At 39.4% G+C, this 144,179-nt stretch overlaps 2 protein-coding genes across 2 annotated transcripts in view; both read left to right on the forward strand.

Moving 5' to 3' along the window:
* The first annotated feature begins 14,341 nt into the window (after positions 1-14,341).
* KLHL14 (kelch like family member 14) lies at positions 14,342-108,563 on the forward strand. The gene is made up of 8 exons (XM_057700289.1): positions 14,342-15,288; positions 42,480-42,601; positions 86,885-86,974; positions 95,122-95,200; positions 102,842-103,032; positions 103,113-103,271; positions 106,193-106,350; positions 108,423-108,563. The coding sequence occupies exons 1-8, from the start codon at positions 14,342-14,344 to the stop codon at positions 108,561-108,563; spliced, it is 1,887 nt and encodes a 628-aa protein (XP_057556272.1).
* A 15,144-nt stretch (positions 108,564-123,707) lies between these two features.
* LOC130830918 (kelch-like protein 7) overlaps positions 123,708-144,179 on the forward strand; it is a 21,180-nt gene continuing 708 nt past the window's right edge. Inside the window, exons 1-3 of the mRNA XM_057698205.1 lie at positions 123,708-124,047; positions 137,244-137,388; positions 137,483-138,273. Of these exons, the coding sequence (XP_057554188.1) occupies positions 123,708-124,047; positions 137,244-137,388; positions 137,483-138,273 (1,276 nt within the window). The remainder of the gene's footprint in view (positions 124,048-137,243; positions 137,389-137,482; positions 138,274-144,179) is intronic.

Here is a 144,179-nt window from a genome sequence, read left to right on the forward strand (position 1 = left end):
CAGGTTAGGAGGTGAGATACCAGAAGAGTGTCTACGTTTCTGCAGACTTCAGAACCATATCAGTAAGTGACAATGTGCTTAAACAATCAAATAATCAAACTGTCATAAAGTGCCAGTTCTTCCATTGCACAAACCTCAAAGCATTTATTCTAAGGAAACAACATGTGAGTGCAGATGTCACCTTACACATAGCAGTAAATATCTTGTTGATGAATGAATGAATGACGTATGATGTATGCATAGTGGAATCCATCAGCACGGCTCGAGCAAATAAGTCCAAGTCAATCGCCTGAGTGACTCCAGGTAGCAAGTTCTCCAGGTAGCAAGTTGAGCCCTTGGGAGCCACCAGATTCTTCTAGGCCAGTAGGGAAGGGGCCAGACAAACAGCATTAAGAGGCTCAACCCTTCATTTCACAGGAGATTCCTGAAATACACAGAATCTAAAATGAAATTCTGAATTCAGTCCTGCATCTTTGTGCATCACAGAAATCCACCTCCTTCCACAACCACTTCTAAGAGACTTGGCAGGATCCTCAAAGAAACAAATGTGGAGTCCATACAGGAGCAGATACACATTCTCTGGTGCACAAAATTATAAATTTTTAAAAGCTAGCAATACCAAAACCATAAATAATCCATGAAAATCACATAACTTTCACTAAATAACGGACAAGTACACACCTCTCTAATGTTCTTTTCCCTGACATTTTGGCTTCAGCATGATGGCAAAGATTTTGTAATTTTCCAGAGAAAAAAAATATCGATTAGTCTTTCTAGTCTTTCTTTTAACATGATTGATCAAAATGTGGGTTTTTTATTTTCGTAGCTTAGAAAATTTATTTCAGCTTCCCAACTTGGATGTATGGATAATATGCGTATTTGGGAGAAACTCTGTACGTTCTTTCACAGATGAGCTGTAAGCTTTCAAGTTTTCTCGTGCAGGGAACCATCTTAAATACCCCCACATTCTTCAGGAACTGCTGCAATAGTACACATGCATATGACAGTATAACTCCCAGTCCGACACCTTCTTATCTCTGCTTTGTGTGAGTCAGCGTGGTGGGAAGTCAGAATATTTCTGGTGGTCACTCTTTCACCGTGGGAGCTAGCAACAGTTTGGAGGAACAGACCGTCCCTGACTTGCATTAGTTCGACTTACGATTTTTCAACAGCTTACGTTTTCAAACGTACAGTGACACAAAAGCAATATGCATTCTGCAGAAACCTTACTTCCAAGGTTGAACTTTCATCTCTTCTCAGACTAGTGATACTTGGTAAGATACTCTCTTGTGATGCTGGGCAGAGGCAGTGAGTTACAGCTCCCAGTCAGCCACGTGGCCACCAGGGTAAACAACAAAGACACAACTGTTCTGTACCCAGACACCCATCCTGTTTTTCACTTTCAGCGCAGTTGTTAATATGTTACATGAGATATTCAACACTTTATTGTAACGTAGGCTTTGTGTAGATGATTTGGCCCAACTGCTGACTGATATAAGTGTCCTGAGCATGTTTAAGGTAGACCAGACTAAGCTGTGATATTCAGTAGTTTCGGTGTATTAAATGTATTTCGACGTATGGTATTTTCAGTTTACGATGGATTTATTGGGACGTAGCCCCATTGTGAGTGGAGGAAGATCTGTAATTGTGAACACATAAATACATCCTACTACATCCTACTACCTCAACCTGCACTAAATTCCTGGATCACCTTCCCTTTCACCATCTCTCAAAAATGTTCAGGGTCCCTCCAACACCACCTGACATGAGGGAAAGTCAAAATGAAAATAGCAATCAATTGATTGCAATTACTATGTCTTATTTTTGCAGATTTGATACATTGCAAAGACCCCCCCCCCAGAGGCTTGAAACGGGCCTGTATAAGTGAGGGCCCTTCCAACTGTAGCCTTCTCTAATCACTAATTGGGGGGAAATTCTAGTTACATTGAGGGGCCAATCCCTCTGGCTTACTTCGAGAAATTTACCTAGGCTCCGCATTGTGAACTGGGAGCCCATTTCCCATGCCTCAATCAGCATGTCCGGGAAATAGGATTCAGAGCCTAAGGTTTAGAGCGAAAAAGGAAGTTAGCAACTGCACAATCCCTCTCTCCACTCCATAGATGATTAAACTAAAATCCTTGGGGATAGATTCATTTCTCAGTTCTCTTGTGAATTCATTATTTGGGGTTCACCAAACTGATATTGAGAGTTTTCCATGTATGAGGCATTCTCCCATCAAATCCTCACAATGAGTTCATGGGATAGATGAATCTCATTTACCTAGGAGAAAACTGAATCTCAGAGAAGTTAAGTTTCTTGACTCATTTTACACAACTAGTAGGTTGTGTCTTTGGGATTTTAACTTAAGCAATCTCTTTTCAGAATTCACTTTCTTGACCACCGTGCTATATCACCTCCAACTACCTGCATGTATATGGTCTCCTCCTACGAAGACAATGTAAATAAGAATACCTTTTGCATTGTTTTATCAGTTCACAAATTACTTTCACATGTGTTAGCTTTCTTGATCATTGCACTGCCCCTAAAAAATAAATATCCTAGGGATTATTATTATCCTACTTTACAAATGAGAAAACTAAGGTTTAGAGATATTAGGATATTTATGTTACCAACAAATGGTGGAGGTGACCCTCAAATCCATTTCTTTCTATTTCAAGTCCCGTGTTCTTTCCTCCTACTCCTACTGGACATTGAACTATTAGGTGAACTGTAGCTACAACCACCCCTCTTGTAGGAACTTCCAGTGGTCATCAGGATCAGGGGCCTATAGAAGCAAGATCAGACTAGGCTGGAATGCTTTGTCTTATAGCCTCCTCTCAATAGGGCTATGTTTGAAGTCTCCCTCTCAGGTTACAGAATCCTGACATCTCTTCTATTGAAAAGATATTGAAAAGATATTGGACTTTGAAAAGTTCAACTGAAAAGATATTGGAGTTCAATTGCAAAGGATTCATTTGCTGCATGTTACCCTAAAAATGTCTGAAGTATAACCCTATTAATAGGAAATCTGAAAATTGTTACTAAGGGATGTATTGGGTTGGCCAAAAATTTGTTCCGGTTTTTCAGTAAGATGTTACAGAAAAACCCGAACAAATTTTTGGCCAACTCAATAATTTCTTCCTCTGTTAGAGCCCTTGTTTACATCCTATGGAAGCTCAGTGTAGTCTCTGGTCTCATCTACCCCAAAGTAGGGACACTTTTTTGCCTGCTCTTCCTTCTTCTCATGTTTTTCCCGTAAACCATTTTAGTTAAAATTAAGTTGGCTGGTAGTAGATTAGAGTTGGGGGCATCAGTATGAACTCATGTTGAGGGTAATATAGACACAGATGGTTACATATAGAAACATGTATAGACGTGCACATACAGCTTGCTCTGCTAGCTGAGAATGTCTAAAAGAAACACCCCGTAACCACTAGCAATCTAATGTCCAGATCTTTGTTCCTAACACCATTCTCCAAAAAGGCAAGCAGCATTCCTGGGAGAAATGGTTGATTCTAGGCCTGCTGCATGAAATAAACAAGATGAGCATGCAGTATTTTGCCATGCCAGGAAGGAAGGCAGGAAGGAAGGGAGGGAGGGAGGGAGGGAGAAAGGAAGGTGTATGTCAAGGAATACAGAAGCAAACTGAAAGACTTCCCAATGGCCAAAGCTGAACAGTTTGAGCAGCAAAATAAATAAAGTAGTATTGGATTAAAACCCAAAGCACAAAATAAATATCTATGAGGCCATATGGATATAAATAAATGTCTAAATAAATAAACAGATAGGTGAGAATAGACAAATCTCCCTTGCAGATGAATCTCAAATCTTTTGTGTAGATACACCATCCTCAAGGAGCTGGAGGAAAACTCTCCAGTCTGTAAGTGTGGACTGTGAATAAAAACTTATATCCAAGGAGTACAGTATAGAAAGAGGAGTACAAAAATAAAGAGTACCTTTACTGCAGAGGAACCTGGTAAATACCACCTCAGCCAGGTGATCAGATTTAATATCAACTAGATATTCTGCGATTAAAATGGGGCTTTACCTCTGTGGTCCTCCTCCCCCAAAACCACAATCCCAGTATTCACATGAGAAGAACATCAGACAACTCCCAACTGACAAACAGCCTACAAATTATCTGATCAGTATTCCCCAAAACTTTCAAGGTCATCAAAACCAAGGAAAGTATAACTATACAGCCAAGAGGAGCCTAAGGAAATGTGGCAACTAAATGCAATGTGTTATCCTGTATGGGATCCTGGAACAGGAAAAGGACTTGAGGTAAAAACTAAGGAAATGTGAGTAAACAATGGACTTTATTCACACAAAACAAGATAAAATTGGACAAAATATTCTTGCAGATGGGATTAGAGTTCCCACAGAGAATTTAAATCAGCCCTATGGTTGAGCTCAAGAAGATGAAAAGAAGAAAGAAAAGATTTCAATTCAGATTTATCAGGTTATATTAGCAGTGGCTGAATGCTACTATTAGATTTTGAGAAAACTTATCCTTTAGGTAGTCAGTTGTCTTTAAAAAATAAAAGAAAATGAAATACCCAGAAGAATTCTTTAATCATTTGTCACCTAAGCCAACCGACTCCCAAAATTTATCCAAACTGTCAGACAGTTCTTCAACAGTAAAACAATATTAATTCATAGAATTTGAACAATGTGAAACTTTACTAAAATACTATGAAATGTTGTATTATAAAACATAATATAATTAGAAATAGGATTGGGTATACTGAGGTGGCATGGAAGAGTAAAGAGGATATGGAGAAAGGGGTAAGACAGAGCAACAGAGAAATATTATTCTGAAAGTGGAAAGCTGGGGAAATTTACACTATTATCAAAGAAGCTGAGAGTAGAAATAGATATTTCAAGGTACAAACAGGTCATCTCTAAGGAAAACTAGACCTCAATCAAGATAGTATGTCCTTATAATGATACAATAATAATTAATGATTAGGCATATAGGTATTTGACTAAGAAACAGGTCATTTTTCTCTATTAACTATAAAATATTTCAATGTGCTGGTGAATATTCTAAGAATTAATAAGAGAAAGAAAAAACATTGCCACAAATAAAAGAAAAATTTGAGGGTGGAGAAGGTGATTAGAATAATTGGCAAATCTGGATGATAACTCTTTATGATAAAAGTGCATTGTCTTGCTTATAAGGAAAGAATTCCATGCCTTTCTTTAATGAACATTCAGCATACGGCATTTCTACAGTAAAACAAATACTCTCCCATAAATTCCAACTCTTTGAAAACTTTTGACGACCATAAAAGCATTTATTTGTGAATGTATCTAATATAATTTCTGTTGATACACTCAAAATACTTTCAATTTTGGATTTGTTGTTGATATTTGACTACTTCCACAAAGATGACTGGGTAAATACCTCTGGCCCCAAGCCTCTGGGCAGTTTTCAAGGGGCGAAGAAGTTTTTTCTTCTTCTATTATCTAAATCTTCATCTTATTCCACAAGTCACTAGGAATTTTCCCAATTGTTCTTTGGGGACCATTCATGCTAGCCACTTCCCCTCAATACAATAGTTAAATGAAGGAAATGTTCTCTCTCTCCAAATATAGGGGAATTGAGACCTGGAGAAAAAAGGTGATTTGTGCAGAGTCACAGGTAACATCAGACAGAAGCTGTAATAAGCACCTACTGTATAGCATAGGAAACTGTACTCAATACTCTGCAATGACCTATATGGGAAAAGAATCTGAAAAAGAGTAGATATATGTATATGTATAACTGATTCACTTTGCTGTGCAGCGGAAACTCACAACATTGTAAATCAACTATACTCCACTAAAAATTAAAAAAAAAAAAAGACATAAGCTGAAGTACAACAATATCCTCTCTCCTCTCAGTCATTGGCATGAAGAACTATCACCAAAGAGCTGCTTTTCAGAATCAAGAATATATTCTGCCACCTATCATTAAACTATCATTAATAATAAAATCCCTTACTTTTTAGAATCTCAATTACCCAAGACATGTATGTGAATGCCACATGTCCCCAAAGATAAAAGAAAGATGACCTTTAAAACTATAGGTAAACAAACTGTAACATAAAATATCTAAAATGAAAAGTCAAAAATAGTGGTTCTTTCATTAAAGTGACCAGTTACTTCTTGAATAGCATCATGAATCATTGCAACTTTGAAAAGTAGATTTCTTTACTCCTTCCTCCATCCAATATTTGTTGAGCACTAGACATAGTGTGCAGAAAAGAAAAAGGAAACAGAAAAAGAACAAAGTCTTTAGCTGCACATGTTCATTTTTTATTTAACAAACATTCACATGACACTCACTATGTGTCTGGAACTGTTCTAAGCACTTTTACAAATATTTACAAAAATTTAAGCATCATAAAACCCTAGGAGGGCGGTGCTACAACGATCTCCATCCTCAAGATAAGGAAACCAGGTAGACAGAGATTATTTGCCCAAGGTTACACAGATGGGAAGAGGCAGAGCTAGGATTCAAATGCAGGTGGTCTGCTTCCAGAATCCAGGCATAGAAAAAATGGTGCTGTGCTACCTATGCTTAGTAGTTTAATATTTCCATACAAGTAACGGCTCTCTTCAAGTATTTAGAGCACTTTGCTGAGTGATGGTTGCCATGGGTGAAGGGTTTGAAGGAAGCATGTACTAAGGTCCCATCAAACTCTTTGTGCTGTAAACAGTAAATTGTTTATTCCACAATACTATAAAGATTTTCATTAATTTTTAGATAGTAGATGAACATAATCAAAAAATTGAGTAACACCACTTTAGTCAAATGCCCAACACTGTCTCTGAGTATGAAATACCTCCTTGTTCTTTCTGCTGTTACCCTGATAAATTTGAAAATTTACCTTTCATAGTCCATCAATATATTTATTAAGTAACTACTATGGGCAAGATACAGAGCCAGGGTCCTTGGGAGATTTTACCAGGCACTAGGCTCTTTCTACCCTAGAAACGTATAGTCTAGTTGAGATCATAAAATGTGTTTTCCTAAATAAGCAACTAACAATACAAAGAAGTAAATAATAAATGTCAAAAGAATATTACAGATAATAAGTACTATAAGGAAGTTAGGAGCCTGCTCCTTTCTGCTCCAGTAGTTCATTGCACATACCCTTATTAGAGCAATTATCACATTGTAATTATTTGCTTGCTGTGTGTAATTTACCTGCCTGTCTCCTCCATGCGAATGGCAGCCCCTTGAGGGCAAGGATGCAGTTTTATTTGTCATTGTATCTTCAGTGTTTACCACGCTGTCTGGTATGTAATAAATACTTAATATAATCTTGGTAAAGGAATGAATGTGGGTCACAGGAGGCAGGCATTTCCTTTGTGGCCAGTGTAGCAGACTGGTTCATCTCTGGAGTCAGATGGTGGGGTCTGAGTTTGAGCTCTATCTTTGAAATGCTGTGTGACCCTGAAAATTTTACATGAATTCTCTGCACTTCATTTCGTTCGTTGGTAAAAATATAGTAATAGAACCTTTCTTTATCAGCTAATATTAGTAAGTAACATATCACTCCCAAAACTGGTGGCTTGAAACAGCAGTCATTTACTAGCTCAGTGTTCTGTTGTCACTAATTTTGGGGTGTGTTATTTCTTCCATCTCGGCTGAGTTCAGTCATACATCTGAGTTCGGTTATCAGGTCACCTGGGGAATGGCCCCAGGTATCTCCACGTGGTATCTCATCTGCCACAGCCTAACTTTGGCTTTTGCACATGGCAGCTGGCAGGGTTCAAAGGGGGAGAGTCAAAGTATACAAGGCCTCTTGAGGCTCAGATTTGGAGCTGGCACAAAGTCATCCCTGGCACATTCTATTGGTCAAAGCAAGTCACAAGACCAGCTCACAAAGGACGGGGAAACAGATCCCACTCTTGATGCGAAGAGCAGCGTTTATATGGGGAAGGATGGAGACTGGGGCCATTCTTACTATCTACCATATTCCCATAGGATTAGCAAGAGGATTAAGAAAATAAAACACTTAAAGGATTTAGACTAGTGTCCACCACACAAGTAATAATCTCAATAAGTATTCGCTATTATTACTCTGCTTGAGATTGCCAGGAAAACTTTCACCTCAGAAAGAAATCTGAGTTTAATCTCAAGAACTAGGTGAGGTTCCTACATGTAGAGAACCAAGGCCTCTCGTAAGGACACAACCTAAGCATCGGCACTGTGGTGTGAAAGAGAGTTGTGTTCAGAAAACAGCTAACAACAGGCTTCCCAGAAGTGCTAGAACTAGCTCCTGGGAACCCAGGATGCTGGCCAAGGAGTTTGGATTCGACCCTGGGGCAATAGTAAAACACTGGTTGTTTTTTTTTACTAAGTGCTAGTCAATAGCACTATTTCTTGACTTTTATTGTTATTTAAGATTTTTTTGTTCTTCGATAAGCTTCTTGATGTTGATTATTTTGTGGTATCTCTGGCCACATCTACCCAAGATTTAAAATAAAACTCTAGAAACCTACACGTTTTGTCTGGGTTCTGCCACTCCCTGGCTTTGGGGAGCCAACAGGTCCTTCCTTCCTAGATTTTATTGTAAAATGGAATAATATCTCTCTTCGTCCACCCATTTCACAAAGGTGGCAATCTGAAGCATCAGGCCACAGGACATAATATTTACTAACTGAAAGACACACAGGGGAGGCCAAGCTTTGCTGTTTGCATAATTGGAGCATAACTCATAAATCTCAAGCAGAAAAGTCAAGAATGAGAGAAATAAAGTTCCAATGTGGCTGTCCCTTCCTGTTAGGCAGCAAAACACTTCTTGAACCACTCTGAAGATGAACTTGAGTTCACCCAGTCCAGTGAGATGGTCCTTAGCAACCTGAACCACAGATTCACTTGGGTCCCTGCTACCCTGAAGGCTGACCAGCCTGCTCAGAGCTGGTGGCAGCTCTTGTTAGACTGCTCAGAGCCAGCAGTTTCAGCATCTTTCCACTTACATAGTTTAAATGCAGATTCACTGATGAATAAATTTGATAATTCTGTAGAAGTATGAAGACTGCTTGAATTAGATGACTACATGATCATATTTAATTTTTTTTATAAGACAATTCTGGCTCCTCTTATGCCATGTGAAATCCATCCCGCTGAGTGCTCTGGACTAGTCACGTCCTTCCTGCCATTTTAAAAACAATAGTGGCAGAGATGCAAGCTGCTGGTAGTGCTCAGCAGGACAGATCAAACACACAGATGCAATTTCTGTACGTTGAACAGTGAAGTAGGATAAAATTCAAATACTTACAATCGCTTAGTAGCTAGCATCTGATTGCTGCAAATTGAATCTTTCATAACGGGATTTATTGTAAATAGTGTCATACCATTTGTGAGTTCTGCAATAATTTCAGTCAAAGCCAGGGCAAGACATTGGAGGTGTGTAATTTACATGATATAAACACTATTTACACACCGATTATGAATGGATTTTTTTTACTATCAATATTCTTTTTTTAATTGCTTACAAAATAGCCATAACTGTAATTTTTCTCTGAATTTTAAACATTCTCAAATAGCGTAACTTTAAAATCCAGAAGAAAACAGCCTAACCTCTTCATTTTAACAGCTGTTTTAGAATTTCAACCCCCAATAACACCCCCTTCCCCTTCTGTCCAAGTTATTAAATAAGCATTAAAATGATAGGTAGTTAAAATTTTTGAAATGTGGCTCTTATATTGTTTGGAAACAGTGACGGTCCTAGTAATCATAATTATTGGTCAATATATCCTATCAGTAAATATAATACATATGTATATATAAATCCAAAACTAAGATACTGCAAGGTCTATAAAACATACCTTGATTCCTAATTTCTTTAGGATAAAATGGAAAGATGGCAATAATTTAAGTGATCAATACTCTTATTCGCCTTTGGGTTTAGTTCCAGATACTTCATTGGAAGCTATTAAAAGATCAGCATCAAAAGCATACCATAAACATTATACTTTGCATGTCTGAGAGTTTGGTGACACTTCACACACTTGATAGCTTTAATTGCTAATGAATCAGAACCCCCAAAAGGCGCTATATTGCAGTCACAGTCTTCCTATTCAAGACCTAAATAAGAGAAATTTTTAAAAAATAGTAGGGCCAGAAGATTTGGATAATCTGTTCTCTTTCCTTCCCCTGCTTTAATCAAAAAAATCCTTCTCTATTATTTTATCATGTATTGGGGCCTTTTATTATAAATATGAATATGAGAATGTAGCATCTCAGCAAGATCTGAATAAAGCAGTCTTACCCTCAGATCATCTAAGACCTTGATAGAGAAAGGCCTTTGTGAAGGATAAATGCTTCAGTTCCATCCTTCCTCATCTATTTAAGAGTAAATATCCCATATGCATGTTAATGTTCATCATTTTAAATGGGAAATTCCTGATTTCTGAACCAAAGAATTTTCAGGTTTCCCTCCTCCCTCAAGCAGGTGTCTTTCCATCTCTCACCAATCAAAAGGGAAGGTAAAAAGGCAGGCTTTCAGTGGTGCCCTGATGTGTATTTTAATAAGTTTACTAATCAGAGCACATATCAATTGGAATGAATCATGTTCATATAGTTAATAGCAAACAAAACTCAATTTAACTCATGTCCAGCTTTCTTCCATGTTCACTTTATTCAAGGGCATACCTTCCTTTTTCTGCTTTTTTTTCCCCCTTTCTTTCTTGGACACCTCCAGCCCCCATTGACAACCAAAATGCAGGGCTATAAATGTAAGGGCGCAATACATCATGAGATAAGTCTAGAGAACATGTCCTCTACCAAAATGCACATGAATCTCTGGTACAGCTAAAATTCCAGAGTCATGCTGGGGTTCGTTTTGCATGCTAAGCAGGGTCAAAAATGTGAGCTCTCTGTGGCCGACCTTATATATCAGATGAGCTCCAAAGTTTAAAGGTTACATCTGTGAAATTGCAGCTGGCTTTCCTAGCACTTGATTCTAGCTTCTGCAAATCAAAGACTCCTAATTGAAAGGCAAATCTGGCAATAGGATAATCTTCCAATAAAAAAAAAAGTGACTTCTGAATCCTTACTGAAGAGCTGACAGAGAATTTCAGAGATGGTTGTATAACCAGACAAAATGATGGAGAAAATGTTTTCCAACAAGAACATAAAGCTTGAATAGTGCAGGGAAACAAATGTAAAGCAAAGGGCTGTCCTCTATTCTACTTCCCCCACCCCCTGTTGTATACTCAGCCACTCACCTCTTAGGCAAGGGCTCCTGACCTCCAAGTCAGACTCAAACCCCAAATACCAAGACACTATAAAGTGGCATCTTGGCATACTTTGAGATCAGACGGTTTCTGCATTTCATAGTGTGGGGGGTGGGGGGGTGAAAGGGAAAAGCAGCATACCAATGTAGTGAAATCTGGAAACAACAGCACATATACAGACACAAAAAGTTTGCATATTGCACAGAGCGCTTGAAGATCATAAATCTATGCATGAGAAAGATGTAGTGGAAATTTTGGGGGGGATTAGAGTTTATTTTTGTCATCTCTGTGAGACAGCTACTCATTCATCCAGATCACAGCTAAGAAAAAAGCTGGTCACAGAAATTAGCAGTTTCAGCTCAGCAGCGAAGTCGCCAGCCTGTGAAGGCAGAGAGAAATTGACTAATTAGCAATGCGCACTAAAACTTGACGGTTCTTTATAGAGAGAGAGAAGAGAGAGGGAGAGAGAGGGAGAGGGAGGGGGGGGCTCGCTTTTTCCCCTTCTTTCTTCCAAAGATGTTTGAAATCGCAGTCATTTACGCTCGACAATTTTTACAATAGCCTTGAGCCATAATTTTGCGAGTCTCTCCAGCATCCATCCCCCTGTATGGTCTCTCTCTACTGGCCAAGCACGACCGTTTCTCTCCCCAACCGTGGATTTCCTATTACTCTCGTTACGACTCACTGAGCCCCAGGCCCAAGGATAATGATGTGTTGTTTCTTGGTAGCATAATTTGTCACACGTACATTTTTTCTTCTTCTTCTCTTGCAGAAAGCTCTGCTCCCTCTCTCTCTCTCCCTCTCTCTCCCTCTCTCTCTCCCTCTCTCTTTCTCTCTTTTCTCCCTCTCCTACATTTTCTTGCTGTTGCTAATTCATGGTGATCAAATGATGTACGACAAAATAAATTGTAAAGAGTGACTGCCTGGAGTTGGGAACCAGAAGGTGTTTTCCCCCTCCCAAGGAGAGAGCAAACCTTTAAAAAGGAAGGACAATTGATTTTTGGGGGGGAGCTTAAGTGAGCCTTGACTTTGCAGCTGGTTGAAAGCAGGTAAGTTTCTGGCCTTGTGTCTGCCTTGTGTGTATTTTGTTCTGTCTTTTGGGTTGTTGGCGGGGGGTGGGGGGGCGGGGGGGAAGGGACGGGGAGGGAGTCTTTCAGAGGCGTGGGGGGGGGGGTTGTGTGACAAACGCTCATAAAGAATAAAACTCCTATTGCAAGAAATAAGCAGATGGGGGGAAAGGCAAAGGAGGAGAGCAAGAAGGAAGGGGAACAGGAGAAGATGGGGTGGGGGGAGACAATGAAGCGGGGAGAGCGAGAGGGAGGTATGACCGAGTCCACTTAAAGGGAGAGACTCTGGGAGATGTTTCAGGAGAGCCAGAGCTTTGGGGGCGTGGGGGGGGTGGTGTGCTGCCGGGGGAGGGAGCTCGCGGGAGGTTGGTCCACCTGGAACGGGATGATAAAGTGAGTCGAGAGGAGCCCAGTCCGGTAGAAATAGGAAGCCGGCGATCCAGGACTGGCGCCAGGCAGGGCAGGGCAAGCCGCAGTGGAAGGGGCAGGTCCGGCGGGATCCCTCTGAGCCGGGCGGCGGCGGCGGCGGCTCTCCCGGGCGGGCGCGCGCGCGGGCGGGATGTGGGCAGAGGGTCCCTTTCTGCTCAGCCCTAGAAGGTGCAATTACAGGTTAAGAACCTGGCGTATCGATTTCGCCTCGCCTCCCCCATCCAGCCCCCCTCCGCCTAGATGCGGGCGGCTCAGACTTTTTACAGAAGTAGTTCCATGGCCGGAGGAGTGGGGGTGCCCGAGTGGGGGGTCTCGGGGAGGCTGTGCCGAGGGGCTCTGAAGAAAGCTGCGGCTTCGGCGGCAATACTGGGTGGGATGCAGAGACCCTGCACCGAACTGCGCAACCTCTCCCCCCAGCCCCCGCATCGGACAGCCCCCCACCGGCTCCCCCAACACCTGCCAGTTAACTTGAACTTCTCATAGTTACAGGAGTTAAAGCCACTGCGCCTAGTGCCCGGGAGGAAGAACCGTCCACACGAATCCCACCGGGCCTCCCGGCTCTTGCTCTAAATCCACCCCAGTAGCCCCACTTTCTCCCTCCACATCTTCCTCGGTGCCTCCCCGCGAGGGAAGGGGAGACATAAGCCTGAACTTCCGCGCTTTGAAATGTCGGGGGCGGGGGCAGGGGAGAAAGGGTCGAGGGTGGCGGGGCTGGAGGGATGCTCCTGTAAGGTTTGAAGGCGTCTCTGGAAAATTAGCAAAACTGAGTGGTGACGGGGAAGCCAACAGTTTGCGAAGCAGGGAAGCAGGCAGGGCCGGAGTGAGGGAAATGAGCTAGAATTGATAAGGACAGCTCCCGCCTCTGCCGAGTCCACTGAGCTGGTCCTCACCGCGCTCCGCTGCACTTTCCCGGGAGAAGAAAGGGCTTTATCTGCTCCCTCAGACTATTAGCCTAGGAGTTTCTCGGGGCAGCACGGATAATCGAAGGGGTTCCCAGCTTTTGGAGGGCTGAGAATCGCCCGCCCGCACGCCTGTCGGGCCCCCTCCCCCAAAACTGGACCAACTGCGAAGAGCAAAGCTGTGGGCGCGAGTTGACCTGGAAGCTCCGCCGACGGCCGCCTCTGCGCTCTCGGCACCCCCCACCCCCCCCCCCCCGGCTCCCCAGTCCCCAGCCTCTCCCCGGCCCGGCATGGACACGAGCCCACGAGGTGTCTCGGCCTCAGCCGCCACTTTGCCGTCGCTGCTGCCACCGCTGTCGCTGCCAGGAGCCGAGCCCGGGTGGTTTTAGGAAAGTGAGGGACGAAGTGTGTGGGCGGCGGCGGGAGGAGTAGCAGGGAGCAGAACGGGCGCCCGGACCCCAGACAGCGCCCTTCTGGTGGCACTCACGCATCCAGCGCCTTCCGTCCCGACCTGCCTCCGAGGGTCGGGGTCCGGAGGCCAAGCTGAGCACTGATTGTGGTTCTTCGCCCTCCCCTCCCCTCCATACCCTTCCCCACCCCGACCACACCCCACCCCCTCCACTACCCTTCTCCCCTCCCTCCCATCCCCCACCCCTGTCTGCCAGGTCAGAGGAGGGTTTAAAGCCAGGTAGGCCGAGTCAGCTCGCCATGTCCAGATCCGGGGACAGGACCTCCACCTTCGACCCCAGCCACAGCGACAACCTGCTGCACGGCCTCAACCTGCTGTGGAGGAAGCAGCTGTTTTGCGACGTGACCCTGACGGCCCAGGGCCAGCAGTTCCACTGCCACAAGGCCGTGCTGGCCTCCTGCTCGCAGTACTTCCGATCGCTCTTCTCCAGTCACCCCCCTCTCGGGGGAGGGGTCGGCGGCCAGGACGGCCCGGGGGCCCCCAAGGACCAACAGCAGCAGCCGCCGCAGCAGCAGCCGCCGCAGCAGCCGCCGCCGCCGCAGGAGGAGCCCGGGACTCCTTCCTCCTCCCCCGACGACAAGCTGCTGACCAGTCCCCGGGCCATCAACAACCTGGTGCTGCAGGGCTGCTCGTCCATCGGGCTGCGCCTGGTGCTCGAGTACCTCTACACGGCCAACGTGACCCTCTCCCTGGACACTGTGGAGGAGGTGCTGTCGGTCAGCAAGATCTTGCACATCCCCCAGGTCACCAAGCTCTGCGTGCAGTTCCTCAACGACCAGATCTCGGTGCAGAACTACAAGCAGGTGTGCAAGATCGCCGCGCTGCACGGCCTGGAGGAGACCAAGAAGCTGGCCAACAAGTACCTGGTGGAGGATGTGCTGCTGCTCAACTTCGAGGAGATGCGCGCCCTGCTGGACTCGCTGCCGCCCCCCGTGGAGTCGGAGCTGGCGCTCTTCCAGATGTCCGTGCTGTGGCTGGAGCACGACCGCGAGACCCGCATGCAGTACGCGCCCGACCTCATGAAGCGCCTCCGCTTCGCGCTCATCCCGGCCCCCGAGCTGGTGGAGCGGGTCCAGTCAGTGGATTTCATGCGCACCGACCCGGTCTGCCAAAAGCTGCTGCTGGACGCCATGAACTACCACCTGATGCCCTTCAGGCAGCACTGCAGGCAGAGCCTGGCCAGCAGGTATGAGACAACAAAGCGGGGGGGGGGGGGGGGGGAGCCCGGGAGGCCGGAGAGAGGAGAGGGGGCAGGGAGGAGAGGAAGAGGGGTGGGCTGGGCGGAAAGCTCCCGCAGGCTGAAAACAAATGAGAAACAAACAATTCAGACTGCGTGGGGAAAGTTGATTTCAGAGTCCCTAAAAGGTCAACAGGAAACTGGCCACACAGCATCCCCGAGCGCTAGAAAGCCCACGTTCTCAATATCCCCAGAGCAGGAGATGTGGGACTTGTGAACTGAAATTGACAGGCAGGTGGGGCCAAAGGCCGGGCAGTTGGAAGTACGGCTTTGGAACCCTTTGTATCCAGTCCTCCCTCAAAATACGGTTGCTTAAGGCAGAGGATTCTGTGATGAGAACTCCCCAGGCCACTTCACCTCCTTCCTGCCTTGGGCGAGTAGAAGTGCCAGGCCGCACTCGATCCTCAGAGAGGAAAGCTTTCACTCATTCTGACACTCAAGTTATTTTTTTGTTTTTCAGTGACTGGGGTTTGCGCCCTTTGGAGGTTAGAGGTCTGAAAGGCTTTGTCTTTTACGGTCACTGTTGGAAATTCTGGCATCACATACCCAGGCAAACTTTTTTATCTTGTAAAAGGCAAAACCTTTCCTTTTCACTTTTAAAGGAGAGCAAAGCAAGAGGCTTCAGTGTGTCAGAGTGAATCCTGCCTGGTAGCTCCCGCGTCAAAGGGGAGCACAGTTGAAAACTGAGAGGAGAGAAAGGTCATCTAGCTGTTAGGTCTGTGCGCCTGCTCAGAAGGCACAAAGAAGTTAGAGAGTTATTATTTTTGTTATTGCTGTTTGCAATGTGTCGTGTGTGTGTGTGTGTGTGTGTGTGTGTGTGTGTGTGTGTTGAAAGTAGGATTTCCTGTCAAAGGGGAGAGAGAAACAATAACATTTTAAAATGCTGCTGAGATTTTTTTTAAATTTTAAAAAAAGACTGTTGGAATTGACAATCATGTTTTATTGGCTCCAATTTTAAAACCCTTTTTAATGAGCCCTAGCAGAGGGTTGCTTTCTCTTTTTAGAGAAGAGAAGCAGTGTCTTCTCAGTTTCTCATGATAAAATATCATGATTTCAGATGCCAGGCTATCCCAGTCTGATCTATCTAAGTGCTGTGTTAGAAAGTATATGGGTTAAGAATCCACCATGGCCTTTTCCCACTCAGAAGAATATCTGAAAGATGGGGTCCACTTTCTGCAGCCTTATGGAATTAAATGTTTATTTTTTCCATCATGGTGTTTCTACCAGACCTAGGTAACTAAAGTTTAAGGAAATCAGAAGATATTTTCTACATTTGTTTAGGGAGCACTGGTGTTCAGGTGAGGCCCACAGAAGGCATGGGAAATCTTGAACTTAGAAATCTTGTAAGTTGATTTTTCTACTATTTGCAAGAAATGAATTGTAGTGCCAGAACATGACTGTTAAGACAATAACACAAACAAGGATCCAAACTCTTGTGCTTGAATAGTGAACACAGGACTCCAAGTGACAACAAGAACATGGAATGTATTTTTATTTTGAAAGAGTTCCCATTTGTCTAAATATCAAGATGGTAAGCTTAATGTGATGGCCAAATGTCACCCCACCAAGGGACACTGGTGATCAATATTCTGTTATTTTAACTTTTATGACTTATAAATGACATAAGTATACTTAATTTAGCATATATCACACTATTAAGTTATAGTCCTGAACACACATTTATTCATATTTTCTAAATGTATAATCTCGTATAAATTCAGAAACCCAGAAGGATAATAAAATTAAGATTTAACTCGTTCTAAGAGTAATTTGGGGAAATGAGCATTATAAATTCGATCCAATAAATAAGCTTGAAATCCTCAGTGCACTTTTACCTGGTAAATATGTCCTAGGTTTCCATGTTAGAAGAGTTGACTTTCAAAATGCAAAATCCATTTCCCACCTGAGTCTGGGTTCAGCACGCCAGCTGGGGCCTGCTGGCTCTGTCCTGGTGGATGGCTGAGATACCAGGCTGCCTGGCTCCGTGACGACACCGTCCAGCTTCACTGGGCCATATCATTTGAAGGATATGTAGTGGCGTCTGACCACTGAATGCTTACAAGTGTCATGGATGCAGCAAGACTCTGATACTTCTGCAATAGGAAGAAGACTATTTTCCTTTAAAAGTGGAAGATACGGAAAATAGTTCATGTGAACCTATTGTTGATCTCAAAGTAATATAATTTAGACTTTGTTCCATTATTAATAACCGTAGCATTTTAATTTTAGGGACTAATTATGTTATTCTAATTTTAATTCACAGAAAGAACGCAAGAATAACCAAGATCTTAACTTTAATGTAGACAAAAGTGCTATAAGTTGCAACCAATAATATGATATCAGCCCATTTATTATAGCAATAGCGTAACATAAAAATGTTCTCTCAGCCTTACATGTAGTTTAACAGAGGGATAAATGTGTTAAACAATTTTTTTTGAAATTGCATCACTTTTATTGAAGACAATTGAATGGGAGGGTGTTGTATTTATTACTTTTCATCCACCTGTAGTTACTGAAGTCTAAATATGAAAGAGTTCCTCAAATTCAGAGAAGGAGCTGGAAAATTAAAATTGGCCCGTCTGTTGGAATAAGTTCAAAACACAAGCAAATAGAATAACTTCAGGGACTTCCCTGGTGGTCTAGTGGTTAAGACTCCATGCTTTCAACACAGGGGGTGTGGGTTCGATACCTGGTCAGGGAACTAAGATCCCACATGCTGCACGGTATGGCCAAATAAATAAGTAAATGAATAAATAAAAAAAAAAACTTCAAAAAGAACTTACTTGTTTAAGAATACATGTTATCTCTAGAATGTAGGGCTAGTAGTATAACAGTATTTTGAATATTTTTTAAATTGTTGAGTGATTTTGAATTTTTACTGTCTAGAAAAATAAAGCAAGCCAAGCATAAACTTTATAAATATGCAAATTAATTTAATTTTTGTCCTAGTTGTTTAGTTTTTCTGATTATGCCATTTATAGTCAGATTTCTATTTTATTTTAACAAACTAAGCATTCATGGTATTAAAAATAATAGACATATTCAAATATATACATAACTAATTTGAGATCACAAGACTTGCGTGAACAAAAATTAAAATATTTTGAAGTCTTATTTCTTATTTTCATATTGCTTTATTGCAAGAAATGGGACACTTAAGAAATAAGTTCTTGAAAAAGTTTCTGGGAAAGTCATTATTAAGGGTTTCTAAAGCACAAAAATTTAATAAAGTGACATGACATGCAACATTTAGTGCATTAAAAAGTAAATATCAAAAGACTTGTAGTGCAAGTTTAGCTTAAGTAACCCCAAAAGTTTTTTTATTTGTATTTTTTAAATTTTTACGTATAATTTAGTAATTGGCCCAAGTAAATCAAACTGGACTGGATTAATTTTCTCTTTTACATTTTCATTGCACCTCCCACAATGTAACAGTTAAATAAACGTTTAGGGAAAGTTGAAGGAACTAAAATTATAAAATAAGAAAGCCTCCGTGTTACATTTTACCAATATGTTCTTCAATCTATGTTACTATTGCACATAACAAAAGTCCATTGAACCTCCTCCAGGAGAACACCTGTAATAGAGAAGCATTCACATAAAGAATTATATTTTTAAAATACTTAATCACCAGCTATTACAGTCCCATATATAGTTCTGTATTGAAGTGTAGTTTTCAAGAGATTACATTTTGTAGATGATAAAAGGCTACCTTACAAAGATTTCTCTCTCTACAAAACAGTCTGTTTAAAGCATTCTTATAAATAAATGTAAAAATCTATTTAAATATCAGGAATACTAATTATCTATTTGCTAAAATGACTTGCAATGATTAAAAAGCCATTAGAATTCCTTAAGGCAGAGTTTTGATTCCTGGTTTTGGTGCTTAGAAAATGTTTCTTTAAATGCAGGACAATATTTTTCATTGGTTCCTTTCCTAAGACCTGAATAACAACCTTAACAAAGCAAACTAATCTTGTGTCCATGCATCCTCTAAATTGTTACTTCCCTTTATGTCAATTTGATACCCTCAGATAAGAACTTGTTAGGTAGTTAGATTTTGTATCAGAAGTCACTCAACCATTCAGAATACAATTTGTTTATTATCTGAAACAGGACCATTGATTACAAAATTATATCACAGGTATGGGAGCCAAATAGTTATATTCTACAATCAAAAAGCAATTAGAGTAGATATTAGTGCATTGCATTGGCTCAGAGGACTTACTGACAGTAGTGGACATGTTCAAATTTTAACTCATCTTTGTTTTTCCCCCTTTTTATGAATACACTGAGGCTCACTCATTACCTTAGCCAGTTTCTAAATATCTCAACTTTCTTACCTTAAAAATACAGTGAAAAATATGTTACTTTACTTATAATAGTTACTTCATACCAGGTGACATTCTAAGCATGTTACAAATACTAACTTATTTAATGCTTATAATAGCCCTAAGGGATGGGTACCATCATCTACTTCATTTTAAAGATGGAAAAACTGATGCACAGAGAAGTTAAGCATTTTGCCCATGGTTGCACAGCTGGTAAGTTGTAGTGCCAAAGTCTGAGCCCAAGCAATGTGGCTCTTGAGTATATGTTCGCACCCATGGTGTTCTGCATCTTACTATGAGTCTCTCTATTGTATCATATAATCTGGTGATTGACTTTAGAATTATACGTAGACTTAAGACTTCCCTTTTGGAAAGACATTTGTGAGGGTTAAATTTTAATGTATCTGATTTTAAAGAAGTTAAGGAGAGGTATTATTCTGGACCAGAGGTCAGCTTTTCTTTCTTTCTTTCTGTAAAAGGTCAAATATAATTATACTTGGCTTCGGGCTCACACTAAGTCTGTTGCAACTACTTCACTCTTCCTCGGTAGCACAAAAACAGCCACGGACAATATGCAAATGAATGAGCATGGCTGTGTTACAATAAAACTTCATTTGTGAGCATTGAAATTTCATATAATTTTCACATTATGAAATATTATTCATCTTTTGATTCTTTTCAACCATTTGAAAATGTAAAAACCATTCTGCATGTGGGAGCTATATAAAAACAGGAGGCAAGCTAGATTTGTTCTGTGAGTCATAGTTTGCCAAAACCCATCTTAGGCACTTGGGATACATCAGTGAACAAAATGGACACAAAATTTTGCCCTTATTCTAGTGGAAAGAATCCCACTGGTTTTCTTATTTCTGTTCAGAAAGAATTCAAATCTAAACAATCCTTCCATGCCAAGTTAAAATTTCAACTTTCCATAGTAAGACTTTAGAATTTAAATAGCAATCCCAGGAAGGTAAAAGGTGATTAATTAAAACAGTGAATGAGTTGCTTATTATTTTCAAACATATTGGATATAGAACCAGCTAACATAGATTGGTCATTATTCAGAATAGGCTTCAATATCATTGATTTTTTTTAATGATCTCTGGTAGGAAATTAGAGGAGCTAGGTACATTTAACACACTGCTTTCTGAGATTGACATGCACATATCAAGTAAACTAATCTAGGCATATGAGTGAACATGTGAGCAATTATTTTTCTAAATGCCAACCTGTATCTCCAATTGCTGTGATCAAGGGGCATTGCTGGCAGGACTCCTGACTTCTAAGTGAATCACCTGGCTGGAGTATATCTATAGAACCTCCCTGCCTTCTCCAAAGTGGGTAACCTCTGGAGGAGCATGTGTGCTGCTGTAGATTTGTCTTATGTGTCTTATCTCCCCAACTAGATCAAGTGCCTGGCCTTGACCCCAAAATGTGAGTTCAATATGAATTGGAATTGGTCTTAAATATAATTGTGGTAGACTCTTAGGATTTGTTTCAGTTTCATGTGAATTGACAAAGCCAATGAAAAATAAAAATGGAGGTAATTTTAAAGATGATTACACACACACACACACACACACACACACACAATTGCTGTTTGCCAGTAATAATGGTAGCTATCACTAATTGAGTACTGACCATGAATGAGCTTGACGTATTACTTATATTCTTTCTAGTCCTTTCAATCTTTTTAAATATTAGAAAATTGAGGCTCAGAGAAAATCAGTAAGTTGTCCAATTAACTGAATAATGTTGAGTTGGAGGTCAATTGTCATAATCTGAAGAATCGTCTCTTATTATGTGTACATATTGTAAATATGGCTTTTACAAAAAGCAAACTGCAATCTACACCTCCCACATCTTTGTTTTACCATAGCACAGTAGTGATTAAAAGTTCCATCCCTCTAACGCATCATCAAACTACCCAACCAATGAAGAAGAGTGAGAGGAAGACAGTAGAAAACCCAGATTTTTTTCCTACTGGTCTACCATACTCAATTATTAGTTCTGGGATTAAGGGGCTAAATAATGAGATTGCTGAGATTTATCGCTATGATATTGACTTACTAAAAATAAGATGAGCCGATATACTTTAAATAAATCAATAAAAATAAGAACTTTTCAGCTTAACCATGAAAAATAATTGTGAAAATAAAACAAAAAGAAAGCCTTGGATCTTGAATGGGAACCAAGAGATCCACCCCCAACCCCAGATTTCTGTGCACTGGAGTCCTAGACAGCCATCAGCTTTGTTTCTGTGAAGACAATAGAAAGCTCTTCACATTGGTGATACTTACAGGTGATAAATACAACAGGTAGAAGCCAGAATTATAAAAATGCCCATATGTTTTAATAACAGAAAATAAGATTACTCTCATTGGAATTTATTCTGTCTGTATTTTGTTGCAAGAAAATTATTTTAACAATTGCTATGCCGTAGTGTTTATGCCTTCTGTCATTCATTTGGGATTTCAGAAAATATATTCATTCCTATGTCCTTTCCATTTACACCCACGATAATTCATGATGCATGAATTACTAACAATGATTTCTCTTAAAAAAATAAGCACTATTATGATATGAGCAGGAGACTGAGTTAACCAGGGGAAAGACTCTCGGTTGTATGATATAGTGAATATACCTTTTTTACTGTAAACATAAAAAGGGATTATTTACTCATAGATATTAATGACAATCAAGTTAAAACTATTTGCAACGTGAGAAGTAAAGCAGAAAGGCACTAGAGAAAGCCTACTGTAGTTGGGAAATGAAAATAGCAAATATTTGTGATAGAAAATAAATCAGAGGGAAGTAAAAAAAGAACAGCAGTAACAAAAATGCAAGGAAGTATGGAAAATCAAAGAAATTGTTAAGAAAAACCATCTAAAAAAGAAAGAAAAAGAGAACTAGTAGGAGAGGAGGACGGACAAGAAAATTCTAGAGCTTGGAGAGTAGATGCTCAATATTTATTGGACTAATAAGCACAAATTAAGAAGCATTTAAGTCACTACATAGTGAACATATAATTTGCAGAGTTATAAAGTTCCACTTAAAGGAAAAAAACCTCATTCCTCAAAAGAAAAAAATTTTCAACAAGAAAAAAGACGGTCAGCCATGGAACCTTCACTCCTGTACTTTGATTCAGTTCAATAATTACATATTTGTAACCTGAGTTAAGATGTTTTGTAAATAACTCTTTGTTCTTGTGCTAGATAATGCAGTAGTTTCAGAAGCATCAGGATTTAAAGGAGACAGCCTGTTATGCCAACAGGAGGAGATGAAAATATAACTGTATTCTTTGTAAATCTTAATTCTCAGTATAATTGGAGCTGGCAGCAGACCTGAGAAACAGGGGAACCTTCATGACTTTGGGCAGCTTTTCTAAACCCATGCTATGCCTACAGTGGGAATTTGGGGTAATATGTTGAATTTACCACTAACAAGAAGTTCTGCTGTGGAATATCCCCCAAACTTGTGATGAACATGTATAACACACCACACTTTGTGCTATGCTCTGAGATACAGAGTGAAGAAGACAGACACATCCGTGACTTCAGGTAGTTTACAGTATAAGGAAAAGGAGTAAATAATTACACAAATTAATCACACTGGTAATACATGCTATACATTAGAAAAGTGCCATTTGCTGGGAGATGGTGTAACACAGTGCTGTCACCTTGTCGGAGTGGCCAAAGAATTCTTTCTCTACAGGAGAGGTTTAAGATGAGCTTTGAGAGATGAGATATCCAGAGTAGTGGGTCTGGGGCAAGGCAGGGTGTGCAGGTGGGGAAGGCACAAGCTGAGAGAGGAGTATCTGCGTGAGCACCAGGCGGCAGAGAGTTTGGTAGCTTCCAGGGGCTGAAAGGAGGTATGTGTGTGTAGCCAGATATTTTGCAGGAAGGGTTGTCCAAACCCTAGGGGAAACTGTAGAACCTGCTAAGGATTATCCACTACATGGATGACTTCCATATGGAAAAATCAGCATGCTTTTATACTTGAACTGAGTAAATGATCAATACTGAATTGGAAATACCGCCGCCTTTGAATTCGTAAACCTAAATGTGTATCTTAGCTCTACTTTAGCTGAGTCCCACGTCAGTAACATGGGTTAAGAATTATAGTTCAGCTTCCTGGGGTTTTGGTAAGGATCAGCTCAGAACACAAAAAAAACTGCAAACAGAAAGTGCTATTTGTAATTGATTTCTTTCTAATTTTAAAAGGTACACTAAGCAAATTTACCTGAATACATTTTTGCCCAACAAGAAAACTCTTGAACATATTTGTGATTTCACTGATAGCACAGAAATCGACTTTTAAAGGACCTACAAGTTAAGTTGGAGGGACCCGAAGGTGAACACAAGGGCATCAGGAGGAAGTGGGAAAATCAGAATTTTTGGTTGCCCTCAGCAATTGGTATTTAGTTCCTCAAAGAGAAAATGATGGCCTTTTTAGGTGTAAGAGTCTACATTTCTTCCTTTCACAGAGGAGAGTCCCTCCTCTTTTTAATCTCATACATTCGATGTAGGGCTTCGTTTTCTGCAGCTCGCAGAGCTTCTGGCATCCGTGTCTGGCTCTCTGCTCCCAGAGCTCCTGCGAGCGGGCTGGTGAGTTGCACCTGCGCAGGGACCCGAGCTTCCTCCGAGCTCAGCTGGGTCACCGTATGGAGACTAGCTCACTGGAGGCTGCAGAGAAGTGAACTGAAGAATTACAGTCGGTTTCACTTCCCTGCCTTATGTGCCTTCAGGTGCCTCTGAAGACAGGCGAGCCCAGTGAAATGGAGAGGAGGAGGAAGAGAGAAAGACCTGGGTTAGAGCAGAAAAGAGTCCTTGAAAACGTGGAGGCATTGTTGAAAAACGCGGATGGGTGGATTGCGTGCGTGTCTCTGCGCATATTGTGGGCTGCCAGCTTGAAATTTTCTGTACAGTGGCTTCTGAGAGGTATTTTTATCAGCTAAAGGTCTATTTTGCGTGTGTGGGTGGGGTGGGGTGGGTGGGGCCGGGACAAAGAGTCACAGTCTGGCACTGAGTGAGGAATTATTAGGTTGAGAGGGTCATTTTTTTGCCAAAAAGAAAATAGTCATATTTTGTAAATCCTGCTTAGAATATAAACAGCAGAGACTGTCTGGCCCTGATTTTTAGCACCTCTCAGAACCAACCACACCAGAACATCCTGGGCAAAATGGAAAGGATTAGAAGAGGGAGTGGAAAATCTGTGAGTCAGAGAGGGAAACTTCTAAGGAAGAACTTTAGTGCTTTAAGATGCACACCAGGACCTCAGCACCTACTCCATATGCATTAACAAGGGGTCACTGATACTGTGAGGGATTCCAGCCAATATTGGTGTGTTATAGAGGCAGAAGTGTGTGCCTCTTAGCAGGGACCAATTTGGTGGATTGGTTACTATGACAACTGTACCACTACTGTCAGTGGTAATTCCTGTAAACTCCCTGTCTTAAAGTTTTCACAAGAGTTCACTCCAAAATGACATCTGTAGATATGTACTACAGAGTAAAGCTAGGAGATACAGATATGGAGAGAAAGAGAATATGATGTAATAGGAGGTACAGGTAAAAATGTTATGTTACAGTGCATGTATCTTAAACAGTTCTATTGTATAGTAATTAAGACCTAAAAGTCAGACAGATGTGGGTTAAATCCCACCTTGACCACTTATAAGCTGGCTCTCCTTGGGGAATTTACTAAACCTGTTTTCAGATTGCTTACCTATGAAATGTAGATAATGATACCCACCTCATCAGGGCAGTTCTGAATGTTGGACTACACTTAACATAGTGCCTGATGGTAAGTACTTAATCACTGATAGCTTTTATTTTTATAGGAATAGTTCCATTTATATCTAATTTGCCTTTCTGTTCATTTGTTAGGACTCCTAATTCCATACAGGATGTTCATTCTAGAGTTAGATTCTCACAGCCTGAGTCCCAAGTGCTGCTCTGACAGTGAGAATGTTTAGCTAACAGCATCTGTTTTATCCACCTCTGAGTAAACTACAGAGCTGAGGCCAGTCCTGAGTCTGGTCTATCCCCTTGTTCTATCCATGTCAGCAATTGGAAAAGTTAGAAAATCCTTTGTGGATTCAGGTTGAACAGCTTTTTTTTGAGGTATAATTTACATCCAACACAATTCACCCATTTCAAGTGTACAATCCGATGATTTTTAGTATATTCACAGAGTTTGCTGCCATTACCACAGTTAATCTTAGAACATTTTTATCACCCCCTCCAAAAAAGACCCGGTACCTGTTAGCAATCCGTCCCCATCTGCCCCTGCCCACTGCAACCCTAGGAAACCACTCATCTGCTTTTTGTCTCCAAAAATCCATAGATTTTCTCATTCGGGACATTTCATATAAATGGAATCATGCAATGTGTAGTCTTTTGGGCTGGCTTCTCTCATGTAGCGTAGGTTTTCAAAATTCATCCATGTTGTAGCATGTAACAGTACTTCATTCCTTTTTATGGCTAAATAATATTCCATTGTATGGGTAAACCACACCTTATTTGTCCATCAGCTGATGGACATATGGGTTGTTTCTACTTTTTGCTATTATGAATAATGCTGTTATGAGCATTTATGTACAAATCTTTGTGTGAACATTTGTTTTCATTTATCTTAGGTGTATACCTAGGGGTAGAATAGCTGGGTCATGTGGTATTCAGTTAATACTGAGCAAACGTATAACCTTTTGAGGAACTGTCAGATTGTTTTCCAAAGTGTTTACACCATTTTACATTCTCACTAGCAGTGCATAAAGGTTCCAATTTCTCCACTTCCTCGCCCAAACTTAATACATGTCTTTTTGACTCTAGCCATCCTAGTGGTTGTGAAGTGCTGTCTCACGGTGATTTGCATTTCCCTAGTGGCTAATGATGTTGAACATTTTTTGTGTGTTTATTGACCATTTGTATATTTTTTTGGAAAAAAGTTTATGCAAATCCTTTGGCCATTTTTTCAGTTGGCTTATTTTCTTTTTCTTTTGGAGTCCTAAGAGTCTTTTATGCGTTTTTAGGAGGGCTTCATATGGTTCCTAGATCACAGCTGGGGCCACCGTCTTCAGGAACTAGGTGTTCTAGTTGACAAAAATGAAAATCAAATGCATCACAGGTACAGTGGAAAGTTCTCTAGATACTTTTGTAAGGCATATATGTCTATTATTAAAATTGTTGGTGTGTAGTGTGGTAGAGGAAACTATCTACAGGTGATTTTGATGTTTTCTTCTTCATGTGATTATTTTGGCTTTATGTTGATTTAGGCATTATATTCCTCCAGTGATAGTTGGGACTTGGTGTAGCACATCTTTTATTCAAAAAATATTTTATTACTCGAGTTATTTACTTACATTGTCTTAAAGGCTCATCAGAAATGTTTATTCAAACTATGTTTATACAATAATTATTTTAGGGAAATACGGTAAAATTCTTTGACTGCCAAGGCAGTGATGACTCATAAGAACCACTGCAGAAGAAGAAGAAATATTTTTAAAAATCTGAAAAACAGATGCCCTTATTTGAAAGGGGATGCAAAAGTGTTGCTTGTGGGGGTCAATAGGATTTTCAGTCATAGCTGGAAAAGCTGAATTCATCATGAGAATAACTTGTCCACATTCATCTTCCTTTGCTACAGTGTCCTTGCAGTTTTCCTTAGGGACAAAAAATATCTACTGCTCTTGACAAGAAATTACTTTTACTACTTTTAGTAGGTTAGGTTACTTCACTAACTCTTTTTCTAGAATTTTTTAAAATAATTTTTTTATGATTTATTTATTTATTCATTGCCTGTGTTGGGTCTTCATTGCTGCGCACGGGCTTTCTCTAGTTGTGGCGAGCAGGGGCTACTCTTCGTTGTGGTGTGCAGGCTTCTCATTGCAGCAGCTTCTCTTGTTGTGGAGCACGGGCCGTAGGCACATGGGCTTCAGTAGTCGTGGCTCACAGGCTCTAGAGCACAGGCTCAGTAGTTGTGGCACACGGGCTTAGTTGCTCCGCAGCATGTGGGATCTTCCTAGACCAGGGATTGAATCCATGTCCCCTGAATTGGCAGGCAGATTCTTAACCACTGCGCCACCAGGGAAGTCCCTAAAATTTTTTTATTTATTTGTTTATTTATTTTTGGCTGCACCATGCAGCATGTGGGACCTTATTTTCCCACCAGTGATTGAACTAGGGCTCACGGCAGTGGAAGCTTGGAGCCCTAACCACTAGACCGCCAGGGAATTCCCATAGGTTACTTCACTAACGCTTGCTTTGAGTGTATGGATAAGGCAGAATCTTCAGCAAATCATTTCTTAAGCTTAACGTTTATGCTTCTGGGTGGAAAAATTTCTATTTTGATTATGAATCTCTTTGAACAATCAAATTCTTGCTTTTCTGTTAAAAGATTTACATGTCTATTACACAACGAAGAAGATTTCAGGCCACCATCATAGATCTGAGTGCAAATCAGTAGAAATTTTAACGTGGATTTCTTCTCTGGCTAGTCAAAGGGACAACGTGTTATCAAAAGCGTGTGATAACTTTATAGTTTTTAGTAACACTACCAACAGACCCCAGGAAAGCAGATAATTGCCTAAATTAGTCACTTTGTGTGTTTGGAAGGCAGGCATATTCTTCCCTTGGCAGAAGTATAGGGAAAATATGTAATTCAAGGTAGTCACTTCAGAACCTTGAGAAGCCCAACAGACTTCACCCAACAAACTGTCACTCAGACCTTCTAATAGTCAAAGTTTGGAAAAAGAAAGCAGACAAAGCAAAACTGAAATAGTTAAACACCACTTTGCTGCACTCAAACCCAAGATTTGTGATTGGCCCAGAGTTAAGAAGCCACAAACAAAACCAGCAGCAAGTAAAAATCCATTGCAAGGAAGGGGAAGCCCCTGTACAGGAAGGAGCCCCTCAAGCCTTGCATCAGCCTAGTCAAAACTGAGAGCCCAGGTTCCAGAACACAATTGTCTTTTTGACCTGGAAAGAATAATCTCACCTCAGAAAGATTCTTCTGGAGAATTCTTCCCCTTTTTTATGGCAAGGAAACTTTAGAATCTCAGAGCATGAGAAACATTTAAAATTTCTGGAAGCACAGAGAAATTAGTTTATAGCTTTATAGACAAGAATTAGAGTCTGCCATGAAGGCTTATGGGAATCACTTCTCTCCCTTATCCGTATCTGTTCTTATCTCTCCTGGCTGCCCTCCCTCCATCAGAACATCATTAACCACTAACATTTACTTCATAAGTAAGTAGCAGAGCACCAAGCAGAGGGAGAGATAAAGAGTCCGCCTCCCATATTCCAAATTCTCCATACGATGTGTGGTCAGTAGGCTGCTGTAAAGTACAGCTGTTGTGTGGTGAACTTAGGGAGATCTTTTCTCAAAGCAGTCATGCAGGTTTGACCGTTGAAGAGTCCTTCTCAAGTGTCAGTTCCCAAAAGTGAGGGTGAGAATCTTTGGCCTCTTTCTGCCCTGTGTTCCTGTTGGCTACCTAGTTCTGTTAAGGACTCAGTCTGCTTGAGCTGTCATAACAGAATAATATGGACTAGGTAACGTAAACAACTGAAATTTGTTTTCTCACAGTTCTAGAGGTTGGAAGTCCAAGATCAAGGTTCGGCAGGGCAGGTTTCTGGTGAGGGCTGGCCTTCTGGTTTTCAGACAGCTGCCTTCTCACTGTGTCCTCACGTGGCCTTTCCTCTGTATGCAGGGCTGGGGGTGGGACTGGCAAGAGAGGAAGAGGGGAAGCTCTGGTGTCTCTTCCTCTTCTTAGAAGGACACCTGTTCTGTTAGAAGAGGGTCCCACCCTTATGACCTCATTTAACCTTAACAACCTCCTAAAAGCCCTATCTTCAAACACAGTCACATTGGGAATTAGGGCTGCAACATATAAATTTGGAGGCAACAACATTCAGTCCATAACAAGGGCCAAGAATAGGACACAGGAATTATAAAACAGCTTCGAGAAACTAACTGAAATGTTACTTTTCAACTAGATCCACACAGGCGAAATTATCTAGGCAGACAAGCAATTATCCAAGTCAGCAATATATTAATAGCTCCTCCAATAATACAAAAACCTAGAAGAGAAAAATAAAGTACAGATCTGCTTTCCTCAGCCCCATAAAATCTTGCCTAAATCAGTAGTTCTTTGAAGAATCAACCATAGAGCTTTTTTATTAAAACATATCTTCCCTAATCCTACCCCAGAGATTCTAAATAGATTGAGTTGCAGTGTGGACCCAGGAACCTGCATATTTAGCAACTTCCCCAAGTGATTTTGCTACCGGTGGTTTTTGGACCACACCGTGAAAATCACGAGACTAAGCAGATGCTTCTGTTTTCCAATTTGCTACATATCTGTAGACGATGGGAGAAAATACTGATCGCCATTTACTGGAAGATAAATTTAAGGAAAATTTGTTGCAAAATTAAAAAGAAATCGGATTCACTGGCATGAGAAAGAGGGAAATGAGTCTTAGGGAAAGTTATTGGAATTATCAGACTCTAGGGAATTTATTTCCTGGTGATGAAACTTGGGTACCAACTGCACTAGAGAATTTTCAGAATAATTCAAGCCACACAGTATAGAATCCACAATTCAGCTTCAGAGAATGTGGTGAATTTTCCCAGAATAATTTGTTTCTGCCTAGCATAGATCTAATGATTGAAAAGGATAATGTCAGGGATTGGCTGATGGGTGGGTCTCAGAGGCTTCTGCAAATGCCCTTTCCCGGGGCAGTGGTGGGGTGGGAAGACATTGGACAGCCTTCTAGACCCACAGGACCCTTGAGCTAGGGTTTACTTTATCATTTAGCCCCTCCAGGGTAGATGAAGCAGGAAAAAACAGAAAGAAGTGGCTCCCCACCAGGAGGGAAAGGAAAAGAAGAGGAGGATAAGAAATTCCTATTTCGCCCACCACAGTGGGGTGTCCCTAAGCTGGGTCCCACAAGCCACACCTCATTGTCTCCACAGCACACACACCCCAGGCCTGCCTCAGTCCCTTGCTTATCTACCTCAGAATAAGGAGAACCTTCTTCATTTGTCTTAATCCCAGAATGATTTCATAACATTATTCTTCCCCTAAAAGTAAATTCTGGGCCCATGTAGAGGGTAGCAGCTACAACTCCCTTTTCTTGAAGATGGATACCTATTTACTGCCATGAATATTCCAAGAGAAGCCTGGAGTAATATATTCAGTTACTAACTAACTTTTCTCCCTGTCTCCCTGCATGGCCATTCCTGCAGTGACTCTCCAACTGAAAAGAGCCTGCCTGGCAGGAGGCTGGCTCCTGTTCCTCAGAACAAGCTTCCTACTTTCCCCACAAGAAATCTCTCCCTGGAGTTAGAGGAATGGATAAAATCAGTCTCAGGCCATGTCCCCTTATCCTGAATGGCTGAACTTCTGTTTGGGGAACGTGATTTTATTATTCATTTTTTATTGTTGGGTCTTAGACTGTCAGATACAAGTAATTTCAGCAGGAGGTATGTAACATCCTGAACTTGAATTTTCAGTGTCATTCTGTGCTCTTATGTCTTTCTTCACTTTTTCTTGTGCATCAGGTACCAACATTTCCCTAGGTCAGGAAGTCACTCTTTTCTCTTCAAAAAGGCAGCCAGATGGGAGGGAGGGAGAGAGAGAAAAGTCTCAATAATGAGATTGGTTCTCAAGAGGCAGCATAGTCTAATAATTGGCCTTTATTAGGGGTTTAAACGCAGGCATTACTTAGGAGTCCATCACTGGCATGAGAGTGGTGCTTTACCTCCTTTCGTCACAAGGCTATACCGAGCTTGAATAGCTCCTTCGTGACAGGCTACACAGAACTACTTCTCTCTTGAGCAAGGAGAAGAGTTTTCTCCTGTTACACAAACACTGGTATCCCTGCCACCATGTTGGGTGGCAGCTGTGCTAGTGAACAGGGACACCCCGAGTCCCACTGGGAGGCAGGAAGATTAGTCTAAGAGGTCATACTTGCCACGCAACTTTCTCCCAGGGATGGGAAGGATTAATGAGATGCTATTCCCATTGCAATTCATGCTCCTCAGAAAGTCACTAAGCACTAGGTATGAGTTAGAGATTATATAGGTAATCAAGCAAAGAAGATATTCAACTGCTTCTAGTTACTAAAGGAAGCTTTAATCTGGGAGGTGGGGATGAGGGGGTGGGAACACAGTGAGTGTAAAGTTAGCTAGAAGCTGTTTATCCCCGTGAAGCAAAGGACAAGGAATGAAATGTGAAATGCTATGTACAATATAAAGATAGACCCCTAAATACAGCTGATTCACTTTGTTGTGCAGCAAAAACTGGCACAACAGTGTAAAGCAATTATATTCCAATAAAGAGCTTAAAAAATAAAAAATAAAAAAAGATTAAAAAAAAAAAAAGACCCCCTTCTGGTATGAACTAAGCCTTGGGGAGGCTTACATTTCATGGATTCAGATGAAGACCTTAAGACACTTATGTCATATCTACCATGGCAGAGATGTCTATCTCTGCCATCATGAACCAGTCTCCAGCTTTAGTGTCCAGAGAAATGTGGCAAAAACATCAGCAAACTATGCCACCTGCTTGCTGAAGGACCCGGTGACGTTCTGAGATCAGTATGTGTCAGTGAAGAATTGTGGCAGAAGGTACGAGTGTGCTACAGGGGCTGGAGTGAGAAGTGAAGATGTGGGAAGATGGTTCATTACAATTGTAACGTGCAAAGCGCCAGTCATTAAAGATGTTGGGTGTCTCGTGGTCAAACATATAAGTGGTCAAGTTGGAATGTGATTAGGTTTTCAGAGGTTCAGATTTTAAAGTCCTGGTTTCTTCCATTTATTATAGTGTGCCCTCAACTATGGTTTACCTGCCACTGGTAGGATGTGAGACAATTTCAGATGGTACACAAGAAAACACATTTAAATTTATTTTAAAAGTTAGGTGTTACTATATTTTAACATATATTAGAGATAAAACACAATTAACCCGTGAAGACCATGATTCATAAACATAATTGCTAGAACAATGCTTCTCAGTACTCGTTGTGTATCAGAATCACACAGAAAACTTAAAAAGACTTTTAAAAAACACCAATGCTGGGTCCCATGGTAGATCATGAAATCAGAATCCCTGAGAGATGCCCCCACCCTAAGTGTTTTATAGAAGCTCTCCTAGATGGTTCTAAAGAGCAGCCACTATTGGGAAAGACTAGAATACACTGGGATTAAGCATTTTAAAGTGATCAGTTTTAAGTAAAATATTAAGAAAATAATATATGGATATTGCAAAGATCATGAAGGTCCTGTATTGTGCTAATAACTAAAATTTGGTAAACTTCCCTCTGTCATGGGGAGCTCCCATTCTGGGAGACAGCACTGACCCTAGGTAGCAGTTAGCTTTGGGGGTTAATCAGTAAGACATGTCACCCTCTGACCCTTCCACATTTTGGTGCAGAAACGTGGCTTTTCCTCTTTCCCTTTTGCCTTTCGACACCCCCATCACCATGCCCACTGACTGGACCTTAAAACAGAAGAGGAAAAAAAAAAGGATGATAAGAATGTGTAATGACATACTCCTGGATTAGTGGGATTGGAAATGACTTTGACTCCTTTCACCAGTGCCTTCTTTTATTCATCATTTCTTCATTTCTACAACAAGCATTTATTGAGTACTTAGCATCTACTATGTACTATGTAGTACTAAGTCCTTTTTGTGTTTAAGTATACTTAATATTTTTCTCAGTGAGCATGTGTTGTCTTTATGATATAAGCAAACAGATTTTAAAGTACCATTCTAGTCATTAGGCAGCCAGACTCCTGGCAGGAGAAAGAAGTGTGGCACCAATGTCAGAAAATGAGAAGTTAAGGCATTTTCAGCCACACCTGAGAATCACAGAAAGGTTGTGTGAGAAAGCCGTAGAGATTTTTCCTCTGTGAAATGGAGGAAATAAAACCCATCCTGAGGCACTGGAAAAGGTACCCAAGCCCTTTCCCTCTATTCTTTCATCTGTTAAATGGGGATAATGATACTTTGTGTTTACCTACCTCAGAGAGACATTACCAGGTCTATTTAAAGGCTCTTCCGATGAAGGCTGCTGTGTAATTACCAAAGAACAGCTATGATAAAGAAACCTAAATACAACAGCAAATCAGCTGGAACAAGTTCTCCAGGGAGTTTACTTCTCTGGAAAAATTTAAGAAAAGGGTAGCAGCTCTCCTCTGGGGACTTCTGGGTACCCTTCTAGCTGGAAGTTTAGGGAAGGACAGCTGATTTGCAAAGTCTCCTCCTGGCCACTGATTCAGGATCTTCCTCTGTTTACTTTTTCCCTATGGTCTAAGCAGTTTCCATCTGAAATTCCTCTTTCAAGTCTTTTCAGATCTTAACTCGGAAACTCTTTTATCCCTGAAAAGAATCTCAAGCAAGGCACTTACGTATGAGACAGAGAGAGAGGAGGCTATACCGTGGAGGATATGTGCATTTTATAGAGGATAAGTAATGAGGAATTTTTTGATAGTTTATAAAAAGAGGACTGATGTAATTGATCATTAGTGTCAGGCTTTGCTGAAATTCATTTGACAAAGTATGTAGGGTAGATTAGATGGGAACAGAAGCTCACGAAGCAAGGACATCACTATTACAACAGCTCAAGTGTAAGCCAACCCTGCTGACTCAAGCTACTGGCAGTTTGGTTAAAATGAAGAGATTTTTTTTTTTATATTGGAGTATAGGTGATTCACAGTGTTGTGTTGGTTTCAGGTGTACGGCAAAGTTATTCAGTTGTACATATACATGCATCTATTCTTTTTCAAATTCTTTTCCCAGTTAGATTGTTACAGAACATTGAGCAGTAGGTCCTTGTTGCTTATCCATTTTAAATATAGCAGTGTGTACATGTTACAGCTCTAGAATCCATAGGATTTGGTAAAACATTGACTGTAGCAGGAAAATGAGAGAAGAGTCAAGATAACCATAACATATGGTGACTTGGATATTGTAAAGTTTGGGAACTTCCTTAACAGAGAGAGATGGCAGCCAAGAGTGAGTGGGTTGAATGTATGAATGCGATCTAGACCAATACCATTGTAGGAAGCCCAGTGGTTTTATATTTTTGTTAAACTTGCTTAATGCAGTAAATATTCTGACTGTTTATAAACAGTGCACCTATGGTATCTGCAAAGGCTTCTAAGCAAATACACGAAAATGCCAAAATTCCAAAGATAGATTTTCAAATGAGTGCTTTGTAAGGGTAATAATTATGCATAATAATAAGTTGTCATTTATCAATTGAGTGCTATGGAAACTACATAAGTGTTTTCCATATGCAACTCAGATGTCAGCTGGTGGCTTTTCAGATCTGGTAAAGATCTGGTAAAATTGTTAGAAACCCCTTCAGTTGATGGCCTGTGGAAATCCAAAACCTATCTTTGTTTCTGTGAATCCCCAGGGGTTTACATCTTCCCGAATCTTCCTGCCTCCCAGGTCAGTACCAAACATCACTGCTGCACCACCAGATGTGAAATTGCCCATTCACTCACTGCTTGTATAAAACACCAAGCCATCATAGGGTTAGCAGGGTTTGCTAAAGTTGGAAAGTCATGAGAAAGAGTTGTAAGTTCTACCAGTTTTCTCCAGCCTCTCCCTACTGGATTATGTTGGGAGCATCAATTTTTGTCTCCCCTCACTGTGCAGGGACATTCATCTTTAAAGGGAACAGCAGCACAAAGTGCCTTTTATTTGTTGAAGAGACTGGCTCTAGAAGGTGATTTTGTTTACAAGTTGCAACCATTTCTTTTCTCCATTATGCTAAGGTAACTTCATTTAACCCTCACAACATTCCCACTTTACAGATGAAGCAACTGAGGCTTCAAGAGGTTGAATACCAGCCCAAGGATAGAAATGTATGAACTGGTAAAAAGAGAACTTAAATCCAGGTCTGGCTGACTCCTAAATTAACATTAACTTGGCCTTTGGGAGTTTGGGATTGACATGTACACACTCCTATATTTAAAATGGATAACCAACAAGGACCTACTGTATAGCACAGGGAACTCTGCTCAATATTATATAACAACCTAAAAGGGAAAAACACTTGAAAAAGAATAGATACATGTATATGTATAACTGAATCACTTTGTTGTACACCTGAAACTAACATTGTTAATCAACTATAGTCCAATATAAAACAAAAAGTTTAGAAAATAAATTAATAAATAAATAAATTAATTAATTAAAAAAATTAACTTGGCCTTTGAAGGATGGAATAATTATTATCTACCCCCATTTACATTGCCACTTTAAAACTGTTTAGTTTTTCCATTACATCTTCGTTTTAAAAAAAAACAAAAAAAGGCCATACACTTCTAAAGAGCATATATGCAGAATTACAGAGTAAAACCCCCAATATTTCTGTATCATTTCGGAGAGAATGAGTTGGGATAATTAAAATATCTAAACAATAGAATTACAATGTTATTATTTCTAAGTAATAAAGTTTGGTTGGGGACATGGGCTACTCACTTTTCAAACCTGCAAATTACACAAAGAAATAGCTATACTGATGATGATGGCGATGAGGAGGAGGAGGAGGAGGAGGAGGATGGATAGCATTTAATTAGCACTGTCATAAATGCTTTACGTATATACATATATTTTTTAATCCTGAAGGTTAAACAAACCTATGCCTTGGGTCTATTCTTATCCCAGTTTTACAAATGAGGTTCAAGAGGGCAAAGAGGTTAGCCCAAGGTCACTCATCTCAGAAGAGCTGAAGCCAAAAGTCTCACCCTAATTGTGAGACCTACACCCTTAACAACCAGGCTGCCCTGCTTGGAGAATCCTGATATTTGCAATAGATGTCCCTGCTGGAATGGAAGTGACTGCCGTGAGGAACAGCGAATTTATTCCTCTTGTTTGTACCATGATCTTTAGTGTTTGGAACATAGTAGAAATTGGGACATAGTAGAAACTCAATTAATAATTGCTAAATTATAAATGAATTGAAACAAAATGTCTCAATCAGTAGAGGATATAATAGCTTTTTAAAAGAGTCAGGCATTGATATTTAAAATACTTAACTAGAAGAAATATAGGACAGGGAAAAACCTGACTTGAAAACCTGGCTTGGTTTTTTTAAAAAAATCTGTATTTGTAGTCAGCTGTACAGGAACCAAAAACTGTGCTGTGGCAGCTGAAAGACCATTGTGATTTTTGAAAAACCTTAAAAAAACATACGTCACATCACATATCATATTTGTTGTATTATATACAGGTCTGAGTACATTTTTAATAAAGAAAATGGAAATTTTTTCTGAAAGAAATGGAGATTTTCAACCTGCTAAAGAGAAGACGTATAGCAACTCTCTTCCATGATCGGAGGTTCTGCTGTGACACAGAGATGAGGACTTGCTCTTTTTCTCTGAAAGACTTTGGCAGATTTTCAGCTCAGCATAAGGAGAAAAAAAATCGATCTAACACAAGTGTCCAACCACTTTCCACAATAGAGTGCATTTGAAAAACTAAGGTCCATTTCACTATAAATTTCCGAATTAATAAAAATACTTAGTTATTAAAAAAAAACTATTGAAAGGATTTCTCCATTATGTAGAGAACGGGACCAAATCAGTGGCCTCAAGTCTGGCTCTGTATCAGAATCAACCAGAAAACAGTGAAACATTATTCATTTTAAGGCCTCATCCCACTGAATCATAATCTCTGGGAATTGGAACCTAAGAATCTATCTCAAGAATCTTTTTTTTAATCCCCTCATATGATTTTGATGACTTACCAGGCTTGGAAATCCCAGAACAAGATGATCTCAAAGTTCTCTTCTAACTCTCCAACTTAGTGATTCTTAAGAATATTGCAGAACATTTTCTTTACTAAATAAATGAGAATGACTTGTTATCTGTAAAATGAACTTAGTCTCAATGGACATGGGTGGCTCTAAAGTGCCAGCAGACCAGCTGATTTCTTAAACTGGTTAAAACGCTTCTTGCAATCTAGTTAATAAGAACTTTTTATATGTAGCCTGGGAAGGAAAACTTTATCTGGCCTGTTTCCCAATTATTAAAGTTCCAAATCACTGAAATATAAATAAATGAGACTTTACCATACTTAGAACACCAGTATGATGAAAAATTTGTTTACACCAGGAGGTTTTAAGTTATCCTTCAATCATTCATCCCCGGAACCAAAGTACCTATGCGCGCGAGCACACACGCATACCCGTGCATACACACGCACAAATGTGACACATGGTAAATGTTGAGCAATTACTGAGCTGGAACAAAGGAGACCTTCAAATTCCATCGCTTTTTTAACCTTACATTTTTCTTTGCAAGAATCTAGGAACCCAAAGGCTTCCAAATAATATTATTAATCGTGACATACTCAGCTCTTTAAGTTTCTCTAATTACTTATTTTTTAAATATACTGCTTTGATCCAGGTGGTGCTAAGATGAGGAATAAGAAGTATTTTTAAAATATTAACAGACTGAAAGAGAACAGATTAATTTTGACTTAATTGATTTTACTGTGTAAAGAGCTTCTAAAAATCATACTGTGTTGCCATATGAAGGAACTCTACTGCAACATTGTAGATTTTGCCTAATCTAAAATAAAACCTGTAAGGTTCTACTGGAATTGTTTAGAAGAGAATAATTGAAACCCCCTTCCGCAAGTTAATTCAGATTCTTCTAATTTTACTTTTCTAGTTCACAAGTTATCTTTTTTCACAATGTTTTCAAATTGAAGTTCACACACATCAAATAAATGGCATGATAATCAGAGGTTTCAATATCCAATAGCATTCATTATTATCTGTCATTATTCTCATTGTCACTGTTATAATTGCACACTGTAAAGAGAATGGAAGCTTTTCCACAGGAATTATTCACGTGTGTTAGTTTCTAGGAGTAATTGAATAGTTGACATTGCATTTATATCAAAGTAAAATATGTGTTAGTTTTTCTCATTTGTTTTATTCTTAAGAAATAAGAAATGTAGAGTAATCTCTATTAGGTCTCTTTATTTGCATCCAGAAAGGTTCACAGTTTTATGTAATGTCCAATGTATACTTTTTTATAACAAGGCTCACAAGATAGCCAATATAATTAAACTGATAATTTTCTAAGACCATACAATTATAAGATAACAGCTAGGTAGGGAAATCCTCTTAATTAGCTTGTATTTATATATATGAACCCAGCAAGAATCTCTGTGGAAAATACTACTTTTCTTTTTTAACTACTCCGGTTTGGCATAATGAAATAAAGCCCACATTGTATTGTCAATACTAAAGATTGATTAGTAATAATTTATCTTAGAGTTTACATAGAACTTTTCACTTCATTGTTTCATATAATCCTCATAACAGTCCTTTGAAGGTATAGATCAGATATTACTCCTATATTAAAGATAAGAAAACATAGGTTCCAAGAAGCCAGGTAATTTATACAAAGTCACTCTGCTGAATAGCAAAATTAACCCTAGAATCCAGGTCACCTGGGTCTTAACCAGAATTTACAGTTAAAAGACAATTTTTTTTAATAAATTTGAATTTAAAAAAAATCGTGAACCTGGTAGAATTAGAAGGCCTAGGTCTGAACGCTGTTTCTGCCACTTTGACTATAAGAAATTTTTCACTTTCCTGTAAAATGGAACTATACCTATGACGCTGGGCTGTTTTGAGAGTCAATGGAGAAAATGGGGAGAAAACCACTCAAATGTATTTTATGTGTTCTTTTGTCTGTATTATGCTACTTCTCACATGCTTTATCTTATTTTTGCTTTCTATGTGATTCATCTTCACAAGGTAGAGTTTTAAACTTTATTGAGAATTAGATAACATTAGTACCTGGTTGGAACATTGAGTAACAATAAGCTTCAGAAACAAAATACTCCAAGTCATAGAGAACAAACCTATGGACACCAAGGGGGGAAGGGGGGTGGTGGGATGAATTGGAATTGACATTGATACACTATTGATACTATGTATAAACTAGATAACTAATGAGAACCTACTGTAAACTCAGGGAACTCTACTCAGTGCTCTGTGGTGACCTAAATGGAAAGGAAATCCAAAAAAGAGGGGATATATGTATACGTACAGCTGATTCACTTTGTGTACAGTAGAAACTAACACCATTGTAAAGCAACTAAACTCCAGTAAAAATTAATTAAAAAAACCCAAAATACTCCAAGTAAGAATGCCATAAACTGAATGAATGATGATATAAATATAACAATGCAAAAGCTTTAGAACATGTCTTCACTCACTAAGAAGACCATACACAACAAACTCAGAGCACTGTCCTTCACAGAAAACACACGGGGAGCTGGGATTTCCTTTACTTCCGTGTAATTCTTCAGGAGGCCTGGGTGGTTTAGAGACTTGTCCTAGTTGATGTGGGGTCTCTCGTAGCTGCTATGCCACCTAGCCCTTTGAATTGTGTCTTTGCTGGCAGGTGGAAGTTGTTACCACTTGCCAGCTGATGGGTGGCTTATGTATTAGTAATCTCAGTCCAGTTCTTAGGGGACAGATGGCAATGACTGGCTCTTTAGGCAGAAAGGACAAAGACTCTCGATCCTCTCTTCATCTGCAAGGATGGTCCATCTAAGGAGGTGTTGAAAATCACCAATAGGATTGGACCAGAGAAACTGGCCTTACCAATGAATGAAACACCCTTACAAACATATTCTAGCCATGCATTTATCTCCCTCTGTCACTCATGAAACACATTTTAAAAGCAGTACATTTATTTAAATATGAAAACAGATTTAATTACATTGCTTTTGTCATGCCACCATTCCAATGAGTCCTTGCCTCTATGTCTAACCGGTAGATATTGGTCCATCTGTCCTCTCCTTCAGTCTAGAGCATGTACGCGTGTCAAAACACGATAGCCACAGAATTGTGACTTCCGGTTGAACAGGTCTCTCTACACATGGAAACTGACAGCAATCTAAAAATATAGTTGTTCTCAACTTATACTCACAGAGTGGTTGATCATTTGGACTAAAACTATAGGACAAAAAATAATCTTGTATTAGTTCTGTAACCAGACATTTAGGAGATGATATTGCACATGAATTATGCATTGTTTGCAAATAAAAGAGGTCCTTATTGTACTGTTTCCTTAACCCCTTTCAATAACCTCCCTCCCCCCCATCACTGAAATCCTCAAAATGTAGGGCTCTTTGCAATCACATTCTGGTTTTGTTTCCCAACTACTGATCTATAAGGCATATGGGCACAGTTCCAAAGTACTTCAACTTCAAAGAAGTCAAGTTTTTTTGTTTGTGGCAAAATTAATATTGCAAACTGATATCACATTAAACATTCTTCTACAAGTACAGCTCCTTCTGTATATGAGTCCTTGATAGGAGTTTCTCCGGAAGGTATTTTTTTCTGCTGAGGCATATACGAGGCATTCAACGGCACCAGAGTTTCATTAAAGGAATTCTCTTGTTCCCTTCCTTCCCATGGAAATGTCATTAACTGTATTCAGTTAACTCTCCGAATGTTAGGTTCTTAACCAACAAACAGTGCTTCTCCACAAGGGCGTACTTCGCCAAGCGTCTTTGAATCAGAACTACCAGGCTGGATACATAATATAGATTCCGAGCCCCACTGTGGGTGGTGATCATATTTAAGAGGAATCCTTTTACAGTTATTGACTTTCTCCTTCAATCATGGTTGTTTCGTTTCTTCCACCACCTCCTTCAGCCTCTCAGGTAAATGAAAAGTTCAATTATATGTAAAGCGACCGTTAAATCAGCAGGGCCCTTGTAGGGGTCTGGGCCTGCCCTCCCGGCTCCAATCGCAAGTGAGCTCAATCCATGACTGTTTCCTGGAGTCCTACATCCAATCGGTCGAGTGTGCCGGCCAGGGTGCATCTTATAGCTTTTACTGCATATGAGACGTTGCAGGCCTGTTCTCAGGAACTGCCAGGCAGACTGGGAATCACAGTCACGGTTAATAGCAGCGAATTGCCAGCTCTTGATGGGTGGGTAGTCACTCCTTTCAGTGGTTGCCCCCTGGGGGGAGAAGGTAGAAAAACAGAGGGAGGGAATGAGAGTGACTTTGCACAGTTGAGCAAGTTCATGCCGCTGGATCAGTGGCAAGCGTTGGCAGGGCTCCACTCTGGGGAGGCTCAAAACAACCTCACAGCCTCATTTTTACCAGTTGGTGCTGCTGTGTCACCAGCGGTGCCTGGGGATGGGGGGAGGGGGAGGGGGAGCTGGGAAGAGGATGAAGGCAGAAGTCTTAGCTAAATTAAACAAAAGAGTCCTGTTCGTGCTGGTGGACCCACCCCCGTTAGCCCTGTGCTGCTAATTGTACCAAACTGGTATTCGAAGTTCGCCGGGTGATTAAAGAGTTGGCTCACAAACTCTCTGCATAACCTTAATTTTTTCAAGGTTCTTTGAGTGGAGAATGGTTTATAATAATGATTTTGACTAATACGATTTTTGACATGCAACTTTAATGCTTAACCTTAGTACAACTCCAGAGCATTTCATGTGTACTCAGCTGTAAAGAGTGATGATTTAAAGGGATAATATAAGAAAAAGGTCGTTCTAGAATGAACCTCTAACAAATTGCATAAAAGGAGCTTATTATTCCTTGAGTATGGGGATATGCCACTCTTCTGATCATTTTTCTGCTTGGTTCAAAAAAATCGTGGAGACATGAATGGGAGAAGAAACAGGGAAAAAATGAAATAGAAATCTGCAAGCAGGGAACATTCTTTTGATGGTTATGATTTTGTTGCCACTAAAGAGGCTCTACAATAATGTGGTTTTTCATCTCCTCTTTTGTTTTGGGTGAAGAATTCGCTCTAACAAGAAAATGCTGTTATTGGTTGGTGGATTGCCTCCTGGGCCGGACCGGCTCCCCAGTAATTTGGTTCAGTACTACGACGATGAAAAGAAGACATGGAAAATCCTCACAAGTGAGTGCCTTTCTTTCTTTGTTTACCCACCTGTCTGTTTCAGGTTAGAGCTATCTTGATGAATTCGAAAACATGGTTAATCAAATTAGACATTTTATTGATTTGTTACCCTTTGGAGGTCTGTTTGTGTATCACAGGGGATTTAGAGTAAAAGACTAAATTAACATTGCAGAGGTGGCCGATTTGGTAGTGGAGGAGGCCGAAATTAAAACTGGCCTAAAATCAGTGGATGGAGTTGGTGTTTCTGTGTGTGTTGCGGCAGAGGGGGAGGGGGACCGAGATCTTCCAAAAGAAATTCTTCAGTTATGGTTTTGCTCTTTGAAAAGGGAAAACGTGGTTAATAGCTCTAGTAAATTTTGTCACGTCAAAATGGTTGTTTAGTTCATTGTCTCTGTGACTAACATTCATTTTGCTTTTTAGGCATCTTTGATCCTTTACCTTTAGTCTGTGGCCCCGGGTGTTTAGAGAACCATCCCCTTCCGTGGTTCCACTGTGCCATGGACAGTTATACCCGGGACCACTTCCTGCTGCATTAAATTGTGCTTGCAGACTTCCACCCAAGATTCTTCTCCTCCCCTCCTTAAAGGGTGATTGTGTTTTACAGCAAACCTCTTGCTTTGGGCACTGAGATTTGGATCTTATTGTTACATCGGTTATGATTCCCAATCTGACTCGGTCATGGAATCAAAAATCATCGTTTCTTGAGTGCAGCAGGCTGTGTGCACCAGTCCCCTCGTGGGCACAGTGGCTGCATTGGTCAATAAAACTAAATTTTAACTGTCAAAATTGCCCAGAGCTGTGTAGATAAAATAATAAATGAACAATTTTGATCCATAAATCAAAGCCATACGTTTACAACCGACAAAAGTGAAACAGATTTTCTTATTGCGTGTGTCTTTTAAGCAGTTATATATTTTAGCAGATTTTTAAAAAAAAATCATTTCCTCTGCTCTTAAGCCCTTTAAAACAATAGAAACAGGACAACAGTTTGCCCATAAATGCAGGAAAGGAGCAAAGACATGTGAGCTGGTGCTTGAAATAGTGCATTTTGGAGCCGGCTTACCCCAGCGAAACCTGTAGTAGCATCGTCCAGGAACTGCAGTGAGAGAGCTCCCTGGACACCTATACCCTCTGGTTGTAGTAATGAAGTGATGGCGAGTAGCAGCCAGATTAGGAAGGGAGAAAGAAAAATAAGTTAGAGATGCCCTCAAATGATGTTCATTCTCTTTTTGACAAAAATACCGTTCATAGTGGTCTAAACATCTGAATGAGTGACCAGGCTATATTTTCAAGATTCGTCAGAAACTCAAGCTGAAGTAAAACCAAAGAATCACGTTTCTGACAGTTGATCAATAGAGAAAGCCTACCCAGAAGGAGACATGGATACCAGGAGGAGGAGAGAGGAAAGAGGAAGGGACAAGAGATTCTTGAAGAGATGACAGAGGAACAGAGGCCAAGGGACAGGGAGATATTACACCCAAGCAGTAAATGATATTCACTCACAAATCCATCTCTTTTCCCAAATACGTCAGGCAAGGTCCATTTTCTAGTGGTTTGAAGCTCTTCATTAAAGGCAAAAAGATTAATTAAAGCATTATGAACAACACCTGAGAAAAGTCTTATGGTCATTTCAAGTTTTGTTCAGAGACTGGGTAATCATCCAATTTATTGTTCAACCTAGGAGACTTTAGAGCATGAAAGGGGATCTGTTAATTATGCTGGGACAATGGGTATAGACTGGAACCTAGGGTCATCCTACTTCAATTTTTCACATTGCCTGATTTAACTCTTTACTTAGCAAGATGTAGTAAGAAAGCACAAACTTGAGTCAATCAGACCTGGGTTCGAACCCACATCTGTGACCTTGAGCAAGTCATATACATGTCCTGAGTCATGGTTTCTTCCTTCTGCTGCATCCTTGAGTATTTTTTAAATAAAATTGTGTTTGTAAATCATCTAGCACATAGCAGGAACTCAGTAAATTGCAGATATTAGTTCTATTGTTATAAGACTGTTACCAATATTAGCACCAGGACTGTATGTACCTTTATACCTTAGAAGCATCAGTCAACTCAAGCTCTCTAGGAAGAGGGGAGACAAATTACATTGTAACAGATACAGTACCAAGACCCACAGCTTTGAAGTAGGGAGACCATTTTCTCTAGTTTTCATATGTTGAATGTAGTAATCTATAGACTAAGTAAAGATAGATGGGTTTCTGTTGCCTCCATTCATCAGACCTGAAATTGAAGGAAATCAAGACATTAATGTATAGAAAAGTTCTAATAATGGGAACATATTCAAAGCTCTGGAATCTTTTTTCTATATTCAGGCAGGCTCATAGCTTTGAAATAAATGTCTGCTCTACTTATACTCCTCATTTCACAGGGTTTGTACTTTAAAAAATAGAGTTTATTACTTGCTGGGCTGTGACTACATGGTCCCAAGTGCAAACATATTTTTCAGGTTTATTGGAGAAATACAGACAGTTTATCTGGATAATTTCTGCTGCTGGTTTGTATTTTTTAATTAAGGCATCTTATTTGGCTAGATTGAGTAAACAAGTCAGGTAATGGATCAATCTCCACACTGTTTGGGCCATCGAATAATAAATGAAGAAATGTTTCTTATTGGAATAAGAAAGTATCCAAATTCTCCCCAAATCCAATGAAACATGAGGGATTGCAGAGCTTCCCATGGTCATTTTTCTTTTTTGACCTGGAAGAACTGCCAACTCAATTGGCAGGGAGTTGAGGATGACAATTGATGCTAGGAGACAGTTCCTGGTGTGGGGTCTGCTCATTTATTGAATGACTCTCTCCATAAAAACTAACAAATAAGCTAACCAGCAAAAACCTAAAACCTGAGATTAGCTAGAGCCTCTGAATCTTATAATCCTTTGTCCACTTGGCTTGAGCAAGCATTTTCCAGCCTGTCTCACAGACATTCTTCTTTTAGAAGGATGCCATCCACGGGCAGGAGCATAGATGTGCACGTATGGGAGCCACACCACTTACACACATGATAGAACAAAGAAGAATTAAAAGGAAAGTCAGTCATAATTGTCTTTAACTCTTATTCTGTTATGTTATTTATGTTTTAGAAACACTATATAAGGGGTCCACAAATAACAATAAATTGAAAGGAGTGGAGGCAAGTGGAAGTGAAAAAGTGGTTCTACCTAACATAAAGAAAACAAAATTGAACAGTCAGCTAACCAGTGGCGTGGTCTACCCAAACAGCAAAGGGAATGATTATTCTCACTGAAAAGATTGTTTTAGTAACATGCTAACACAGCCTTCATTTTTATCCTCCTCTTTGGGAAAAAAAAAATCGTTCACGTTACATTATAGAATTAATGTTAAGAATAGTAACAGAGCTCGCCAGGCTCTATCAGCAAAGTACTGAGAAATACCCTGTAAAAATGACAGTAAGTCCTTTTGTAAATGTGAAATGTTAAGTATTAACAAGAAAATTGGCACTGTTGTTCTCTTGACTGTTAATAATGAAAGGGAAGTTGAAATGCACTTTTGTTCATTTTTATTTTACAGTACTGCTTTTCTTGCATTTCTCACTCCTGCATGCAGTATCCCGTTTCTTTCTTAACTTATTAGGAAGCGGTACAGGAGACATGAATACTAAAACGACCAATGCAAAAAGCATGCCTCTTGCACTTTGCAGGCTCTCAATCCTTCCTGTAAAGATCAAACAAAACCATCCCTGTGGCTACTATGTATTGCTATAACATACGACTGACATATCAAAGTTTTTATGAAGTCCTCCTGTAGAAGCAGCTTACCTTCCTTCCCAGGAGACGGTATCGAGAGGCTGTCTGTTCTATTTGGGTTCCCACTGGCCACATTCTTTACTGGTTGGTAAAGTGTTTCCTGGAAATTGACTTCCTTTTTCCTACATTTCAGGTAAAAGATTCTACTTTTTGGGTGCTTCTTATTGCTTTCTGTGAACAATGCCAGGAAAAAGGATTTCAAAATATAGAGTTATGTTTCCATGTGCTGATGATGACTTCCCTCTAATGACGAACGTTAGAATAAAAATTAGAAGAGCTAGGTTAGGAAGGTGTGTTCCTTCTCTTGGACACTTTCAGTTCCCTTTGTTAGAGGGAAGAGGAAGTGCCTTTTGTTCCTCTTCCTTTCAATTTACAATTCTGTTCTCTACTTGGTAGTGCAAGGATTTGGGAACTTGTGCTTTTTCATTCATAGAAAATAAAGGAAACCATTGTGCAGAGGTTTCCTGGGTTGTCTTCTTTGGTTCATGGAGGACTTTCAACTTGATTCCATCCACGCAGGAACGGTCCTGGAGCTCAGTGTCATTGATTTCTTTCAGGGGAGTAACAAAGATCAGAGGCTGATGGACTCCTCATTCTTTAAAAAAATATTCTTTCCATAAATATTAAAGAAAGAGTACTGACAAAACACATCCTAAGATACTGAACTTCAGTTCCAAAAAATAAATATAGATTTGATATTTATCCAATATTTGAGCAATGGAGAATGGTTTAATGGCTGGTTATTCAGGGAATAATAAGCCTGCACATTGACTGTTTTAATCGGACTTTTTTCTTGGTCCTTCTGTTTCTTGATTTCAGTTTATTTCTGTTCTCTGAGGATATATAGGCAGAAAGGCAAGTTAGTGGAAAACAATCATTTCTTATGATGATTTGTTTTGAAAGAAATAAAAAGTAAGTTTAATTGAGGGTTTAATACCTGTAGGTTTTCTTTATTCATATTATCTTTATTATCAAGAACCAAAACCCACAAATTGTTTAATGTAATTTAATTTCTAGACAGGTAGGTAGAGTCTGTAGATAGTGCATTTCTCATTGCAGGAGAACCTCAGAAAACAACTAGGTTCTTCCAGGATGACTCGAAATGCCTGGGAAGAACTTAGAGTTAACTACAGGCCTTATTCCTTTATGCAGAAAGCAATTATTGCATGCCCACTCTGTGTTGAATGGTAAGGTAGAATGTGATCCTCTCTCATCTCAAGAACTCAAGGAAGCAATATGAGTGTGCTGAGGGATAGACAGGGGAAGTTGGGCTGCTGGGGAAGTTGGGCTGCTGGGGGAGCACAAAAAGGGCCCTCCATCTACATGTGGGAGGCTAGGGAGGCTTTCCTAAAAGTGACCTTCTGTAGAGCTGGAAAATATGGGTAGGAATTATTGATGCAAAGAGGTGGATGATAACGTATTGTAATAAGAGGGTCCAGTACCAGGAGTACCAAAAGGCAAGAGAGACTTTGTGCCTTCTAGAAACTGAAATGAATTTGTGTATCTATTAGGAGAGCCTGTGGTTGGGGAGGTATGTGGTGGGGCTGGAGAGTTAGCCAAGAGCCATGTTGTGTGAGACCGTTTCAAGGAATTGCTAAGATAGGTTCAAGAATTAAGAATTGAGAGTAGAGGTACCCCTCTCATTTTTGCTTTTGGTGTTAGTGAAAACACAGTGATCTAAAAATTTTTAAAAAGAGCATGGCAGTTGTTCTCGCTCAGCTTGGAACTTTGAATTTCAGATCATGGAGTTATTTTCCAGGACTTTGGACAAAGAAGAAGGAGAGAGAATTGTGCTTGGACTTTTTAAATATGTTAGCATCTAATTCTACTTTCAGTGAGCTCAATTCTAATTTGGGTTTCATGGCTGCACGTTGCTATATATCTTGAATTATTTGCTGCTGTGCATTTATGCACCGGTGCATTAGTGGGTTTTTCATAGATTTAAAAGAAATATGAGTGGTGGTCACTCCAAATACTGTATTTCTTGTGAGCTGGGTGCCTAGAAAAACCAGTTGACTTCATCTCTGATTTCTATACACCTCCCTTGAATATAGCAATTACTTTTTCTCCAGAGAGCAGAAAGTGTACCAATAATTCCGATGCCTTCTTTACATACCAGCTGTAGTATTTGCTACTGAATCTGGTGTGAAGGATGTATGAGTGATACGGGCTGCTTAGATTTGCTCTGTGTCAATCCTGGGCAAATTGCAGATGACGTGTAGCAAACCATTGAATGTGAGCACTGAAAAATTAAATGATCTTTCTACCCAACCCTCTCATTTTACACATTAATTTCATTCATTCAGCAAATATAAGTGATACCTTCTAGGTAGCAGGCATCGTTTTAGATACAGAAAAAACAATGCTGAGTCAAAACAAATATCATCATGTCTTCACCAAGCCTAGAGTTTACTGAGAGAATCAGCATTAGTAAACGATCCCAGATAGCAGCATATAATAACAAAATGTGATAGTGCTCTGAAAGAAGGGTGTCAATATAAGGTAATGTAATGGAGAGACCGGATCTAGTGTAGGAGTCATGGATGATATCACCAAAGAAGTGACACTTGAGCTGAGAACTGAAGGATGTGGCAGAAGTAGCCAAGTGCCCAGGTAAACATGCGAGAGACAATTGCTCCAGGTTAGTTAATAGCAAGTCTTAAGACCCTGCAGGAAGAAGGTGCATGGCTGAACTCAAAGAGTGAGGGGGCGAAAGGTGACATGTGGCTAAAGACATTAGCAGAAACCAGGCCATATAGGCACTTCTATGGTACGTTCATAATTTTGGCTTTTTCTTTAAATGACTGAAAGAGCAGAGGTGTCGTACGCAGAGTCACACGATGATTTAGTGGCAGAATGAGGAATAGAACACCAGTCTCTGTGTTTCCATCAAATAGTGCTGCCTCACGTACCACGCCAATCTGTCTCACCAGCAAGTGCTATTAGTCAAGACTCCAAGCAGATGAATGGGATTAAACTGTGCTGACCCATCGCACCCGTGAAAATCTAAATGGGTCCAATGCACGTGGATTAGTTCCACGTTCAGAGAGTAGAACTAGTACAGGTTAATTGCATGAATGTCCTACTCCTAGAGGTCAAGAGCATAATATTGGTTTATGAACTAAACTGCAAATTAAGAGGTGTAAGTGATGCAATTTGCATGTAAGATTACTGACAAGCCATAATTCAAAGAAGATTTCTTGACATTTTACATCTGTCTTGGAAGCGGTGTCAAAAATGAAACTACACACAGACACACACACACACAGAGCAGCATCTTTCAGGACAGACAGATCTACATTGACATACACCCCCAGACATTGTTGACCATGAGCCTTTGGGCATGCTGCTTCCTCTCTGATCCTTCTCACCTGCACTGTGAATATAACTATACTCATCTCTTAGATTTATTGTGAGAATTAAATAAAATAATACAATAAAGCTCTGGGCTCAGTATCTGGAATATCGTTGTTCCCTGACATGTTTTTTTTATTCTATTTGACTCCATTTTGTATTGTATCGTTTTATAGCCAAACAGAAACGAATTTTGCCTTCTACTCTTATCATCAAAGGTTTGAGAAAGAAGACAATTTTTTTTTGTTATACATTTTAGTTTTTAATCTAATTATATATATTTTTAAATTTTATTGGAGTATAATTGATTTACAATGTTGTGTTAATGTCTACTGTACAGCAAAGTGACAGTTATATATATTCTTTTTCACATTCTTTTCTGTTATGGTTTATTACAGGATATTGAATATAGTTCCCTGTGCTATACAGTATGGCTTTGTTATTTATCCATCCTATATATAATTGTTTGCACCTGCTAATCCCAAACTCCCAATCCTTTCCCCCTCCACCCCCCCATCCCTTTGACAACCACGAGTCAGTTCTCTATGTCTGTGTTTGTTTCCATTTCGTAGATATGTTCATTTGTGTCATATTTTAGATTTCACGTCAGTGATATCATATGGTATTTGTCTTTCTTTTTCTGATTTCTTTCACTTAGTGTGATAATCTATAGCTCCATCCATGTTGCTGCAAATGGCATTATCTCATTCTTTTTTTACAGCTGAGTAGTATTCCATCATATATACATATACCACATCTTTATTCATTCATCTGTCGATGGACACTTTGGTTGTTTTCATGTCTTGGCTATTGTAAATAGTGCTGCTGTGAACATAGGGGTGAATGCATTTTTTTTAATTATAGTTTTTTCTGGGTACATGCCCAAGCGTGGGATTGCTGGATCATATGGCCACTCTATTTTTAGTTTTTTAGAAACAGCCATACTGCTTTCCATAATGGCTGTAGCAACCTACATTCCCACCAACAGTGTATAAGGGTTCCCTTTTCTCCACACCCTCTTCAGCATTTATTATTTGTAGATTTTTTAATGAAGGCCATTCTGACTTGTGTGAGGTGGTACCTCGTTGTTGTCTTGATCTGCGTTTTCTCATAATGAGCAATGTTGAGCATCTTTTTATGTATCTCTTGGCCATCTGAAGAAGACACACTTTTGATTCAGAATGAAATTTCTATTTCTAGCATGAAGCTTTGTGTATCAGTCGGGATGGGCTAGATTATGCTGTGGTAACAAACAACTCCAAAATCTTAAACCAACAAAAAACTTATTTCTTACTCATGCTACGTATCATCACAGGTTGAGAGAGGGCATCCAGGGATCCAGGGATGTGGGGCTCCATCTTAACATGTATTTCTACCATCAGTGCAGCAGGGAGAAGAATGAGCTGCAAGCATCTTGCACTGGCAAATAAAAATGACATTTGTCATTTCTGCTCCGTCAGAAGGTTCATTTGAGACTCCTCTTGATCTGGAAACCAAATAAAGAGAGAAATTATCTGGCTCCCTCACACATAATGCACAGTGATGGATGAGGGACGGGATGAGCATAACGAACTCTTTAATTTAGAAAGAGCATAGCAATTCAGCAGTCCCACCAAGTAGGTATTTGGGAGGGTGCCGATCCAAAGCTGTGCTCCTTGATGAGAGTCCTGCCTAATTCTGTTCGTTGTCCTTTATTCTTCGTGACCATGGGTCCACTGTTTGGGAGATTCTTCTTCTTTTTCATTATCTTCCTTATCTGAAGTGAACCTGAGGACCCTACACTTCCTAGGAGTGGAAGAGTTTTCTAAGTACATTTCATGTCTAAGACATTTACCGGACAATGGATATTTTGTCTCTAATTGTCACAGCCTCTTGTGGTCCAGACTGGTGAGTCTTCTGGTAATTTATCCTCTAGAAAACTTAGCTGTCTTCTTATACTTACATTTCCATTTACTCCATGGCCAGCGACCATATGCACTTTTCTGATATACTTCTTATATTGCTTTTTCCTTTGTTTTCTTATGTCCATTTTTCTCACCGTTCTCCCCCCACCTTTCTCTCTCTCTCCTTAATACTCTCTACATTTGTATATCTACCTGGCTTTAGTGGGAAAGCTCCCTTTTTAATCTTTTCCCTGAGTTAGAAGAGTCTACTGGGCATCTCACATTTCACTGAAACTTTCTTCTAAGATACTCTAAGGTGGTAAAATTACTTTGAAAGCCATAGGTTTTGTTTTGTTTTGTTTTGTTTGGGGTTTTTTTGGAGTTTGGAGCAGAGAAAGGTTTATCGCAGGGTCAAGCAAGGAGAACAGGTGGCTCGTGCCCAAAAATTCTGAACTCCGAAAGCCATACTTTCAGTTTTCTTTGTCAGTAAGCTGAGTTTTTTGTTTTTTAATTTTTATTGGAGTATAGTTGATTTACAATGTTGTGTTAGTTTCAGGTGTACAGCAAAGTGAATCAGGTATACACATACATATATTCACTCTTTTTAAAATTATTTTCCTATGCAGCCCATTACTGAGTATTGAGTAGAGTTCCCTGTGCTATACTGCAGGTTCTCATTAGTTATCTATTTTATATATAGTGGTGTGTATATGTCAATCCCAATCTCCCAATGTATCCCTCCACCCCCTTACCCTTTGGTAGCCATAAGTTTGTTTTCTATGTCTGTAACTCTATTTCTGTTTCATAGATAAGTTCACTTGTACCCTTATTTTAGATTCCACATATAAGCAAAATCATATGATATTTGTCTTTCTCTGTGTGACCTACTTCACTTAGTATGACAATCTCTAGGTCCATCCTATGTTGCTGCAAATGGCATTATTTTGTTCTTTTTTATGTCCGAGTAATATTCCACTGTATATATGTACCACATCTTCTTTATCCATTCCTCTGTTGATGAGCAGAAGCTGAGCTGTTGTTGTTTTTTTTTTTTTAATTTTTATTGGAGTATAGCTGCTTTACAGTGTTGTATTAGTTTCTACTGTACAGCAAAGTGAATCAGCTATACGTACACATATATCCCCTCTTTTTTGGATTTCCTTCCCATTTATGTCAGCACAGAGCATTGAGTAGAGTTCCCTGTGCTATACTGTAGGTTCTCATTAGTTATCCAATGAGATAGATATGTAGTATCAATAGTGTATATATGTCAATTGCAATCTCCCAATTCATCCCACCCCCCAGAAGCTGAGATTTAATTTACCTTATTTGCTCAAAATTCTTTTCAATTTCATCTTTTCCCAGATGAGACTGAAAAACATTGCCTCTTCCAATGTTACACACTCCTAGATTTTGAGACTATTCCTTGCAATCCTGCTTATAAATAGGCTGATTTTTTTTTTGTTAGATCATCTCTTCTTTGTAGATCTTGCCAAGTGCAGCCAACAGCAACCAATATACACTATCAACATTCTGTTTTCCAAACTCTTCCCTTGGAGGTGGAAGTTTATTAAATAACCAATTAGCCATCCAAGTAAAAGCAAACAACAGTTTTTACCAAGTGGTTTTCCATACTATAATGTGCATTTCCATCTTTCCATCTTCCAGTATCAGTTTCCTTGTCATCAGCCACTGGGCCCTCATAGTACCAATGCCTGTATCTTTTAGAGGCTAGGCTAGGTTAGGCAGTCATAACAACAATCCCTAAATCTTAGTGGTTTATGTAAGTAAAGATTTATTTATTTTCATGTCACATGTCTATGGTAAGTTGCCTAGGTCTCTGTTCTATTTCTTCTCATTCTGGTACCCAGATTGATAGAAATGCCACTGTTTGCCTTATCACAGTTGCCAAGGCAGAGCAGAGAAAAATTTCACACTGACTCTTTATGGTTGTGCCCTGAATTAACACATTCTATTGGCAAAAACAAATCACATGGCCATACCTAACTTCAAAGTAGGTGGAGAAATACAATCCTTCCAAGCTCTCAGAGGAGGATAATCAAAATATTTGTTTCATAGCCCTAGTGATTACAACAGTGCACTTATGTGCAACAAATATTTTGTTCACTCTTCTTCATGCAAAGTATTCTCACTCCTCCTAGAGCAGTTATTAGTCAAAGACATAGCTGCTTTGTGCATCTTTCTATCTCTTCCTGCATCAGTGTGACTTTATTGTTGGGACTGACCTTTATTCACAGACGATTAGATGCCTTTAAGTATACTCCAAATATTATTATAAGCATTTGAGAGGGAACTTTTCTAATTTTGACTCCCCTCAAATAGTTTAAATATGTCTGAGTTTATGTATTTTTTACCAGTTCTACTGTTTATTACATTTCAACTAGTATACATCTATAATATAGTTATACAAAAACAGATATAGATATAAATCATATAGATACACATAATTCCCATAGAACAGAATGGTTTTTATCATTGAGAGAGATGATAAAAAAGGAATTGAAATGACTTTCAAAATTGCAACAACAAAAAAAGAAAACTGGGGTCAGTGATTATTATATGCAAATAACTCCATTCAAATAAAGGAGTAATTAAGGCAGAGTGCAAATAAGCAAACTGTTCCTTTTCAGACTTACAACATGATCCTATGGTGGCGTCAAGGAACTAAATCTACATTTTGTGATGATCTGGCCAGTTAGAATTTTTGGTTTTTTGTATCATACGCAAGATGACTCCATTACTGGGGAGTGATAACACTATGACCATACCTTAGTATTTATTAATGATATTGCTTTTGATGAAGCAAACAGTTGTGCTTCATAGAAGACACCTGAAGTGCCTGGCTGTATTTAGCTGGCACTAAAGATGGTTTTGTAAAAGGGGAGTGTTGAGCAGATACTTTCTTATCTCTGTGTCTGAATGTTAAGGGAAACTACTGTTCCTTACAGAGTATGCTAATTATTAATCCTACTGACATGCCTTATTTGGTCATTAAGTCTTAATTTCTTTAAAGAAAAAATTTTAAGATTGAATTCCAGTTATTTAGCTAGAACGATAATCATTGTGAGTTTCAAAGATGAAAATCTTGCCACATTTTTATGTTGAGAACCACAAAGCACTTTCAGAAAATCCTACTGCTAAGGCAATGATGTATCACTTTCACTTTCATTATATGTTTTTAATCAGAGCGTGACTTCACACTAGACAAAGCGATGCTTTATGCATGGTCTCACTTGTTTTTGCTAAAATCTTTTGACATGATTAATTTTACTTTAATGCTTTTGTCTTGTTGTAATGGTAAGGATGATGGGTATAAACCAGGCAAAAATACATGCTTTTCTATTATAACGCCTCTGAGCATTAAAAATATCTTAGATGAAAGGGAAAAAAATCACAGGAGACTGGTTGGACTGGAATTAAATTTCTTGCTACCTGAACACAGAGTACATGAGATTAAAAAAATGATTCAGTCATTGTTTTTAGTTTTATTTTTGGTATTTTTATAGCAATTTATTCATCTGTATGATTAGATCTGAAGAGGAGGAGAGCGATTGTAGCTCACGGATTTCTTGATCTCATTTGTAGCTTTGTAGCATTTACCTCCTTCACAATATTAAGGGACCAAAAAATTAACCAATTTTATACGAGGTGTATCTGGACCAGATGCACGTGAAGTAAGACATAATTTCTATAGTGATGCCTATCATTGGGTATAGGCTAGTTTTCTGTGGTACTAATTTTAAGTCTACAAAAATTGAATACAATATCTTTTGTCCAAATTACAGAAAAGCAGTGGTGTAGGTGACCTTAAGAAGAAAACAATAGACCATTCAACAAGTGAGACTTCCCGTGAGCAGCTGTCCAAGTATCAATACTACCATATTCACTTTCTCTTTTTTCCTTAATGAATGGAGCTGCTTACCTGTATTCTAAGCGTATGACAGTTTCTTTTTTTCTACACAAACTGTCTGCTTGTTTTACTTGCCTGCTGAACAAATCCTATTACAACACAAATATCATCTAGTGCTGTCTAATGGAACTTTATGCAATGCTGGAAATGTTCTATATCTTCACAATCCAATGTGGTAGCCACTAGCCCCACACGGCTATGGAGCACTTTAAATATGGCTCGTACAACTGAGAAACGGAATTTCTAATTTTATTTCACCTCGATGAATTTAAATTTAGATAACCCTTTGTGACAGATGGCTTCTGTATCAACAGCATTGCTCTAGATAAACTTGTGTGACATGGTCACAGTCACTTAGGAGAGCTGTCTGCCACCCCAACTCTGCTGGCCCAAATCTATTCCCTTCTAAGCAAGGTTAAAAAAATCGGTGACTCGATGAAATAACTAAATTCAAAGAACACCCAATGAACCGCCTGTGAGCTCTCTTCTAGATGCTGGGATTTCACCTCATTCTTTCTTAGAAATCCTCACTTTTTCATCAAGGTTACCTGCTGTATTCATTTCCTGGGGCTGCCATAACAAAGTAAGCTAAAACAATAAAAATTTATTCTCTCACAGGTCTGGAGGCTAGAAGTCCAAAATCTAAATGTCAGCAGGGCCATATACCCTCCAAAGACTCTAGGGAAAAATGCTTCCTTGCTTCTTCTTCGCTTCTGGTGGCTCCTGGAAATCCTTGGTATTGTTTGATGTGTAGTTTCATCAGTTCAGTCTCTGCCCTGTCTTCACCTGGCCTTTTCCCCTGTGTCTCTGTGTCTAAATCTTCCTCTCCTTTCTCTTATAAAGACATCTGTCACTGGCTTTAGGGTCCACCCCAATCCAGTATGACCTCACCTTAACTTGATTACATCTGCAAAGACCCTATTTCCAAATAAGGTTACATTCACAGGTACTGGTGGTTAGAATTTAAGCATATCTTTTTGGGGGACACAGTTCAACTCACTATACTTGGCAAATGACAAACATCAGGAAAAAATATAACAAAACAAAAAGCTATTAAACACTTGCTGTGTGCAAGGCACACATTCTAGGCACTTCACTTGCATATATTTGTTTAATTCTCACAAAAGCACTCTACAATATTAAGTGCTATGATTATTTCTACTACAGATGAAGAGATGGAGGCACAGAAACATTAAGTCATTTGCTCAAGGTCACACAGATGGTAAATGGCAGAGCCAAAATGTGTACCCAAATAAAGCTCCAGAGCCTGCACCCTTTTCTGTAGTAATGACTGAGAGCAAATTGTAAAAAGAGTTAAAGGTGAAAGCAAGACTAGACATCGGCATTTTATGCAGGATAAAATGGAATATTCTCTGCACAGAATATATTAATATCTGAAATATGCACGTTTCTTTGTTGAAACTTCCACTATCCTCTTTGTCGTTAATTGAAAATTGAAGAAAAATGTGGTACATATTGGGTTATTTCTAGGTGAAAATTATTTTAGAAAGAGGTGATTTTCACTTCTTGGGGCCTTGCAGTTCCTTCCACTGCTTTCTGTGTGTACCTCCACACTTGCAAAAATTACAGTTGTGAGGTCTATGTGGCGAGATATGGTTTCTTAAAAAGGGGAAAGCTGTGCATTTTGCTCTCTCAGGTTGGTTGTCTGATTTATCTCGTACTAATGACGTCGAGGTACTGCTCAGTCTGGGTGTGTTGGTAAATCTCAGATCTTCGTTTCCCATTCATTCATATATTTGTCTGGAATCTTTCATTACCAAAATCATTAACTTTACCAAATATCAGTAGCTGCTCTTGTGTGTGCATAAAATTTCCTAGGATTAAATTACCTCTTCCATGATAGAGCTTTCATTTTTTTTTAAAAAATGGTAAGGCATCCTTTTTTTGTTTTTATTCTTGTCAAAAACCCAAATCATTTTCCCTATCTGAGTGATAATCAAAAGATGTATGTGCAGATGAATTAAGGGGAAGTGTAATGGTTATTTGCTTTCAATCTTATTAAATTTGCAAGGTTGGATATCCTGTATTGTGTTTGTCACAAATACATGTAAATAGGTTTCCTGATCTAATTCGGAAAGTAATCCGCAGTGGTTCCCATAATTGATACGTACTCTAACGTCCAGTTCACTTGCTAATCTCAGCACTGGGGATTCATCTTCCATGCCTTGCTCTAGCTGGTTTCAGCCCCGAACTGAAAGGCTTGAGTGGACATGGGTACAAGATGAAGCCAGAAGCGTGGCACTACCCAGCACTTTCATTAGTGGGAACAACCTTTCTTGACCCTTGGAAAATTTAAAAATTTTCCATATCCTGTTTTATTTTACTTTATTGTATTTTATAACTGAAACTTTTTATTTTGGATTTTTTCATGGAATTAACCACATTACCTCTTCTGAGATCAACATCCTTTTGGACATAAAACATTTGTCAATGATTTCTGTTCTCCAACAGAAATGTTTTTGTTTGCCTGCTTGTTTAATTTTTATTGAAATATAGTTGATTTACAATGTTGTATTGGTTTCAGGTGTACAGCAAAGTGATTCAGTTATATATGTACATATATATATATATTCTTTTTTAGATTCTTTTCCATTATAGGTTATCACAGTGTATTGAGTATAGTTCTCTGTGCTATACAGAATGTCCTTGTTGATTATCTATTTTATATATAGTAGTCTGTATATTTTAATTCCAAACTGCTAATTTATCCCTCCCTGATTGCCCCCTTCGGTAACCATAAGTTTGTTTTCTATGTCTGTGAGTCTGTTTCTGATTTGTAAATAAGCTCATTTGTATCTTTCTTTAGATTCCTCATATAAGCAATAAGTTCATTTGTAACTTTTTTTAGAGATCTCATGTGATATTTGTCTTTCTCTGTCTGACTTACTTCACTTAGAATGATATTCTGTACATCCATCCATGTTGCTGCAAATGAGATTACTTCATTCTTTTTTGTGACTGAGCAATATTCCATTGTATATATATACCACATCTTCTTTATCCATTCATCTCTCTATAAACATTTAGGTTGCTTCCATGTCTGGGCTATTGTAAATAGTGCTGCTAGGAACATTGGGGCACATGTATCTTTTTGAATTAGAGTTTCCTCCAGGAAAACATACTTCTCCAGACTATGCCCAGGAATGGGATTGCTGGATCATATGGTAGTTCTATTTTTAGTTTTTTGAGGAACCTCCATACTGTTCTCCATAGTGGCTGCACCAATTTACATTTCCACCAACAGTGTAGGGGGTTCCTTTTTCTCCACATCCTCTCTAGCATTTATTATTTGTAGACATATTCTTTTTAAAAAAGAGAAAGAAACAGAAACATAAAATACATGTCTTTTAAGAAGCAGCTTTTGTTTCTTTTACTAAATAAAGTTCGGTCATTTACAAATATGATAGCCAATGCCTGAGTCTATCAGGGCTGAGAATAGCCAAGGATGACAGTTCAGTTCCCTTTGCAGCTCACCTGGGTTCATAGAGAGGGAATTTTTTCCCCAAGCCACAGGCTGCATCCCAGCCAGCTCCGTACAAGCGTATGTGACTATTGATAATGGAAGCCCATTGAAAGAGAGACTGGACCAGCGCAAATCCATTAACGATACTGGAAAATAACAGGACGTTTATTCTGCTGAAAATAGCTTAGTAACATCATCCTCATGCATGTTGCTTCCTTAAGCAGAACGGATGGGGGCAGGGAGGACACAAAGCAGTACTGTCCCAGGTCTTCTGAGTTAGTGTATGTCACTTGACAGAGTGCAAATGCATGAATGTAAACATATTTCCCCAGAGTAAATATTTTCTATGCCAACTTTTCCCTTTGAGAAAAATATGTTCATCGTAGTCTATCCAGGAGTCAGCAAACTTTTTCCATAAAGAGCCAGTTAGTAAATATTAGGGGCTTTGTAGCCATACGATCTCCTTCGCAACTACTCAGCTACCAATGTAGCATGAGAGCAGCCATAGACAGTAAGTAAATGAATCAGCAAGGCTGTGTTCCAATAAAGCTTTATTTATAAAAATAGGTGGAGGGCTGGACATGACCTGCAGGCATCGTTTGCCAACCCTTGCACTCTAATCTAAGGACATGTCTATTTTATTCACAAGTCACACCACTTTGTAATAAAACAATACAATCATAGTAAGCATAACTAACATTTATGGCCCTAAGCCATGTATACATATTAGCTCATTTAATCCTCACAACACTCAATCCAATGATGCAAGTTCTACCATGACTCCCATTGTATAGAGGAGGAACCACAGCATAAACAGGTAAAAAACCTTGTCCAACACCAGGAGTAAAAAGCAAAGCCAAGATTCGAACTCCGGTAGTTTCCCTCCAGAGCCCACGCTCTTAAATCACAAGCCATACTGACCCTCAAGGAATATTTTGTGACCTTCGTATTTAACTTTGAGACAGCCTCTGTTCTGAACATAAATGAACGCTTTCTTAGGCAGCAACATAAGGACAGACATTATAATTACCTTATTAATTACCTCCACTCCCCTGCCTGGTTCACAGCACACACCCCACAGACACAGGGTAAATACTAAATCAGGGGATTGACTCACACTTGCCAGGGCCACAGGCAAGCACCTAAAGTAGCTACACATTGGCTCATTAGCTCTGGGGTCCTCCAGGACATCGTAAACTGCTTGCGTTGAGATGTCAGCCTTTCAAAGATATGTCCAGCCCTTAAATATGTACAGTTAGGTTTTTCTGTTTATCTATCTTTGAACGTGCAAATAGCTGTTATGTAAAGCAGCCTCTTCATGGACTCTCCATGCAAAAGAAGTAAGGGATAAAAAGCCAAGGAAGGGGAATTTTGTTTTCAGCAGCACTGAAATGATAGTGACCATTTTAATTGAGCACTTATTACATATCCAGCATTGTGCTAAGCACGTGACATCCTCTTATGTGGTGCTCACAAGATTCCATTTTAAGGCGGATAAAATTATCCTGATGAATATATATATATATAAAAAAAAAAAAAAACCTGACGCTTAGAAAGACTAAATAAATTGTTCAAACTTACGGTTAGTAAATACTGAGTGAGTATTCCAAGGCATGAAGTGTTGACTCCAAAAGCTGGATGCTGTACCCTGTCTGACCCCGTCTCCACTGAGGAGCTCTCTCTCCATCTCGTGGCTGAGGCTAACGTAGATGGAGAACATCTGTGTGTGAGACGTTGCGCTCCATGCTTTACACAGACGGGCTCATTCAATACTCACAGTAACAACGTGAGGTTGAGATCACCATCATCCCCGTTTTATTGATGAGGCAACCAAGGCAAGGAGCGTGTCCAGGCTTGTTCATGATGGAGTCCAATTAATGAACTCAAACAGTTGGCTTCAGAGCCTGCCTCTTAAACTTGACATTGCACTGCTTTTATCGTGTCACTGTGATTTGAAGAGTAAGAATGGACCGGTGTTGAGGGCTTTCTAAGACAGTGGAAATATATGTGCTTATGTATTTGGATACATTTTATCCTCATAACCTCTCTGGGTTATACCCCTATCTAGTCCTCACAATTGGAAAGCACTTTCAAGTCTACCATTCATCGTGTCCCCCACAATAACCCAGTGATATAAACAGGACGGGCATTATTATCACTGTTTGATATATGAGAAAACTAAAGTTCAGAGCGGTTAAGGGACTGTCAAGGTCATGTAATAATTGATGAATCTGTGACTCAAACCCGTGGCTTCTGACCTAATTTAGTTTAGTGTTCTTTCTATTAAGCCATGTTCCATGAAACCTTATTAGGAGTTCTTTGACCTGTAACTGACATTATTTGAACTCTTTTTAACATGGTATTTTTTTTCCAACTGGATTATTTAGAAAAGTATATATCGGAAGCTTTTAATTCACTCAAGCCATTTTGAGTGGAAAATAATTAATTCCTTGATTGCAAATAACGCAGAGGTGAGAACTCACAGGTGCCATAGGAAAGCTGAAGCCTATGTGGCGACTAACACAGGAGACAGAAGATGTTTAATTATAAAAGAGTTACGTAGAGAGAAGTGGGCAATGGTTAAGAACGCCTCGAGGAGTAGTTTCCCTCTTTCCCTGTCCCCCAGTGCTAACACAGCCTTAGGGCTGAAAGGCAAGGGGAGGGTCCAGAACCAGAGACGGAGGGCTGTGTTGAGATGACCATCTAATAGACATTTCATTCAAACAAGGAAGGCAGCCCATACTGACCCAGAAGAAGGAAGTTAGGGGAAGAAATACCCTGACCTCTTTCCTCCTTCCCTCAGTCTTCTGAAACCAATTCCAGCTGGAAGCCAGAGGAAAGGGAGCCCCGAGATGTCGCCAGTAGCATCAGCACCCGGAAGCACCAAGCAGGGTCATCAGGGTAGAGAGCAGGTCTGCAGGGCAATCAGAAGATGCTTAGCATTCACTGTTCTTGAAGCTGCCTTTTATTAGACACCAAGCCCTTTGATTGAGAATGTCAAAATACAGATACATTTCAGTTCTTTGGAACTGTAGTACCTAGTTTGCTTACCAAAGTTCCTTAAAACCTGAGCTGTATTGTATTTTCCTCTGGGTCAAACTGGCCTGCTAGCAAGTAAACAAACTGGAATGGAGGCAGGTAGCAAGGACACGGTGACATGATACCACCAAGCCTGTCCACCAGTTATGGGTCATGCCTGTAACCAGTATTATCCTAAGTCCATCCCCCATAGTAAGAATGATGACTTTTCAAAGATGAATGACTTTTCTTCTGTCTTGTGATTCTCTTCGCCATGTTGAAGACATTCTCCACGGTACGGTGCTGTGCTTCGCACACATTAATGTGCCGAAGCGAAAATTCATCACTGTCTTCAATAGTGTAGATCCCTGTCGAGCTCTGTGAGTTCCTTGTGTGCGTACTGGTCCTCTCCATGTTCCCAGGATCCTTCTGGTTACATTTCTCTCTCTTTTTTATCATTGTTGTTCATATTGCATTAGACTTGATGCTCGTTTCTGATCAAGAAAAGCCTCTACGTATCTAAGGGATGGCATAGGTTTAACCTGGGGCCTCTGATTGGCACCAAATGCTGAAGGAAAAGCCATTGCCATTGTTGGGAGGGTCCTGTGTGAGGGTCACACGGTCTGTTTTTCAAGGTCATATTGGGTATTTGTGGATTTAAAATGGGTGAATCGGGCAAGTGGGTTCACTATGCTTGCGATCCGAATGCAGAAAGAGACTTCTGGAGAAGGCTTCTCCAAACTGTGTCCCCTGGAGCATTAAGTGTTCTAACATTTTCATCACATGGAGATTTTCAGGTTGGCAACTGAGGAAGATCAGCCAGGCAAAAAAGAAGAGTTTGATTAAAAATTACTTAAAATAAATGTGTCAGGGTTAGGGGAGGGGAACCCTTCCCTGAAGTGAATAGAAAACAGGTAAAAATGTAAATTTCATGGGCTTCAAGCCTGAACAAATGCTCAGGAAATGTAGATGTCAATAATGCATCATTTTTAATGAGTATTGTTAACTTCAGTGTAAATCTATTTTGAAAGCCTTTTTTCCCTCTCTTTTATTCCTTAAATAGATGGCTTACTTCTTACCTATCTGGGTTCTCATGATTTGTGGTACCAGGGCATCAGGACTGGCGGACAACTGGGGCATCCCTGTGCCTCTCTAAAGGCTCAAGGGCTGTGTCACTCTGCAGACTACCACTGACCCTTGAACAACGTGAATTTGAACTGTGTGGATCCACTTACATGTGGATATTTTTCGGTAGTAAATATTACAGTACTTCACCATGGCATTTGGTTGAATTCCCAGATGCAGAGGAATCGTGGATACAAGGGACCAACTGTAAATTACACTTGGATTAACACTGCCTGTTGTTTAAGGGTCAGTTGTACTAAGAAATGCCCAGGCTTCCTCTCGGCAGAGTTTTGTTTTGCTTCGTTTTTTAAGTATTTATTTATTTATTTATTTATTTATTTATTTATTTATTTATTTATTGGCTGCGTTGGGTCTTCGTTGCTGCACACAGGTTTTCTCTAGTTGCAGTGAGCATGGGCTACTCTTCCTTGTGGTGAGCGGGCTTCTCATTGCGGTGGCTTCTTTTATTGCGGAGCACAAGCTCTAGGTGCACGGGCTTCAGTAGTTGTGGCACATGGGTTCAATAGTTGCGGCTCACAGGCACTAGAGCACAGGCTCAGTAGTTGTGGTGCACGGGCTTAGTTGCTCCATGGCATGTGGGATCTTCCCGGACCAGGGATCGAACCTGTGTCCCCTGCATTGGCAGGTGGACTCTTAACCACTGCGCCACCAGGAAACCCCTCAGCAGGGTTTTAAATGTGACTTTGCCACTTTGGTTATCCCCACCCCCTCACATTATCTAAGGGTCCAGAGTCATGGAATGGAGGGTATGGCTGTTAGAGCAGCTCGGAAACTGCCAGCCTCAGAGCACCAGCATACTCCTGGCCCACACGGGAATAAAGAGAACTCTAGAGAACACGCCTTGTTCTCCACAACAGTACTTTTCCTCTTGCCACTGTGCCATCTCAGCATTCTCCCATATTTCCATCTAATAAGACTAGTGTGAAGGGGATGATCTTTTTCTTTTTTAGCTCTTTATTGGAATATAATTGCTTTACACTCTTGTACCAGCTTTTGAGGTACACCAAAGTGAATCAGCTGAAGGGGATGATCTTTAAATGCATGCACTTCCAAGGGAGGAGAAGAGGAAGAACTTGAAGAAGAGAAGAGTCATAATTATTAACATTGTTCATACATGAGGAAGCTTGGTGGGCCTGGTTTTGAAATCAGGAAGTGTCTATTTGGCGAAGACCTCTGGTCCAGAGAGCATCCATTCTGACTTCTAGTACTTCTAATATGTCCTTCACCTCAATGAAAATTGTATCTATCTGGTTAAGTCATCTTCTTACTCCAAAAATGTGCCTTTGTGAAAAATGTGTTTTCTCCAGTGACCCTGGATACCTCTTTTTCTAGTTAGTCTGAAAGTACTGTGTTTGGCAGAACATCATCCTGAGAACATCATCCCCGTCTCATCCTGAACACCCTTCCTGCAGCAATGGCATCCATCATAGCTCATTATGGACCATTAACCCTAATACTAATCCTAACCCTAATCTGTATTTTCTTCCCAAACCTCTCTCTTGAAACCAACTACTATACTTCCATCTGCCTCCTGAACATCTCCACTTGGCCTTAAAATTGTTATCTTGCCTTCAAACCCATTGTCTTTGTTGGTCTCTATCGCGGTGAATGACATCTTCATCTCTCCAACCTGAAAACCTAGGTGTCATCCCTGACTCGTCCCTCTCCTCCAGTCCCTCTTCATCTTATCAAGTGTTGTCATTTTGATCTTCTGTATCCACTTTAATCCATTTCTTCATCTCAATTCACATGGTCAATCCCTAAAATAAAATCTTCAGCAAATTCCCAAAACAAGATTCCCAAAAGATGAGCTCCACCTCCTCAGCAGGGTTTCTAAAGCTTGCCTGCCTGGATTCACTTTATGCTGTTTCTCCCACCCCACACTTTCCTCCAGCGTTTCCAAACTACATGCAGATCCCTGAGATGTAGCCCTTCTGACACCTAGGCCATTGCTCACGCCCTTTCTTCTGCACGGAATGCTTTTCGGTTCTAATTCCATACACAATTCTGCAACTCTTGCTCTGCTTCAAGCTTTGTGCTTGGAACTTGGGATACAAATAGGATATGGCCCATATTATTAAGGTTGCCACAGTTTTCGCAAGAAACATACGTGAATCAGTTCTATATAATGTGCTAGGTCAAGATAAAAGTAGGTAAAATTGCTAAGGGAGCACATAGCATTACACCAACCTGGCAGTAAATGTCCTTCTGACCAAGCGCCTTCTGACCCACCTCTAATAAATAGCTGATTTCTCCTCTATGTTGTCACAGTTCCATGCCCAGACCTACCTTATAAAGCTTCTTGTTTGTGTTGTAGTTGTTTGCATATCTACTTTCTTGGGGCAGGGGGTAGGGGAGCGTATAAATTAGGAGTTTGGGATTAACATATACACACTCCTATATATAAAATAGGTAATCAACAAGGACCCACTGTATAGCACAGAGAACTCAATATTCTGTAATAACCTAAATGGGAAAGGAATTTGAAAAAAAATAGATGTATTTGTATGTATAAATGAATCACTTTGCTGTACACCTGAAATTAATACAACATTGTAAATCAACTATACTCCAATACAAAATAAAATAAAATAAGAGAAAACCCAGTCATGAGACAAAGCTAAGCTATCGGATAATATATATATATACTTCATGCTTTCTAATCTCCCAAATATATTTATTTTAATATGAAGTTTCTTCTAAAAGGAAAAAAAGTTGTCAACAATATCTATGAAAGTGGGGGATATAAAATACATTAGACTTTTTCTTGAATTATTTGTATTAATATATTTCAGACAAAATTAAAAGGTCTAAATATGAAACAAAAATAAATAAATAAATAAAAGAAACATCTACCTTTCTAAGCTGAAAGCAGGAATTACTATGCCTTATGTTTTCTTATAGCCCTGTGACAAGTACATGTAATAATTATTGAAGAAATGACCGAGGAGTACCTAAACTCCAATAGCAGCTTAAGCAACCCTGGAAATCAATAAACTGACAGACATCGAAGCTAGTTTACCTTCACATCTTATTCCTCCAGTGATCAATTTGGATGAGAGTTACATGAAATTGTTTGAGATGTACATAAAATGGTACACGGTGAGGCCCCCAGGTGCTTATAGTTGTTAATGATGAGAGAAATCCCAATTCATTCTGGTCTTTGAAGAGTGGACTTATGGGTTATACACATATCTTATTTATAGTTCAAGTTCAGAAATTGTGGGTGAGCTTTGAAAATGTATTCTTTTGTATGAACTGTTTATTAAGTGCCTACCATAGTGACACAAAACCGGTGCTGTTAAATATCTGTTGAAATAGTGCGTTTCCATCAAATTGTAGCACATTTGGATGAAACTAGCAGGTGCTATTTTTACAAAATGTTCATGAAAGCTAGGCTGTACCAATATTGTGAGTATATTTATATCGCTGTAAAGATACACAAAGATTGAAAATAGGATGGCACTTACCATAGTGACTATAAAATGGTGAAATTATTTTTTGAACTCTGGTAAGTATAATAAATCCCAAGATTTGTGGAATTTAAGAATTGACTTTCTGTGTACAAGATGCTCTTAGATAAAATATATGACACGAAATATGGAGGGAAACCTGTGCCTCAAGTGCATTTTATTCAGTAAGAATTCTACGGCTCAATCTAGTCTGCTTTTTGGTACTAGGGCCCATTGATGGTTAGTATCTGGGTTCTCTTGCTAATCATAAGGCCCTCAGTAAATTATTTACACATTCAGAGCTCCAGTTCTTTTGGTTTTAAATTCTGGGAAATGATCCCTGCCTACTTCACTGAGAGTGCATGGGAAAAAAATCCCTTGTAAACTGGAAACTGACATACAAATATGACGAGCTGTTATTATTTCAGGCAGAGAGAGAACAATGTAAACAAAAGCATAGTGTGACATTGCGTTTTAAACTTAGGAAATTGCAAAGAGTTGGGAACTGGTGGAAAGTGGGTTGAGAGCAGGTGTAAAGGGTCAGGCGAAAACCATTAAGATCTTATTCTATAGTCAGTGGGGAGTCACCAAAAATCTTTGAGCAGGGTATAACATAATTAAATCTTTGTTTTAAAAGTTAATTTAAGGTGAATTAGAAAAGGAGAGATTGGAGACAGGGTAACCATTTATTACACAACCCAGGGAAGGGATAATTAGGGCCTGATTTACAGCAATGGCTATGAAAACAATGAAAGAATGACAAAATTAAAACTCATTTTATAAGTAGAGTTAAACATCATTTGGTAATGCTGGACAGTAGGAGGTAAGAGACAGTCTGGCTTGATTGGCTTAATCAAGTTGATGCCTTTGCTCAAAAGAGGAAACCAAGAAGATTCAAGCTTAGAGAAGGATGGAATGAGTTGAGTCTTAAACATTGAGTTGTGGTGTCTCTGTCCATCACATTCAGCTTTGTGCCTGGCACGTTGCAGCTGTTCAATAAATATTTGGCGAATGTATCAATGAAGGAAGGAAGAATTAAAGACTGGGAGAGACTTAGGGGAAGTTATCCAGAAAGGACTGGAAAATATTGGTCTATATGACAGAGGAGAAAAGGCTAAAAATACAAATTCTGAAGTCAGCATGTAAGCAAATTGAGATCTGAAAGGAAGAAGAGATGGAGTGAAAAGAGAACTAGTGACTCGACTCTAAGAAAACAGGATTATGTATGTCCAATGCCTGGCATAGCACAGAGTTCAATAAATAATTATTTGTTGAGTACATGAATGAAGGAATGAATGAATACCAACTTTCCAGGAGGAGATAAAGGAAGAACAGCTGGGAGTCTTGTAGTAGCCCTTTATTTCTTCTGAAGTGTTTCATCTGAATCATAGACTGATTCTACAGTTCATCGTCTGGCCCCCATGAGGAAATGTGAATTCTATAGCTGAAATTTCAGGCAACCTTGAGGAATGTCTTCCCCTTGTTCTTCTCACTTCCACATGTTTTCTTTCCAGTTCAATGTATTTACTTAAATCTATCATCAAACTGCTGTTGTAACAATTATTCTTTCCTTAAGACTGCCCATAATACAACAATGAGAGGAACTGATAACACTTGTCATGTACTAAAAGTGGGCCAAATAGAACAAAAATACTCAGTGCATTCACTGCATTTACTGTGACGCATGTATACAACATGTTGCATTAGAGGTTTTAGAGCTATTGGTCTAACACCTTGACCAGCGTTAATTGGGAAAGCCAGTTTGGAGAAAGAGGGCACTTCAGTCTCCATCAGAGTTGCCTGGCTCTTACAGGTCCAGCCTAGACTAGCAGATGAGGACAGCAGGGTGAATAAGAATATCTAAATAATAAGAAATTAAACCTAAAGCTTTTAGGAGTCCTAATGTAAGAGGTTTATATCTACAAAAGCAATATCTGAAAAATATTAAAATTATAAGCTAGATACAATACACAATGTAAAAAAAACAATTTCTAAGCATTAATTGTATGAATAAAGGGATAAAATTGATTGTTAGAATTCAAGCAAACTAAAAACCTCACAATTTATAAAATTTTAACCTTATCATCCCTTACCACACATACACACACACAGACACACACAAAAAAAATCAAAGTTTTTTCATAGCTGATACATGATGCATGATTTATTTGCATTTACCACTGTCCTTTGGCTTTACCTACTCTCTGAAGAATTAAATAACCAAAGAGCCGGCTGCAGGGAGGTAACAGAAGAAATAGTAATACTAGAATAATATACGAACCAGACCACTGGTCATTGAATAATCATGAGTTGACTCTACTTTTAAAAGAGAGTCATCATTTATCGTTAGAGTCCAAGAATTCTTGTTTCTCAGTTAATAAAAAATTTTCCATTGAAATTACTTCTAAATGTCAAGTGAATGTAATTCAAAAAATGAGAACATAAAATTATGTCTGTTTTCAGAAGCACCATTAAAGCTTTTCTGTAATTTTACTGACTTTTTAGATTTCCAACTGAAGGTCCACCTATAGACATTTTTTCTTCTCATTATTGTGTAGTGGAAATGAACTTGGAGCAGTTTTTGTCAGCTCAAAGGCCCCAGTTGGTTTGAATGATATTTCCCTGCAAAGGATGATCATATTGATTTGCTACAGTCATCTTTGACTATTAAGGATTCAGAAAGTTAACTACCACTTGAGATGAGGAGCTATGATTCACACAGGACCCAGGTTAATATGACAAGAAAGAGTAGGAAATGTGTTGAAACTACTTTATCCAAAAAGGATCACGCATAGTTTAAATGCATGTGTTATTTGTAAAAATCTGGGGAATCACTTTAAGGTAAGGAAGAGGACTTTTTTATTCTTTCAACTTCTTCACTAAAATGTTTGCTTCTTAACGGAAAGCAATTTACTGTGTTAAAGGTGAATTCAATACAGAATAATAGACAAGTTGAAGCTACTAAAAAAATAATATCATTCATTGTTAAATGCTTGTATATTTCTAAAAACCGGAGAGAGAAATTTAAGGTAAGGAAGAGGACTTTGTTCTTTCAACGTCTCTAACATGTTTTGCGTCTTAACTTAAAGCAATTTACCATTTTAAGGTGTTTGATGCTTGTGTGGAATTATTCCTTAAAAAGCAAAGTCAGATCATTTCCCCAACCATATGTACACCATAAATAGAAACGCAAGTTTTTGTTGATGCATGGATCGAAATTGCTTATAGACCAAAGGGCAGCCGTAAATTCTAGTTTATTACATCTCTGCCACATAAACACCACAGGACTTACCTGCAAATCTTTTAAGTTAGTGGAAAATCTGGCCTATTTTAGAAATCTGTCTTTAACAATATCAGCATAGGTTGTCTCTGCGAAGTATTTGTCCATAGGAGTTTCTACAAGAGAAAATAAACTACTTAGATTGCCTTCAGCCCTGAAGTATGATGTTCAAAAGTAGCTTACCATGAATAGCTAGAAAATGAGAGAGAGATTTTGTCCAGCTCAGATATTTGGAATTACTTAGGAGAAATGAAGTAAAGAAAATAACATTGCTATAACTCTCTAACTCAGCATGGTCTGCATCCGAAAAAAAAAAAAATGGACACCAGAGTTTTAAAGAGATCCCCCACATCTTATCTTACCATTGTAGTTTTCCTCTTTGTTTTTGTTGGCCTTACTTAGAGCCATATCTGAGCATGGTTCTTGATGCTTTCTCTGGAGGGCAAGCAAAGAACAGTGTACACCATCTAGTGGCCTAGTTCAAAATCGCAACAGTGCAAGAAAGGCGTTTGAGCCCAGTGCAGCCATGGGCGTCTACAGCCGTGGGCGTCTGCAGCCTTGGCAATCCACAGACTGACTTCTTCTTCCACATTTCTCCAGGTGCCTGAGGAGTGCCGAAGGGGTTGCATGGATTCCAGAGGGAAGCCCTCACAGCACATAAAAAAGATTCGATAGAGAAAGTTAATTTAAATAGCCCACAATTAAAATCCTACTTTATTCTGACTATGTATTTATAATTACTCTGCTTTAATGAGAACTTTTTACTTGTCTGCTTAGTACCAGAGTTAATATTCCTACTGTAACACTTTGTTATGTCAAGAAGTGAGCAACTTGGATGGGAGAGGAAATAGGTTCCATTTATGATCGTATGCTGAGTGAACTGTTTCTCTAAATCATCAGCCGAAGCTGTGGTTGCCAGTCTGTGAACTCCAGGGGAGCCATGGAACTACCACAAGAACCTTGAATCCACAGTCACAAGGCACATTTTCTGTAAATCAAATATATAATGTCTTCTACATACACTGGATTCACAACCTCAATTCAAATGTAATTAGGAAAAGAACACTACTAAATTATCAAAAGTTTATTTGTTATGTAATTTTCATCAATATAGATTAATATAGCATGCTCATCTAGGAATCCAGAAAATGCATTTATTTATTTTTATACAGTTATATATAAATTATATAAAAGATAGACTTTTAAAAAATAGAAGGGTCCTGACTTCAGCAGTGCTACTTCTAAGATTTGTTCTAAGGAAATAATCATTCACATGTTCAAAGATATTCATATCAGTGTTGTTTATAAGAGCAACTAATAAGAACCAAACTAAGGTGTTTGACAATTAGGGGTTGTTGAGTTTTAGTTTATCCATACCAGAAAAAAAATAGCATACCACTATTAGAAACTACTAATGAAAATATATACTTTTTTGAAAATGAAAACACCATACATTTACAGGTGAAAAGAGCAGATTAGAAAAGCATATATAATCATACACATACCATTTTCATGTATTTGTGAGTAGGCAAAGAAAAAACTCTAAAAGGATATATTTTATCCCATGAGAAATGAATATTTTTGTCAAGCATAATATAAGAGAAAGAAAAGAGTCAAGGATGCCTCTAAAGTTTTTGTTCTGAGCAAGTGGAAGGATAGAGTTGACATTGACTTGGGTGAAAATGTTTGGATGGAAAAGCCAGGGTATGTTGGAGGCATGTTAAGTTGGAGCCCATATGATACCCAAGTGGAGCTGTATTGATGTTTTTAAAGTCATATGGCTAGAAGATCTCCAATTCAGTGAGCACGGATGGAGGTGAGAAGAGATTTCAAGGCCAGGCTCTTGGGGCATGCCGATGTTTATAGATTTCGTTAATGAGAAGCAACTGGCCATGAGTCACACTAGAGAACAGCCACACAGTAGAAGAAGGATCCAGAAAGAATGTTCTCCCGGAAGGACACAGGTAGAGAGTGATCTGTGCTATATTCTAGGGAGAGAGCTCATGAGATGAGCGCTGGGAAATGACATTGGGTTGAGCAACATGGACATTAACAACAGCTGTTTCAGTGAAATGATGAAGCTAAAAGCCTGATTGAAAATGCTTAAGTGAAAATGGAAGGGGAAAAATTGGGAACCTTAAGTAACCACAACTCTTCCGAGAATTATTTACGTAAAGGAAAACAGAGAAATGGGGTAGGGAGGAAGATGAGGATATTGATCCAAGAATATTTTTTTTTAAGGTGGCAACATAGGCTGTTTCTCTGCTGATAGGAGAGATCTGATAAAGTGGGGGAAAATTAAAGACACAAGACATGGTAAAATTGCTCAGAAAAGTATCCTTGAATAGTCAAGAGGGAATAGGACACAAAATGGAGGGCTTGACTTTAGAAATAAGCTGGGTGGTCCACCATCCTTAATAACAAAAGAAGCAAAAGGAAAGACAGAGGGTAGGTAACACTGATGCAGGTAATTTGGTAGGTACGATGCTGGGAGCCTGTGGGAGTTCTTTTCTAAATGTTTCTATTTTCTCAGTGAAATAGAAAACAAGGTTATCAGCTAAAAGTAAATCAGGGAGCAGATGTTTGAATGTTGAGGAGAGAGAACAAGGTATGGAAGAGTCATTTAGGACAAAGGTCAGAAAACTTTTTCTTTAAAGGGAAAGGTGGTAAATATTTCATCCTTTGCAGGCCATTAGGTCTCTGTCCCAACTATTTATTTTTTTTTTTTATTTATTTATTTTTTTTATTATTTTATTTTATTTTTTTGGGGGGTACACCAGGTTCAATCAACTGTTTTTATACACATATCCCCATATTCCCTCCCTTCCTTGACGCCCCCCCCTCGAGTCCCCCCCACCCTCCCTGCCCCAGTCCTCTAAGGCATCTTCCATCCTCGAGTTGGGTGTCCCAACTATTTAAATCTGCCGTTGTAGTAAGGAAACAGCAGTAGACAAAATGTAAACTGATGGCCATGGCTGTGTTTCAATAAAACTTTATTTACAAAAACAGGTGGTGGGCCCAATTTGGCCCATAGACTGTGGTTTGTTAACCCTTGATGGGATAATAAATGGTGTAGGGGAACACAGTAGGAATTTCAGGCAACAATAACATGAATTTTAAATGATGGTATAAATATTGCCAGCCACATGCAGTTGTGTGGGGCTGGATATAACCAAGATTTGGTTTTTCTACACAAGTGTGAAGAACAAAGAAAGGAGCAAGAGAGTTGAGAGTGTGTGCCAGGAAATTATTAAAAGGAGAGTGTTACAATCTAAGCTGAGTCAAGAGGGAAGTAAGGACATGCGGGCTGTGGGGTATGAGGACAGTGAAAAAGAGGAAGGCTTAATGGATTTAGGTCTCGCTACTAGCCTTGGATGCTCAGGTGCTTTTCCTGAGGGAAGACGACCATTCACTGGCTATTTTATCGGCAGGTAAGAGTGAAACCGTTGTTCAAACTTTGTAGGGTAACAATGCTTAGAGGAGTTATCATTCTGTGGAACAGATGTAATGCTACGTCCCATGTTATCAACTTGAAGGGAAGGAAAATCCACATCGAGTTGGACATGGTGTTTGAAGGACAGTCTTGTTTACAATAACATCTACTTTTTTAGTTATTAGGACTACTGCCTCTCTTCTTCCCCTATGTTATTATGAAATCGCTCCTGCCTACTCCTGCTCCACAAATAATACGTATGCCCACTGTCATGTTTTAGTTAACGGTCCTTCTCCCTCTTTTGATGCCTCCCTCTTTCGTTTTCACCTCTTAGCTTCTACATATGGTTATGTTTTACTTTTTCTGGGTCGACCCTTGAAGGTGCTTATACTCTTTTTTCTCCCCTTGGACCTTCATCTCTTTTGTTGCATTGATGATCTTTAAGATGATCTTTTTTTTTTTTTTTTACTTTAGCAGAAACATAGGCAAGTGATGAAAGAATGCTGGCACGATCTAAGGACAAGACCTATTCCCTGTGCACTTGGTTAAGGCTTTACTCCCCCCTGAAACCTTCACAGCCTCTCTCCTGGGAGTCGTTGACTCTTTGGTATTCAGGCACCTCCATGACCTTGTCCCATGTTACCTTCCCAACTTTACATCCCATTGCTTCTCGAATGTTGCTGTACCTCCAGCCCCACAAAACTCCCTAACCATGCCAAGTTCCCCAGCCACCATGCCTCTGTGCACACAGATGGCATTGACTGGAATTCCCTGAGCCCCTCTCCAGCGGTCCATTTCCCATCCTTCCTTCAAGGAACCATCACAGGTCTCCTTTTAGCTCTTATTTTCCAAGACAACTAAAAAAATTCCTGTTCATTTGCCTCATCCTTCTCTGACTTGTGTCATTAACTACAGTCTACTTTGCATTTTATTTTCATGTGTACATAAATTTTTCTTCCATTGGACAAGAGCCCCTGGATTCTTCTCTGTTTTATACACAGCACACTGATATATGTTAAGTAAAATCTCTTAGCCCCACATAACATGCTGTTTAAACCACATAAGGATCACCAGCATACCTCTTGATCACATAGGGACCTACATCACTTCATACTAGCCACAATCCAAATGCAAATCTTTTGGGGACCATACATTTCTACCCCAATAAGCCAAAACTATGTTTTAAAGTCCATTCTCTATCAAATCCACGCTTTAGCAATTTCATGCCTTTGTTGACTGGTTAATATCGCAAGTGAAGGAATTTTGCTTGTTTGGAGATTTTTTTGTCCTCTGTAAAATGAAACAATGTAAGAATATTTGCAGGAGGAACTAAGGAAAGGGGACAATAAAAGAACTAACTTTTATAGTTTGTCTGTAATGAGCCTGGTGCGTTCCATAAGTTATCCAATTTAATTGAATTCTTACAATAGCCCTGTGAGGTAGATATTACCAACATCTTACTGATGAAGAAAACCACGACTTCTGAACTCATGCAGTTAAATGACATCAAACCTAGATCTCTATGACACTCTACTGTCTTCTGTTTTAAAAGGCAAATTGCATATAAGCCTCCAATATTGAACCTAGGAGCTAAAGCCAAGTGCTAATTACATTATTAGTCTTCCTTAACTAAATTGTTTTACTTTCTCCATCTAAAATTTAAAAGTACTGGTTGCACATTATAAAAATCCACTTCAATATAACAACTATGTTGTCATCAACTTAACAAATGTTTATCAGGTGCTTTCTGTGTGCAAGACATTTTTCTAGGCACTAGGGATTTGGAGGTGAGCAAGACAGGCATGCAGCCACGCGGCTAATATATTAGTATATTGCCTACCCATGCAGCTAATATATTAGTATGGAAATACTTTGTAAACAAAAGATCTGTCTAATGATAGGCATTACTGAGTGCTGTTAAGAACAGTACAGCAGGGTGAAGGAGTGGTGAATGACAGGGGAGCCTTTTTATTTTTATTTATTAATTTTTTTGTGGCAAAGTAAGGATTTATTTGCAGGCCACCAAGCAAGGGAGTGGAAGAAAAATCTCAGATCCAGAAATCTAGAAAAATGGTACAATAAGATGAACGTATTGGCAAAGCAGAAATAGAGTCACAGATCTAAAGAACAAACTTATGGTTACCAACGGGGGAAGGGAGGGTTGGACGAATCGGGAATTGGGATTGACATATATACTCTACTATGTATAAAGTAGATACCTAATGAGAACCTACTGTATAGCACAGAGAACTCTACTCCATGATCTATGGTGACTTAAATGGGAAGGAAATCTAAAAAACAGTGGATATATGTATAGATGATTCACTTTGCTGTACGGGGGACACTTTCTACATGGGATTGTCAGAGAAGCTCTCACTTTCTAGTAGACAGTGAATAAAGTGAAAGAGTGAGCCATAAGAATACACGAAGGCAGAACTTGTGAGCAAGTGTGAAGTCCCTCAACCATGAATGTCTTTGGGGCGTTAGGGAGATTCTCAAGGAAGCTAGTAGGGCCAGAGCACCACTCGGAGAGGACAGTGGTAGGAAACGCGGCTGGGAAGATGGCCAGAAGCCTAGCCATATGGTCCTGGTCCAGGCCATTCTGAAAACCTTAACGTTCATTCTAAGGTCAATGGCAAGTAAGGAAAGGACTAACAAGAAGTAAATGTCATCATCTGGCGGGCTCCCACCAGCCTCTTGTCTTCAGACTCCTCCTTGTGCTGGCCAAGCCCCAGGAGGCACGGAAACATCTGGTCCAAGATTCTCCCACCAGCCTTTGCTTTGTCTTTGGGGTGGAGGATGGAAGGAGAATTCTGTTCTCCTGTGGATGGAAAATGCTTCCCGGAACCCACACACACACACACACACACACACAGGTTCATGGGAAGGCACACGTGCACACACCATGAAATGGCCATGGAGGGGTAAATAACAGACCCTTCTGGATCTTTGCAATGAAATGTCCTTTGAAATCAAATAAGTGCAATAGCACAACGACGTACTGAAACAGCAAGAGCAAGTGTGGTGAGGGGTGGTCTAGAAGACCATGGCTCACTGTTCTGACAACCCTACCAGCTGCTTCCAGACCTATCAGGTGGCTCCAGATATCAGGAGAGATTCCGGTAGAGCAGTGGCCATGACTGCTGGTTGTCAAGCAGAGAGTCCTCCCCAGTTTGAGTTGCGGAGTAGGCTGGCGGCCCAAAAGGACAGCGGAGGTTACGGTCCGCCAATTTTATTTGCTCCCGTGTTCCCCAAACACATTTTCTCTGGCCTCAACACAATAGTTGATATTGTATAATATGATCATAGTATTAAGGACATTTTGGAAATTCATCTAATTTAATCATTGTTTTTATAAAAAATAATCCAATTAAAATTAAAATAATATCCCCAGGAGCTAGCCCAAGATCTGGCACATAGTAGGAACTCAATAAATATTTCTTGAATCCATGTTCCTTTTACTGATAATGATTTTTGTTGCTGTGACAACCTGGAAAATCCCATCTTGGTTTTATGATTTATCCAAGTCTCAGTTTCTCTGTGAGGTGACAGTCATTTCTTCCCTGGTGCTTCCATTGTTCTTCTCCTAGAACACTGTGTGTCTTATTTCTCTGTTTACATGTTCGCTCTCTCTCTCTCTCTTCAGTGTGAGGAATGACATCCCAGACTTTAGCACAACAACTAATTCCTCAGTACATATTTTTGAATGAACAAAATGAATGAATGCATTGATAGATTCCTTTGCTATCTCCTGGGTTTCAGGGTAAATCACTAGAGTTCAGTTTCCAATCATGCATGTGTGTGGTCCACATCAGAATATGCCTCCTTACAAATCCGTGGTATGTGGACCATGTACATTTCCTTCTTCCTGCTGCCAGTAATAACTTGGGACAACCATGGAGCCATCATCTAAGAGAATTTAAGAGAATTTCACAATCAGTTTTGCTATCCTGTTGTCATGTAATCCACAGTATAAACAGCCCTGGCTCCTCTGACTTTTGTCAAGGATCTGACTTTTGCAAGTTTAAATAATATGAGTTGTGCTACTACTTTAATTCATTTGCAGAGTTGACTTCTTTTTTAATGAGCCTTTGAGGGTACAGAACAATGAAAAGTGCAATTTCCCACTGCCCAGAAGCACGTGATCCAGAAGACACTGTACTGGCACCTAGGAAAAGGCAGATATCAAAGCCCTAGCATGTTTCGTCAACGTGTCTCTGAAAACACGACACTTTATGAAACAGGAAAAAAAAAGAAAACTGATCTTTGAACAAAATTACAGCCTTCATTTCCAAGTATTTTTTTTCTTATTTTCTAAAAGTGAAAATAAAACTATTTTAAAATTCTAACTAATGTGCCAAGACATATCCAAGATAAAAGTTGATGTTGTAATAACGGTCGTGATATTGGGAACATATTAGTGAAAATATTCTAGTTAAACTAAAAATAAGACTTTGCAAGTCAGTTTTGCGTAAGTAGCTAATAGAGGGTCTATTTTAAATCCCCTCAGCATCACTGGTTGTTAGCACTTCCCTCCATTTAAGTGCTCAGAGCTAAAACCATAAATCAACAAGGATTTATTGAAAACCTTTGACCTTGGCACAATTAGACCTGTGATGGTTCCTAAAGAAATATGTCACGGTCTTTGAAGAACTTACAAACCTCCTTTGTTTAACACATGTATTACATATAGGGTGACATCCACCCTAGACGCCACAGAATCCTGATCTAAGACATATATCTTTCTCCCTTTCTTCCCTTTAATTCTTTCACTTCTCCCTTCCTTCACGTCTTCTGGTACCCATACGTTTTTTTGCACCTTCCGAAGAAGTAAATGCCACAATCTCTCTTAGCATTCACTCATTTGTGCTACTAACATTTATTGATTCACTAATATTCCCAATTACTGTGTTAGGTATAAAAGCTATAGCAATGCCTGAGGCTGCACTATCCTATGAACTGGGCACTGTGGTGGGCATAAAGCTACAGAGGTGACACAGTCTGGTCTCAAGGAGCTCGCAGATCCTTTAGGGGGTGATGCACGAAAGACAGGTGATTTTAATACACTGTATCTTGACTTGGCAAGTGTAGGGTTAAGGCATGCATTTACTGCAATAGTGGCACAGAAGACAGAGTCACAAAGCAATACTCACTGTCAGGAAAATTCTCCCTTAGATACAATTTTGAATTACGAAAGAGAAACAAACTCTCTTGTTCTTGCATAGCCTCCAACACCTATCGCATGGGCACATTTTTTCAGATTTATACATCCTGAACTCACTTCAACAACTTTGTCTCCAGGGGGACTGTGGGAACTCAGCTCTGTGTGTGCAGGATAAGTTGGGAGTGAGGGAGAAAGTGTTGGCCACCTTTGGGTTAATTCAGAACCTCCACCAACTCATCACTGGATTCAGACCATGTGAATTTCTTACAGGATTTAATTTTCCAGACTAACTGTCCATAATGATCAGGTCATCCCCACAAAACATTTCCATGTATTTGCAGTTTACAGGGATAGTAACAGTCCCTATACAACAGAAGAAAAACTGACAGAGCCTTTTCTGTGCATTATTTATTCAGTAGTATCCATCAAGCACTGCGCTTCATGCGAGATGTTTTACTATGTGTCTGTTTCTACCTCCAGAGAAGCACTGGCCAAATTTCTAGATCTTTGCAGAAAGACTGGATGGTAGGATTAACCTAGTAAATTTTTAAACATTTATGTTTCTCAATTATACTTACTATAATATTGAACACATGAGAAAAAAATTTCTCTAAATCTATGGCAGAAATACTCATTCAATGTCATCAAAGTGAGGCAGCTTTCTTTCAGGTTGTATTTGTTTTTGACAGCATGTAATTGCTATGTGAATTTGCTTCAATGAGTAAATATTGCAAATATATATATTTTAACAATACCATGCTTGCACAATATCATTTATTTTGCCAGTTTAGGTAATTCCATAGAAAGAACACTTTAAGAACAGAAATCACATAACTATAGGCAACTTATGATATCAAGAAATAAAAAACCAACAGAAAAATGTATAATATACAAACAGATTTGAAACATCTGGAAAGATGCTCTTTGATAAATGGAGATTTAAATTTTAACTACACATCAATTGTTCACCTGTTGGCAAAGATACAATCGTAAAAAGGGGTATAATGTGATGATATCCATGAAAATGTAAAACGCGGGGCTTCCCTGGTGGCGCAGTGGTTAAGAATCCACCTGCCAATGCGGGGGACACGGGTTTGAGCCCTGGTCCTTCCGGGAAGATCCCACATGCCTCAGAGAAATTAAGCCCATGAGCCACAACTACTGAGCCCATGCACTGCAACTACTGAAGCCCGCAAGCCTAGAGCTCGTGCTCCGCAACAAGAGAAGTCACCGCAATAAGAAGCCCGAGCAACACAATGAAGAATAGCCCCCATTCTCCACGACTACAGAAAGCCCGCATGCAGCAATGATGACCCAACACAGCCAATAAAAATAAATAAATTTAAAATTGTAAAAAAAACAGTGTAAAAGTCACGCATCCTTTGGTCCAGAAATTTCACTTGGAGGAATTAATCCTACAGATAAACACTTCTGTTTGAGAGTTGTGTACCCAGGAGGACACTCAGCAGAGCACCGTCTGTAATAGGAGCAACCTTCAGCACATCCCCTTCCCTCCAGCCCAGCGCCCCTCCATCACCATCCGTCATCTGCACCACAGGAGGAGCGCCCTGCCTATCTTCCTCTTTTCCCTCTTTCACTCCCACAGCATGCATAGGAGCCAGAGCAATATTTTTATTTATTTATCTATTTATTTATTTGTTTATTGGCTGCACCGGGTCTTGGTTGCTGCACGCAGGCTTTCTCTAGCTGCGGCCAGCGGGGGCTGCTCTTCATTGCAGTGCGCAGGCTTCTCAGTGCAGTGGCTTCTCTTGTTGCTGAGCACCGGCTCTGGGAGCGGGGCCTTCAGTATTTGTGGCGCCCGGCTTAGTTGCTCCGCGGCATGTGGGATCTTCCCAGACGAGGGATGGAACCCGTGTCCCCAGCCTTGGCAGGCGGATCTTAACCACTGCACCACCAGGGAAGTCCAGAGTGATATTTTAAAAACGTAAGTCAGATCACACCCTGCTGCTGCCAGAACCCCTCCATGCCCTTCCCTCATGCTAAGAATAAAATCGACACCACTTATCCTGGCTGTTAAGAACCATCTCCCTAGCCTCCCCCTGCCTCCTGACTTCTCGCAAGCCCCTCCGGCCCTCCCCGTCGCTGCTCTAGACACGGAGGCTCTCTCCGGGCTACGCAGGCACGTGCGGCTCACTCATGCTTCAAGGTGTCTGCGTGGATCCCTTCTCACCCTTCAACATTTACCTTCCATGCCTGGCTCCAGAGAGGCCTTCCCTCTCACCCCAGCCAGGCCCAGAGGCGGGCGCTCACTCCCTAACTCACTGTCCTATTTTTTTCTCTCTTTACATTGTCTGTCCTCCCCTGGCTGTGCTCCCGTGCGTTCCACGGTACTGGTTCACATTCTTCTTTCCCCTGTCACTTAGGTCTCGGAGAGCAGGGACCTGTCGCTTCTTTCATTGCTGTATTACCAGCAACCAGAAAAGTGCCTGCACGTAATGAGTGTTTAGTAAACGCTTGCTGAGTGAATTAATAAATGGCCATCAGGAGGGGATGGAACACGCTAGAGCACAGCCAGCAGGTGGGCACTGTGCGGCTGTTGAAAAGAATGGGCTGGTAGCCAATCCAAGGGTCCTCCTCTGACCAAGACCACACCCTCATGCAGACCTGGCCTCGGTCTCCCTGCCAGACCTCCTCTCGGGTCCTTCTGTTCTTGCTCTCCTTGCCACACTCTACACCTGTGCCCCCAGGGCCTTGACACTTGCTATTCCAGCATCTATACCTGCGTGGCTCCCTTGCTCAGTGCTGCCAGTTCTCTGCTCAGAAGTCATCTGTTCAGAAAGCGCTCCCTGACCGCTCTCAAAATTCCTCACCCCGTCCCTTCCTCTCCTCGGACCCAGCTTTATTTGTCTTCAATGCACTTGCCATTTGAAACAAAAGGGCCTAATTATTTGGGTCCATGTTTATCACATGCTTCCCCTGCCTAGAACGTTCCTCGATGCTGTCTGTCATGACCTCCCCAGCAGGTGGAACGTTGCCTGGCATAGAATAGCAGCCGAACAGATCTTTGATTGGCGAGGAATGAATACATGAATGTATTCTTGAGTGCGAAAAAGCAAGGTACTAAACAGCGTGCCCATAGAATGCTGAGTCAATTGTATTAAAGAAAATGACCCATTTATATAATCTCTCTGGAAGAAAAATCCAAGAACACAATAACAGAGATAGCTTCTGCAGTAGGGAACTGAAAGGCTGAGAGGGATTAGAGGAAAACTTATTGTTCCTGTATATCATTATTTTTTATAACACTGTATTTTTACAAAACATGGGCCTTGATTACTTTTTCCAAAAAATTATGTCATATTTGATAGTTTTGAAAGCTTATGTATTTGAAGCCAAAAGGAAATCAAGGCCCTTATTAATGTTACTTGAAATGATAAACATTCATCATCCCTGTATTTAGCAGTCCTATAAACTTGGCCAGGCCCTATGCCATCTTGTTTGGATGTTCACGCAAATCTGTGGTTGCAAAGGATACTACACTTTCTGTTGGAAGAGGTATGTGTATTCTTTAGACATAAAATATGGGAGGAAACTGGAGTGTGGATCTTAGGCAGAACAAGGCCTTCGTAAATGCAGCAAAAGACCCCTGCACGTTTTTTTTTTAATTTACTTATTTGGTTGCACTGCATCTTAGTTTGCGGCAGGTGGGCTCCTTAGTTGTGGCATGCACACTCTTAGTTGCAGTATGCATGTGGGATCTAGTTCCCCGACCAGGGATCAAACCTGGGCCCCCTTCATTGGGAGCACGGAGTCTCAACCACTGCATCCCCAGGGAAGCCCCCACCCTGCACATTTTATATGCCAGGAAAAGGGCCTCTGTGCCCGAGGTATTTAGAATCTGCTTGCAAGGTTGAAATATGCCCTCATTGTCTAAAAAAATAAATAAAAACCCTCTGCCAATAGACTCTACCCATCCTTAACTGGCTGATATGGTCAGTGTTTTTCTGGCTCCATCAAATACATGTAAATGTATCTTACTGTAAGAAAATCCACTATTTGAATATGCAGATTTATAGAAAAAATGTAAAGGAATGTCTACGTGCTTTAATTAAGGAATCTCTTAAATATGAAAATAATAAACATTTAAAATATGATTCAATACCAAAAGATTATACCGAAATTTCAGGAACACCATCATTGAACACACAGGTACTCGGTAATTACTTGCTGGTTGGATGAACATACCTATTGAAAATCAGTAGAGTGAAATGGATGAGAGCGTGGGTTGGGAATCCAGACATCCCTGTGTTTGGATTTTCTCTCTGCCATTCATTAGCTCAGTCTGACCTTCAACAAGTGACTTAACCTCTCAAGGCCTCAGTATTTCTCACAGAAATAAAATGAATGACCAATGCCTCCCTAATAGTTAGTTCTATTAAATGAAAGCTACAGGCAAATAAAATATAGATATATTTTATCATGTATTATATTTTATCATGTAGTATAATTTTATTTTATCATATATTATTTCCTTCATGGAACTTCTGCCTGACTAGGAGCAAGTAAGAACAAGTCAGAAGCGCTGTTATATTTTCAGAGATATAATATAGGTAACTGTATACAAATATAATTACATATACATATATGTGTATAGCACCTGCACAATGCCCGGCACACAGTAAATGTTTGGTAAATGGTGGTTCCTATTGTGAAAAGTAACACAAAATACTCTGAGAGGTTGACTCTTCATTTTCATATCCACAGAGACCAATTCTGTGCCCAACATGCCAGGACATTTCATCACACGGTACAGGGAGGGGTAAAAGGGTTTCTGTCACTGAGATTTTTATGGCCTTAGAATTATGGGAAAACAATGAACAGGTGTGTAAGTGAATTGTGGCAGGGATTCAGCTTGTAACAATGGCTAACATCGATTGAGTGTGTGGTGATTAGTCATTCTGCAGAGTAAATACTGTGACCTAATATCCTCTCCAAGTTTCTTTGATAGCATTGCCTGCTTCCTACTTTCTTAATTAAAAATATTAAATGTAAATGTTTTATTGAATTTCCCAGACTAGAATAGCACAGCAGGTGTTTGGAGTGGGGAAGGCAAAAATGGTACACGTTGCTTCAAATTTAGAGCCTGAATGAATGTGCTCCCTCAGATGACCAAACGTTTCTTCTTTTTCAGTTTTCTGGCTTTTTTTCCCCTTTCCTTCTAGCACTTCGAGTTTGTTTAATAAAGTTGAGAATTCTCACAAAGGGCCTTATAAACACGTGTTATTAGATTTTAAATCTGATTTGAAAGTGCCTCTCTCCTACTCCCTGTGAGTAAAGTGACCTTTTTAAATGGAGGGAAGTGGGTTTAGATGACAGTCATGATAAATGCGGTCATGTTCACTCAATAAAATAAGGCCCAGTGCATTTGAGGATAAATCAGTGAAATGTACAGCCCCACCTGTCTGTCTCCATCATTCATTTCCACTGTCACTTTCACAGTGGCTGATGGATCACAGTTGCTGTAAAATTAGACAGCCTTTAATCTCATTTCATCCTGATTAGCTTCTCTTTACCCTTTCCCTCTAACTCACTGACTGACACGCTAAAAACTCATACCAGGCTGTATATGAACAGGGAGTACAAACTTCTCCTCCAATACCTGCTTGTGAGGGCAAGGCTGGCGTCCACCCCTAGAGAAATCTGGAAGGGAGCGGGCAAGTCTTCCTTGTTATTTAAAAGATAATCAATAATTGCGGTACCCAGTGCCATTTTAAGCAGATGTTTTCTCTCGCTCACTGCCCTCTTTATTTTGCTTTCCTTCAGGTTTAATCAGAAGTCAAAGAAATGAGATCTTTTGCAAAACTCAAACATTGATTTCATATCGATTTTTTTCTAATAGATTTGGAGCGTTTTACATTCAGAATAACCTCAAAGAGTTATTTTTTGTGTATTTTATAGCCTCTGGATTCACAGTAATAATTCAGAAAAGACAATAATTCAGGAATGAGAATGCTGAAAGAGGCCAAGAAATATAGCCTACAAGGTTTTAAAACGAGTAAAAATGGATAGATAAATGAGAATATCTTCGAGTAGCCTTTATGTTAGCATTTCAAAGACCTTCTCCTCCCATTTTGAAGGTTTCAATAGTTAGTTTAGTGCAACAGTTTCATTTGTTTGCATAAAGCATAACAATAGGGGTAATCAAATGAGAAAGAGGCTTAAGAATAAATCATGTATTATTTCCTTCACTTAATTTCTGCCTGAACAGGAGGAGCAAGTAAATGGCAAGAACAAAACGCAAATGTTGTTCTATTTTCAGAGGTTGTGCTTTACTTCTGGTTAAAAAGAAGATAATACGATTTTTTTATTATTTATAAAATGTGGGCATTGAGCTGACCAAAATTTTTAAACAAATATTGGAAGAGTGGTAGGCATAAAGGAAGTGGGTTTCAGGCAGTGGCCAATGTTCTTACACGCATGTCTCATGCGTACACGTGACAATCAATGCTGCAAGTTTCCTCTGCCCAGATGACGTTCTGATAAAGCAGAGTAGCACTGGGCTGTTCACAAAATACACGATAGACATAATACATGGGTAGCATAGTCTTGTGCTTGGTATTTTGGAACCAGCATCATAACCCAACCAATAAGGAGTTAATTTAAGAAAAGAAAAAAAGGTGTTCAAAATATATCCAGTCATCCAGTTTTTGCTCCGTGAACGCAACATGTACTTTGCCACGATGGACTCTGAGAAGTGAAGCCTGCAGGAGCTACATAGTTAAAGGCATTTTCCAAAGAGGTAACTGAGGGTTGAGGGGCAGAAGGACATTCCTGAGATGACTCCCTAAATCAATTTTGCTAATTCATGGGCCACACAAGTCCACGGCACACCCAAGGTCTCCATGATCCCAGAAATCGAGGGTTTCCATACCAATGCCATCTCCCTTGTGCCTATACGTTCGAAAACAACGAATATTCACAGTAAAAGTAAATACATAATAAAATAATAAAAAATTCCTAAAATCCTTTACTATGAGGCTTAAATGATCTGATTTGCTCTTTCAGAAGCTGTTTTACAGATTTCAAAGCTATGCCAGTTTTTTCTTATTTTTGTTTACATATCTTAGCCAGCATGAGTGCATTCTGAGAAAAAAGATAATAAAAACAAAATGAAATGAGAGATATATATCATCCAAAGTAAATTGGGTATAAGATAGGCTCTCCTCTCCCTCTCTCTCTCTCTCACCATTGGCAAAGGAGTACAGAGTAGGAGCTGGCCCTGACGCATATTGATTTCCCACTGCACTGGTTTCTTAAGTGCTCTGTTGATCCGTGTCAAGCAATAAGTTCCCTGCCCGAACATGCATATCACCTCTCCATTTGTCCTCACCTAGATTTAAGGTGCCCATATGATGAGCTGAACAAGGACATCATTTTTCCTACTGGTGTCACTGGGCCCAAACCACTGCATGTGATATGATAACTAATGCTGTGTAAGTTTACATTCACCATATGACATTATGATAGCAGAGACTAACACCGCACTGCACGCAGGGTGACAGGGGTGTCGCATTCTGGTCGTGTGTGTCTCCCCAAAAGAAAATGTAAATGAGAACAGATCCAGAGAAACCTGGCTTTGGTGGGTTTCTGGATCACACACCCCTCCTCTCAGCCACCACATTTGGGGGCAAAGCAGGGCAAGACGAGGGGAATGGATATCTGTGATGTTCCTGACAGTTTTTATCTTTGTTCCAGAAGAGCTCTTAAGCAGATAGATAGAAAATGTGTGATTGTGCTGCTAATGACATTGTACAGGAAATTAAGCATATACATTTGGAGAAGGCATTAAATCAGCAGGACCTTAATTTAAAAACTTAAAACTGTATGGAAATTCAGCTTGCTCATTGCTGTGGAATAGAAAGCAACCAAGCACCCTGAGTCTGTTTATGGAAAGATTGCCAGCAAGCCAAGTTTGGGCAGAGAAACTTAATGGCTCCAATGGATGCTGGGTTATTTCTTCCAAGAAGTAAGCCCCAGCCCTGACCATTTGGGAGTGTCGGTCATGGTTTTAGCCTGCGCGATCCCCATCATCAGGCAGGTGAGGAGGACCGAAGAATTGAAAGCAGCCTCACAGGTTGTTCTTGACTAATTTGCGGAATAACATTATGTAAAATTAATCAAAAGGGGTGGGGTTGGCAATTGCTGGGAACACATCACCAAGCCACGGTGGATTGGCGGGGGTGCCCCGCTCTGCTTGTCTATGTGCTCTTCCTCCTTCCGACTTAGTCTCACGTTTTATACGTTTTGGTGAAAAAACATAACTAGTGAGCCAAGGTATCAAGTCCTAAGATGGAAAATTTTATACGTCTTCTTTTTTTTCTCAATTCCAGTTATGCCATACAACAGTGCCCATCACTGCGTTGTGGAGGTGGAAAACTTCCTGTTTGTGTTGGGTGGAGAGGACCAATGGAACCCTAATGGTAACTATTGAACCACTTAATCGTGGGTGCTCGACAAGTCTGTGTGTGATGAGAGGCGCCAGTGGCAGTCCATTTTGTAATTACCGTGGAAAACATATCTCTGTGCAGCAGGGACAAATGAAGTAGTCGGTGAAGTGGGCTGACAACTGGAGGGAGGGTCAAGCGTTGAGCTGGCAGAGGATGCACGTAGCAGTGCATTCACTCATGGCCTGTCTGGGGATTTGGCGTCACCGTGACGCCCAGCCCCTCTCCTGATCCATCCCCTGAGGAACGCCACCAGCGTGAGCCCAGACTCCCTCGAGGCAGGTAGCAAGCAGCAGCTATTAAGAATTCTCACCACCTTCTCCACCACTTTTCTCCCATTTAATCAGGATAATAATCTGCAGTTTCAATAAGTAAGCGTTATCTGCTGTTGCGCTGTACATAACCTGCGCGGAAGCTCCTTCGCAGCGTGTATTACTTGACCCCTACTCTGGCTGCTGCATCTTTTACGAGGGCTTCGTCCACTGATTATCCACCATCTTCCCTGTTGATGCAATTACTTCATAATTGTATCACAAAGAGAAATTAAACATTTGAATACACTTCCCAAGCCCAACGAAGGGAGAACACTGCGCCTTGCAGAACACGCAAAATTATCAAGATATTTTTGGAAATCTTGCACGTGAAGGAAGGGTTGCAGTTGTAACCTTCTGTGTAACAGAGATCATTATGACTGAGAAACCATAAAACAGCTTGCAGGTACACATTTTTACTTTAAAACCCCAGAACAGCCAGCTGAAATTACATATACTGCATATATTTTATGGTGAATGTTCTCTTTCAGCATCTGCACCAAGGCAAATTATAGAAAATTGTTACATCTGTTCATTCTAGAAAATCTTAAAGGAAAACAACCCAGGTTACCCTCCAAGAACATTTCTTTGAAGAGAAGGGGACATTCTTTCTCAAGATCAGCTTTGTTGGTTCAGATCGTTCAGTGTTGGAAAGACAGTTCCTGGGCTTTGGGAGAAAAATTTGAATCAGGAACAAGAATGATATTTAATATCTTTCCTCTAACTTATCTTTGCAATGATGGATCTTATATGTTAAAACAAAACAAAACAAAAACTCTGGCCAATATACAATCCACTGTAAACTCTCCATTTCCTGTTTAACCTCTTCTTCCAAGGAAGTGATTTGAGCAGAATGGAGCATTTATAAGGAAACAGTGCACAGGCAGCAGGTTTATTTAAGAGAGAATCTGCAGAATTTTTTTTTTTTTTGAAGACCAGATGAAACCTAACACATGACGAGAACACACATGACAAGAGAAGATTGGAAAGTCCTGTTTCTTTTCTTTTCTCTCTCTTTTTATTTTTTCTGCCACACTGAGCAGCCTTTGGGATTTAGTTCCCAGACCAGGGATAGGACCCGCACCCCTTGCAGTGGCAGCGTGGAGTCTTAACCACTGGACCACCCAGGAATTCCTTGCAAAGTCCTGTTTCTAATGATGCTGCCGTCTCAGCCCACCTCCCTTCCCACGTGGGATAAGCCTGTGTTAAAAGACCAGTCTTGGGGGCAACAACTCAGTTTTCACAAAACACTATGAACCTCCCATTCCTGTGAGACAGACCTTTATCAGCAACACAGAAAACCCGCTCCCTGGGTTTATGCCCCTGCCAAAATAACCTGCCGCTGTGTACCGGTCAACTTCTATCAGACACACAGCCGAAAGGATGGGTGGGGAGATTAGGGGCGAGTATAAGGGACATATTCCTTCCTCTAGTCTAGAAAATAGAAATTTTGTTGTTGAGCTAATTCAGATCCCCATAAAACTGTGCCACCAGACCTCACCAATGCCTCCTCCCTACCCCTAAGAGGAGCAGTGGTTCAGTTTAAAGCCCTCAACAAATATGCCGTGAGAAAAGACTACAGAAAAGCACAGCATTGCGTTTCCTGTGGGGACACCTTTCGTGGCCACCACTCAGCGTGCTCCACGTGAAGACCCGCGTGACAAATTCTTGTCAAACCAAAGTACTGAGGCACTGCTTGCTTTTAACAATTACTTCTGATGCTAATCATGTGATTTAATGTCTCTTGCTTTAGCCACTAGGAGGCTCAAAATTGAATTTTAGTAAAACTTTAATGACTGTATGTTCATTTTACTTTTAGTCTCCATCCATATGGGCCTACCAGCTAACTCTCTCTTTCTGTAAGACCCTCGTTTAGAACTACCTGCAAGCCTGAGTCATTCCGCATTCCATCCCTGACTTGTTTGGCCTGTGAGGTCGTTTAGTACAGATCTGGGTAAATGCTGATGAGCCACTGATTAGCATCTCCTAAGTAGAGGAGAACTGGTTACACTGTGAGGCAAGCAGGCCAGTCTTTTGCACCCTCATGTCAACCAATCAGTCACTGGCTGGGGCCTTCCCCCAGGTGGGGGTGAGGGTGGGCAGTGAGGTGGTCTGTTCAGCTGAGGGCAGTTCTCCAGAGAGGGAGCAACTGTGACCATGAACAACCAACGCCACAGCAGCTAGGGAACAGATGCACCAGTCTGGTAAAGACATCTCAACTGGGTACTGACACACACATCCACCACCATCCTTTAAATGGTTTCCATGTAGCTTCATATTCCATACATCTGGTCAACCACAGCTGACCTTTTTGGTATTAGTTGTAGTATTTACTGAGTACTCATTATTTCCCAGGAACTTTGCTAAGCACTCACCTGCATCATGTGACTTAATCCTCATGACCATCCTATGAGACCTGTTCTGTGATTGCTCTAGTTTTACTCTGAAGAGTCTAAGTCAGAAGAGGTTAAACAACGTGCCAGGACACAGAGCTTGCAAAAAGATGAGGGATTCCAGTGTAGGTCTGACTCCAGAGCCTCAGCCTTTAACCAGTGTATCACATTTCCCCCCCTCACATCAACATATGTATTTGATTAGATATTAAACAACAATGATGTGCTCGCCTTTGACCTTGTGAAATTAAATCAGTATTGTATCACCATGGACAGCAGCTCTCACTCGCTCCCAAAGCGGTCTTCATTATTCCCCACTTAGAAAACCATGAAGGAACCCCATCATCTCAAAAATATGGGATTTTTCATATATAATAGCTCTTACAACTAAAAAGTAAGCAGTTAATACCAAAACTTATAAAGAACAGCAATCCTATAATAATATATAACATGTTTTAATTTCATCGCTGGCAGGGAGGAAAAATTAAAAATCCATGAGTTCAAATGTTATGTGTACGTCAGTTCCAAAGGTGAAATCTTAAGTTAAACTTTAGTTCTTATGAAAATGGTGCCTGAGATGCATGTCCTTGAATGAAATACAAAAATGTACCTTTTGATACATGCTCATGAAACACAGATATGTGCTCATAAAATACAAATATAATTTTATTTACTGATTGTCTTGATTACAGGACCAAAATTTCAAATCATAAAACATATTAGTTACTGGAAATATAAGCAGGATACATATCTTTTTTTCTACTCAGCTATAGATATTAACTCCTATTAACTCCCTTCATGTCATTAGTGATAGACTGCATTGTAATATTCTAACATAAATGCACGTATTCTGTGGTGCCCCAGTTTACAGAGAACCAATTTACGTTTGCCACTTACTGATGATTGACTCCTCAAAAAACTGCCCATGGGGGATTTCCTTTCCTTCCTGCTTCCTTCCCCTCCGCCACTGGCTAAAAACTGCCACCCTGCCCCATTTTACCAATCACCCAAGTGACGGTCAACAGCAACGTCTGGTGACAGGACATCATCAAAAAAAGACAAGAAATGGAGAAAGAGTTAGAGGAACGTGGAAATGATGAGGAGAAACTAAAGGAATGAAGAGTAATCCAAAATTCCATAGCATGTGGCCACCACTCTCAAGCTTCTAAGTAGTGTCAGTAAAAGTCACAAGGAAGAAATGAACGTCTCCATTTTATCTCCCCTTCCTCACTCCACCACACTCATTCCTTCTGAGATTTATTGTCTCCTCTGCACATCCTTTGCCAACTTCAGAACCTCTTTATCTCCCCATCCTCCATGCTTGCCCCTTTTTCACACCACTGACTCGGGCCCCGGAAACTCTTTCTTCATCTCACACCCGTATCACACCAGTCCCCGCTTAGCCTTTTCTCTGAGTGAAGGCCACTACCATTACCACCAAAGCAAACACTGCTCATTTCTACCACCAGTCTCAGCCTGTGAAGGCATCTGCCCCATTGCTGAAAGGAGGCAGATGTCTTCCTCAAAATGGAAATTCTAAACCAAACATCACAGAGAAACGCTCTTCTTCATGGTGAGTATATTCTACATTCCTCTTAACCACATTCGGGAATTAACCTTGGAACATGACTATCAAGAATGACTTTTTTCCTACAGGGAAATGATTGTAAATTCTACAGACTGTCTTATAAACTGACTCGAGACATACTCCTTCTTTGAGTAGGAGCCTCCCTTTGTGGAATCCAAGTCTTTTGGGTCATACTCACTGCTGGCAACTCTTAACTCTTTCTCTAATCCCCAACTCTTTCTGTAATCCCCAAATAAAACTTGATTTACCACGCAACCAGGTCATCCAAACCCACCCATGTAATCCTTGGAACTCATGATCTCACATTAACAAGATCCCTATAATCCTTAAATTCTTCCCTAAATGGGCCCTTCAATTTCTTTTCTAATCAAAGCCTGGCTATTCTCTGAGAGGACTGTTTTCCCAGCCTCCCTCTTCAATGGGGACTGTGTTCTCTTCCCTACACCCACCTCTACACTTCATATTATTGGAGGCAGGTAACTTTTCTACTTCCTCCTCATTGCCACTCCCACATCCTTAAAACTCACCACTTTAAAGGATGTCTTCAGATGTTACCACCTGCTGCCCCTTTATGTGGCAGCTACCCACTGTTATCCTGGAAATGCCGCCTCCTTCACTCTACCCTACCACTTTTCATTGTCCATCACCCCCTCATGCCTTTACTTCCCTCCTTCCTAAGCTTATATCCTATTCCCCATTCTTATAATCATATTAATGCATACACCTGCAGCCCTCATGTCCATCTGTCTTATTGTACTTGCCTGATAAAGCCCTGGTCCTGATTAAACCCAGCTCTCTTCCACCTCTCCCCTCCCCCTAAGCAACTAAATGTGGACGTAGGAAACCATACGGCCATGCTGGTCACTAATGAACCATGCTGGCTACCAGTCAACTCCACTAAATTTCCCTGGTCAATGCACTCTTCCACCCTCTGAGTTAATTATTACACACCTTCTCTCTCCTCAAATACCTCTTTCTCCAAAACCTTCCTCCTCACTCTTAGCTGATAGCTTTTCTTCTTAGTCCAATGAGAACAGAAGCAATTAAGAGATAAAATCTTCATCTTGCTACTGCCAAATCCATTGCTACGCATATATTTTAGATAAAACGTATCCCTGTTGTAACTTTCTGCTCCAACCTAAAGCCTATTCCTCATTCCCTTTTGCCTACTCAAGGACTTTGGAGTATTTCTGAATTTAAAAACACAGCCAACAACCAAATAAAACTTTCTCTTGATCCTGCATCTTCCTGCTATAATCTTCTTCTTTTTATGTCAAAAGTCCTAAGAAGCACTGCCCACCCTCTTGCCTCTGCCTTCTTACATCTCAGTCTCTCCTGAGGAGTCCCCACTCGGGCTTTCGTCCCCTCCTGTCCGCTGAAACAATGCCTGTCGTGGTCACCACCAACCCCCGTGTTTCTGGATCCTATGGTGAGTTCCCCATTGCTCACTCCTCTTTTTGAAACACTATTTGACGTGGCTTCCAAAATTCCACCACACTTTTCTTCCTGCTTCTGACAATTCTTTTCCTTTGCTGGTTTTTCTTCTCCCCCAGGGCTCATTTCCAGGACTCATTGTGTTCCACTTCCGTACTCTCTCCCTGAAGAGTTTCATCTTGTTCTATGATTTTAAACAATATCTCTGGACTGATGACTCCAAAATTTGCACCTGCAGCCCCAGTTAGCCAGTGACCTACCAGCCACTTACACTTTGAGATCCTATAGGCCTCTCAAGGTTAAGTTCAAAACAGAACCCATGGCTTCTCTCCCTAACCCCCCAACTACTCCTGCCTGGTCATCCCCACTTCGGCAAATTACATGACCTTCCATCCAGTTACTGTGGCTAAAAACCTGGCAGTCATCTTTAATTACTCACTTTTTCTTATACCAAAGTGCAATCTATCAGAAAATTTTATTGACTGTGCCCGTACAGTAGACCCCAAACTTGATCATATCTTGCTTCCACCTTCATTCAGGCCAGCTCTTGCCTTGCCTGTTGCGATGGCCTCCTGACAAGTCCCCCCCCCCTTCCAGAGCAGCCTTTCTATAGTCTATTCTTTACCCAGCAGCCGGAGTGATCATGATAAGAGGAAAGTGAAGCCATGCTTCTCATTTGCTCAAAACCATCTAGTGACTTCCTTATGTTCTTATAACAAAAGACAGAATTTGACACCAGTTCACAAGGCACACCGTGTCTGGACCTTGATATGCTTCTGAGTTCTGTCCAGGTCACCCCAGCATTCTTGCTGGCTTTGAACTCATGGCCAGCCCAGGGACTTTATACTCACTTTCCCCACTGCCCAAGAGGTAATTCTGCAGATATTTGCATGGCTTGCAGAAGATGTATGTGACAGGTGACCATCTTACTGAAACCAGCTTCCCCTCTATCAATCCCTGCTTTATTTTTCTTTACAGCATTTGATGTTGTATCATATATGTGTTTATTTACAAGTTTGTGTTTATTTACTTACAAGGATGAGAACTTTTTCTTGTTTACTAACATATTCCCAGAACCTAAAATGTATAAGACACACAGTTGGGTGCTCAATATATATTTGTGCAATTAATAATTGTGTTGTGTATACATGCCTGTGTGAGTGCATGTACACAGATACACACACAGACACACACACACACACACACAATCTATCTGTTTATTCCCCTGGTGAAGTTTGGTACCCATATTTCAATGGTTAGTTACACATATGTTAACAAAAAAACAGACTTTTAGAGTTCAGACCTCAAGTGCTGGGACTTCCCTGATGGCGCGGTGGTTAAGGATCCACCTGTCAACGCAGGAGACGCAGGTTCGGTCCCTGATCCGGGGAGATCCCACATGCTGCAGAACAACTAAGCCCATGTGCTACAACTACTGAAGGCTGTGCGCCTAGAGCCCGTGCTCCACAAGAGGAGCCACTGCAATGAGGAGCCCTCACACTGCAGCAAAGAGTAGCCCCCGCTCGCCACAACTAGAGAAAGCCTGCGCACAGCAACGAAGACCCAACGCAGCCAATGAATTAATTCGTTAATTAATTAATTTTTAAAAAGATCTCAGGTGCTTTAGATGATTGTCATCTCGAGTGCTACACAGAAAGTGGAATACACTCTTTTGCTTCTATTTCTTGCTTTGGTGTCAATCTGTATATAAAATAAGATTCATTTTAATACTTTGGAGGCATTACCGTGTTTCTTAGGCTCAAGAGAGGAGATAAGTTGGTTAACCAGCTCTGAGGACTCATGCCCATTTCAGCAATGTGCCTGCGACACATCACAGCAACTGTGCTGTCCGCAAATGCACCAACAGAACTTGCATGCGCCTACAACTGATTTCCTACTCTTACTGCAGTGATTGCTGTTATTTCCCTGGAGACAGAGTGGACTCTTCCACTGCTAGAACTCTTGGATCATTTAAAAAAAAGGCTCTAACCAGAGATATCACACAAGGTAGTCTCTGGAACTGATTATGTATAGACAATAACTTCACATTTTTAAAACATATAAATACCAAAATACAGAAATTTTATGCTAACTTTAGGATAAAACTAGTTTGATAAACATACTTGCTTTTATTATTATGATTGATTTATGTTTATTCCAACTCATCCACCCCCCACCCCCAAAAAAAAGTGGAAGAGAAAAAAGAAAAAAGGAAAAATGTTTGAAGGGGCCATAGATTTTTCTTCTGACATCACTTCTCAGACCATGTTAAATAGTCCCTCTACTTAATTCATATGTTTGTGAAACCTGAGAACAGAGGCATCTTATAAAATACTATTAAATGTGCAAGACAACAAAGAAATCTAAGTTTTAAGTGTCTCAAATATATTCTTACAGGAAAACACAGTACAAATTTTGTCAGCAGATATGATCCCCGATTTAATAGCTGGATACAACTTCCGCCCATGCAAGAACGGTAAGTGTTTATTTCTTGTGTCTGAAACATTTGTGGCTGCTTTACCATAAGCAAGGATGCTGAATGGTTTTCCACGATAAGGTACGCTAAACAGAACCAATGAAAGACACAGGAGGCAAGATAACGAAACCTGGCCTGGTGAACTTAGATTAACTGCCTGATTAACTCAATGCAGAAAAATCATCAAATAACTCAATTATTTGTTCCAATGTAGGAATAAAAATGTGTATGACTTTTGTTACTAGCTAAGGTTCACTTTTTTATTGAAGTATAGTAGCTGTACAATATTATATGTGTACAATACAGTGATTCACAATTTTTAAAGGTTATACTCCATTTATAGTTATAAAATATTGGCTGTATTCCCTGTGTTATACACTATATCCTTGTAGCTTATTTTACACTTAATAATTTGAACCTCTTAATCCCCTACCCCTACCTTACCCTTCCCGCCTTCCCTCTCCCGGTTGGTAACAACTAATTTGTTCTCTATATCTATAGGTCTGCTGCTTTTTTGTTAGATTCACTAGTTTGTGATATTTTTTGGATTCCACATATATGTGATATCATACAGTATTTGTCTTTCTCTATCTGACTTATTTCACTTAGTATAACGCCCTCCATGACTTGTCTTCCTTTTCCACGTTGCACTGGGTTTTTTGACAAGCAGAGCTACAATTTCACTGGCTATTCCACTCTTCTTAGTTATAATATACATAAATCTTATCACTGAAATATAAAACACCATTCTCACAATGATATGTATATACTTTGATGTAGAAATTTCAATATTGAAGTTTTCCAGTTTCACTATCTCAAATTCTTTACATTTACCTCCTTAAATATCTCCCCATCATACATTCAAAAAACAGGTGATCTGTTAGCTTAGAAAAAAAAATGGTTTTGCAAACTGTCCTCTCACTTTTAATCTAGGCAGTGTTTATCTCACCCAATTCTCCTAGAATCAAAGGACAATAAGGCAACTATGTTTATACATATTCCGTTCTCCTGACTGTTACTTAGGCAGGAGGCCATGGCTTAATATGCACATACAAATTCACATACTAAATCTTGAACACTTGGTTCTTTTCAAGTAATATCTCAACATCCTCTTGAGCAAATTCTCCAATATAATAGTGACAATAAGCTGTAACCTATTTCCTCTTCTCTATTGAACTAAGAAATAATTTTCTTTCTTATTTCCTTCATAACCTTAACATCTTTTTTAAACACTCAATCAGATCACACTGAGATCAAGTCAAATCCTTAATCATAAGTTCCAAATTAAAAAGAAACTTTCAGATCATACCATTCACTCAAAATATACATTACTGCAGAAAGAGAGTATGACCTTCTGCTATAAAGAAACTTAATATCTAACTTCCCATCCCATACAAGTATATTAAAACTCTCTTTCAGGAGACTAAAAGCTGTACATTGAAAATAATGAGGCACAATATAGTCTAAGGACCACAGACACTATTAAGAATGTCTAGTTCAAAGGTACCTCAACATATTATTCTGAGTCACTTAATATCCTGACAAATTTCTCAATCCTTCTGTTATGTATATACGTATATATAAAAGCATCTCCTGATGTCTTTCTCCAATGTGCCTTGTTTCTCTCCTTTTGGGGTTATTTTCCAGTTGCTGTTATTGTAGCTGCATCACTTTATCCTTTCATCAAAACCACTCCAAAAAGTTTTATTTAAAAAAACACATTTTAAAAGCACACATCAATAACATGTTTGAAATGTCAGCAACTCATCACCATGGTCCCCTTTGCTGGGGGCTGTTCACCACGATAATTAACCTTCACGCCTTGGGTTTGGGAGGCATCACTCACGTCGCGGTCAATTATCTCACTGTAGAGCCCCTGAGGATGAGAAGTATTGCAGCAAAACCTAATTAGTAATTTTTTAAAATGTGTATTGTTTACTTGATATTCTATAATGACTTCCTCTGAGGCAGTATGGCCTATCATGGCAGGGTCCTACTTAGACAATTTTTAGCAGCTCATTGACCTGATAAAAAGACCTGCCATGGTCTGTCGGCGCCCGGCAGCCACCGTTGACAGGATGGACTGTTTAACGTTTCTTTCGAAGTCATTATGGTATATCATGTCAGGTCCCTAGTAAAAGAAGTTTTTTTTTAGATTTAGAACAATCAACTCGATAGACCAAATAAAGAGCTCCTTCCGGAGCTGAACGGGAAAAGGCAGATCTCACAAATGCCCAGTCAATCTTCTAGCTCCATATCTCCTATGGGTTGGTTGACACAGGCAGCAATCTATAACTTAAAATGAAATTCTTCTGTCATTGCCAAGCTTCCATTCAGCATAGCAAGTACAGTCAGCTACCAGCATGGTTTAATTGGTGATTAAACAAAGAAGGAGAAAAAATCTAAAATATATGAGATACTCTTCAGATCAGAAAAGAGGTTTCTTGAGACATTTAATTGAGTTAATTTTGCATTGTATAGATCATGAATCAAACTCACCAGAAGTTCCCCACCTCCCTCCTTCCATTAGCTGCTGCCAAACTGCTGAGAAGTTGTTATTATGCTGAGAAGTTACCAAACTGATTGAGAATAATAGAAATACATTGAAAACCACCTCTGGGGTCACCCACTCTTACAGAGCTGGCTGGGCAAATTCCTAGGCTATCTTACCTCATCAGAGCTTCCAAGAGGGTATAATAAAAGTGCAGAGCACCCTCCCAGTTCAGCAGAGAAATGGGCACGTGAACTCCAGGCTTACTCAACCACAGGACAGCTCAGGAATTGTATGCCCGCTACCTATGAGGTTACTGACAGAAGTCACTAGTCAAAAGTACAAAGATAAATGTAAAGCTGCTAAGTTATTTTGGTCTCAGATTTAGGATTTGATTCTTCAGTAAGAAGAGGGCAAAAATGAACACAGATTAATAAAAATGCTTTGGTGACTTTCATTTTGTTTTCAAAAAAAGTAGACATTTTAGGTATTATTCTTATGGAGATATTACCCCTTAGCTAGTCCCGGAAACTAAAAAGAAAAAGAAAAAAGGAAGGAAGGAAGGCTAGAAGGAAAGAAAGAGAAAGAAAAAAAGAAAGATGAAAGAAAGAAAGAAAGAAGAAAGAGAAAGAAAAAGAAAGAAAGAAAGGAAGAAAGAAAGAAAGAAAGAAAGAAGAAAGAGAAAGAAAAAGAAAGAAAGGAAGGAAGAAAGAAAGAAAGAAGAAAGAGAAAGAAAAAGAAAGAAAGAAAGGAAGAAAGAAAGAAAGAAAGAAGAAAGAGAAAGAAAAGAAAGAAAGAAAGAAAGGAAGGAAGGAAGGAAGGAAGGAAGGAAGAAAGAAAGAAAGAAAGAAAGAAAGAAAGAAAGAAAGAAAGAAAGAAAGAAAGAAAGAAAGAAAGAGAAAGAAAGAAAAAAGAAAAAGGAGGGAGGAAGGAAGGTCAAAAGTCATTTGGAGAGCACCAGTAACAAAGCTTAAGTTTCACAGAGTAAGGGAAAAGCTAGAGGCAAATACATCAAACATGTTTCCAAATTTATACACTTTGTTTCTAGCAGCCTGACAAGAAACAATGGGAGACAATATTCTTTTTGAAAAATCTTGTTGTTTTTAACCTGATGATAAAAGTCAAAAGTTGAAACTGAGATACAGTTATAGTAATTTAATCTCACCCTTTAGGATATAAACTGACCGCCCTAAGGGTCAAAAGGATTTGTAAAGATCTATACAATACACAGGTTCAAAATATATTTATGGAGGTCATTGGTAGTCTTTTTAAACTTAGTTCATTGAATATCACCTCGGGCATTGGGTCAAGGGGTGAAAGGGTGGAGGAGGGAGAGAAGAACAATTTGAAATATAAATGGTGTAATTCCATTAAAAAGTCTTCAAAAATCTTGAGCTTCCTGTTTCCCCAAAATAAAACAGCCTAATCAGGTGTGCTCTTCATGTGGGGAGGAGGGGGGCAGGGAAAATTCCCAGGAAAGACCTGGTATGGTAAAATTTTAGCCTCGAGCAAATGTTCACAGTTGCTGATAGACCATTAACTATCCAGTGTTTCTATCATGCATTTCATGAATTCTCACTTTGGGCATGAAGGGGAATAAGAGATTCAGAACCTTCTCTCTTAAAATTTCTACATAAAAATGCACTTTTAGTCAGGAAGTGAAACCAACTGATTTTTTTCCCATTCAGAACCTAACAGTGACACTGTGTGGATAAAGCTAGGAGTACACATGGAGCATCATGCTAGGAATGCCTGGGCTGAAAGGAGAGCGTTCTGAAGGCTCCCTTGGGTTAAGAGAGGGAGGAAGGAACCAGATCAGAAAGAATGAGAAAAGTGAACTTTAGACAAGATAAAGGGAATTCGCACTGCCAAGAGGAGATCTTTCTCTTATTCTCCACTATCTAAATTTAATTAAAAAAGAGGCTTTTCACACTTGTCATGACTAACATTTTTCTCTTTTATACCAGAATATGGCACATAATACGTAGAAGAGCTCAGAATATAGGACATCACCCACATGGTCCAAATTATGGGATTGGCCCACTAAAGATGGCCTATTAGTAAAATTAGTGAACTATTTCAGACTCTCCAAAACCTGTCGTAGAATCATATGGAAGAAGGATACTGACCTACCCTTGCATCAACAATGCAAAGAAATATCTGTGTTACTTTAGTACTGATTTTTGTACATGTGAGTCAGTCTTTTCAGTCAAATATTTTAACTTGAGGAGGTAAAAGTGCTAGTAAAATAACCTTGACCTATCATATTTAATAAGAGAGCAACTGAAATCTGGTTAGAAAAATGGAAGCAACCAGTGGTCCATTTGTGTGCACTTAATTCTGCTATTGTTTTTAAACCTAACTTTATATTTAGATGAGTTTTTACTTCTTTATACTAGAAAATCCCAAATTTTTAGGTTATTAATCCCCTTGATAATCTGATTAGAAACTTCCCCCCAAAACCTTCCTCCAAACATATTCCTCCAAAAAAATGCACATTCATTATGTATATATATATACATATATGCATACATACATATATAAATGTCATATATATGTGTATATATATATGTATGACATTTTATTAAAACTTTTCTTTACAATTTCAGAGTTTCATATATCCCTCAGAAGACATGGGCCCAGGTTAACAACAACCCTTATTTAATGAAATCCATCTCATTTGCTCTTTATTCTCCTCCCTATTTTTATCCTTCTCCCCTTTTCCATTATTTGCTCTCTTCATTATCTTTCTGAGTTTTCCAAAGCACATATTTCTTTCAAAAGCATCAAGAAAATATAGGAAAAAACATAGCCACAATATTACTCTCAAATTATCAATGATGCTAACAATTCCCGGACTATCCAGAAACTCAACCTTATGATCCAGCAATCCCGCTTGTGCATACCTAGCGTATCCAAAGGAACCAAAATCAGTATCTAGAAGAGATATCTGCACTTCCATGTTCATTGCAGCATTATTCACAAAAGCTAAGATATGGAAACAACCTAAGCGTCTATTGACAGATAAAAAAAGAAAAATGTGGTGAACATATATAATGGAATATTATTCTGCCATAGAAAAGGAGGAAATCCTGCCGTTTGCGTGGTAAACATGGATGAAATGGAAGGTTATTACACGAAGTGAAATAAACCAGACTGAGAAAGACAAACACTGTATGATATTACTTACATGTGGAATCTTATTTTAAAAGTCAAACAAAGAAACAGAGATTAGAATGGTGGTTGCCAGGGGATAGGGGTGGGGGATATGGGGAGAGGTTGGTCAAAGTGTACAAACTTTCAATTATAAGTTCTGAGGATCTAATGTACAGCATGGTAACTATAGTTAATACTGTATTGTTTACTTGAAATTTGCTAAGAGAGTAGACCTTGTGTTCTCACCAAAAAAAAAAAAAAGTTACTATGTGAGCTGATGGATGTTAATTAATTTGATTGTGAAAATTATTTTACATTGTATGCACATATCAAATCATCACATTATACCCTTTACATATATTACAGTTTTGTCAATTATACCTCAATAAAGCTGGAAAAAATAAAACTGCATACATCACCATCTACAACGTATGCCATACGTATATGGTACTGAATTGTGTTAAAAAAATTAAAGAATTTAGCCGTCACTTAAAATACGGTTGGGAAAATTTATATGCAAACATCTTGATGGCTGATTTTTTAAAACTTTTTATCCAGAAAATATCAACTGCCGGTTTCTGAGCGTGAATAAATGTTGCACACTATGATGAGCACTTTACACGTGTGTTCACAGATAACCCCACGAGGAAGGTACCATCATCATCCCAATGTTACAGATGAGCAGTCTGAGGCTGAGGGGATTAAGTAACATGTCAAAGGCCACACACCCAATAAGTCACATAGCCAGGCAATCTGATTCCAGAGACCAAACTGTTCCTCAAGATGCTATATACTGCTTCCCAGAGGTCTTGACACTTTGTAAACACAGCTTGGAAAATCTCCAAACAATACAAGTCTACCTGATTCAAAACCTCTAGGACTCTTCATTTTGCTATTGACATTGCCCAAGAGTCTTGGCATCAATTTTTATAAAGACCATTAATTTATCAAACATAAATTATGTTCTCTGAGGAGCTTGGCACGTCACAATTGTACTTTTTCAGTATTGAACCACATGTTATCCTTACGAAGTACATTATTCCAGTAGTATCAGTGACAAAAAGGAAGCAAAAGATCAGGACTTGCTTAAGATTTCAACCTAGTCGTCCTAGCTCCAAATCTTTGAGTTCTCTTCCAACCTCTTTTCTTCCTCAGCTCTCATATATTATTAGTAACTAAGCCTTACATCTTCCTTTAAAATATCTTGCATCACCCATTTTCATGTCTTCTACTAAAACTCTAATTCAGGGCCTCAGTCTCTCACTCCTAGATTATGTTCCTCCTCAGAACTGGCCTCCTTGTCTCCAGTCCTTTCAACACAGGTTGCATGTCTTTTGCCTTTGATGGCGGGTGGGATAATTTAATAAATAGTCTCCCTTGAAAAAAGACTTTAAAATTTTGTGTTTTGGTGTTGTAAGAATCAACACCAAAAGCTACATAGATGAAATTCCTAAAATTGGTTATATAAGAGCAAAATTTCAACACTGTATTCAGTTCCAAAAGTTTCTCTATTTGCAGTCATACTGGGAGGAAAAAAGAAAAAAATGATAATTGAAGAAAAATTTTGATGATGTAGTTCTCTTATAAATTGGGAACAATGACCCTTGAAGGACCATAAAGAAAGTGAATGTCAAGATAATTTATTATTGTTACATTATCTACCTCATTTTTCACTTTGTCTTACTGAGCTGTGATATCCTTACAAGGTACCAAATATCCCAAACATTAGTGAACACTTTAACAGTGTTTAAAAAGCAAGATTAAAAGAGCTGAAACAAAGAGTTGGTGAATTTCTCCTCTACTGTGACTTTGGTATCAATAATGTTAACCAGAACGGGCACTGTGGATGATTGCTATACAAGGTCTCAGATTTAAAAGGGAGCGACATGTGTCATTTCCAAAGGTCTGCACACTTTTCTGATGCCCCCTCCCCCCGACTGACTGGGCTCCTTTTCTGATTTACATTGGGTTGTTTTGTTTTGTTTTCACTGTAGAAGAGCCAGTTTCTATGCATGTCGGTTGGACAAACATTTATACGTTGTTGGTGGACGGAATGAAACTGGCTACTTGTCCAGCGTGGAGTGCTATAACCTAGAAACAAACGAGTGGCGTTATGTGTCTTCTTTGCCACAGCCCCTGGCAGCTCACGCGGGAGCAGTGCACAATGGGAAAATATACATTTCAGGCAAGTCATTCTCCACTTTCCGTTACCAAGTTCAGTTCCAAGGCACTTTCTTGACTTGTGTGTGTGTGTTTAATTCACAGGGGGTGTACACAATGGAGAATATGTCCCATGGCTATATTGTTATGACCCCGTCATGGATGTCTGGGCTCGAAAACAAGATATGAACACAAAACGCGCCATCCACACTTTGGCTGTAATGAATGATCGCTTGTATGCAATTGGAGGAAATCATTTGAAAGGTCTTTTTTTTTTTTTAAATCACAATAACATTTGCATCTCATGTTTCTTGCTAAGGGGGTTTCTCGTTAGATAATCATAGTTAACCAAGTAAAAAACATGTTGACCAAATAAAATCTACTCTTTGCAAATTAGCAGTACCCTTGGGCAAGCACTTATTTTGGCTCTCCTGCAGATAGGATTATTTTGAAGTTACCACACACATTCAAGAAATGAATAATGATGTCTACAGAAAAAAAAACTAGAGCATTAATAACTGAAAAGCACGAACAATTTGTTGTAACAATGAATTCAGTAAAATAAATTATTTCTTATCATCAAAGTAATGGATTTTTTTCCAGAAAATTGTTTTTGTAATAATCATAAAGAACTTTAGTCAGAGCTGCACAAAGAAGCAAATATGTGATTTTTCTTAAAGAAAACAGTAGAATTTCATGTCTGAATTTAGAATTATTTCTTTAAAGAGTTGAATATCAAACCATCTATGATTCTCAAATTTTTTCCATTTGCGTTTTTAATAAGTAACATTTAAAGCATAGTCTTTTTAGAGCCATATTTTGGGTCCTTTCCCTCCTCATATATGTATATGGCTGCAACTTTTTTGTCGTTTGTGTGCATGTATATAACACTGAATTTGAAAGGAAAGTGGAGATACCTCTGATTTTTTTAATTTTTTATTGGGGTATAGTCGTTTTATAATGTTGTGTTAGTTTCTACTGTATAGCGAAGTGGAGTTCCCTGTGCTATACAGCAGATTCTCATTAGTTATCTATTTCATACATATTAGTGTATATCTGTCAACCCCAATCTCCCAATTCATCCCACCCACCCCCCTTTTCCCACTTGGTGTCCATATGTTTGTTCTTTACATCTGTGACTCTATTTCTGCCTTGCAAACTGGTTCATCTGTACCATTTTTCTAGATTCTACATGTATGTGTTAATATACTTGTTTTTCTCTTTCTGACTTATTTCACTCTGTATGACAGTCTCTAGGTCTATCCACATCTCTACAAATGACCCAATTTCATTCCTTTTTACAGCTGAGTAATATTCCATCGTATATATGTATCACATCTTCTTTATCCATTCATCTGTCGATGGACATTTAGGTTGCTTCCATGATCTGGCTATTGTAAATAGTTCTGCTTTGAACATTGGGGTGCATGCATTGTTTTGAATTATGGTTGTCTCTGAGTATATGCCCAGTAGTGGGATTGCTGGGTCACATGGTGAGACCTGTAATATTGAGAACATTGTTGAACTTCTTTGAATTTCAATTTTCTCATCTAAAAATGAAGAAGCTGGTCAAGTTGTTCTCTAAAATCTCCTCCAGCTCTGACCTTCCATGATCCTTGAAATTGAATGAAATGAGAAACAGGCCATCTGGGTATAGCACATAAGGTGATTCCGTACAGGCATTGCGAAAGGAGAAAAGAGTGTGGATCTTGCATCTAAGCCTGGATCTGAATCCCAGTTATGCACTTAGTGTGATCTTACTCTAGACATTTACCTCATGTCTATAGAAAATGGGGTAATTATCCATCCTTTCCTTGGTAATCGTGAGGCTTATAGTCAAAGTAGGTACTCGGTACAGAGAAGGCACACATATCCTCATAGATACCACTAGGGAAACTGCGCAAATCCCATTGTGAGTATAAATGCTTCAACAATCATCACCAAGATCTTAATGGTGAAGGAAAGGATTGCACCACAGGGTCGCAGTAAGCACATTGCTCTGTTGCTCCTAAATGTGATTTATTCCAAATGTGTGGCTCCCTCCCTCGTGTGATTTATTTTGTGTAAAAAGTCTGTGGTCTGAAATAGTCTGTCCACCTCTTCAAGAATGAAAATTTTTCTAATTTTTGGTCTATCTTTTTAATTACTTTGAAGAGATCACTATGTTGATTAATATAGCATATGTGGCATATGCACTGCGACTGTCAGCTAGCAAACACGCACAGCATGCATTTAGCCATTAAAAAAAAAAAATCCTTAAAGGTGTGATCTGCTCGGTGACCCTGAAGCTCCCATGAAAGATTTTTCACTCCTTAAATGAAAGGCAGGGCTTCAGTGGGGTCTGGGAAAATGAGCTGTTCTCTACACCCTAGTTACTGCTCCAGGCACTGAGAAATTTTATCAAAAGTGGGAAAAGTCCTTCAGTGGAAGATAGCCCCCACCCTAAACCCTGATCCTTAGTAGATGTTGGAAACCATTCACATCATCGCAGCTGTTTATACATATAGTCACACTGTAAAAAAAAAAAAGTAGAAGATGTTGAGAGAGTGAATATTCACTTAAGGAAAGCAATAAAGTTTAATCTATAAAAGTGTGACTTTTGAAGACTGTTCACCTGGATTCAAGACTCAGCCTGTCTATTGGCTGTGTGACTAACTCAGGCCATTTACTCCTTCTGTCCCTCAGTTTCTCGTCTATAAAATGAATATGATGGTATATCTATAGGGTGATTGAGGAGCTTAAATGAGCTCTTTTATACAAAGCACTTAGAAAACGACCAGCTTATTGTAAGCAGTCTGTAAAATGCTTGCTTTAACTATTACTATTTTAAACCTTTTTAAATAAGGTTTAAATAAACTTTTACTGATACTCGAAGGTCGATCAAACTTTACCAATGACATCTAGCCAGGCATTTTTGCTTCAAATTAATCCAAAACATTCAGGGTTGGAGTTTAGGGGCGGGGAGGGGGTTGGAGGTGGTGTTTGTTGTTTGTTTGTTTGTCTGTTTGTTTCTTAGGTCTTTCTGACATCTCCCAGTTTCACCGGTAAACTTATCCATGTGTCTTCAAAGACACAATTATATACTTCTTTGCTCTAGTCCTTTTTCAAAAAGAAGCCCTAGCCTGAAATTGGAACCCTGAGAGTTTATTCTTTCTTTGGTGATTCCATTTTGCTATGTCACCTAGGTTTCTCCCACCTCGATGTAATGCTCGTGGAATGCTATGATCCAAAAGGTGACCAGTGGAATATTCTCCAAACTCCCATTTTGGAGGGTCGCAGTGGTCCTGGCTGTGCAGTGCTTGATGACAGCATTTACCTTGTAGGAGGCTATAGCTGGAGTATGGTACGTGTCCACATTTATCTCCTCCTCCTTTTTATTTGTGCTTACTTTTTGTTTCCCTCCAAATGTGTTACCACCCACACAAGTACCTTTTAAGAGTATCATGTTTATGTGCACGCAGTAAATCACTTTCAGCAGTGAAATAGAATCAGTGTGGTTTCTGTGGAGCTGGCTTGCTATCTGGTCAATTGTATCACAAAATGCGGTAGGTCTCTGCTTCTCTCACACCCCCATGCTTTCCAACTAAAAGTCAGACTGAAGTGGTTTTTTAAAATGTTCTGTTAAAACTGTTTGGGAGAGTCTGAAAAGTTTCTGACCAGCAAAGCATAAAAAATGGAAATTAATTGTTCAGTTATCCACAAATTCTATTTAGGATTATGTAATTTATCATTGCTTTCCACTTTCCCCCCTCTTTATCATGAAAATTTCTAAACATACACAAAAACTGAGAATTCAACGGGCCCTTGTTGATGCACCATCCAACTTCGACACCCATCAATGCTTTGCAATACTTACTTCATTTATCCTCCCTTTAAGAAAATTTGGTTGAAGCAATTTGAAGCAAATTCTAAACATGTTATTTCACCCTAAATGCTCCAGTATTCCTCTAAAAAAAAAATCATTTGTTTATGTAAATACACTATCATTATCACACTCAATAAAATTCACAATAATTTCTTTATACCCAATCCCTTTTCAAATTTATCCCATTGACTTGAAAAAAATGTATTTTTCAACTTGATGTGTTCCCATCAGGATCCAAAAAGTCTCCCTTGTATTTGGTTATCATATCTCATACATCTCTTACAATCTGGATAAATATGCCTGCCCCTCTGCCTGTCCCATGCTATTGACTTGTTGCAAAAGCAAGGTCAGTTATCTTATAGAATATCCAACATTCTGGAATTGGCTAATGATTTCCTTATGTTGTCATTTAAAAATAGTCCTCTGTCTCCATATTGCCTATAGACTGGAAATCAGAGATAAGGACTTAAGTTCATCTTTTTTCTTTTTAAAATTTTTGGTTATTTACTTATTATTTATTTATTTACCTATTTATTTATTTTAGCAAGAACATGTAAGGAGGTGGCTGTGTAATTCAAATGACATCACATCAGAAGACACATAGGGTCTAATGGTCTACACAGTCACTTTTTAAATGATGACCATTCCTATATTTTCCTATCTATGTGTGTTGGTTTTATAAGATTAATTGGGAATTTTAATAATATTAATTAGTTTTATTTCTTTTGCTTCCAACAAGACTGTTATATAAAATTTTGAGAAGGTTTAAAAAGCGATTAGTTATATGGAAATAAATGTGTACTAATGTGTATCACTAGATACTCGTACATGTGCTTGTTTGCTGGTGGAAATTGATAGCTGCAAGAGTATGTATGTTTGGAAGCAGACATCAGGAATACACTTTCAGAAAGCAATTATGTTGGTTGGGATTTTTGTTTGTTTCTTGCCTATGGTAAAAACAAAGCTGCTTTGGTTTAGAAAGGGAAATGTTATACAAGCACTAGCCTCAGAGGTTGACAAAGGAAACAAGATTAAAGACATTTTTTATTTCTCATGTGGCCTTTTCAAGATAAATAAGTCAATGTTGAAGAAGTTGGCAAGCCTTCATATCCAGTTTATTTTAAACTGGTTTTGAACCCCATCTCTGATTCTCTGTAGTAGTAAGATAAAAATGGAAAAGTGAGGCAACAATCTAAAATCCAATTTACTTTAATTATTTGAATATTTAAGATGTTTTTCTTTTTTTTTTAACTTAAGCCAGGGGGATAATTTCCAACTTGAGGTAAGTTATCATAAAGGATTTGTTAATCATTTAGTGTATTATAGGTGCTTGACTTTTATTACTAGTCACGCAAAATGCAAAAACCCAGATTTTGAAATCTCACCAATCTCAAAATTTCCCTTAGCGTGCAAGAGTTTAAAATCCACGGGTTTCATTTGGAATTTTTTAGCAAGAGCAGAGAAACAATATTGTGTTTCTTCCTGATGTAAATGTGATCAATAAGGTGGCCATGGCACTTCTCTAAAGGCTCTTTGCTCTGCCATTCCAGGGAGCCTACAAGTCATCTACAATATGCTACTGTCCAGAAAAAGGCAGCTGGACAGAACTCGAAGGAGATGTAGCAGAACCGCTGGCAGGCCCAGCCTGTGCAACAGTTATCCTGCCCGCCTGTGTACCTTACAACAAATAACACCAGGAAACCCTGGAATGAACAGTATCACATTCTAGGAAGCAATGACAGGTGACATCCCTATTACAATAGGAACAATGCATCCTAATGGTACAACTGCTGAAACCCCACTCTTGGTTTCTGATGATTTACAAGAAGCTACAAAAGAAAAAGACCTGTTCTTGAACAGATGCTCTGTCTGTAATTTGGATTACACCAGACTTCCTGTGGTGACAGACTCTTCCATTTCAGACTGGTTTTAACTTGTCCCAGCTTTAAAACTCCTCCCGTGAATCTCAGCTTTCAAAAGGAGAAAGATAAAATACAGAAGAGTGCCCCCCAGAGAGACCTAAGATCAGTATTGTGCATTGTAGTCTACCTGCATGTGATCTATGTTGAAGTTTTGGGGATATTGTGTTCATGAATGATTCAAAACTTAACCCAGCAAAATACTCGCACTGCATTACAGAAATTGCCACTTGATTCTGTATTCCTAACCTGTGGCCACTTCACAGATTCTGTAGGCAACACAATTATAGAAAATCATATAAGATTAAAGAGGAACATTTTGTTTCCATATAACTTCATTTCACATACTTTCTGCCCCATACAGCACCTCATAGGAATGGAGAAGAGAAAGGTATTGTCTTGTAGCAATTGCTTTCTGCCCTGTAGGTTCTAGGCTAGCCAGAGTCATAATTTCTGTGTCCTCACCTTTATTGGAAAGATTAAAACAAAGTACACTGTGTCACTGTTCAGTTCCTGCTTTCTCATTTTGGAGCAGCATATAAGTAATGAATACACCTGGTCTTTGCTTCAAAAAGGTAGGACTGACAAAGACAGTCATGCAGTATTGAAGATTCTGTTAAATAACACATCTGACCCAAACTTAATCCCCAATGAAAACTGGGAGATTGCTTTCAGAAATTCAGGGACAAAAAGAAAGAATAATTTCTCTTAAGTATCATCCCCCTTGTCTCTATGTCCCTAAAACACACAACTTGTAGAGCCTCCGGAGCAGACTGTGGCTCCTAACAAAATACCTACCCCTCTTCTTCACCTTCGGCTCTAGAAAAGGCTCTAGATGTGGCTCTAGAAAAGCACATGATGGACCCTCCTTCTTCCCCCAACGCATCACCTTTGTTTGTTGTCACCAGAGATGCCTGGGTTCAGTCAAGCGGGCAGCTGCCAGCTCTCTTGAGAAGCACGAGGAATTTAGGAACAGGAGGTCAGGAGAGCCGGAGACAGTGTCGGTGTGGCCCATCCAAAGAGAAAAACTATCAGGAACATGGATTTGATTTTCAAGCTCTTCAGAGCTGGCACAACAATAGTTAGGAATAAATCAAAGCCTACAACTTTGCGACTCACCCAGAGATGTCATTGAATCCCTCAACAAGTGTGTCTTTCGAAAACCACCACACGGGGAAGCCACAGATTAAAAATGCCTTGGTGGTAAGTTTTCACTGTGGAGCATGTCCGGATGGATGGGTGTACTAGAATCCAACGCCGTTTCTACAGTAAAGTGCAATCTTTGTTGTTTTTGTATTTATTTGTATGTTCAGATCCAAAGGATCCGTTGTAAAAAATATATATATAAATATATATATATCCAGTGCAATCAACTTTCATTTCTTTTTCCTTGATCGCATATGAGTATATAGAAAGAAAGAAAAGTTACAATACTTTGTGAGAAAACCCCAGCTGACGTCATGAAGAATACGAGGTCTCCTTCCAAACCTTTTATCGTCAACGGTCCCCATTTCTTCTGAAAGTCACCATTTATACAAGGGTATTTGATTTCCTTCGACTTGTTCTTCATTTATTTTTTATTTCTAGCCAAAATAAATAAAAGCATTTATGAGAACTATAAGTAAAGCTTTCTGTATTTCAGAGAGGCACAAACTATTAGAAAGTGAAAAGTGAATAAATAAGTCACAGAGAATGTAAATTTTGTACAGTGTTAGAATGTGTAAATGAAGCTTGCTTGGAAGGGGAAAACTTTAAATAAAAACTTTATGTACTAATTCAACTGTCTCTCATATTCTGACTTATAAAGCATGTGTATAAATCTACACATTAAATTGTTTGAAGCTTTGTGATAGGTAAATGCAGAAATATTTTTATTCTGCAGATATACTTTACAAGTTTATTTAGCTTCCTGGCAGTACGTATGTGTGTATAGTATGACCAATGCTAAAAATTACTGAATGTTTCAGAAAAAGTGTTGTAAGCTAAAAATCATGAATTAAATCTGGTTTTTCCACTGTAAGAGTGTCACAATAAGGTATATTTATCCAAGTTCTAATAACTATTTACAGAAATTGTTAGAATCACCATATGCATGAAACAGTACTTGCACACTTTCTAAAGGATATGTGAATCACATACTTAATTAGGTCAATTATCTAAATATATAGTGTTCCATTTTATTTTCTTTTTAGAAATCTGAAAAAAGAAGCCAAGGCAAGGAAAGGACAGGGCTATGGAATACAATAGGAGAAACTGAGGCACATGGCTGCAGGTTTGGGCAAGCTTCCAAGCAAAGAGCCTGCAGGCTAGAAAGAATTTAATGCTTCTTAGCCAAATGTTCCATTATTAATGATTAAACTGATAACTAAAGGGTCATTTGACCCTCCCTAGCATTCCACAGAAGCAAGAGTAATGGAGCTTCTTTTGCCACTGAGTATCTTCAGCTCTCCATACTAGTGTAGCATAACAGAAAAGGCCCTTCTCTATAGTAGCCTCTTCTCCTAAGCCAATGGCTAGTTGTTGCAGAACTTCTTTCAAATACTCTGAAGCTCCCAAAGTTCTAGTGATGATCAGTTATCATGATCAGTTAAGCAAATATAGTTGGCTTTTTCCTAATCCCAAGGGACCACCTACTTTAAGTCCATGACTAGACTAAAACTGGCTAAAACTGGAAAAGTAAGCATAAAGACCAGATTTTTTCAAATTAACTAGGCTGCATCTGTGGTCTTAAAATTAGTACCTATGTTTGTTCTCGACTGTGAGGGCCAAATTTCTATTTTCCCAGCTGCTTGACATGTACATCACTTAACAAGCTCATCCTTATCAACACTGTAAGTACCAAGTATTTATTGAACATATTCCAAAAGGCATCACTGTAAATGCCAGGCTTCTGATTAAACTTGGTTCCCTAGGTCAAAATATTTTTACATGAGCAAGCAAACCAGCTAAAATAGGATTGGTAAAGCATACCAAAGCCAATTAATGAACACTGGTAGGTATCATAACAGACTGAGTTCCCATGGATGAGGTAGGAGGAAGACATGACTGGTCAAGCCTGACTTCCTAGAAGCACCTGACCTAGAGGATGTTGAAACTTTGGTGGAAAATAAAATGGCAGTAAGAAGCAGCAGGAAGGTCAATATAAGAAGAAAACATCCAGGGCTTCCCTGATGGCACAGTGGTTAAGACTCTGCCTGCCAGTGCAGGGGACATGGGTTCAACCCCTGGGCTGGGGAGATCCCACATGCCGAGGAGCAACTAAGCCTGTGTGCCACAACTACTAAGCCTGCGCTCTAGAGCTCTCGAGCCACAACTACCGAGCCCACGTGCCACAACTACTGAAGCCTGCACGCCTAAAGCCACTGCAATGAGAAACCCACACATCGCAACGAAGAGTAGCCCCGCTTACCACAAATAGAGAAAGCCCCCACGCAGCAACGAAGACCCAATGCAGCCAAAAATTAAATAAATAATAAAATAAATTTTAAAAAAAGAAGATGAAAATATCCAAATACTTAGTCTGTTTGATGAGTACAGCTGTGGAGTGCTGTTCTGAATCAAGTACTAAATATGGGCCGCATACTGGGTTTCTTGATGGTATTATTCTGCATTGGTTGGCTCTACAGCTTTGGCATAAACACAAGGTTCAGTTCTAGAGATGTGCCCTGAGAATGTGCTTTGAGAATGCAACACAAAGGGGTAGGACCAAGGAAAGAATCTTATACAAATTGAAGCTTGAGTGGTTTATTCTATTCTATTCTAGGCTGTTGCCTAGCATATATTGAGGACTTGGTAAATGTCAGTTCTTAACACTAGCAGGAGTAGATTACCTTAGTGTTTTTAACTCACTGAAGAGGTTAAAAACAAGATGGTTGGAGTGAGTTGACATTTAGGACTGTCTACTTAAGCTCAGAAGAATTATATCACTTCAGGGAAAGTAATCCTTGATGGTGACCTCTCCTTCCATTTTTTCGCTAAGTGGACTCTTCCTCTGTGACCTTCCAAATCCCCTACGTACAACAACATGACATATGGGAATAGGCGGGGGGAAGGTGAACATTTGGCTGCAGGACGAAGTCATCCTACATTCAGAGAGGAGGCAGGCTCCTGGCTTCCAATCAAGGCCCTCACATCTGGGCCATTTGGGAACTGATTGAACTAACTTAGGAAAAAGGAATAAAAGAATAGGATTTAGTTATGAATTCAAAGTTATATCAGCAATATTATAACAAATACAACACTTCCACCACCTTCACGTTTGTTATAGGTCAGGCACTCTACTGGGCATTTTATACGTTTCCTTATTTATTCTCCCAAACAGCTCTGTAAGGTAAATGTTAGTCATGTATGAAAGGTAAGGACACATGCTCAGAAAGGGTCAACTATTTGATGAAGTTAAGCAGCTCATAGGCAGCAGAGCTAGGATTCAAACTAAGGCTTTAATCTAAGGCCATCCTCTAACCACCATACTCTCCTGCTCACAAAATAAATTTCTTAAATCAATCATTTGAAGTCACATAGGGAAGTCCCGGTGGATTGGCTGATTTTTCCGTATGCGACTAGGATGTGTTGGAGGGAACGTGAACAATGAGTGATGGTGCATTATGGCAAATGCTATCTTGTTGTTGCAAATGAACCACTGGAAAGAGTGAGCAGGTGAAGGAACTTGCTTTGTGACATTGGGGCATCATTCAGTCTCTCCAACTTCAGGTTTGTCATCTGTATATGGAGTGCTAATCTCATCTTCAAAACATTATTGGGAAAATCATATGTAAAGAATGTGAAAACACTTTGCACCTTGTACACCCTGAAGTAAAATACACATATCAGGTATTATGATGAAATGACTAAATCCAACTTCTAGCCTGGCAAAGATATCTTAAAATCTGGCCTGAGCCTCATTTTCAAGTCACATTTTTCTTTGCTATCCTGTTCATTGAGCAATGTGAATCTTTGCTTTTCCAGAAAAACAGCTATGCTTTTCCATCTTTGCCCTTTTGCTTGTGCAGTTTCTCCAGAAAGAATGCCCTTTCATGTTCAATACAATCTATTAAAATCCTGTCCTTCAAGGTCACGTTCAGACTTCACTGTCTTCATTAAGTCTTCAGGATCACAGCAGTCCTATGGAATGTTTTTCATCTACTTCCTATGGTTCTCTTACTTTATATATCCCATACTATTTTATGTTTTACTTCCTTACTAGATTCAGTGTTCCTTGTATATGTCTGAAAAAATTTTGAAGTCATGAAATATTTCTTGAATAAAGGTACTATGTTTTTAAATGACTAATATAATATAATCAAGTTATGGACATTTTGGGAAACACAAGGACACGAAAGAAAATTACTTTTACTCCATCATGCAACACAATAACTTGCCTTTTGGGGTCCAAACTCTTCCCACTCTTTTTCATTTGTGCTTTTGCAATCTGTACAACTGAATTTATATCTTGATCTCTTAAAATTTTAGCATTTCACAAACATGTTTCCATGTGACTAGGTGGTCTCAATAGCAATTTTTAATAATTTCATAGTATGCTGAACAAATATTCAAACATTGGCAAATTTTGGTTTATGTACTGGTACTCAAACAGCATTCTTCTGTGTTCTTTCTGATTCCCTCCAACTAACTTCACTCCACAGTTCATTAGTAGTTCTACTCAACTACTAATATGGTTTCACCATAACAAACTCTTTGAAATACATGAAAGCTCCTGGCTTGCCAAAGATATTGTTTATTCAGTCATCTCCGGTCCTTTTCCTCATTTAACATTTCTAATGAGATTTCTGCAACTCCCTCCCCACCACCCACCTCCACGCTCTGCCAGAATAGTTGTGGTAAATTGTACTCTCCTTGTGGATGGACTTAGACCACCACCAAGATCTCATTTCAGGCCAGATGGTATTCATAGAGTTTGGCAGGAAGTTCTTTCCTTGTTCTGACAACTTTGTCTTAAAAGCAATTCAGACTATTAAAACCAGCCAGGATAGGATCTCACATTAAACTTGTTCATTTTTTTTCCCAACATGATTGGCCATGTTAAACCAACTCTTAAGAAAGAAAGAAAAGGAAAGAAAGAACTTTAAAGCCAAAGGCCTTTGAGGCTACGTGTCTGATGAGAAAATATAATCCAGGCCTCCCAGGACCACCCCTAGGGCGGTCATCATCTATTCTAAATCCTTAGAATTTTCACTATGTATACTCTTCACATAGCACCTATCACATATTTTATTATATTGATGATGTTTTATGATATATTTATGGGTTGTTTTAATGAATCCCCTGGGCGTAGAATAGACAACGCCTGAAATGGTATGTTTCTCCACAATGCTTTGCCCAATGAGGTGCTCAGTCAATGAGTAGTGGTTGATTTGAGAAGTATTAGAATCCCTGGAGTTGCAGAGTCATGTCTGACTCAGGAATTTCATGCTCATGATCTTGAAAATGTAAGTTGTACATGGATTTTCTCAAAGATTACTCTGGCCACTGCCAATATGACAAACCCTGCAAAAGCCTTTGTCTGTAAGTGTGCGCAAGCTAGCTGCTTTTGTCACGTGAACCATGTTTCCTCTATTTAATGACTGTGAAAGCCAGAATTTGTATGCAGAAATCCTTGCTTCTTTGTAGAAACACCCCACTATTATGAAAATCTTTGCCCCATTACACAAATGGGATAGTACTGGTGTAATTCTTGCCCCCATCTCAGAAAACATACACAAATATTGCTTCCTGGGTGATCTCTTCACCAGTGACAAGGATGAATATGTAAGAACTCTCTTGGTATCCCCAGAGCATTATTATGTTTTATACTGTCAGCCTTTTGTGTATTTATTCCTTCCACTGTGGACAAAGCTCTATGATGTTCCCTGTGAAGAACATAAATATATGTAAGTAACTATAATGCAAGGCACACGTACAATAAAGATATACAAATAAGGACTCCAGAAAGGAAGAGTATATGTCCAACCAGGGATACCAAGGAGTCAGACTGGGGCAGAGGAAGTATATAAAGTCAGTTCTGAAGAATAAATAGAAAATAAATGGATTTTTTTTCTGTTAACATTTGTAAGATAATCCTTGAAAATACAGTAAATAACAACTAAGCCAATTTCATATGGGAAACTACTAGATAAAAGATTTTATAATAATCTCCAGGTTAGTGTGCTGAATGGTGGTATAAGTGATGAAGAAAATGAAAAAGTGTGAGGGCAAGGACTTTTTATGTTTAGAGAGAATGACTTAATCCACAGCAGGCCAAGACTTCCATATTTTTCAAGGCATTAGAGAGCTATAAATGCAATTAGGACTAGATGAACTAAAGTTCTAGAGAGGGAAGCAGTGTTCTGAGGTGAGCTTATGATGGCCAGTATTTTTTTTCTCTGGGGACATTTTCAAGTACTAGCTACATGATCAACCTTGGCCCAGGCAGAGGGCCAATCCTGTGGGAAAGAGAAACCAGCCAACTTTAGCTGTCACACAGAACTGGAGTGAAACAATGAAAACTTGAGGAGCCCTAAACACACAGCCAACTTTCCCTGGAGGGAAATTTCTGGAGTTCTGGTGTACCAGAGGATGGGGAATTGGGTCAAAACTTCCAGAAAGCAGGAAAAAGTTCCCACCATCTCACAGGGCTTAGGAATTCAAGACTTGTCAGGTGAAGAAAATTGCTTCAATACTTGACTGCTCACCCCCTTAAGACATTTGCAAATTTTAAAATTGAATGAGTTGGGAGGATAAAGAGTTAAGCTGATAATGGCTAAAGGGAAGAAATGAATTTTCTTTGCACTCTAGGACTGAGGAGACAAAGAGCAGACTCTCAGCCGAAAGCCTGGGAGGGCCTGCCCTAGGGAAGAGGGACCCCAGACGAGCTCACTCGTGAGGAATTGAGACAGTCACCTCCTCATTCTAGCTGCATAACAGAAAAAGAGGGAACTTGCTCTGATGGAAGATAAAACTATATCAAGCCACTACAGTACATTATTTAATACACAAAACAGTGCATTCAGTCCAAAATTCCTAGACTTGAGAAAACTACAGCACCATATGCTTTATAACCAACAGAATAAAACAGAGACTAGAAACAGACCTTCTGCTGATTCAGATTTTTGAGTTAGCAAACAAATAATTATGATCAATGTGTAAATATAGGAAAAGTGAACAAAATAAATGAAAGGATGAAGAATTTCACGAGAGTACCCGAAGCTACTTTTTTAAGCTTATGGTTACCAAAGGGGAAAGGTTAAGGGGAAGGATAAATTAGGAGGTTGGGATTAATGTATACACACTACTATATAGAAATAGATAATCAATAGGACCTATTGTATAGCACAGGGAACTCTACTCAATACTCTGTAATAACCTATATGGGGAAAGAATCTGAAAAAGAATAGATATATGTATATGTATAACTAAATCACCTTGCTGTACACCTGAAACACAACATTTGTAAATCAACTATACTCCAATATAAAATAAAAATTTTAAGAAAAAAAATCAAATGGTTATTCTAAAACTAAAAAAATTAATTGCTTACATTAAGAACTCAGTGAATGGAGTTGACAGAAAATTAGACACAGCAGAACACAGGATTGATAAACTTGCAGAAAGATTAATAGAAAATATTCAAAATGAAGCACAAAGAGAAAAAAGAATAGGAAGAACATTTATATTAAAGTGAAAGAGACTTCTGATACATGCTTACTTACAATGTCTAACATATGCATGCATCATTACAGTTCCAGAAAGAAAGGAGAGAGATGACATAAAAGCCATATGTTAAGGTATATTGGCCAAGAATTTTCCAAAACTGTTAAAGAATATCAACCCACAGTTTCAAGAAGCTCAACAAATCCCAAGCAGGGTAAATAGAAAGAAAATCATACAGTACATTACAGTAAAATTTCTGAAAAGCAAAGGTAAAGCATCTGTTTTTTTCACCATATGTGCCGAGACCAGCTCAGCGACTCGAGGTGAGTGACGGGTGCCGCAAGCTTGAAGAAGACACAGACACAGACTGAAGAGAAAAGTGGGACCGGGGGGCTCAAGACCTCTCGGATCAAGAGCCTTGCTGATTGATCCCACGTTGCTTTTATTGAGTTCTCGGCATAGTCTAAGGGTCTGACACTCCCAGGTTAATCCCATAAACAATCAAAGGCCTCACATGACTGGGGGCAATGATCTTTGTTTGCCTCCTGGGTCCTGATTTGAGCTGGGTGTGGAGAGCAAAGCAGCCCTGGGGGAAGGAGACCTCGCTCAGAAGGATTAAGGGTCTGTGCCCCACCCGTGTTGGCCCCTCTGTGACTGTGCCTGTCTTAGGTTGTTCCTCCCTTGAGGAATCTTACCCGTCTTTGGCTAACCAGCCATCCCTCAGGACCAAACAGGGTGATATTAGTCTCCATGCCCCGCACCCTCAGCTCCTCCACTGCTCAAGCAGGACATTCTGAATCCCATCGCTCGGCCCACATACTTCAACATTTTCAATGTTTCAAAAAGGTTCCAGAATGTCTTCCCACACATATGCTTTTCTTTCCTTTTTCAAATTTTTTAAAAGTGAAGTATAGTTGATTTATAATGTTGCATTAGTTTCAGGTGTACAGAAAAGTGATTCAATTATACATACTTATATATCTATTTTTTTCAGATTCTTTTCCCTTTTAGGTTATTATAAAATATAGAGAATAGTTCCCTGTGCTATATAATAGGTCCTTATTGGTTACCTATTTTATACACAGACAAAGCATCTTAAAAACATCTAGAGAAGAGAGTTATATTGTTTTCAAAGGAGCAACAATGAGACTTTCAACTTAGTTCTCAACAGAAATGATGGAAGCCAAAATACTTGAGAATAACATTTTAAAGTGCTGAAAGAAAATAAAACCCAACTCAGATTTATGTATCTGGTAAAAAAAAAAAAAATTCTCTCAAAATTGAAAATAACAATAGATAATTTCAGACAAATAAAAACTGAGGAAGTTTATCAACAGTAGGTCTGCACTAAAAGAAGTACCAAAGAGAAATTTTCAGGAAAAAGGAAATGATCACAGACAGAAACATGGAAACAACAAGAAAGAATGAAGAATACAGAAAAGGATACACATGTGGGTAACTATAAATGAATATTGACCATACAAAAAATAATTGTGAATTATTGTGAAATTTAAAATGTAGAGATAATTAAAATGTATAACAAGAAAAATTCAAAAGACAGGAGGGAATGGTAAATAGAGTTCAATGTTTTAAGTTTCTAGCAGTATTAGGGAAAAGATTAAAAATAATTTTAATAAGTCAAGGGATGCTGTGATCTCTAGGTTAACCATTATACAACTACTACCACTACTACTAATACTAATACTAATAATAAATGTAAAACTAACAAATAAATAGGAAGAAAATGGAATAATGAAAATAATTCTATAAAAAGCAAGAAAGGAGAGAAAAGAAAATATAATTAAAAGCAAATAGTAAGACAGTATGGTACTGGCACAAAAATAGAAAGGAAGATCAATGGAATAGAATAGAGAACTCAGAAGTCAGCCCAAACACATATGGGCACCTTATCTTTGACAAAGGAGGCACGAGTATACAATGGAAAAAAGACAGCCTCTTCAATAAGTGGTGCTGGGAAAATTGGACAGCAACATGTAAAAGAATGAAATTAGAACACTTCCTAACACCATACACAAAAATAAACTCCAAATGGATTAAAGACCTACATGTAAGGCCAGACACTATAAAACTCCTAGAGGAAAACATAGGCAGAACACTCTTTGACATACATCAAAGCAACATCCTTTTTGACCCACCTCCTAGAATCATGGAAATAAAATCAAGAATAAACGAATGGGATCTCATGAAACTTAAAAGCTTTTGCACAACAAAAGAAACCATAAACAAGACTAAAAGGCAACCCTCAGAATGGGAAAAAATAATTGCCTATGAAACAACGGACAAAGGATTAACCTCCAAAATATACAAGCAGCTCATGCAGCTTCATACCAAAAAAGCAAATAACCCAATCCACAAATGGGCAGAAGACCTAAATAGACATTTCTCCAAAGAAGACATACAGATGGCCAACAAACACATGAAAAGATGCTCAACATCACTCATCATCAGAGAAATGCAAGTCAAAGCCACAATGAGGTATCACCTCACACCAATCAGAATGGCCATCATCACAAAGTCTGGAAACCACAAATGTTGGAGAGGGTGTGGAGAAAAGGGAACTCTCCTGCACTGTTGGTGGGACTGTAAGTTGGTACAGCCACTATGGAAAACAATTTGGAGGTTCCTTAAAAAACTACAAATAGAACTACCATATGATCCAGTAATCCCACTCCTGGGCATATACCCAAAGAAAACCATAATCCCAAAAGAAACTTGTACCATAATGTTTATTGCAGCACTCTTTACAATAGCCAGGACATGGAAGCAACCTAAATGCCCATCAACAAATGAATGGATACAGAAGATGTGGCATATATATACAATGGAATATTACTCAGCTATAAAAAGGGATGAGATGGAGCTATATGTCATGAGGTGGATAGAACTACAATCTGTCATACAGAGTGAAGTAAGTCAGAAAGAGAAGGACAAATATTGTATGCTAACTCACATATACGGAATCTAAAAATGGTACTGATGAACTCAGTGACAAGAACAAGGAAGCAGATACAGAGAATGGACTGGAGAACTCGAGGTATGGGAGGGGGCGGGGGGTGAAGGGGAAACTGAGAAGAAGCGAGAGAGTAGCACAGACATATATATACTACCAAGTGTAAAATAGTCAGTGGGAAGTTGTTGTATAACAAAGGGAGTCCAACTTGAGGATGGAAGATGCCTTAGAGGACTGGGGCAGGGAGGGTGGGGGGGACTCAAGGGGGGGGCGTCAAGGAAGGGAGGGAATATGGGGATATGTGTATAAAAACAGTTGATTGAACCTGGTGTACCCCCCAAAAAATTAAAAAAATAAATTAATTAATTAAATTAAAAAAGAAAAAAAAAAAGCAAATAGTAAGATGAGAGATATAAAACCAATTATATTAGTAATTTCATTAAAGAAAAATGGACTAAATACTCCAAGTAAAAGAATAAGATTGTCAGACTGGTTTAAAAATAACTCATTATACGATCCTAACAGGAGAAAAAATTTAAATAAAAGAATATACCAAAAGAAAGCTGATGTAGCTATAATACCAATAGGTATGGTAAAAATTAAAAAAAAAAAAGAATAAACATAGTTCATGAAAATGAGCATGACTTCATTCTACATTAAAAGCCTAGCATTTCTGGGCTGATAATATTTTGGCATATTAGATGCTATTTGACAAATTATAAATCAGTTGTAGCTAAGCAGTGTATTAAGAAATTTAAGAAATTATTGGACATGAAAGAAAATAGGAGAAAAAGAGATGATAGATAAATTGGCAAATGGACATGATAGATAATGGATAAAAAGATAGATGTAGGTAGATGATAGATAGATAATAGATAATAGATAATAGATAATAGACAGATCTTGCATATTTGTTACACAGTCTCCCAGGATTAACACCTGTGGCTTAAATTCTTAGACCAATAGGCGCCTCACAGTATTGTTTCTTTAAACATGGTTCATAGTCTCCAGGTGGTCTGCACTGCACGGCCCCCAATCTCCACCCCCACACAAACACACAACTCTCTCAGCAACCTGCAGAAGAAAGGAGATACTATGGCTCTAAAAGCCTTAAACCATCGGGGATAGGGAGTAAAGTAATACTGGAGGCAGGATGACATATTCTGAGAGTAAAAAGATAGACGCTTACTCTGTAGAAGAAAAATACATAAAAGTAGTATTGCTATCCCAAAGTGGGGGAAAAAAAAGTCCTGTTTGGGGATAAAAAGCCAAGGAATATGTCTGGTATATATTACTACAGATGTCAATTAAGTCTCAGATTCATGTTTGACTCTTTAAGACGTTAGCAAAGGCAGACCAAATGGATTGTGTGAGAAGTGAGTAGTTAATGGATGAAGCAGAGAGTGTTAATAAATTCCAAAGGGCTTGTTCCATCAAGAAAGATTCCACTAATCTGCGGAAGCCTAACTCACAGGACCTCATAAGACACATTCTGTTAGTGTCAGTGTTCCACACCAATTACAGATTTCTGAAGGGCCATCAGAGCAAAACTATGCCCTTAATATGTAAGCCGACACTGCTGTAACTAAGATTGCAATTGGACTGGGACAAATCTTTATCATCTTGATATATGAAAATCCAAATAGATGGTTTCCATAGAAATGAATAAAAACATTTCCAAATTACTTATTCAGGATTAATCCACTGCAGCTCTGCAAAGCAAATACATTTGATGAGGCTCAGTAAAGCAGCCAATGAAATATAAACTACAATGGTCCAATAAGGTAGTTCCCTTCTGACAGAAAATCCATGCGCAGTTAAAATGTGCTTTTAGACAAAATGTTATCTTTTAATTTCAAGTGTATAAATCCATAAAATTAATAATTGGAAACACCTTAAAGACTACTGAATAGGGTTTTAAATGGATGAAAAGAGCAAAGACTGTAGCCACAATCCCTGCTATCCAAATCTTTTTTAAAATTAATTTTTATTGGAGTATGGTTACTTTACAATGTTGCATTAGCTTCTACTGCACAGCAAAGTGAATCAGCCATACATATACATATATCCCCTCCCTTTTGGACTTTCCTCCCATTTAGGTTACAACAGTGCATTAAGTAGAGTTCCCTGTTCTATACAGTATGTTTCTATCAGTTGTCTATTTTATACATAGTATCAATAGTGTATATGTGTCAATCCCAATCTCCCAATTCCTCCCACCCCACTCCTTTCCCCCTTGGTATCATACATTTTTTCTCTATGTCTGTGTCTCTAGTTTTGCTTTGCAAATAAAGTCACCTATACCATTTTTCTAGATTCCACATATATATGTTAATATGCCATATTTGTTTTTCTCTTTCAGACTTACTTCACTCTATATGATACTCTCTAGGTCCATCCACGTCTCTACAAATGACCTAGTTTTGTTCCTTTTTATGGCTGAGTAATATTCCATTGTATATATGTATCACATCTTCTTTATCTGTTATTCTGTTGATGGACATTTATGTTGCTTCCACGTCCTGCCTATTGTAAATAGTGCTGCAGTGGACACTGGGGGGCATGTGTCTTTTTGTATTATGGTGTTCTCTGGATATGTGCCTGGTATCTGTCCAAATCTTGATTCTGTTGTTTCCTAGCTGGGTAACTTGGGCAAGTTACATTCTTCTCTCTCAGCCTTAGTTTCATTATCTGCAGAATGAGAGTGATAATATTTTTCTCTTGGGTAGAATTAAAAACTTATACACTTTTCAGACAAAGCATAATCCAGAGAGATGAAGGGTTGTATTCAAAACCATTATTAGTAAGAGAAAGAGATAAATTCAGAAGCCACATAACTGGCTTCAGGGTCCCACATCAACCCTCTTTTATTATTGTTCTGCTTTCCTTATTGTTGGGGTTTCCATTTATACCAGTAAACTGAGCTAGAATCCAGACTAAATGATCATCCAGACTAAATACTATTTCTTCAAATGTTCCATTGATACAAGTCTACTCTCTTTCCTGCCTCCTCCCAAATGCTTTGGTTTCAGATATATGGTATTAAATCAAATACTCTAAAATTTGACTGCATGGCATATGTAGCAGGATATTAAATGCAATTTTTTCTGTTGTCTCAGATTAGCATTTGGCTTAGTCCTCAAAACTGAAAACAGTGGGTATTCAGTATTGATATGTGTTAGTTTAGGTTCTCTGAGAAGCAAACACCAAGACAGGTGTAGATGTGAAAGGAGTGTATTGAGGGAAAGTCCCATTAGGAAAAAGGGGAAGGTAGAGTGGAGACAGGAGGAACCTTAAGAATGCAATTCAAGTCTGACCATGGTGAAGTAGGGGGGAAGACAGGAGAGTTGGGTACAGAGAATCTCAACCTCCAGCCAACCTCGAAGGTTCAAAGAAGGCCAGTCAGAAGTTCTGGAGCCAATATCTCTCTTCAGAAAAGTTCCCCACCTGAGAGGAACAGACCTGTCTTAGTACCCCTGACACACTCGGTCATTAGCTGGGAGCAGCCCATGGAGACCGTGGCTTTGACACAAACAGTGACAGATTTGGAGCACAGCCTCTGGGGCTGTCAGTCAAGGGAGCTCCCTGCAGCAGCAGAGCTGAGCAGTGCATTTGCGTGGCTGCCACACCACAGCTTCTGTATGTGAGGGTCACATTTCCAGAGGACTTGCTGAGGAGGCAAAAAGGTCCAGTGACATAGCCTTCAAACACTTCTGAAAGCAAAGATTGTAAATTAATTAGAGGGAGATCTTCAAAGGGATTTTGTAGGATTAGAAAGTGCTGGGGCATTTTACTTCTCCCCAAACACGCATGGAGTTTGGAGCCACTTGAGTGGAAGCTGAGATCTCTACTTCCTACCCAAAGGTACACTCCTGCTATAGAACACTGAGCCTGCCCTGTCCTGCTTCCAAAGCAAAATCAAGAGCATCCTTGGGAGAACCTAATATGTGCCCCCATTGAATTAGGGACCAGAGAGCAGAGCCTTCCTTTATTCTGGAAAAGTCTGGAGGTGGGATTGAGCTTGGAGAACCACTGGCATATACATTTTGGACATTCCCTCTTCACGTAAGGTCTCTCTATTATTTGGGAGACAGTTTGTGCAGCCTTAGAAAGGGCAAAGGCTATAATTGCACTGTTCATTGCCTTGCCACTTACCTGTGATTTGAAGTAGATTATTTTACTCTTCTGAGCCTCCATTTTCCTCATCTATAAAAGAGAACAGTAATTTCTACCCCCAAAATTTGTTGTCAGAATTAAATGAGATAATGCATGTAACAGCCTGAGAAACCTCTATGATAGTAACTACATTCCCAAGTAAAGAAATAAATTCAGTGCTCTGTAATCCTGTCCTATTGTACATTCAAGGAAACACAGATTTCATAATTTTTAAAAAGCACTCTTACAGTAGGTCCTTGTTGGTTATCCACTTTAAATATAGCAGTGTGTACAGGTCAATCCCAAACTCCCTATGCCTCCCCCCACCAACCATAAGTTCCTTCTCTAAGTCTGTGAGTCAGTTTCTTTTCTGTAAATAAGTTCATTTGTATCATTTTTTTTTTAGATTCTAAGTGATACCATAGGATATTTCTACTGTAGCACAGGGAATTCTGCTCAATATTCTGTAACAACCTAATTGGGAAAAGAATTTGAAAAAGAATAGATACATGCATATGTATAACTGAATCACTTTGTTGTACAGCACAACATTGTTAATTAACAATACTCTAGTATAAAATAAAAAAGCACTTTCAAAATTTACTTTTTTTTTATTTTCTAGTAGTTATCTATTTTATACATATTAGTGTATATATGTCAATCCCAGTCTCCCAGTTCATCCCCCTCACACCTTCCCTCTTTGGTGTCCATATGTCTGTTCTCTATATCTGTGTCTCTATTTCTGCCTTGCAAACTAGTTCACCTGTACAATTTTTCTAGATTCCACGTATATGCGTTAATATACGGTATTTGTTTTTCTCTTTCTGACTTACTTCACTCTGTATGACAGTCTCTAGTTCATCCATGTCTCTACAAATGACCCAATTTTGCTCCTTTTTATGGCTAGGTAATATTCCATTGTATATATGTACCACATCTTCTTTATCCATTTGGTGGACTAGTCTGTTGATGGACATTTAAGTTGTTTCCATCACCTAGCTATTGTAAATAGTGCTGCAATGAACATTGGGATGCATGTGTATTTTTGAATTATGGTTTTCTCAGGGTATATGCCCCGTAGTGGGATTGCTGGGTCATATGGTAATTCTATTTTTAGTTTTTTAGGGAACCACCATACTGTTCTCCATAGTGGCTGTATCAATTTACATTCCTACCAACAGTGCAAGAGGGTTCCCTTTTCTTCACATCCTCTCCAGCATTTATTGTTTGTAGATTTTCTGATGATGCCCATTCTAACCGGTGTGAGGTGATACCTCATTGTAGTTTTGATTTGCATTTCTCTAATAGCTAGTGACGTTGAGCAGCTTTTCATCTGCCTCTTGGCTATGTATGTCTTCTTTGGAGAAATGCCTATTTAGGTCTTCTGCCCATTTTTTGATTGGGTTGTTTGTTTTTTTGATATTGAACTGCAGGAGAAAAAAAGCACTTTTAAAGAACTTGCTACCTGTAAGGAATTTACTGAAGATCTGGAGACTCAGTAGGACTGAGGACAGCTACTGAGCTTTTCTCAGTACTCTTGTAATTTGAGGGCATTATTTTAATAAATTCACAATGTTTTATTATTTAATGGTCGTTAATTACTCTACAGTTTGCTTGGAGTTAATATATGTGACAGAATGATGAACCATCCCCATTTGCCTGGATCTTTACAGTTTTACCACTCAAAGTGTCATATCTCAGAAACCCTTCAGTCCCAGCAAACCAAGACGCTGGGTTGGCTACACATGGAGTTCTTAGAACACTGCCTAGAATATTTTGGGCATTCAGTAAATAACCATTGTCATTTTCTTTTACTGAAATTTGAACTTGCATATCAGCAAGACTGTGCTGAGCTTTGGAGGACAAAGATGAATAGGACTCGGGGTCTCCCTTGTAGAGCTTGGAGATTAGCAGAGAAAATGGATGACTAGAACTAACAAAATTTACTCCCAAAGTTTGGATTTGATGCAATGTACTCTGTATATCCATAGAAACTTTACAGAGTACATGTAATATATATAAATATATGTATTCTAAAAAGTGCTGTACTAGTCGGAATCCTCCAGAGAAACAGAACCAAGAAGAGAACTATATCTATGAGAAGACTGAGAAGACTTATTACAGGAATTGGCTCACGCAGTTCTGGAGGACAAGAAGACCCCAGTTATCCAACCACTAATCTACATGTTGTTGTGAAGGTATCTCGTAGATGTAATTAAAGTCTATAATCAGTTTAAGTAAGAAATGTTACTCTAGATGTTGGACTGGACTTGATTCAAAGAACTGAAATGCCATAAGAAAAAGAAGGTGGAAGAAGGAAAAAAAGAAATTCCACCTGTGGATTCCATCTTCAGCTAGTGCTGGAGAGTTTCCAGCCTGCCCTTCTTGACAGCCTGCTACATGGATTCCAGACTTGCCTAGCAACCCCCACAATTTCAAATATAAACCTTTGAGGTTTTATATTTTATATGTATTGTATTATACATATATATATATACATACATATTTTCCCCTTGGAGTAAAGAGCATTGACATTCAATTCTTGAAGTTTTTCCCCTTGAAGGCACATATATGTGCCTTCAAGGGGCAAAACAACCCAATTAGGCAGAAAACACGAATTTTATATATCACCTTTAAAAATGGCAATAATATTGCATATTATAAATTATTATTTTGTCAGCACATAAGGTAGGGTTCCACCAAAATACAGAAGTATAAATACAGACATATCCTTAAACATTTTTACTGATCATTTCATTTAGTATTGTCTCAGTAGAAGAAAGTTTATCCAAATTGAAATTAATAAAAAACCTATATAAGAAGCATCTTTAGCACATCTAGAAAGACTGTAAACTATATCCTTTTTATGAATAGAATACAAATTATGAGAAAACCTTGATAATAACAACATAACTAGTGGTTTTGCTGAGATGAATATACAAAAAACAAGTTTTATGAAATAAATATATACTAATGTATGAGTTATGTGTGCCTTTATCTTATTACTTACATAAACCTCATTGGCCCATCAATAAAATGCATATATATGCAAAATAATAATTAAATTCATCCACCTTAGATATTTTGCTGACTTTCAGTCATATACAAACCATATTTTTATGCATATTTTTATTTTTTGTCATTATAGAGTTATTTTACTAGTGTAAGAAGGTTGGACTTATCTTTAAGAGTTTGCTAGTTGCTTTAATAGCTTTTGTGTAGTTGGCCTTATAATATGAAACCTTCATATCCCACATATATCAAGGACAGGCCTGAATTGAGACTTCTCAATGTAATTTTGGTTTTTCCACCCTTACCATGCTACCCCAATAAACACCCAAGAGTCCTAGCCCTGTAGCGGTATAGGAGAGCCTCTAGATTTTTCTCTACTCCCAAGAGAACTTTAAAAGCAAAAGGAGTTGAAAGAACACTGTTAGAACTGAATAGCAAGTGTCCTGAGAAAGATGTAGAATGACCTGCAAGGACTAGATAACCAAGCATTATTGCAGGACCGTCGGCTTCAGGGCAGATAGCAGTAGCCATATATGTCATTGTCCTAAAGGATGAATTCCCTCTCAGTAGTGGAGGGTGAAGAACAACCAATAATCCTCCATGTGATCATATCAATTGAGACTGAAGAGGGATCTGACAAAATTTAACACTCATTACTAATAAAAACTCTCAGAAAAATAGAAATAGTAGAACTCCAATTCAAGAAAGAACAGCTACCAAAAAGAAAAAAAAAATACACCGAAAACAAAAAACCCACTAATGGTGAAAAGCTGAATGCTTCCTTCCTAAGCCTGAGAACAATGCAAGGATATCAGCCCTCACCACTCTTGTCGAGACCAGCTCGGCGACTCGAGGTGAGTGACGGGTGCCACAAGCTTATGAAGAAGACACAGACACAGACTGAAGAGAAAAGTGGGACGGGGGGGGCTCAAGACCTCTCGGATCAAGAGCCCCGCTGACTCATCCCAGGCTGCTTTTATTGAGTTCGTGGGCTAACATTCTCAGGTTACACTCATAAACAATCAAAGGCCTCACATGACTGAGGCAATTATCTTTGTTTACTTCCTGGGTCTGAGTTGAGCAGGTGTGGATTTGAGCTGGGGGTGGAGAGCAAAACAGCCCTGGGGGCAGGAGACCTTTCTCAGATATTGGGGGTCTGTGCCCCACCCCTGTTGGCCCCTCTGCGACTGTGCCTGTCTTAGGTTGTTCCTCCCTTGAGGAATCTTACCCGTCTCTGGCTAACCAGTCATCCTCTAGGGCCAAACAGGGTGATATAAGGAAGGTTCTATGCCCCACCCCTGTTGGCCCCTCTGTGACTGTGCCTGTCTTAGGTTGTTCCTCCTCTGAGGAATCTTACCCGTCTTTGGCTAACCAGCCATCCCTCAGGACCAAACAGGGTGATATTAGTCTCCACGCCCCGCACCCTCAGCTCCTCCACTGCTCAAGCAGGACATTCTGAATCCCATCGCTCGGCCCACATACTTCAACATTTTCAATGTTTCAAAAAGGTTCCAGAATGTCTTCCCACACACTCTTACTCAACACAGCTCTGAAAGCTGTAATCAATGCAATAAGACAAGAAAGGGGGAAAAAGGCATATAGATCTGAAGGGAAGAAATACAATTGCCCTTATGCATACCAAACATGATTGTCTACATGTAAAATTCCAAAAATCTACAAAAAAAAAAAGTTTGGAATATATAAGTGTGTTCTGCAAGGTCACAGGATACAAGATAAACATACACAATTTTTTTCTAGGTATCAATACCATCAGTGAACACATGGGCAGAGAAAATACAATACATTTGTAGTCGCTCAAAAAAAGATAAAATACTAGGTGTAAATCTAACAAAACATACCCAGGCCTGAAAACTACAAAACGTTGATGAAAGACATCAAAGTTCTCAATAAATGGCGAGGCATAGTGTGTTCATGGATCAGAAGATTCAGCATAAAGATGTCAATTCCCCCAAACCGGTATACCAGTCAGTGCAATTCCCATCACAATTACAGCAAGATTATTTATAGCTGTAGACAAGATTATCCTAAGGTTTATATTAGGAGGCAAAATACCTAAAGGAGTTAAAACTATTTTGAAAAGAAAAATAAAGTGAGACTGTGAGATGATACAAATATATGTATATTGGTCTCTGCCCTTGGTTCCTGGCGCAGAGCTCGTAAAACCTTTGTAATTTCCAAGTGATGAGAACACTTGGAGCAACTCTTGTTCTAGTATTTGTCTTTGACCCTGTACATGACACAAGGCCCCTGAAACCCTTCTAAGTGCCTGAGCAGTAAGAGTATTAGGAGCATCTTTTGTTTGAATGAGGCGACTCTGGGTGGCTCCTGAATTGGTGGCTGGTCACCAGAAAGACCAAGCGTGACTAGAAGCTTGGAATTTTCACCCCTGGCCCCCCATTCTCCTGAGAAGGGAGAAGGGCTGAAAATGGGGTAAATGATCTACCATGCCTACACGATGACACCTCCATAAAAGCCCAATAATATGAGGTTCTGAGAGCTTCCGGGTTGATGAACACATCCACACTGGGAGCGTGACCCACGCCAACTCCACAGGGACAGAAGCTCCTGTACTTGGGACCCTTCCAGACCTCACCCTGTGTATCTCTTCATCTGGCTGTTCATCTTTATGCTTTATCATTGCCTTTCATAAACTGGTAAGTGTTTCTCTGAGTACTGTGAGCTGCTCTAGCAAATTAATCGAACCCAAGGAAGGAGTCATCGGCACCTCCAATCTATAGTGGGTTGGTCAGAAGCACAGGTGAAAACCTAGGCTTGTGACTGGCATCTGAGTGTGGGGGGAGGGTGGTCTTGTGGGTCTGAGCCGCTCACCTGTGGGATCTGATGCTCTCTCCAGGTAGATAGTGTCAGAATTTAATTAAGTTGCAGGATACCAGCTGGTGTTGCAGGGAATTGCCTGGTGTGGGGAAAAACACTTTCAATGACCAGAAGTAAAGCGCTTTACGTAAGTAGTAACGAACACTCACAGGGAAGAAACACACAGTAGGGAAGAGTGGGGATTTTTCCTACACAAGAAAAAAATACTGAGTTTTTCCCTTTTAGGGAGGAAAGAATGTGCCCAATTTCAAGATGTATTATATAGCTACAGTAATGAAAACTGTTTGGTATTGGCAGGGGAATAGACAACATAGGTGAGTGGAACAGAGCAGGGAAACCAGAAATAACTCAGGCAAATATGTCCAACTGAGTTTTTGACAAAGGGTAAAAAGCAAAAATAGAGGAAAAACCACATTTTCAACAAATGGTGCTAGAGCAATTGAATATCCACAGGAAGAAAGAAAAAGACAGAAAGAAACTCAACCTAAGTTTCACAGTTTCTATAAAAATTAACCCAAAATGAATCACGGTCTTAAATAGAAAACAAAACTAAAACTTTTAGGGAAAAAAATAGGAGGCAACATTTGGATCCAGAATTAAGTAAAGCGTTCATAGATTTGACACCAAAACTATGACATATAAACAGAAAAATTGCTAAGCAGGACTTCATCAAAATTAAAAACTTTTCCTTCATGAAAGACCCTGTCAGAGAATGATAAGACAAGCTATAATTTGGGAGAAAATATTTACAAGGCACGTATCTGACAAAGGACTGATATCCAGGATAAAGAACTCTCAAAACTCAACAGTAAAAATGTAAACAACCCAATTAGAAAATGGGCAAAAGACACAAACAGACATACAGATGGCAAATAAGCCCATAAGAAGATTCTCAACATCATTAATGATGAAAGAAATACAAATGAAAACCACAATAATAGTACCACGCATCTATCAGAATAGCTAAAATTAAAACATAGCAGCCTCACCAAATGCTAGGAAGGGTGTGGAGTACTCCTGACGTCCTGGTGGGAATGGGAAAAGGCACAGCCGCTCTAGAAAACAATTTAGCACGTTCTGAAAAACGAAGTCACCAGTTGCCATGCAATCCAACAGGTATACTCCTGGACATTTATCCCAGAGAAATGAAAACTTATGTTCACACACACACCTGTGTTTGATGCTTATAGCAGCTTTATTCATAATAACCCAGTACTGGAAACTGCCAAAATGTCTTTCGGTAGGTAAATGGTAAACAAACTGCAGTCCATGGTAAACAAATGGTAAACAAACTTCTTATTGCTGGGCAGTAAGAAGGAAGGAACTATTGATACATTCCCAACCTAAATGACTCTCCAGAGAATTAGGCTTAGTGAAAAAAGCCAACCCCAAATGGTTACATACTATATGAATCCATTTATATAACATCCTTAAAATGACAAAATGAAAGAATGGAGAACAGCTTAGTGGTTGTCAGGAATTAAGGAGAAGATGGGGGCGGGAGAGAAGCAGCAGCAGGAGGGATCCTTGTGGGGATGAAATGTTCTGTTTCTTGACTATATCGTCGTGAGGATCCTGTGTGATATTTTACTCTAGTTTTCCAAGATGTTACCATGGCAGAAACGGGGTAAAGGGGACACAAGACCTACCTGCGTTATTTCTTACCATTGCATGTAAATCTACAGTTACCTTACCATAAAAGATTTACTTGTTAAAAATCTGAAAGTCTAAGAAAACCAGAAGTGATGACGTTTGCCTGTGGTTGATTAGATTATGTTTTTTTTACTATTCTATAGAATTAAACGTGGAAAGAAAGAGTAGGACAAGTTATCCAACACAGTCAAAGTTTAAAAAAAAAAAAAAGATACAAAGTACCTTAGAGATTTTATTGTAATTTAAAATATACAAATAAATATTTATTTGGTAATCTGCTGCTATAAAGCCATAGGCTCTTCTTCTTTGAGTATCAAATGCCAGTAGAGCTGGGTGTGCCTGCACACACCCACATGGTGCTGGCTACCATTCCAGTTTGGTTCTTTAAAGGGAAAAAACAAAACTTATAGAACTTGGGATGTGATTAGAGTACTTCGTTTCTAGGTTTTCACGGAATTTTTGTTGTTTTTCTTCTTTTTTCAAGTCGTTTACAGTTATCTCTCACACAGATCTAATTTAACAGCATTTTTTAAAGCAACTCTCTGGTTCTCTCCAAAGTAACCATAAAAATGAAATTACTGAACTGGCAATCCCTCCCCAGGGATAGCTACTCTTAATACATGGCACAGATCCTACAGTGCAGATCTAATCCCAATCAATGTATTTTTAAACTGAGATGAATTTTGGGCGTGCTGATTTGTATTTTTTTCCTATAAAGTATGTTTTACTTTCCTGATAAAAAATAAGTTGTTCCTACAACAAAAAATCAGGTGGACAAGTCCATGTTTTGTAATAAAAAAAGTTATCAATGTGTTCATAGTCCTTCTTAGTCTGCTTTCTACCACCACAAAAAAAAAAGAAATTTCTATCCAAGGCAAGTTTTTTCTCCACCTCATTTTCCCTTTACATTCAATACAATCCCAGACCACCTTCCTCCAACTTCAGCTGGTATTGTGCTCGGGAAATATAGACTAATTTTCACCATCAGTGAAAATAAAATATAACTAGAATGGGAAATATGCTCTATAGCGTTTACAAATAAGTTCACTTTTATAGTACATTCTAAACCCCAATATAAGTTGTTTGAGAGGATCCTTGGCTCTGTTGCCCTGGTGCATATTAAGCTGATGGAGACAATTCATTAATGAAACAACTCATCTGCAAAGGTGAAAGCAGAGGGAAACATAAAAGGTGTTCTCATTTTGGGGGAGTTAACCCAATAGTTGAGTAATTGCTGTCAACCCTGTTAATGGTAAGTGGGTGGCCCATGTTTTGAAAGTAGCGTTCATCATCACCTAGGACCATCTGTCCTGCTGTGCCTCATTCAAGCTCGCCCTGTACAGGGAAGTCTGGTAACAGGATATCATGTATGTGCTCATATGTATATGAATCAGAAGGGTAAACATGCTTAGACCCTGAAGCAATTGAATATGTGTGCATTTGTATATAAAAGACTGCTATCTGTGTGTGCTTGCACACTCACAACTGTGGAGAAGCTTAAAGCTTTTGCTTCTACTCCACCAAGTAGCTATTACAGACCGCATGGTGTACTGGAAATGAACACTGGAGAACTGGGGAGACCACCCACAAGCTCCTTCTTTGACAATCCAATTTCTGCACTTGACTTTGACTTCCTGCTTAGAATGCCAATGGCTCTGCTAGCAAACTACCTGAAGACTGATTTCTCAGAGGACACTGAACAGGAAAGAGAAACCAAATGAAAGTGAAACAAGTGCACTCAGGATGAACCCCACAAGGGAAAGCTGAATCTCAAGGTGTAGAATTTAATTTTTCTGGTAATGGTGTAATTTTGCTCACAAGTGAATCACTCTTTATTCTACTTTATTTTGCACATATTATCTCTAAGGCACAATTTTTAATCTGTAATTATCTTACCACATAATTTAGAGCTTTGTATATAGCAGTAAGCTATGCACTACGTGAAATAGTCTGGTGCTAAATTGTTTTGCCAGGGTAGGTCTTATCATTCCCATTTTTTATATCTCTTTGTTCAGAGGCCAACTTGGTAAGGTGATGAGATGATGTAACCTGCATGACAGGGGTTGTGGAAATATTAAAACAAGTCCCCAACACCTGCTAAGTCAAAGGGTTGGGAAAAGGATGATCAGAAAGTACCCCTCTTTCTGCCAAAGGAAGTTTAAAACATCTCACTTTATTTCCTCCAAGAAGCTAAGAGACAGAATGAGCATGAGAGTGGACGTCAGGCAGGGCTGCATCAGGAGGGAGAAGAAAGGAGGGAAAGGTCAGGGAAACATGAAGAACTATTTGCAGAAACATGACGGAATCTGGAAGAAAAAAGTGTAGAAAGAATCAGGACAAAGACCATTCTTTCAGTCTATGAGATGTAACCAATTTCTTCGCCATCTCAGTCATCTCAACATTTACTTCCACTGTTTCCTACAGAGTGTAGCGTTCTGCTTAATCATGGGACAGGTGCTCCAGAAAAGGAAAGAAGAGAGGGAGTGACAGAGGGAGGTAGGGAGGAAGGGAGGAAGGAAGAGAGAGAGGGAGGGAGGGAAGGAGAGAGGAAGAAAGGAAGGAAGGAAGGAAGGGGGAAAGGAAGGAAGGGAAGGAATAGATTTTTAAAATTAGAAAATGAGCTCTCAAATAAATGGTACAAAAAGGCACAAACACGTAGCAAAAAAAAAAAAAAAAAGAATATACACATATATTGGAAGTTTTTCTGAATACTGTCCTACTGTCCTTAAATTGTCACAGAACACTGTCTTATATGTAAGATGAGTCTCATCAATAAAGCAAACAAATCACTTTATCTCTTTAGCAACTAAACTCTCAGGGGCCAGGAGAATAACCGTAGTGTAATAAATACTGCTCTTATGTAAATGCTGTCACAGTAAGGCTTTAGGACATCTCAATAAAATTCTTTAGGTTCCTGAAAGTTATCAGTGGGGGGCAGCTCATTTTCTAAATCCCATGATATGTTTCAAATTACAATAAGATACTATCAAATATTACAATAAAAATACTGTTTTGTTTTTCCTTAAAAAGAAAAAAGAGAAGGAAGAAAGAAAAAAACTCAAGTGAGCAATCTCTTCTATAGGAAGAAATCTTATAATCTCCTACCATTTTTCTCTGGGTCTCCAAATTAAAAAACCCCAGAAAAGACTATGATCCCCTTATCCTTTGCAAATTATATAATAAACAGAATTTCCCTGGAAATTTTTCCCTTGTTTCAGGTCAGCTTCTCATTTTAATCATTTTGTCTACCAATGTACTTGCGCCTGAATTTTTATTAACCTGTTTTTACTTTGCCTTTAAATTACTTTGGGAAACAAAACTGATAGCAGATTCTAAGCAATAAACTGGGCCAAATTTGCAAGTTTGGGTCCAACCTTCTCATACCATCCAAAAGTGCCTAACATTGAAATTCTGGCTTCAGTGAAGTGTATTAATGCATATTTTAATTAATGCAAACTGTGAGGTCTAGCAATGTAGTGGAAATGTTCTCTATTAAAAGAAAAATAGTTCCAGAAGGATATATGGATTTAACCCACATCTATCATTTTTAAAGAGTTTGTTTCCTAATAAATATAGGAATGTCATATTACCTGAAAATTAAGTTCTCTTTAATTAGTGATGATAGGTAAAATATAGAATGCATTATACCACTAAACCCCCTCCCCCCCAAAAACCCAAACCAAACAAAAACAAGCATCAAAACATTGAAGGTAATAATACAGTATTGAGTATATTTTGCAGAATATTACCCATATAGGATTTCAATAGAAGCATTTCTTATACTCTTAACTCAAACTCCCATCTGAAACTCACCAGAAGATTTGTAAATAATAGTACATTGTTTTGAAAATTCATCTCATTCCAGCAAAAATGTAAATGCATTAAGAACCCGAAGATAATACTTTATGGTAAAAGTGAGTCAAGGGATGCAAAAACAAGATGTAAATCTAGAAACAAAAAGGTTCTCAACTGAAATAAAGGCAAACAAAACAATGTTATGTGGTGGTCATGAACACCACCCCCCCCCCAAAAAAATTTAGCGACTTAGCAGAACAGAAATTTATTTCTCACTCAAAACTTGCTGTAGATCAAGTTTTGAGTGAGAAAGAAGACCCTCAGGAGTCTTCCTCAGACACTGAAAGAGGATCCATCCCCCTATAGCTATACCCTCCAGAGCACATGATCCCCTGGTTCCATGAAACAGAGAGGAGGGTGGAGAGCAGCGCACCAAAATTTACTTGCCTCCACCCAGTGCAATTCTGCGCACACGTCACTGGTCAAAGCAAATTCCACGGCTGTGTCTTTGGGGATAAGGGAAATTAGTTTAATCTTCTATGTGACTGCAGAAGGAACCAGACACACTGGTGAACAAGAGCAATAGCTACCATACATGGTAAGAGCAGCTTTGGAAGGGAACTCGATTTTTCTGATTCTGTATGGGATGACTCTCTTGCCAGCGATTACTTCATCCGTAACCCTGATGAGAAGGACTAAAGTCTGGAGGAGAGGGAATCAGCTTATCTTTTTGCCATTTCGACGTGCCACCTGAATGCCCTTCTCTCTCCACCCTACTTCCCTCTTGGACTTCTGTCTCCTCTCCACTCGGATTTAAGACATTCCCCTTCTCCTGGAAACCTAAACTAATCCTCCTAGACTAGGTTAGAGATCCCTTTTATGTGATTTCAGAGCATCCTATAGTTACTCCTATTTGTCAGAGTGTTCACATAATGTGTTTTGACACATAGAAATGCAGGTAAAATATATGCTTGATACCTAAGAGACGATCAAAGAGGTCATCATCGTCATCTTAGCAGCTAGCACTTTGCGTTTAATTGAACAGTCTCTCTCACAAGACTGTGAGAGCCCATCCCCGTGCCTCAACTCTTACTTGAGGACACCTTCCTCCAGGTCACTCTGCTCCCACCCGCGCATACCAGTCTTGACCATTGACCTGGACTTGACCCTCACAGCCTCTGCTTTCCAGTGGTTTTATGTACCCACTCCTTTACTGACCCCCAAATTTCTTTTTATTCACCTTCTTCTATAGTTATGCTTGGACTATTACAGGATACATAAGCACTTAGCCTTTCAGTAACACATATACCCATCAGCAAATGGGTTAATTTGCAATGAAAATCGATATCCGGACATTGCAACAGATAAAGAAACAAACGTTCAAAAATTACTAAAGGGGGTTCTGCGGGAGCCGCAGCAAGCGGGCGACGTTACCTCCCCGCGAGCCTCTGAGGGGGCCGCCGGGCCTTGTCCTACCGCAGTGGCCACGCCGCTGCCGTCCCGGCCCCGGTGTTTGGGACACCGAAGCCTCCCCGTGCCGGCAGCGCGCAGCCCCCTCGCCGGGCCCGGCGAGTCCCGGGCGTGAACCGCGCTGACGGAGGAGGGCAGCCTCCGGGGTGGAGAAGAGCAGCAAGAAGAAGACCGAGAAGAAACTTGCCGCCCGCGAGGAAGCTAAACTGCTGGCAGGCTTCATGGGCGTCATGAATACCATGCGGAAACAGAAAACATTGTGCCATGGGATCCTTATGGTCCAGGAAAGAAAGATACCTGCTCATCGTGTTGTCCTTGCTGCAGCCAGTCATTTTTTTAACTTAATGTTCACAACTAACATGCTTGAATCAAAGTCCTTGGAAGTGGAGCTCAAAGACGCTGAACCTGACATCATCGAACAGCTTGTGGAATTCGCTTACACCGCTAGAATTTCTGTGAATAGCAACAATGTTCAGTCTTCGTTAGATGCAGCAAACCAGTACCAGATTGAACCTGTGAAGAAAATGTGTGTTGATTTTTTGAAAGCACAAGCTGATGCTTCAAATTGTCTTGGTATAAGTGTGCTGGCAGAGTGTCTAGACTGTCCTGAATTGAAAGCAACTGCAGATGACTTCATTCATCAGCATTTTACTGAAGTTTATAAAACTGATGAATTTCTACAACTTGATGTCAAGCGAGTTACACATCTCCTCAACCAGGACACTCTGACTGTAAGGGCAGAGGATCAGGTTTATGACGCTGCCGTCAGGTGGTTGAAATACGATGAACCTAACCGCCAGCCATTTATGGTTGACATCCTTGCTAAAGTCAGGTTTCCTCTTATATCAAAGAATTTCTTAAGTAAAACAGTACAAGCAGAACCATTTATTCAAGACAATCCTGAATGCCTTAAGATGGTGATAAGTAAGTTGCCTTAATATCCGTTTATAACCTGATCGTGTAGCCAGTTTCTCATGGGCGTAACACCCTTTACAATGGATCAGACTTGGTAGCCAGGGAGAAACACTCGAGACTTTACTCTTCTGGGTAATTAATCTATTGAGGTTCTCAACTGTCTATCTGGAGGGAACTTAGCCTCAGCCGTTATTTTATAGAAACGTGTGATAGAAGTTAAAAAATTACTTATGCTTTGTCTCCTTTTGTGTACAATAATTTTCATGCACTTTGTTTTTTGTGTTTCCTTTTTAAAATAATTTAGTCAAGTGTACTGTGATCACATTTTTTTTCTTAAAGAAAACGGTTTGTTTGTTGCGCCTGCAGCACATTTTTTGCACATTTTCTTTTTCATTTACTTAATTTTTCTTGACTTGCAGGCTAAGTTCCAAACCCTGTGTAAAATGCCACTTAATAAAATTGTCTGTTCAATTAAAAAAAAATTACTAAAGGACTTTCTTTTTCCTGACACTCCACTTAACTGCCGTACAGTGTAGATGGTCCAGTTTCAAGTTTTGCGCGTCCAACATCTTTGAACTTTTATTTTTCCAATAATCCCACAATGCTCATTCAGTTGTTCAGACATCTGACATGATTCCATCAAGATAATCATTTACACATATATGAGATTTACTGTTCATATGCTCTCCTGTACATGTATTATCTCATTCAATCAGTAATATTTATCCTCCTTTGAGAATCATACTAAAATTAGCACATCCTATGATGAATAACCAGCACCAATTATTAGTTTTATCATAGAATGGCATAAATTAGTACCCTAATTTATGTACATTTGTATATGTCTTAATCACATTCATGCTGGAAATAGGTTTTATTGAAATACTCTATATCTGGTTTTCCCAAGAATAACCCCTGGATTCCCTGGATGTCACAGTGCCTTCTCCCTGTAGGGTAAAAACTCTGATCCTCTCATCAATGTCAGCCATGAATAATTTTACAACCTCCCCAGTAGGTTATGTGCTTTGGAATTTTTCACTGGCCTGTGAAACATTTATTATATTCTGAGAACTTATTAAGCATGATATAAAACATGGAAAAGATATAGTCCCTATCCTGCAGCCTCTTCATCTAAATAGCACAAGCAACCAAATAAAAATAGTACGTCACAAAGATTGGTTTCAATTTCCTTCATTTCTTTTTCAGATTATGATGTCATTTTTCAAAGACCATGTTCGGGAGTTTCCGTCTAAGGAGAGCCTGTGGTCATATGAGATTAGAAGATGGTTCACCAAAGAAATGAGTTTTGAGCAAGACCCACTGAAGCAGAATTTGGGCCATACATCAGAAGAAATGCTGAGACAGAGCTTAGCATAAAAGCGGTGAAACATCGGCTTTTTAGGCAGAAGCATAGAGAAAGCTCTGAATCTGGAGTAAAGAAATGTTTTACTATTTATTACTATTAATTATTAGTATTATTATTTATGGGCTGCATTGTGTCTTTGTTGCTGTGCGCGGGCTTTCTCTAGTTGTGGAGAGCGGGGGCTACTCTTCATTGTAATGCTCAGGCTTCTTATTGCAGTGGCTTCTCTTCTCATGGAGCATGGGCTCTAGGCATGTGGGCTTCAGTAGCTGTGTCTCGTGGGCTCTAGAGCGCAGGCTCAGTAGTTGTGGCACTCGGGCTTAGTTGCTCCACGGCATGTGGGATCTTCCCGGACCAGGGCTCGTACCCACGTCCCCTGCATTTGCAGACAGATTCTCAACCACTGCACCACCAGGGAAGCCCTGGAGTAAAGAAATGTTTAAGTTCCTGGTCCTCACTCTTAAGCATGATGAAGTCGGTGACCTTAGGCAAACAATTTCACCTCTTTCTATTTCTGTTCTGTTCCCCAGTGTGAAAAGGGGATGAGTTTTCTGTTCTGTGCTGCTTGCAGAGATGACAGAAGTGCGTAGAATAGGAGACCCAGTGAGCATTTTGTGATCTTGGCTCTGGGGGCATGAGCACTTTGTGTTTCCTCTGCTCTCACTTATAAGGCACAGACTGACAGAGCAGCCAGAAGCCTGCTCCAAGTCTTGGATTTGTGCGCAGTACCTGGAGAAGAGCAGTCCTCCCTTTGCTTCTCATTTAGATCATCTCCCTGGTCCACGGAGAGGGCTACCATCCCTGCAGTGCTCGTCTTGCACCTCCCAGAGAAGAACCAGAAGTCTGGACACTAGCAGATGTGGTGTAGCTGGCTGAGACACTCTGGGACCATATGTACAAGCTGGTCATGTGCTCAGGGACCTGCCATTTGTCTTCACTCCAGATTAAAACTAGCATTTACACATGGCTTAATCACAGTCTATCAACACTGCAGTATCTCACTGGGATGCCACAAGAACCCCAGGTGCTGTCATCCAAGGGGGAGCAGAGTCTGGAGACAGGCAGCCCTGGGTTTGAATTCCGGCTTAGCCGTTCACCAGCTATGTGACCTTGTGCAAAGTACTCCATGCCTCTGAGCTCCAAATGTCCATCTACACTACAGTGATCACAAAAAGGGATCTAATAGGGTTTTGTGAGTGTTAAGTATGAAGGCAAGTAAGGCACTTAGTGCAGGGCCTGGCTCCTTGTAAGCACGCTATAAATGCTGGCTACGTTCGTTTGTTTGCTTGTTTGTTTTATTAAGACAATTTTTAAAGAACAGTTTCAGGTTCACAGCAAAATCCAGAGGAAGATACAGAAATTTCCTATATATCCCCACCCCCACACACATACACACAGCATCCCCCATTATCAACATCCCCCACCAGAGTGGTACATTTGTGACAACTGATGAACTTACATGGACACTTGGTAATCATCCAAACTCGACAGTTTACATTAAGGTCCACTCTTGGTGCATACTCTATGGGTTTGGACAAACAACAATTGCCCATCTTAGTATCAAACAGAGTATTTTAACTGCCCTAAAATTTCTCCATCTATTCACCCCTCTGCTCCCCACCATCCCCTGGTAACAAACAATCTTTTTTTCCTGTCTCCCCACCTCTTGCCTTTTCCAGAATGTTACATAGTTGGAATCTGACATTATGTAGCCTTTTCAGATTGGCTTTTTTCACTTAGCAATATGCATTTAAGGTTCTTCCATGTCTTTTAATGTATTGATAGCTCATTTTTTTTAGTGATGAATAATATTCCATTGTCTGGATGTACCACATCCAGGCTAGTTTTATAACGCAGGTGTTGAACAGACACAGAGAGGTTATGGAATACTCCCAATCTCACACAGCCAGTGAGCGACACGTCAGGACTTCAATCAGCAATTCTTTCTTCTGCACAGCCCTGCAGTCCAGCCTCAAACGAGCCCATGTAGCTGACAAACTAAGACATGAAAAATGTAAGCCGCACTTCCACAGAATAGTCAGGAGACTTTGTACATTTCTGTTGTTGGACAAATATTCTTACTCCCCTTGAGTAGAAAGAGAACCACCACAAGGGCCACGGATGGCTCTGGGGCCCATGGTGGAACTCAGGGGGCAATAACAGGAAGCACCCCACTCTCTTCTCCTGGTCAGTCTGCTAGACCAGTGCTGCTCCTTCTGATACAGTGGGTCTGGGATGGGGCCTGAAATTCTGCATATCTACTAAAAGTCCGGGTGGTACCATGCTGCCAGTCCATGGACCAGACTTTAAGTAGAAAGAGGATGGCCTATCACACTCTCCTAGGAAGAAAATGGAAATAATTCAGTAATTCATCCAACAATTCTTTATTGAGTCTCTGTCACATGTTAAGTGGTCGAGGTTTAATGGGGAGAAAGCAAAAACTACTGTGATTTCTGCCTTCATAGAACGTGCATACGATAGGGGAAGACAATTAAACAAATAAAACAGGGACAAACTGCAATAAATGCTACAAAGGACAAAAAACAGGGCCGGAAACAGTAAGATGAGGATGTTCTTTAGACTGATCTGAGAAGACCTCTCTGAGAAGGTGTCAATCAAGTTGAGATTTGAAGGATGAGAAGCTAGCTCTGCAAAAAGCAGAAGAGGAGAATTTTACTCTAAATCATTCATAACATCCCTGAAATGGCAAAAGAGGGGAAGAGGAAGTCTGAATTTCATTTCAATATAGTCATTCTATCTACTGGGTAAAGAATGGACCCTAAGGGAGCAAAAATGGCAGCAAAGAAACTAGCCAGAGGCCATTACAGGGGTTCAGTAAAGAGAGAATGGGATTCCACGCATTTGGTGATGAAAAAAGCATAACAGTTGGCCTTACAGAAGGAGAGAGTTGGGCAGGGGACAAGGATTTTCAATCTCTGTACCCAGCATCAAGTCAGGCTACCCCAGAGACAAAAACAAAGGTACCAACAAGAGAGAAAGTATCCATGGTACAGAAGGGCTGCCCTCGTGGTGAGAAGGGAATGTACCACCTTGGCAGGAAGACTCTCCAGGTAGCAGCAATGATGCTGAAATTAGAACAATGCCCAAAAGTTCTAGAGCCATGTGGTCCAGCATGGGAGCCACTAGCCACATGTGGCTATTTAAATTTAAATCAATGAAAATTGGGATTTTTTAGGATTTAATAGGATTAAATTTCAGTTTCTCAATCTTAGTCTTCACATTTCAAGCCCTCAGTAGGTAACATACATGGCTTGTGGCTGCCATTTTGAACAGTAGTGATTCAGAGAACATTTCAATCATCATAGAAAGTTCTAGCAGACAGTGCTGCTCTGGATGGCTAAGATGTGAGTGAAAATAAAGGGATGATGGAAGGTCATAAGATAGTCCATAAAGGTATAATGCCTGTTATTTTCCGGCAGATGGACTGTACCCAGGTAATGTGGTCAGGGTATATTTTCTATGTAAATAAGCAAGAGAAAAAAATGTGTAATGGGGCTTCCATGGTTGAAGACTGGAAGAGCAGATACCATATAAAGACAAATGAGTGGCCAATTAGGGTGGTGGTTTGAGAATCATTTCACTGTCCAATCTGAGGGACCTAGACTAGGCAGGAGCTTAATTGAAGCCAAAAGGAAAACAAATGGATTCTGAGAACTGAGAGCAGTGAGGGGATCTGAGATCTGGATGCTCGTCAGTAATGAACTCAGTAGGGGACATGGGGTAGTAATGGGTAAGGTAGAAAGTGAGTCCAGATAAGAAAATTTCATGGTTGGAGATCTTGGCAGAGAAATAGTCTGAGTGATATTGAAGTCCAACATGCGGTCTTGCCCATAGTAGCTGAAATGGAGGCCAAGATCATATTCAGGGACCCTAAGACCAGGATTTTGGAAGGGTCATCAACATGAATTGTTTTAATGTTTTATTATGAAACATTTAAAGCTTACATAAAAGTAGAAAAATAGTATCATGAACCTCTATATACCTTTAATCCAGCATTAACAATTAGTAACTCATGGCCAATCTTATCAACATGGATTTTAATGTCACCAAGGCCTCCCAATGTCTTAGAGAAAGGAAATGGGAGCAGGTGGCAAAAACAGAACAAAAGGTTGGGAGGTCCCCTTCCTCATGGCCAACAGTGGCAACTAAATAGGGGATGTGGAATTCAAAATAGGAGCAGTGCTGATGCAGGAACAATAGAAAGCAACTAACACAACATCTGGCACGTAGTAGAGACTCAATAAATAAGAAGGTACAGACAGATAGACAGCAGAGAGCAAAGAATATCCCATTCCCATCTCCCTACATCTGTGGGGGATTTAAGCAGCAGGAGACAGACACAATGAGAGTTTTCCAAACTCTTTGGAAAAGACTTCAAAATCTAGGTTGCAGTCATAGATACAGCCCCCATAGATTATAATTATAATAATCCAGCCAAGCCATATCTTATCAAGAAAAAGTTAAGCAAAAGCCACACAGCAGAGAAGTTTGCTCCCTAGTGATATTTGAAAATAAAACAGCTACAAAGATC

This window comes from Hippopotamus amphibius, chromosome 11 (genome assembly GCF_030028045.1).
Source record: "Hippopotamus amphibius kiboko isolate mHipAmp2 chromosome 11, mHipAmp2.hap2, whole genome shotgun sequence".
In the NCBI taxonomy this organism is placed as follows: domain Eukaryota; kingdom Metazoa; phylum Chordata; class Mammalia; order Artiodactyla; family Hippopotamidae; genus Hippopotamus; species Hippopotamus amphibius.

What these genes read in the sequence shown, in the direction of transcription:
- KLHL14 (XM_057700289.1), top strand. Translation starts at nt 14,342, where the DNA reads ATGTCCAGATCCGGGGACAGGACCTCCACCTTCGACCCCAGCCACAGC. An exon ending in CTTCCGCCCATGCAAGAACG is followed by an intron (nt 95,201 to 102,841) that starts GTAAGTGTTTAT and finishes TTTTCACTGTAG; the next exon opens with AAGAGCCAGTTTCTATGCAT. An exon ending in TGGAGGAAATCATTTGAAAG is followed by an intron (nt 103,272 to 106,192) that starts GTCTTTTTTTTT and finishes TATGTCACCTAG; the next exon opens with GTTTCTCCCACCTCGATGTA.